The sequence below is a fragment of the Callithrix jacchus genome, chromosome 10 (genome assembly GCF_049354715.1).
Source record: "Callithrix jacchus isolate 240 chromosome 10, calJac240_pri, whole genome shotgun sequence".
Taxonomy (NCBI): Eukaryota; Metazoa; Chordata; class Mammalia; order Primates; family Cebidae; genus Callithrix; species Callithrix jacchus.
In genome coordinates, this window is record NC_133511.1 from 50,596,769 (window position 1) to 50,740,947 (window position 144,179).

The 144,179-nt window shown below is 36.6% G+C and overlaps 1 protein-coding gene across 6 annotated transcripts; it reads right to left on the reverse strand.

Moving 5' to 3' along the window:
* Positions 1-16,636: 16,636 nt before the first annotated feature.
* On the reverse strand, positions 16,637-75,204 carry FOLH1 (folate hydrolase 1). Of its 6 annotated transcripts, none has more exons than XM_078339237.1 (20): positions 74,934-75,204; positions 72,852-72,903; positions 72,640-72,745; positions 67,068-67,254; positions 63,534-63,635; positions 57,392-57,460; positions 56,412-56,598; positions 53,588-53,681; positions 47,125-47,223; positions 46,157-46,242; positions 44,703-44,822; positions 42,286-42,368; positions 39,947-40,010; positions 35,669-35,736; positions 27,340-27,431; positions 26,119-26,209; positions 23,675-23,939; positions 23,305-23,386; positions 18,761-18,853; positions 16,637-16,944 (listed from the first exon to the last, which is right to left on the reverse strand). In XM_078339237.1, exons 3-20 carry the CDS (start codon positions 72,690-72,692, stop codon positions 16,755-16,757), a joined length of 2,025 nt encoding a protein of 674 aa, XP_078195363.1. In that variant the 5' UTR covers positions 72,693-72,745; positions 72,852-72,903; positions 74,934-75,204; the 3' UTR covers positions 16,637-16,754. The 6 variants fall into 6 exon arrangements, with proteins under 6 accessions (XP_078195363.1, XP_017833189.1, XP_009005520.1 ...); XM_017977700.4 differs by having other exon boundaries at positions 57,392-57,517; XM_009007272.5 differs by lacking the exon at positions 72,852-72,903.
* Positions 75,205-144,179: the final 68,975 nt, after the last annotated feature.

Below are 144,179 nucleotides of genomic sequence, written 5' to 3' on the forward strand. Positions count from 1 at the left end.
CTGTTCTGCTTCTCTGTCCAGTGCCTGCAGATGAGTTGCTCCTCATCATGCAGAAATAGATGCATCTTTTGATATTGAATTTTTATCATCACCTTCCATAAAGCCACATAGTCCTGCAGAGATATTCACTTAAAAGGATTACATGTCCTCACTCTCAATAGAAAACAGAAAGCTTCAAATAATTATATTCTCAGTTTAATCATGCAAGTAATTTATAAACTTTCTGCCTCTCTCTTGCAAAGAGTCTTTAATATTTGCTATTCCTTTCTGACCATTGTTTTATGTTTTTGTTTTTATTTATTACACTTTAAATTCTGGGGTCCGTGTGCAGATCGTGAAGGTTTGTTACATAGGTATACATAAACCATCATTCTCAGCAAACTGACACAAGAACAGAAAATCAAACACTGCATGTTCTCACTCATAATTGTGTGTTGAACAATGAGAACACATGGACACACGGAGGGGAACATCTGACCATTGATTTTTAATGTTCCTATTCTCTCTCCCTGTTTAAATCAAAACCTCTAAAAACTCCTTGTTCTTCTTTCTTTATGCTTCACACTTCTTAGTGAGTCAGTTATTTCCTCTATTAGTTTTCTCTCTTTTAGGTTTTTCCTTTGCCTGATTCTCCCAAATGTTAAAAACATTTAGGTATATACCATATTATGTAGATTTTTTTTACCTTTACTACATTTTTACTCTGTATACTATTATATTTCTTTTCTCTTGCTCACACCCAAATTTAGTGAAATGTTGTTTTATCTCCAGTGTCTGAAAATGTTTCTGTCAACCTTCAAATTTGAATTAGGATACATACCATGCCCTGTTTATCCAATATACTAGAAGTATTTGGGCTAGCTTGTGTTGGCCTATTTGTGACTCCTGTTATATCATTTGAAATCACTACATTTTCTTAGGATGAAACAACTGTCTTTTAACCGGTTGTCTGAATATAGCTAAAAAGTATAAGCCAAAATTATGTTTATCTGAATAAAAACAAAGAAAACATTTTTATTCTTACTGCTAATGAATGAGTTTTGCTAGTTTCCTGATTTAGATTGTTTTGTGTCTCTTGACTGATTTTCCACAAAGGATCCATTTCCTTTATAAGTTTCTCCTGTAAAATGTCAAAGAAGGTTAGCAGTAATAAAGATATTATTGTAGATTTCAATCCTTTGTCTATGAGACAAGAATTTGGTTGAGATAATTGTAATTTTAAGTTAGAGTTGAGTGGTCAGATTTTTCCATATTAACACGACTTGGAAGGGATTCTTCTGATAAGATCGTAAATTTCCTGAGAAATTGGCTTTTGTATAACCTGGCTTTGAAGGGGTCAAGCTTGCAGCAGGCGCCAGTGTTCTTGGTGCTGGCCACCTCCTCCACAGCTCCATGCCACACATTTGGACAGTGTTTCTAAGGAAACCTCCTTTGGTGAAGGCTCAGCACAGCTATGATTAAAGCGTCAAATTAGTCAGCAACATTGAAAGGACACATTTATATCTTGGGATTTTCGTGAAATACTCACCATCTCCACCACCTGCATTCTCATCAACATTGTCACAAGCCCTCATCTTTCTAATTCACAATCCTGTAGATTTCAAACTGCATTAGTGGCATCACATACCCTGCATTCCTCAGCAGCCCGTCCTAGATATTGTGTGAGCTGCTGATGTTCTGAGGTCTGGTCTGCCTGGTAAGGGAAACCAGCTTCTTGAGGACCACATTGATGTTGAAGTTGGGCTTCTTCAAGATTTCTCTGCACCCAGGACAGCTCATTGGAGCTTGGCCTTGTTCCCAGCACAGCCATTTATTTATTTTGCTCTGGCGAGAGGGAAAAAGCGTTTGTAAACAATTTTTATTGTCTGTGCTCTGTCCAATCTACCTAATAACTTATCTCCAGTACAAACATAGACATACTAAATGCAAATATACTGGATTTATACAATTTTCCCTCAATAACCATTAAAGATTGGGTCCTGGACTTCCTGAGATATCAAAATCCTAAGATGTTCATATCTCTTTATAGAAAATGGTGTAGCATTTGCATGTAACCTAAACATATCCTCTGGATACTTTAAATCACCTCTAGATTACTTTTAATGCCTAATACAATGTAAATGTTGTGTAAATAGTAATACCATATTTTTTAGGAACAAAGAGAAAATGTTTAAAACTCTGTACATGTTCAGTCCAACTGCTTTTCCTTCCTCTCAAATATTTTTGATTTGAGCTTAGTTGAATCCACAGGTATAAAATCCATAGATATGAGGAAACAACTGTGATACCAATGAGAAAATGAGATGAGGGTCCTCACAGTATTTTTGTTAAAACAACCAGTGCTCTCAATCATACCCAAATTACTTAAAAAAGCCTAAAGCTTCGGCAGAGAGTAAAAGCTGGTATGATTCCTGAGTCACTTATATTAGCTTCTTGGTTATATTAGCTTATTAACCAAGAAGCACATCTCAAATCTCTTCCTGTTTACATCTTTCTAAACTCATCTCTCTCAATGGTTTCATAATTATAATATACAAAAGATACTTGGTATTTACGCTAATAGTCTGTACTCCCTGCCTCCAAACTTACCTGTGAAGTTTTCTGAAGACAATTATAAATAGATTAGGTTTTATCTAAGCTTAATTAATTCAATCAGAGTCTTCTTCAGCTGTCAGCTTCTAAAACTATCAATGGTTGAATTTGACTTTCTAATTTTAATACCGAAGCTCTTCCTTTCAAAAAAATTTTTTTACTTTTTTTTTTAATTGCATTTTAGGTTTTGGGGTACATGTGCAGAACATGCAAGATAGTTGCATAGGTACACACATGGCAGTGTGTTTTGCTGCCTTCCTCCCCTTCACCCACATTTGGCATTTCTCCCCAGGCTATCCCTCCCCAACTCCCCCCACCCACTGTCCCTCCCCTATTCCCCCCAATAGACCCCAGTGTGTAGTACTCCCTTCCCTGTATCCATGTGTTCTCATTTTTCATCACCTACCTATGAATGAGAATATGCGGTATTTCATTTTCTGTTCTTGGGTCAGTTTGCTGAGAATGATGTCCTCCAGATTCATCCATCTCCCTACAAAGGACATGAACTCATCATTTTTGATTACTGCATAATATTCCATGGTGTATATGTGCCACATTTTCCCAGTCCAGTCTATCATCGATCGGCATTTGGGTTGGTTCCAGGTCTTTGCTATTGTAAACAGTGCTGCAGTGAACATTCATGTACATGTGTCTTTATAGTAAAACAATTTATAGTCCTTTGGATATATACCCAGTAATGAGATTGCTGGGTCAAATGGAATTTCAATTTCTAAGGACTTGAGGAATCACCACACTGTCTTCCACAATGGTTGAACTAATTTACACTCCCACCAACAATGTAAAAGTGTTCCTATTTCTCCACATCCTCTCCAGCATCTATTGTCTGCAGATTTTTTAATGATTGCCATTCTAACTGGTGTGACATGCTATCTCAATGTGGTTTTGATTTGCATCTCTCTAATGACCAGTGATGATGAGCATTTTTTCATATGATTGTTGGCCTCATGTATGTCTTCTTTTGTAAAGTGTCTGTTCATATCCTTTGCCCATTTTTGAATGGGCTTGTTTGTTTTTTTCCTGTAAATCTGTTTGAGTTCTTTGTAAATTCTGGATATCAGCCCTTTGTCAGATGGGTAAACTGCAAAAATCTTTTCCCATTCTGTTGGCTGCTGATTCACTCTAGTGACTATTTCTTTTGCTGTGCAGAAGCTGTGGAGTTTGATTAGGTCCCATTTGTCTATTTTGGCTTTTGTTGCCAATATTTTTGGTGTTTCGTTCATGAAGTCCTTGCCTACTCCTATGTCCTGAATGGTTTTGCCTAGATTCTTCAAGGGTTTTTATGTTGCCAGGTCTTATGTTTAAGTCTTTAATCCATCTGGAGTTAATTTTAGTGTAAGGTTTCAGGAAGGGGTCCAGTTTCTGCTTTCTGCACATGGCTAGCCAATTTTCCCAACACCATTTATTAAACAGGGAATCCTTTCCCCATTGCTTGTTTTTGTTAGGTTTATCAAAGATTGTATGGTTGTAGATATGTTGTGTTGTCTCTGATGCCTCTGTTCTGTTCCATTGGTCTATATCTCTGTTTTGGTACCAGTACTATGCTGTTTTGATTACTGTAGCCTTGTAGTATAGTTTGAAGTCTGGTAGTGTGATGCCTCCGGCTGTGTTCTTTTTGCTTAGAATTGACTTGGCTATGTGGGCTCTCTTTTGGTTCCATATGAAGTTCATGATGGTTTTTTCCAGTTCTGTGAAAAAAGTCCACGGTAGCTTTATGGGGATAGCATTGATACTGTAAATTACTTTGGGCAGTATAGCCATTTTCACGATATTGATTCTTCCTAACCATGATTATGGAATGTTTCTCCATCTGTTTGTGTCCTCTCTTATTTTGTTGAGCAGTGGTTTGTAGTTTTCCTTGAAGAGGTCACTTATGTTCCTTGTAAGTTGTATTCCTAGGTATTTTATTCATTTTGTAGCAATTGTGAATGGCAGTTCGTTCTTGATTTGGCTCTCTTTAAGTCTGTTATTGGTATATAGAAATGCTTGTGATTTTTGCACATTGATTTTATATCCTGAGACTTTGCTAAAGTTGCTTATCAGTTTCAGGAGTTTTCGGGCCGAGGCGATGGGGTCTTCTAGATATACTATCATGTCGTCTGCATATAGAGACAATTTGGCTTCCACCTTTCATATTTAAATACCCTTTATTTCTTTTTCTTGCCTGATTTGCTCTGGCTAGAACTTCCAGTACTATATTGAATAGGAGTGGTGAAAGAGGGCATCCTTGTCTAGTGCTGAATTTCAAAGGGAATGCTTCCAGTTTTTGCCCATTCAGTATGATATTGGCTGTTGGTTTGTTGTAAATAGCTTTTATTACTTTGAAATACGTTCTGTCAATACCGAGTTTATTGAGGGTTTTTAGCATAAAGGGCTGTTGAATTTTGTCAAATGCCTTCTCTGCATCAATTGAGATAATCATGTGGTTTTTGTTTTTGGTTCTGTTTATGTGGTGAATTCCGTTTATAGACTTGCGTATGTTGAACCACCAGCCTTGCATCCCCGGGATGAATCCTAGTTGATGATGATGGATAAGTTTTTTGATTTGCTGTTGCAATCGGCTTGCCAGTATTTTATTGAAGATTTTTGCATCTATGTTCATCATGTATATTGGCCTGAAGTTTTCTTTTCTTGTTGAGTCTCTGCCGGGTTTTGGTATCAGGATGATGTTGGTCTCATAAAATGATTTGGGAAGGATTCCCTCTTTTTGGAATATTTTGAATAGTTTCAGAAGGAATGGTACCAGCTCCTCTTTGTGTGTCTGGTAGAAATGAAAAGAGTATCTATTATTTTTAATTTAGGAAACTTATTCCCACAGTCAATTCAGATGATAAGAGAGAGCACCTTTGCATTCTGAAATGGTAAATATTTAAGCTATAATAATTAACAAGAATTAATCAATAATTATCTTCTAAAACGACAACAACAAAAAGTTAAGGTATACGTTAGTCTTTCCTGTCTATACTAGAAAATCCAGAAATGCATTTAACGGAAGCATGACCTCCTAGTCATCTTTATTTCCAATAGTTCACTATAGTGACTTGGAAGCCACAGTTTCTTGGGAGCCCGTACAAGCTGGTTGGATCTATTTTCAACACTTCTCAAATCTTGTCTGCAAATTGAAGATTTTAAAGGGACAGCAAATAAGACCTTTGCAACAAGAATTTTCAAAGTAATTCAACATTTTTAACTTTCATTTTGTTGTACATAAAAATCTTTACTATATGCCCACATTTGAGTGAACATGTAGGTACTTTATCGGTTCCATCAATGCATAAAACTCTGGAAATATATTTCTTCACACCTAAAATAATCCAACAGAATTGGATTTTATGATTATTTTTATTTGACTATTTTCTGTAAAAATAGTCAAATAAAAATAATCAGAGAGCAATGGAACACAAACCATATATTACAAAAGAAAGATACTTTATATCGATGTCTACTTGTTTGCTTAAACAAGACCCAAGCTTGCTGCCAGGTACATTTAAAGTATTTTTATGAGAAAAAGTGAGCATGATGAGTTTACTGTAAATTCCATACTCACAGGCTACTGTGAATGTCTCACATCTAGAAGCTCTGTCAAGATCCAGATCAGCAGGAACTCCTGGCTCTCAGCAGCCACAAATCCAGTGGATCCTCTCTGGAGAAGAAATCTCTGGACAAGCATCCTTTAAAAGTGTTTGGTCCCAACCAAGATGACACCCACTTTCTGACATTGATTTGGTTGCACAGAAAGGTGTGAAATTAGCTGCTTAGATTTATAAAGTATAAAAAAAACACAGTTGGAGGCTGACAACCCAACAGAAGGCTTTGAGATAAGATGGAAAAAAGTTTATTTAATGCATGCAGTCCAAAGAAACATTTTAACTAAAAGAAATATGTCATTAAATATGTTCTTTTTTATCACATAGTAACTTTAAAAATTTCTTACTCTGTTTTAAATTTTAAATTTCTTACTCTGTTTTAAAACAAATTTATAATTGCTTACTAAGTGCCTAGCTGTATTTATCTGAATATGTTCAAAAATAAAACATTAACTGGGATTACTAACACATCTGTACTGTGTAACTCTCTCATTTAAAAGAGTGTACCGGGAGGACTCAAGATGGCGCTGTGAGAACAACCCAGGTTTGGAGCTCTCGTTGAATCCGCGGAGAGGTGAGTCCGAGTTGCATTTCCAGACTGATCTTTGTTGCCCACAAAACCGGGAAACTCCCAAGTAAAATGGAGATGACGGACGCCAGGCAGTACCTCTGCCTGGCGAAGCTGGCAGCCGGGGTGGCGGCAGCCAGCCACCCCAGCGCTCCCCACAGGGCATGCTTGTCTGGGTGCCCTGTTGAACCGGCAACCTGAGACTTGAGAGGGCTGGACTTGAGACTGAACGAGACTTGGACAGTAGGCCAGCCCAGGGGATTGCAGGGACAGAGTGTTCGGGGTACCCAGTGGGACGAACAAACCGCGATTTCAAACAATCCCTGGCAGGCAGTTCGAGACGCTCTGTGGGAGAGGGGCATCCACCATTACTGAGGCAACCCGCCCCAACTGAGATACACGCCCACTGCCGACACAGCCAGCCGTTGCCGAGGCAACCCGTCCCTACTGAGATACACGCCCACTGCTGACGCAGCCTGCCGTTGCCGAGGCAACCCACTACAACAAAAAGACTGTGCCACAGGGCGTGGCAGAGACCACAGCAGAACAGCAGAGCCTGCAGCAACAGGGAGAACCACACAACAGCAGGGCGGGGCCTCGGCAGGCAAACAGTGGCTAGTCTGCCTCCTAGCTGGGCAGAACACCTCAGCGGACATCCAAAAATAAAGCCTGAACCCCCCAACAAGAGCATATGAGAACAGAAGGGTTTCTTTAATGAGCTCTGTTGCAGCAGAATCAAACATAGCAGCCTAACCGCCCTGAATGAACAACAGAACTCACAGCTCAGCAATTGAGCTCCTATAAAGTACAGACTGTCTCCTCAAGCAGCTCCCTGACCCCTCTAAATCCAAAAGACTGACATTTGGCAGGCATCATCCTGGGACAAAGATAGCAGAAAAAGAAACTGGTAGCATCCCTCACTGTGCCACAGCTGCTAGAGGGGCACCCCAGACAAGCAGGGCCTGGAGTGGACCTCAGCAGTCATACAGAGAAGGGGCTAGACTGGTAGAAGGAAAACCAAGTAACAGAAATACTTCATCATTCAACAACAATCTGGGTGTCCACTCAGAGACCTAATCGAAAAGTCAGCAACTACGCAGACGACAAGGGGATAAATCCACAAAGATGGGAAGAAACCAGCGAAAAAAGGAGGAAAACACCCGAAACCAGAACACCTCACCTCCTAGAAAGGACCAAAACTCCTCACCAGCAAGGGAACAAAGCTGGAAGGAGAATGACTCTGACGAAATGACGAAATTAGACTTCAGAAGGTGGATAATGAGAAACTTTTGTGAGCTAAAAGAACATGTATTAAATCAATGCAAAGAAACTAAGGAACTTGAAAAAAGATATGAGGAAATGATAACAAGAATGGATAATTTAGAGAGGAATATGAATGAATTAAAGGAGCTGAAAAACACAATACGAGAACTTCGTGAAGCATGCACAAGTTTCAATAGCCGAATTGACCAAGCAGAAGAAAGAATATCTGAAGTCGAAGACCAACTCAATGAAATAAAACGAGAAACCAAGATTAGAGAAAAAAGCGCAAAAAGGAATGAACAAAGTTTCCAAGAAATGTGGGACTATGTGAAAAGACCTAACCTACGTTTGATAGGTGTACCAGAAGGGGACGAAGAGAATGAATCCAAGCTGGAAAATACTCTTCAGGACATCATCCAGGAAAATTTCCCCCACCTAGCAAGACAGGCCAACACTCAAATGCAGGAAATACAGAGAACACCACAAAGATATTCCGCAAGAAGAGCAACCCCAAGGCACATAATCATCAGATTCAACAAGGTTGAAATAAAGGAGAAAATACTAAGGGCAGCCAGAGAGAAAGGTCGGGTCACCCACAAAGGGAAGCCCATCAGACTCACAGCAGATCTCTCAGCAGAAACACTACAAGCCAGAAGAGAGTGGGGGCCAATATTCAACATCCTTAAAGAAAAGAACGTTCAACCCAGAATTTCATATTTAGCCAAACTGAACTTCAGAAGTGAAGGAAAAATAAAATCCTTTGCGAACAAGCAAGTACTCAGAGATTTTGTCACCACCAGGCCTGCTTTACAGGAGCTCCTAAAAGAGGCACTACACATAGAAAGGAACAACCAGTACCAGCCATTCCAAAATCACACTAAATGCTAAAGAGCATCAACATAATGAAGAATCTACAACAACTAACAGGCAAAACAGCCACTTAGCATCAAAATTGCAGTATCAAGTTCACACATAACAATATTAACCCTAAATGTAAATGGACTAAATGCACCAATCAAAAGACACAGACTGGCAAATTGGATAAAAATCCAAAACCCATCAGTGTGCTGTATCCAGGAAACTCATCTCACATGCAAGGATACACAAAGGCTCAAAATAAAGGGATGGAGGAAGATTTACCAAGCAAATAGAGAGCAAAAAAAAAAAAGCAGGAGTTGCAATTCTCATCTCTGATAAGACAGACTTTAAAGCAATAAAGATCAAAAGAGACAAAGAAGGCCATTACAAAATGGTAAAAGGATCGATACAACAAGAAGAGCTAATGATCCTGAACATATGTGGACCCAATGCAGGAGCACCCAGATACATAAGGCAAGTTCTTAATGACTTACAAAGAGACTCAGACTCCCACACAGTAATAGTGGGAGACTTTAACATTCCACTGTCAATATTAGACAGATCAACCAGACAGAAAATCAACAAGGATATCCAGGGCTTGAACTCAGACCTGGAGCAAGCAAACCTGATAGACCTTTACAGAACTCTCCACCCCAAATCCACAGAATACACATTCTTCTCAGCACCACATCACACCTACTCTAAAATTGACCACATAATTGGAAGTAAAGCACTGCTCAACAAATGCAAAACAACTGAAATCATAACAAACAGCCTCTCAGACCATAGTGCAATCAAGTTAGAACTCAGAATACAGAAACCAACCCAGAACCACACAGCTTCATGGAAACTGAACAACTGGCTCTTGAATGTTGACTGGGTAAACAATGAAATGAAGACAGAAATAAAGAAGTTCTTTGAAACCAATGAGAACGAAGACACAACATGCCAGAACCTCTGGGACACATTTAAAGCAGTCTCTAGAGGAAAGTATATAGCAATAAGTGCCCATATGAGGAGAATGGAGAGATCCAAAATTGACACACTATCGTCAAAATTGAAAGAGCTAGAGGAGCAAGATCAAAAAAACTCAAAACCCAGCAGAAGACAAGAAATAACTAAGATCAGAGCTGAGCTGAAGGAGATTGAGACACGAAAAACCCTTCAAAAAATCAATAAATCCAAGAGCTGGTTTTTTGAAAAGATCAACAAAATAGACAGACCACTAGCGAGACTGATTAAAAATAAAAGAGAGAACAACCAAATAGATGCAATAAAAAATGATAAAGGAGAAATCACCACAGATTCCACAGAAATTTAAACCATCATCAGAGAATATTATAAACAACTCTATGCACATTAACTAGTAAACCTGGAAGAAATGGATAAATTCCTGGACTCCTGTGTCCTCCCAAGCCTAAACCAGGAGGAAGCTGAAACTATGAATAGACCAATAACAAGGTCAGAAGTCGAGGTAGCAATTAAGAGCCTACCACTCAAAAAAAGCCCAGGTCCAGACGGGTTCACAGCCGAATTCTACCAGACACACAAAGAGGAGCTGGTACCATTCCTTCTAAAACTATTGCAAACAATCCAAAAAGAGGAAATCCTTCCCAAATCATTTTACGAGACCAACATCATTCTGATTCCAAAACCTGGCAGAGACCCAACAAGAAAAGAAAACTTCAGGCCAATATCCATGATGAACATAGATGCAAAAGTCTTCAATAAAATATTGGCAAGCCGATTGCAACAGCAAATCAAAAAACTTATTCATCATGATCAAGTAGGATTCACCACATAAACAGAACCAAAAACGAAAACCACATGATTATCTCAATCGACGCAGAGAAGGCATTTGACAAAATTCAACAGCCCTTTATGCTAAAAACCCTCAATAAACTCGGTATCGATGGAACGTATCTCAAAGTAATAAAAGCTATTCATGACAAACCAACAGCCAATATCATACTGAATGGGCAAAAACTGGAAGCATTCCCTTTGAAATCTGGCACTAGACAAGGATGCCCTCTTTCACCACTCCTATTCAATATAGTACTGGAAGTTCTAGCCAGAGCAATCAGGCAAGAAAAAGAAATAAAGGGTATTTAAATATGAAAGGTGGAAGCCAAATTGTCTCTATATGCAGACGACACCAAAAGCATTGGCAACAAAAGCCAAAATAGACAAATGGGACCTAATGAAACTTCACAGCTTCTGCACAGCAAAAGAAACAGTCACTAGAGTGGATGGGAAAAGATTTTTACAGTTTACCCATCTGACAAAGGGCTGATATCCAGAATTTACAAAGAACTCAAACAGATTTATAGGAAAAAAACAAACAAGCCCATTCAAAAGTGGGCAAAGGACATGAACAGACACTTTACGAAAGAAGACATATATGAGGCCAACAATCATATGAAAAAATGCTCATCGTCACTGGTCATCAGAGAGATGCAAATCAAAACCACATTGAGATACCATCTCACGCCAGTTAGAATGGCGATCATTAAAAAATCTGGAGACAACAGATGCTGGAGAGGATGTGGAGAAAAAGGAACACTTTTACACTGTTGGTGGGAGAGTAAATTAGTTCAACCATTGTGGAAGACAGTGTGGCGATTCCTCAAGGCCTTAGAAATAGAAATTCCATTTGACCCAGCAATCCCATTACTGGGTATATATCCAAAAGACTATAAATCGTTCTACTATAAGGACACATGTACACGAATGTTCATTGCAGCACTGTTTACAATAGCAAAGACCTGGAATCAACCCAAATGCCCATTGATAATAGACTGGATTGGAAAAATGTGGCACATATACACCATGGAATATTATGCAGCAATCAGAAATGATGAGTTTGTGTCGTTTGTAGGGACATGGATGAATCTGGATAACATCATCCTCAGCAAACTGACACAAGAACAGAAAATGAAACACCGCATATTCTCACTCATAGGCGGGTGATGAAAAATGAGAACACATGGACACAGAAAGGGGAGTACTAAACACTGGGGTTTATTGGAGGGGAAAGGGGAGGGCCAGTGGGAGGGGGAGGTGGGGAGGGATAGCCTGGGGAGAAATACCAAATGTGGGTGAAGGGGAAAAGGAAAGCAAAGCACAGTGCCATGTGTGTACCTATGCAACTGTCTTGCATGCTCTGCTCATGTACCCCAAAACCTTAAATCCAATAAAAAATTTAAAAAAAATAAAAATAAATAAATAAATTCAACCCCCCCAAAAAATAAATAAATAAAAGAGTGTACCAAGGAACTCATTGTGATTCAAATAATTGTATGTATAAAAATTGGTGGAATTACTTTTATCAGCCTTTTCCCCTTATTTTCACTATTTTATGACTATTTTGAAATAATTGCTTCATATAATAATAAAGTTTTTTGATTCATACACCTTTGTGAATAATTTTTAACCAGATACTTTACATATATATGTACATACATATCTATAACAATGTATGTATTCATTTTAAATTTATGTAATAATCATTTAAGCAATAATTATGTTCATAATTATTTTTAATAGTGTATGACAATTATTTTTGACAGGGTTGCCATACAAATATTTTGTTGCCATTTAGCATGATTTAATAAGTTACCAGTGTTTACATATAATTGTATTAATACATTATCTAATGTTTTAGGATTTAGGTTCTTTCTATAAACTTAAAATTATCTAACCTTTCTAGAAATTGAAAAAGTGAAAATCTAAATAAAAGTCACCATTTAAATATTAACAGACATTAAATAACTCTAAAATTTATAAAAGCCAGCATATCCTAGAAAAAGATAAAGTGGGTGTCTTTTTAATCAATGCATGGCATTGTAAATTAGCATGTTTTCTGAAGTGTCATTTCATCAGCATTATGTTTCAAAAAATATATCCTAAAAAATTAATGAAAGGTAATCATAGATGCATATAAGGACATTTCCAGAAATTTTGTTCTTTGAAAATGGCTTCAAACACTGCTTAAAATGTTGCATGTTCTTTACATAAGTATAGAGAGGAAAGGCTTTCTAGTATTCTCACTTTTCAGTAAAAATTCAATATTATGTTGTGTAGAATGCCCTGTATTAGAAATAAACAATAAGCAACTTATGAGATGCATATAGAAGAAAGAACAATAGTTCCAATCTCAGTGCTAGAAGCTACCAAATTTATCATCTATTTTACTACAGTTGTATCGTCACGCAGAAAATGTAGGAGAGAAAAAGTGCTGGTAGTACATTAGCTAACTGAAAAATACTCTACCATTCAAATGAAAATATCAACCATTTACTGATTACTAATTATAAGCTAAAAACTGTTCTAAGTGTTTTACATGTTCTAACTTATTTAATTCTTACAGCAACCCCATGAGATAGATCATATTTTATACCCATTTAAAGATTAAGAAACTTAATATCAGAAAGTTTTAATAATTTGCCCATAGGCATACTGTAAGTGGGAGAACTAGGGTTAGAATCCAGGCAGTCTGTCTCTAAAAACCCATGGCTGTAGGCCATGGCTCATGCCTGTAATCCCTGTACATTGGGAGGCAGAGGCAGGTAGATCATTTGAGGTCAGGAGTTTGAGCCCAGCCTTGCCAACCTGGTGAGACCAACTCTACTTAAAATGCAAAAAAGTAGCTGGGCTTGGTGGTGGGCACCTGTAATCCCAGCTACTCAGGAGGCTGAGGCAGGAGAATCACTTGAACCTGGGAGGTGGAAGTTGCAGTGAACCCAGATCACACCACTTCACTCCAACCTGGCAACAGATCAAGACTCTGTCTCAAAGAAACAAAACAAAAACTGTGTTCCTATCATTGCACTACCTCTTGCGAATGACAGTGCCTTAAACATGTTGCCAAAGAATGTTCCTGAGCCACTGAATTACATACAATATTTTGGGGAGATGCTGATTGCATGCTTGTAAATTGATTGAAAGTTGATAAAGCTTTCAAGTATTATGCGGATTTTGGTCCATATTTCATAATAATAATATTCACCTTATCACACATCTACAATATTGTCCAACTTTCTAACAATGATGTCACAAAAAACCTGTTAGCATGCTCAGCCAAACCCCATAACAAAGGCATTGTGGAAATCCTACGACGTAGTTCAGTTCTTCTTTTCAAAGCACAGAACGTCACGGACAGTCTCATATGCTCGTCACCCTGATTACTTGCAAAATGAGTGTCATCTATGGGCTCTCCATACTGATAGAGATTCAGCCAAAATAAAAAACAAGACTCATTCTCTAAGGAGCCTGTGGCCTAGTGGGGGATACAAGAGAAGGGGCAGTCATCCTGGAAGTATTCCTAGAAGAGATGACAGGTAAGCTGAGACCTGAAGGATGAAGGTAGTCTTATCTTTTCTGGGGATAAAGTCTACATGGCAACTGCTTTGAGAAAAGATTCGGGACTTGGCATGGTGGCTCATGGGGAGGACAAGGGAGATTAATAGCTTGAGCTGGGAAGTTCATGCTCAGCCTGGGATACATGTTAAAACACCATGTCTACAGAAAAAGGCAAAAATTAGCCAGGGATGGTGGTGCACGCCTGTAACCTGAGCTACTTGGGAGTCTGATGTTTAAGGATTACTTGATTCCAGGAGGCAGAGATTACACTGAGCTGGGATTGTGCTGCTGACTCCAGCCTGAGTGACAGAGTGAGACTCTGTCTCAGAAAGAAAAAAAATGTTCTGATCTTTTGTTGGGTTGATTCCCTTCTAATCCATCTAGGCCAGAACGCTTTCCAAAATGCAAATGTGCCCATATCCCTATCCTCCTTAACTTTATTATGAGCTTTTGATAAACTACAGGAAAGTAGTTATACTACTCTGGATGTCTTTCAAGCCTTATGTGATGTATTTGATGCTCAATGTATGGATTGTTCTTCCCATAAATGCCTTGAATTCTAGTAAAACTGAGTTCTTGTGTTTCTTTAACATGCCACAATTTTCCATACGTTTTATAATTGTGAATAACATGATTACTTTGTCAGTGGGAATGTAAATAAATAAAATAACTTACAAAAAGCTCAACATTATAAAATTGAATATGCACAAACTTTATAACCCAGACATTCCACCTACAGGTAGATATCATCAGAAAAGAGAATCTCTTGAATATCTGTATTAGGAGACATGTTCACAGAAGCAAAATACAGAAAACATTCCAAATATACACCAGTAGAAAATGAGTAAATACATTTTATTATGCACCAGTTATCCAACTTTGGATAATTCACTCCAAATTCACTCTTGGTTGTCTTCATAAATAGATCTGAGCCCATTAAATTGTTATTCTTTGTCACATGTTATGATGTCAAACTTTGTGAGTAGAAGTCATGGGAGAGATGTTCCAAGGAGGTGCTTTCCACTCTGCTTTCTGTTTGCACACTTGGCAAACTCTGGCAATGCAAATGACATCTCCAGGATCTGATGCAGTCGGCTTATGAGGCTACCCCTGTGCCCAGATAATATAGTTCAGGCTGCTGCTATGGCACCCACTTTCTGAAGTTTGTGGTGGCCAGGCGAACCCAGCAGCCAAGAGCTTCTCCTGACACTTACCTTTGCCAAATTTGTAGTAGAACCCCTCTAGCCTGATATTTCTTCATAAATAGCTTTACACAGGGGCCCAGAAGGGAAGTTTCTGGGGATTTCAGAAGTGTCCATTTGAAGGAAGTTCTTCAAGTGCAACACCACAGAGACTTCTTAACTTTGAGTGAGGCCACAGTGTGAGGAGACTTCATTGGTTACTCCAACTTCACCATGGAGACAGTGGCAATTCCTTGTATCTACTTATCACATATTCTTGAGACTTCTCTTTACCTTTTACTCGACAATATTCATTGCTCCAATGCTGTTACAATTAATAATTATTTATATTAACTTTCCCTATTCACATTATTGTATGTTTTCTCTGTCTTGATGGACCCTGAGTCTTACTCTCACGTGAATGAATGCTCTGTATCAGCAAAATATGGCAAACTACAGCCAAGGTGATTCATATATGAACCCTTAAAAGGCAATGAAAAAATCAAGTACCTAAAAAATACACATGATATGATTGTCTTTATAAAAGTTCAAAAATACATAATGCCAAAACATGTAAAGGATACAGCCATGTGTGATAAAATTATAAGTAATAACAGAGAAAAGATTAAACATAAAATTCAAGAAAATGCAAAAGCACAACTGTCATTAGTACATGGGGCATCCAAAGATATTGGAAATGTTATTGTCTTCACATGGCTATTAGGTTCACAAACGTTTGTTTAGTTACTATTTTTCACTAAAAGTATATGTTATAGTATAGCCTTTTATATAAATAAAAATAATTATTTCTTATGCTATAGAGTGATTACATTTACTAAAAGTGTAATTGGATTCATTTCCCAACGAAAGTGCTGAGATAGTGATCCTGGGTAGCTGACTGGCTAGGCAGGGTCTGAGGCCTCTGGCTTGAAATAGTCCTATGCATATTTCCCAGTGTTCTCTATGACATACTGGTGTTTTCTTATGTGTGAAGCGACATGAATAGAATGAACTTGATTCCCTGATAATGCCAGATGAGAGTTTTACTATATTAGGCCACTCTCCTGAGATTTAATACTGAGTTAAATTTTTCCACTTCAGAATAATCTTCTATAATTATGAAATTCAATTTTTTATTTTTAATCCATAAAGAGAAGATAAAAGAAACAATATAAACACATACACACATATAAACACTCACATAACTATATATATTATACAACTTTATTTCAAATATGCCAATTTTAAAATTTATCAATATACCCACCATGATTCTTTCTGAGTGATATATCCACAAATTCATTGTGGGTTCTCTAGAGAATCCTCTTAGACCACTTCTCTCAGAGTCTCTGCAGCTGCCTGCACTGTGAAGGCTGCAACAGAAATCTGTCTCTTCACTTCTTCCCAGGCCTTGGAAGGGTCCCCTTTGCTTTCAATATCAAACAGAGCATCATAAATTCCTGGAAATGACTCCCCTGCATACTTGTTGTGGCTGCTTGGAGCATAGATGACATGCCTGTTGATAAAATCATTTGCTGTTTATTAGGTAACCAAATGACACACAAGAGCACTCTGCAATTCCTGGATTGCATATCCCTATAACAATTTGGAACAAGTGACTTGTCAACCGAACTTTCAATTTCAATCATCTCTGAAGACTAGTCTATAAAAATCTATAGTAATTAATTGTATTTTTACTTCAAACAGATAACTTTAAGTGATTCAGTGCTACAATAGTAACAATGATAATAGTAACCACAGCAATCATGCTTGGTATTAAAGTGTTTACTTACAATTTTTCTAGTGCTTAGAAATAAACTCTACACAGTTGGTATTAGTATTTCACAGAGGAGGAAACTGAGGTCTGAGAGATCAAGTAACTAAATTATTTCTCTCAAGGCACATAACAACTGCTCATTTTTTAATATACCACACTACCTCCTAAATTATAGCACAATTGTGATCATTACAATCTTGTTTATGCTCAGCCAACCCTCTATTGTGTTTTCTTCTCTTTGGTCCTTTTTCAAACAGTCACACTACCATGTTAGAATACTTAATGCATAGTTTGAAGAATCATCAAAAACAATTTTGTAATGTTCCACGTGACCAAAAGAATGTTTTATAGGATGGGCTAAGACAGTTCATGTAATAGCCCTAGAAGAGAAGGACAAGCTCCAAAGTAAAGATGTAAATAAGACCAGAAGTAGTAACTCATGCCTGTAATCCCATACATCGGGGAGGCCAAGGCAGGAGGATTACTTGAGGCTAAGAGTTCTAGATGAGCCTGGACAACATAGGGACATCCTGTCTCTACGAATGAAAGTACAAATATTAGCTGGGCACGGTAGCATGTGACTGTAGTCCTAGCTTCTTGGGAGGCTGCTGTGAGATTGCTTTAGCCCAAAAATCTGAGACTGCAGTGAGCTATAATTGTGCAACTGAACTCCAGCCTCGGAGACAGAGTAGGACTCTGTCTCTTAGGAAAAAAAAAATGGGGAGAGGGTTGAGGAGTGACAGATAAAAATATGCTGCCATTGGTGATCCAGTCAACCTGTTTGGAAGATGCTCTTATTCCCAAACCTGACCCTTTGATAATCCCTAGAAAGAAAGTTAGAGCTAATTTTGGCTGTCCAGTGATCTAACTCATTCTGCAATATTTAGAAGATCAACTGTAATCCCAGCACTTTGGGAGGCCGAGGCGGGTGGATCACGAGGTAAAGAGATCGAGACCATCCAGGTCAACATGGTGAAACCCCGTCTCTACTAAAGATACAAAGGATTAGCTGGGCATGGTGGCGCGTGCCAGCCTGGGAAACAAGAGCAAAACCCCGCCTCAAAAAAAAAAAAAAAAAAAAGAAGATCAACAAGGGGACAGTCATTAGGAGGAAGTGAAACCTCTAAATAGCAACATTAGGAAAAAGAATAAATAAATATATATGTATCATACACATTATATATAGAGACAGATGTTTGGATTGTGTGTATATCTAAGCACAAATATATTTAAAATAGGAAAGGAGCTAAAATTATACAAAACTATAATCATGAATTTATATTTTTTCTGAGAAAATTAGATTTTTATTTTCTCCCATGTCTTTCTGGATCTTCTATATTTTCTAAGTAAATATATATTATTTAATAATCAGAAACAAAGATACTTAAAGACACAAAAACTATGTTACATCATATGAAGAAAGGATACAACTATCACTTACTACATATATTTTGAAATTTTCTGTTCACTTGCAAGAAATCAACTACATTTTTCCACAGTGAAAAAAAAAATAAGATAATGTGATATTATAGAAGGGAGTCATATTTTTTCTTACCTATAAAAAGGCCTGTCTGGTAACCCTAATGGATCAATAAATGCTCGTTCTAGAAACATCAGTTGATCATTCATCATTCTTAACAATATTGGGCTGAGAAAGAAAATAAATAGAAGAACTTCATGAACATATGTTTCTACCCAGAAAATAAAAAATTCAGAACAAAACTGAATTTAGTTATCTCTGGGGATTGGTTCCACGACCACCCCCTACACCAAAATTTCTGCAAACTCAAGTCCTGCAAGGAAGACATGTGTATGTGAAAAGTCGGTACTCCTCCTCTGTGGAATTAACAGGGTGAAAATTAACAAACTATCAAACAAATTAAATTAATCCCTCAGTATAATGATGCAGATTTAAATCTTAAAAGTACTTAAAATTATACCTTTCAAGTGATTTTCAGAATGGCTTAAGTACAACATTCTCAGAGTCTGATAGGACTTTCTGGATTGACTTGCTCTGCCTGAGTGAGGAAATGTAGCTATGTCTGTGGTATCCGAAGCCACATCTGATCTCCTTTGGGTTAGCTGCCCCCAATATAACTCTTATCACATGCTAATGCCCCTTTGACATCTTAGTCTTCATATTAAGACAATGAGATAGGCAATTATATAAACTAGAAAATGTTTATGAAGCACATGGCTAGTAGTACAAATGAAATGTAACAGTTTTGGTTTTTTTAAGTTTCTATAATTCTCTTACTCTATACTTTTCATTAGTTTCTCATTAGCTACATCTGAGGTTCTCAGATTGAAGCTCACAGAATGAGCATCATTCTGTGATAAAAGTTCTAATGCATCAAAGCTAAAGGGCTTGATCATAGCTCACTACAGCCTCAAACTCCTGGGCTCAAGCAATCCTGCCACAGCTTCCTGAGTACCTAGGATTACAATGAATAATACTGAATTTTCCATCTGCATTTGCTTGCTGATGTGAAATCTACAGATAGAGATGGCTCATTGTATTAACTGAAAAAAATTCATGTATAAGTGGATCTGTGCAGGTCAAATCACTGTTGTTCAAATGTCAATTGTAAATTTTAAATGTATGTAATATGCAAATGAACAATAACATACATAGCTACCGTATTTTTTAAACTGCATAAAATACTATACTGCTCAGGCTTATAAAAACACAGAAACAGCTGTATGTGCCAATGGGAAAAATAATAGTGATTTTTATTTACACTGGCATAATAATTAACTGATAAACCCAGATATATAAATATAACAAGATTTTCTTCACCTTAGGTATCCTAGTAATCTACTCACTGAAGTAACATCAATATTAAAATAAAATGACCTGCTAATATTCAGCAAGATGCCTGGTAAATTATAAATATTTACCAAGTGATAAGTAACAATATTCCTTTTATTTTTAAAGTTAAACTTATTATGAACACAAGAGATGGTGATTACTTCAGTTTTTCAACAATATTTGTATGTCTCCTATGTCAAACACTCCCTGCTTTTACAGACTTACATTTCAAAAGCAGTGTTGGGGTTCTTATTGCAATAAGAATAATTCAATATAATTAAAAGTTTATCAGCAAGCCCTGAATAGTTCAATAATGAGTTAGTGAATTTAATACACCAATTCTGTCACAATTTAATGAACTAATGAGAAACAATCATTTCAATAAGGAAGCAAAATCATCTTATTCATTATTTTTTGCCTTTTATAATTTTTACTAACAGCATTTAGTTATCATTTCCTATGTGCCAGTTACGATTCTGAATGTTTATAAAATATGTGTTTTTTAATCTACACAGCAATTCTGCAAGTTGAGCAGAGTAATAGCCCTGTTTTGTAGATGAGATAATAAAGGCTCGGGAGTTAAATAAATGACTTGACTAAATTTACACTAGAAAGTTTTTAGAGTGAAATAGGAGGTCTATATTGTTCTTTCAACAGCACACTGTTGATAAAAGAAAAAATAGGAATCACTTAAACCCCCATAATTTGGATTTGAGCTATTTTTAACATTTATGTATTTAGCATCATGAATTCAGCTTCTGTGATAGTATAAATGTAAATGAAACATAATACCTGTTAGCAACTTCCAAAAACAGATGAGGCAATTGAATGAAAGATAATTTCAATACGATGCTATGGGTTTCTGAATCAAATTCACAAAGCATTGCTACAAATACAAAAATTCATGTGGCTACACACACGTAAATGCACACACACAAATACACACACTTTTCTTTCTCTGTATCCTGTGTTAACACCTTATATTCTTTAATGGGGCAAGAAGTGATACAAGAAAAGCAGGGTGAAGACATGTCTCTTCTGTAGATTTCAAAGTTTTGGTTGAGAAATTCAATATACAGTTTAATTTACTGTTAACATGTGCAATTCACTGCTCAGGTGTTTCAGAATTTGTAAATACCATAGAGAGAACAGGATGTATCTTTACTATCATTTAGAGAAAATAAAACAAATATAGAAATACTATAGGAAGGGAAAGCTGAGTGTGCTAAACAGTATGTGTTCTAAACAAACGACATTTCAAACCATGGGGCATTTTCTCAGAGGGAGAAAACATTTTTTTCTTTAAAATACAGAAAGAAAACCAGCTTTATAGAATACATGGTGTTTGGGATATCCTGAAAATGTATTTCTCATTGTTGACATTTTACTCAATATAAAAATTGTAAAGAATTATAGAGAATAAGAAAACAATTATTCTAATATTCCCCAAAGGATAACACAGTTATTAAAATAATTTTTAAATTCCCTTTAAGATTTTTCTATTCATTAAATAAAAATTAATAAAATTGTATTTATAAATTTATAAGCTTTTTGCTTAGAATATTTTATTCTAAGTATCTTCTTAAATTGTATTTCTGATAATCTATTTTAATGATTATAAAATGTTCAAATTGGAGAATATCAAATTTTTAGTAATTTCTCTTCTCTTAGTCATTAGGTTATTTCGAATTACTTGCCATTATAATTTTATACTTCAAATCTTTCTCCAAGCAGTCTTTCTTTTCTAAATTGAGACATTTTCCTAAGAAATAATTCAAGAAATGAAAATACTATGTCAAAGCACAGAGCTCTGTGACATCTCTTGAACACTTTAGCAATATGTATCTATCTTTTTCAGAAAGGCTAAAATAATTTATAATGATATCAGAAAAGCATGGAGAGCATATGCTTCAGTGTACCAGCTACAGCAATGGGCACAACCAAGGTTTAAATTGCTATTAATGTGTTATAAAAATAAGATCACATTACCTTCATTAGTATTTCTGAATTAGGCATTAGTGAACTGCAATATTTTGCTATATTTCTTTACAGGTGTATCTTTGACAATATTTTTTAAATTGTCTTGTTTCCTACCAATATTTTCAATTTGTTCTTTTGGACTGTTTAATTCAAAAAATATTTTTATAATGCATGAATTACTCTCTTTTCACTTTTGCTGGAATATAAGTTTTCAACTTTCATTTTTCATTTGAATATTTTCATATTCTGACCATTTTAATGGTCTCAAATCTGATTATATTATTTCCCCATTGCTTCTAAACTTGGCATCTGTCTTTCAAGAAATTTTTATTTCTACTAAATAATTCTTTATGCCCTTTGTTTATGTTAGCATACGATGTGAAGTGCAATTCTGAGTTTACTTTTATAGCAGGTACTAACATAACTTATACAATATTATGGTTGAGTAATTGTTCCCCATTGATTTTTGCTGTATGCTTTACTAATACTTCCATATGTATCGATGAGCCTACTTCTAGATGATCTAACCTGATCTATCTATGTATCCTAACATCAGCTCCTAGGAGTTTGATATTTATATTATGCTCTATTTAATACACAGATGTGTACCCTCAAAATTCTACTTTAAAAATTACCTTACTATTCTCACCAAGTATTCTTCCTTCCATCTTAAGTTTTTTTTCAAATTTTGTTGTACTTGTGTAATCTTACACAAAATTAATCCTAAATGTTTAACATTTCCAAAATAATAGCTTTACAAATTTTCTATTATGGATACATAGACTTTTGCCAGATGTAAGTGGAAATAAGGAGCTCTGTATGGAGATAATGACAAAAAAATAGGTAGAAAGAAATCATGCTTTGAAAATTTAATAGTCTGGCTGAGTTATGATGTACAGATACTGAAACAATAAGAGATAAAAATGAAGAAAGCTGGGGTCACACAGTGGAGGACCCTCAATGTTAAGCAGAGTATACTATAACCAATCAATTGACAGGAGGGAGAAACTGACATTTCTGAGCAGCACAATTTCCACTCAGAATGTCGAATATAGATCTTCTGAGATAGGGCAGCACTACATAGAATGTGCTAGAGTGGAAAGACAGAACACAGCAGGAAATGGCACGTATATACCTATAACAAATTTCTGAACTTAAAATAAAATTAAGCAAAAAAATAGCAAGAAAATCCCAAAGTCAATTCAGCAACAGTGATGTTACTTTCCTTTTAATTATATATAATTACACACACACACACACGTGACAGTGTGTGTGTGTGTGTGTGTGTGTGTGTGTGTAGAACATACTTGCTTTTGTCAAAGTCCTGGAGTCTCCCACTGAACTTGGAAGCAATTTCTGTAAAATTCTGTATTGCAGAAAAAAGTGAATCTGAAATAGAAATTGAGATCATCAAATGCTTAAAGAACATAATTTCTAATGGCGTTGTTCTATAGTTACATAAAGGAACAATATAGAAGCCATACTTTGTGTTTACAAGGTATTTATATTTTTATATTGTAATATGTGAGCATTCATAAAATGGAAAATACATTTATAGACATAAGCAGAATACTGGATCACTTGAAACAGCAATAAATGACCTAAGATAGCCCATTATATTTTGGAGATTAATAGAACAATAGAGATGATGAATTTGAAAAAGGAATGGTAACATACCAAATGACACATTGTATGTGTTCATTTCTGTTGGATAGTTCATATAAATATAGTAGATTTCATCAGCATATTTTCTTAAAACTAAAGCATAATCTCGACAGTCAAAAGGGATCACTATGGAATTAGCCAGTTCAAACACCATTCCTCCTCGAACCTGGGCCACAGTGAGGTGATATTTAAACATCGGATCATAAAACTTTTCCACCAACTCATATGTTTCATAGACACTGTGATACAGTGGATAGCTGCTGAGTTTGTTTGTTTCCTACAGAAAGAATAACAAAACATATTTCTTATAAGATAGCTTATAATAAAAGGATTAGCACCATATTTACTATTCATGTTAGTAAGACTGGCCAGTGATGGATCAAGGAAAGTCTTAAGCATTCAATAAGCCACTTCCTAAAGGGCTCATATTATGATACGTAAACACACTCCAGGCTTGTGCCAATTAAATTATGTGTATAGGATATAAGAAACACCATTTAAAAATTATTTCAAAGGGACAAAATAGGCTTGCCTCTAAGAATGCAGAAGATGTGAAAATGTCTTAGGAATCTGAACAAAAAAGACAACACAATGTTGCATTTGGGTAAAAATAAGACAGAGTTGTTAAAGGCAAGTAAATAAGTATTACACAATATTATATAGGAAAAGACACTACATCGTGTAATCACTGACATTCCATGGATAAATGACCATCTGACAAGCAGTGAGCTGAAGACTGGAGAGTGTGAGTGGTGAGGGGTACCATAGTGGATCCAAAATTTCACTAAGGAGAGAGAAGAGCTGCCCAGACAGGTGTCCAAAAAAGACTAGGCATAGAAGGAAGGACTTTTCAAACTGTGAATTGCTGGTTTATCACTTTAGACCATTTTAAGATGCTTAGTTTTTATTATTAATATAAAAGGACATTGTATGTAATGATGTGTTGAAGAGAATGGGATTCTGGAATTATCCTGCCAGGGTTTGATGGGCTTCAGGACTTATTACCAAAAACTTTAGGTGGTCATTTGACTTTTCTTTGTTGTAGTTTTTTTCATAAGTAAAGTGTAGACAATATTAATATTTATCCTCACCATCACCTCCTATATTACTCTGCCCAACTTTCTACCTGACAGACAGGAGATTGAAGACTTTCCCTCTGGGAAGAATAGCCATGAGAAAAGGCTTACAGAAACTTAATGTCAGCTGTAAATCACCAAATGTCTTTTCTAAATTTGGAGTTGAGCTCCATCTCATATTATTGCAATATTCTTATTGGAATAGTTTTGAATGAACTCTTCCTTACCATTTTTACAAGCATGAGAATGTTTTTTCTTTATAACATAAAATTTAAAACGGAAGAGATATTAGGATAGAAATATTACTTATAAATATGGACATACTTATCATAAAAGTTGACAAAGATTTCATGTGATAAACAGAAATCAGGGGTGGGATGAATATGAAACGGAGGTAAGCGACCACTGTTTTTAATTATAAACCAGTGTTCTTATAAAACTACTTGACATTTTATAAACTGTTTACCCATGTTACTTTGAAGAAAATGAAAACCATATATCATCGACAACAAAAGAAAAGGCATCATGACTTTTACACATTCGCAGAATATTATACTGATATGGTTTGGCTCTGTGTCCTCACCCAAATCTCACCTTGAGTTATGATAATCCCCACATGTCATGGGAGAGACCGGGTGGGAGGTAAATGAATCATGGGCAGTGTGTTTTCCTGCACTGCTCTCGTGATAGTGAATAAGTCTCATGAGATCTGGTGATTTTATAAAGGGAAATTTCCCTGCACATGCTCTCTTGTTGGCTGCCATGTCAGATGTAACTGCTCCTCATTTGCCTTCAGCCAGAATTTCGAGGCCTTCCCAGGCTTCACAATGTGGAACTGTGAGTCAATTAAACATCTATAAATTACCCAGTCTCAGGTATGTCTTTATTTAGCAGCGTGAGAACAGACTAATATATATACCATTTTTCATTTGTTTAATGACTTGTTATTTGTTTCATAACGGGAGAATAGTAAGAGATGGAAATCCAAATATGCCGATTAATTTTGAATGATAATGGGGAGATGCTGATTAATTTTGAATGATAAGGGGGAGAGTGAAGTCAAAGACAATTCCTACATTTCCAACTTAAATGACTGAGTGCAGTGCCACCAAATGAAACAGGAAATATGTTTAAGGGAGTACACGGATGTCCACATTTGCAGACATGAGCATTGATACCAACTGACACTTGAATTTAGGGTAGGAATACCAGATATAGGAGTTATCTTATGTAGCAGTGACACTGTCAACCACTGAGACATCACCTGCACTTTCAAATTTCTCTATTCTTCTAATGCTGGAGTCACTTTTTGGAGTCACAATTATTCATTTAGTTAAAATATATTCAGAAATAATCTTGAATAATTGGAGATACACTTACCCAATTTTTAGTATATCGTGCTCTGCCTGAAGCAATTCCAAGTCTTTGGAAGAACACCTCAAAATCATTTCCAGATCCCAATTTGCTAATCCTTTTAGGGATAAAATAACAGAATTGCTTCAGAGTAATTTGTTCATTAAGTACAGATTACATGCCCATTAAACTATACTCCATTCTTGGTATTATAAATACAATTTTAAACATACAGCTTTAGATATGCAACAAAAATGTGAAAAGGAATTTAATTTTGATCACAAAATATCTAATTCTATAAGACTTGTGTAGGACTGACTACTTTATGTCACATTTTGTTAAAGGTTTCTAAAGTTGGAAAATCTTTAAGATTATTTCATTCCATTTATCATCTTTTATTTGTTGTACATAATAGACTGAAAAGAAGCAAACATTTTGCAGACAATTTGGACATAAATGCTGCTGTTAATAATATAAATAATTTGTGCTGTTGACATTGGTAATCTCAGACTACTGAGATATTTATACTTGTGTTGTTTTTGAAGACACAATTAATATTAAAGTGATGCTTCTTTTTTGTTACACTAAGCAAAATATTTGTTAACTATGTGATATTCAGACAAAGAATAATTACAGTGTGATGAGGTGACAAAAAATGAGAATTACTTTTCACCATTATCTCCATTACATGTTGAGCATCCCTAACCCACAAATCTAAATTCTGTATCAAAACATCTCATGCACTCCCAAAATATATACACCTACCGAGTACTCACAAAAAATAAAGATTAGAAAAATTAAAAAAAAAAAACCAGAATGCTGTAAAATCCAAAAGGTTTTGAGCACCTACATGATGCTGAAAGGAAATGCTAACTGAAGCATTTCAGATTATGGATATTCAACCAGTAAGTATAATGCAAATATTCCAAAATCTGAAAAAAATCCAAAATCAAATACTTCTCATCCCATGGATTTCATATGAGAAATGACCAATCTATATAATCTGTTGAAATGTACCATGTGTATATATTACATATTCTAAAGAGAAATCTTGTTCTGATGTCCTGCAGGTTTAACTTTAAAACACACAATAATATTTGATTTGTGAACCAAAGGAATGCTTCTCCTTTATCATATTTTAGACCATTTTGAAAGTTATTTTTTCACTTAATGATTGAAAGAAAATATGCTTTTATTTTCAAAACAATCCCACACTGAATTCAATGGAAATTTCATTTGTTTGTTCACCTGGGTATGCCACTGAAATCGGGGGAAGGACTTTTTTCAGTCCAGCTTTCATAAAGAGATTTGCCTTCAAAGTCTTCATCAGGGCTTTTCAGCTACATAAAAGAAAAAAAAAGAGAATGCTTATAACTCAGATATATTAAAAACTAAATGTCCATTAATCAAAAGTGAATAACTAAGCCACAGTTCAGCAAAAACAAGGATGCTATTCACCCATTAGCAGTCATTAAGAATTATAATACATTTCTGACAAGTGGGAAAATACTCATGTTATTATATATAGGTTGAACTATATTATAAAAATAAATGTATGAAGTGCATAGCATAAACAGGCCACACCAAATTCATACCAAGCCATTGTCTTTAGATGAATGGTATAGCATATGATCTTTCTGTTCATTTTTCTGATTTAAAAGAGACTACATTCAAAACTATTTCTCCTCTCACAACAAAGAAAATAAAAAGAAGCAAGCTGGTTAAGGGAAAGTATTCATTTTATATTGTTTCTTGCCAGTAGAGTTGCCAAAGTCTTTTAATAATATATAATAAGCTGTAATTTTATTTCGTTAATTTTTTATTGTAATTATGTTAAACACGGGGATTTAAATATGCGTTCTGGTTTTGCAGATGGGAAACCTAAGGGAGCAAAACACGACCTGCTAATGAATTTGAGACTCAGAGCATTAGAAGTTGTGCCAAAAATATTTAGTAAGCTAAACTAATTAATGTCCCATAGTTATTTACAGGTAATGGAAAAATATATGGTTTAAAATATTTTTATTTTATATTTAACTAAAGTCATATGTATTATTTTTCAATGAATATAATTCAAATAGCTTACAGAAAAGTTCAGGAGCACAAGTGCAGGTTTGTAATATAGGTAAACTTGCATCATGGGGGTTTGTTGTACAGATTATTTCATCACCTAGGTATTAAGCTTAGCACCCATTCATTATTTTTTATAATCTGCTCTCTCTTCCAAACCTCCATCTTCCTAAAGGCCCCAGTGTGTGTTAATTCCTTCTGTGTCAATGTGCTCTCATCATTAAGCTCCCATGTATAAGCAAGAAGATGTAGTATTTGGTTTTCTGTTCCTTCATTAGTTTGCTAAGAATAATAGCCTCCAGCTCCATCCATGTCCCTGCCAAGGACATGATCTCATTCGTTTATATGGCTGCATAGTACTCCATGGTGAATTTGTACCATATTTTCTTTATCCAATCTATCATTGATGGATATTGAGATTGATTCCATGTCTGTGCTGTTATGAATAGTGTTACAATGAACATACACATGCATTCATTTGTATAATAGAATGATTTATACTCCTTCAGGTTTGTATCTAATAATAAGATTATTGGGTGAAATGGTGTATCTGTCTTTAAGTCTTTGTGGAATCATGACGCTGTCTTACACAATGGGTGAACTAATTTACACTCTCACCAATAGTGTATAAACATTCCTTTTTCTCCACAACCTCTCCAGAATCTGTTATTTTTTGCCTTTTTAATAATAGTCATTCTGACTAGTTAAGATGATATCTCAGTGTAGTTTTGATTTGCATTTCTCTAATGATCAGAGATGTTGAGATTTTTCATGTTTCTTGACCACATATATGGCTCCTTTTGAAAGTGTTCATGTCCTTTGTCCACTTTTTAATAGTATTGTTTATGTTGTAAATTTGTTTAAGTTAATTATAGATGCTGGATGTTAGACCTTTGTCAGATGCATAGTTTGTAAAAATATTTCCCATTCTATAGGTTGTCAGTTTACTCTGTTGACTGTTTTTTGGTGGTGGTGGTGGTGTTTTGGTTTTTGTTTATTAGTTCATTTGCTGCTCAGAAACTCTTTTGTTTAATGTTATACCAGTTGTCAATTTTTGCTTTTGTTGCAATTTTTCTTGGCATCTTTGTCATGAAATCTTTGCTCATGCCTATATCCTGAATGATACTACCTATGTTTTCTTCTAGGGTTTTTATAGTTTCGGGTTTTTCACTGAAGTCTTTCACCCATGTTGAGTTAATTTTTGTAAACAATGTAAAAAAGTAGTCCAATTTCAACCTTCTGTATATAGCTAGCCAATTATCTCAGCACCATTTGTTGAATAGGGCATTCTTTCCCTATTGTTTTTCATCAGGTTTGTCAAAAATCAAATAGTTGTAGGCGTGTGGTCTCATTTCTTGGTTCTCTATTCTGTTCCATTGGTCTATGTGTCTGTTTTTGTACCAATACCATGCTGTTTTGGTTACTGTAGCCTCAAAGTATAGTTTGATGCCTCCAGGTCTGTTCTTTTTGCTTAGAATTGCCTTGGTATGCAGGCTTTTTTTTTAAAATCTGTTTGTCTTTTAATGGATCTATATGAATTTTAAAACAGATTTTTCTAATTCTGTGAAGAATGTCAGTGATAGTTTAATAGGAATAGCACTGAATCTATAAATTACTTTGGGCAATGTGACCATTTTAATGATATTGTTTCTTCCTATCCATGAGCAGGTAATTATTTTCCATTAATTTATGTCATCTCTGATTTCTTAGAACAGTGGTTTGTAGTTCTCCTTGTAGAATCTTTCACCTCCTGAGTTAGCTGTATTCCTAGGTATTTTATTCTTTTTTTGGTAATTGTGAATGTGTGTTGATTTGTGACTTGTCTCTTGGCTTGCCTATTGTTTGTGTATGGAAATGCTAACAGGTTTTACACATCAATTTTTTATTCTGAGACTGCTAAAGTTGCTTGTCAGTTTAAGAAGCTTTTGGGCTTTCACAATGGTTATTTCCTGGATATAAAATCATGCCATCTGCAAACAGGAATATTTTGACCTCTTCTTTTATTATTTGAATGAGCTTTATTTGTTTTTCTTTTGCCTGATTACCCTGGCCAGCACTTCCAATACTACATTGAATAGGAGTGATAAGAGAAGGCACCTTTATTTTGTCCTGGTTTTGCAAGGGACTGCTTCCAGTTTTGGCCCATTCAGCATGATGTTGATTGTGGGTTTATCATATATGGCTCTTATTATTTTGAGGTATATTCCTTCAATACAGAGTTCAGTGATAGTTTTTAGCATGAAGTGATGTTCAATTTTATTGAAAGCTTTTTTCTGCATTTATTGAGATAATTATGTTGTTTTTGTTTCTAGTTCTGCCTATGTGATGAATCACATTTACTGATCTGCATATGTTGAACCAAACTTGCATCCCTGAGATGAAGTCTACTTGATTATGGTAGATAAGCTTTTTAATGTGCTGCTGGATTCAGTTCGCCAGTATTTTGTTGAGGTTTTTTGCATCAGTGTTCATCAAGGATATTGGCCTGAATCTTTTTTTGTTGTTTTATCTCTGCCAGGTTTTGGTATCAGGACGATGCTGGCCTCACAGATTAGTGAAAGAGGAGTTCCCCCTCCTAATTATTTTGAAATAGTTTCACTACAAATAGTACTAGCCCTTCTTTGCACCTCTGATAGAATTCAGCTGTGAATCCATTTAGTCCTTGACTTTTTTTGATTAGTAGGCCTCTGTTTAAGAACTCACGATTGGGCCGGGAGCGGTGGCTCACGCCTGTAATCCCAGCACTTTGGGAGGCTGAGGCAGGTGGATCACGAAGTCAAGAGATCGAGACCATCCTGGTCAACATGGTGAAACCCCATCTCTACTAAAAATAAAAAAAATTAGCTGGGCATGGTCGCGCATGCCTGTAATCCCAGCTACTCAGGAGGCTGAGGCAGGAGTAATTGCCTGAACCCAGGAGACAGAGATCGCGCCATTGCACTCCAGCCTGGGTAACAAGAGCGAAATTCCATCTCAAAAAAAAAGAACTCATGACTGGTCTGTTCAGGGATTCAATTTCTTTCTGGTTCAGCCTTGCAAGGGTGTATGTGTCCAGGAATCTATCCATTTCTTCTAGATTATTTTTAGTTTATATACATAGAGGTGTTTATAATATTCTCTAATATTTGTATTTCTGTGGGGTCAATGGTAATATTCCCATTATCATTTCTGATTGTGTTTATTTGAATCTTATCTCTTTTCTTCTTTATTAGTCTAGCTAGCAGTCTATTTTATTAATTTTTTCAAAAAGTCACCTCCTGGATTTGTTAATTTTTGAAGGGTTTTTCATGTCTCCATCACATTCAGTTCAGCTGTGGTCTTGGTTATTTCTTGTCTTCTGTTTAGCTTTGGGGTTTGTTTGCTTTTGTTCTCTAGAACATTTAATTTTAATATTAGGTGTTAACTTGAGATCTTTCTAACTTTTAATGTGGGCATTTAGTGCTGTAAACTTCCCTTTTAATTCTGCCTTAGCTGTGGTCCCAGAGATTCTGGTATGCTGTATCTTTTCTTGATTTCTACTTTTATCTTATTATATGCCCACAAGTCATTCAGGAGCATATTATTAAATTTCCATGGAATTGTATAGTTTTGAGTGAATTTTTTACTCTTGATTTTGAATTTGATTGCATGGTGGTATAAGATATGCTTTTTATTTCAGTTATTTTGCTTTTGCTAATGAGTGTTTTACTTCCAATTATGTGATCAATTTTAGAGTAAGTGCCATGGGTTGATGAGACGAATGTATATTCTGTTGTTTTTTGGTGGAGAGTTCTATAGATATCTATCAGTTCCATTTGATTAAGTGGTCAGTTCAGGTCCTAAATATCTTTGTTAATTTTATGTCTTGAAAATTAATTAATATTTTTAATAGGCTGTTAAAGTCTACCATTATTATTGTGTGAGAATCTAAGTCTCTTTGAAGGTCTCTAAGAATTGACTTTATTAATCTGGTTGCTCCTGTTTTATGTGCATATATATCTAGGACAGTTAGCTCTTGTTGAACTTAATTCATAACCATTACGTCATGCTCTTCTTTGTCTTCTCTGAGCTTTGTTGGTTTAAAGTCTGTTTTGTCAGAAACTAAGATTGCAACCTCTCCATTTTTCTGTTTTCAATTTGCTTGGTAGATTTTCCTTCATCTGCTTATTTTGCTTGGTACATTTTCCTTCATCTATTTATTTTGACCTATGTGTCATTGCATGTGAGATGGGTCTCTTGAAGACAGGGTACCAATAGGTCCTGGTTATTTATCCAGCTTGTCACTCTATGCCCTTTAATTGGTGCATTTAGCTCATTTACATTTAAGATTAATATTGATATGTGTGGATTTGATCCTGTCATCATGATGTTATCTGATTATTTTTCGGACTTATGTGATTGCTTTACCGTGTCACTGGTCTGTGTACTTCAGTGTGTGTTTTGTAGTGGCTGGTTATAGTCTTTCCTTTCCATATTTATTGCTTCTGTCAAGAGCTCTTCTAAGACAGGACTGATGATGACAGATTCCCTCAGCATTTGCTTGTCTTAAAAGGATCTTATTTCTCCTTCTCTTACAAAGCTTAGTTTGGTTTGGTCAAATATGAAATTCTGGATTGGAATTTTTTTTCTAAGAATGTTAGAAAGACATTGGTCCCAATCTCTTCTGGCCTGTAGTGTTTCACCTGAGAAGTCCACAATCAGTCTGATGGGCCTCCCTTTGTAGGTGCACTGGTCTTTCCCTCTAGCTGCCTTTAACATTTTTTCTTTCATTTTGTCCTTGGAGAAGCTGATAATTTTGTGTCTTGAGGATGATCTCATGGAATATATTACTGGGGTTCTCTAAATTTTCTGAATTTGAATGTTGGCCTATCTAGCTATGTTGGGAAAGTTCTCGTGGATTATATCCTGAAATAAGTGTTCCATGTTGGTTTCACTCTACCCATCTCTTTCAAGTGTACCCATCAGTCATAGATTCAGTCTCTTTACATGATCACGTATTTCTCAGGGGTTTTGTTCATTTCTCTTTCAAATATACCCATCCATCATAGATTCAGTCTCTTTACATGATCACATATTTCTCAGGAATTTTGTTCATTCCTTTTTCTCTATTCTTGTCTGCCTGTATTATTGCAGAAAGACAGTCTTCAAGCCCCTAAGATTCTTTCCTTCACTATGTTGCTATGTCTATGTTGCTATTAATACTTGTGATTGTATTGTGAAGTTCCCGCAGTCTTTTCAGCTTTCTTAGGTCAACTCTGTTCTCCTTTCTATACTGGCTATTTGGACTGTCAGTTCCTGCAATGTTTTATCAAGATTTTTTCCTTCCTAGAATTGGGTTACAACCCACTCCTTTAGCCATTCCACTCTTTAGGCTTTGGAGAGTTCAGTCACCTAGGGGTGGAAGCAACTGTCCCTATCCATATTTTGAATTCTAATTCTGTCCTTTCAGACATCTCAACCTCAGCCCAGTTCTGAACCCTTGCTGTAGAAGTGATCTGGTCATTTGCAGGAATAAAGGCACTCTGGCATTTTGAGTTTTCAGTGTTCTTGTACTGATCTTTTCTCATCTTTGTGGGCTTATCTGTCTTCAATCTTTGAGGTTGGTGACCTTTGGATAGGGCTTTTTATTTTTTGTTTTAAACAGCCTGGCCAATTTTCTGCATGGCTGCTGTGTTTGCTGGGGTCCACTCTAATCCCTAGTTGCCTCAGATATTACAGTACCTGGAGGAATCATCAGTGAAGGCGATGAAGCAGCAAAGATGGCAGGCTGCCCCTTACTCTGAGAGCTCCATTCCAGGGATTTATAGACATGTTGCCAGCCTGAACAGACCTGTAGGAGGTGGCTGAAAACCCTATTGGGAAGTCTCATTCAGACAAAAAAAAAAAAAAAAAAGGATCAGGGACTTAGTTTAAAAAGTAGTCTGGCCATGTTTTTGTAGAGCAGCTGTGCTACAGTTGGGGTCCACTTCAGCCCTTGGTTGCCTTAGACACTCCAAAGTCTGAAATCTGGGATGACGAAGTCACCCAAATAGCAAAGATGGTGGTTTGCCTCTCCTACTGGGAGCTCCATCCCAGGGTGTCCTAAAACCTCTGTCAGCCAGAGAACACCAGTGGGGGTAGCCAGAAATTCCAGTTGGGAGGCTCCACCCAGTGATGAGAAATGCAGTTGGGGACCTGCTTTATAAAGCACTCTGGCCACATTTTTGTGAGGCCACTGTGCTGTGCTGGGGTACTGCTTCCACCCCTAGTTGCCTGAACTCTCCAAAGCTTAAAGACTGGAATGGCTAAGTCACCCAAACAGCAAAGATGGCAGCCCACCCCTCCACTCACCACCCCGCCCCTCAGCCCCACCACCACCCAGAGCTCTGTCCCTGGTAGGCACAACTCTGTTACCAGTGACTGGCTGAAAATCCAAACAGTGAGCCTTATCCTGTAAGGTGCTGTGGAATTGCGGCCTGCAGACCACTGCTTCTCAGGTCCCTGAATTCAGCCTCTTTTTTCATAGGTATATATGGGTGTCTAACCTCCTGCTTTTGCTGGAGTTGCAGCTACTTCTGCATGAAGCCTAGAAAGCTGCAATATCTAAAGCTCCTGGGTCTCTGTTGCATGCATGAGTGGTTGTTCTGCCAAGACTCCATGCAGTTTGTTCTGTGTGTCAGACTGAAGGCCCTGGTGGAGTGGGTTGCAAATATCAACAGAAAAAGCATGGTTTTCTGGGTTTTCACATTCACTCATCATTTCCCAGGGCAGGGGAAGTTTCCTGACTTCATGTCCTTCCCAAGTGGGTGTTCGTCCTACCATACTTTTTTCCATTTTCTTTGGGTCGGGTTGTTTCCTTCATTAGTCTCAATGTGAGCACCTGGATGTTTGAGTTGAAGGTGCTGTATTTACTTGCCCCTCCCATTTCTCTTTGTGAGAGCCACACACCATAACTGCTTCTAGTCAGTCATCTTGGCCACTCCTCCATTCCATTCATTTGAAACCAAAGCTTAACGACATTTAAATTTTATTTATAATCCCTATCGGAAAAAATATAACTATGGTCTCACCTAGCCTCTCTCCATGGAAGCCAGCAGCTGGTATTCTTATGAATATTCTTTCTCAATCAATTAGAACATTTAACGATTCCTGCATCCTGAATTAATTGGTATTGCTATACTGAAGAGTATAAACAGGTCGTTAAATTAAGGAGTTGAGCCATAGGATCAAGTCTTGGTTCAGCTACTGTATAAGTTGTGTATGACTTTGGTGGCCAATGTTCTCTGAGCTCAGTTTCACTGTTTTCAGAATGGAGGTGGTAGACATAATGCTACTGATGGGCCACCTGACAGTGGTGTGGTGAGAAATGAGGAAATCTGTGTCCACAGTCTACTAGATGTGATGGTCTATGGTGATGTGATGTCATATTTGTTATATGAAAAGAAGACAAGAAGTTAGAAAACAACATCAGTGTTTAACATAATAATACCTCAAGAAAACACCATTGGTAGAGCTTGAATTTTCATAAATGATATGTAATTATTTTTACCTCTTTTGTTAGGTTGTATACCAAGCTGTACATTAGTGGTGTACAATCAACTCTCAGAGTGTAGTTTCCTGAAAAATAAGAAAATAATAGATTTTAAAGTTTAATTTCTTTCTGTTATGATTTTCTTCAAGGACTACTACTAACTCCCTAGCCAGAATGATTGTTTTAAAACCTGATTATAAGTCTAATTCTCTAATGGCTTCCCATCTAACTCTGTAAAGTCCATCATCCTCACCAGGGCCCATGGTACCATAGATGAAACCACCCCCGGTCACCTCTCAAAGTCTGTATTTCACATTCCACCCAAAAATATCCCTCAGCATCTTTGCACACACTGTCCTTTTAGCCTGGAACATTATTCTGCATTGTATCTGCATGACTTACTACTCCCCTGGTCTCATGTCATGTTTTTCTGAGAGATTTCCCCGATCACCCTACCTAAAATAGCACTCTCTTATCCCTTAATTTTAGCCACTCTCTCTTTCAACCTTGGCTCATATTTCTCCACATTACTCAGCTATTTAACCTAAAACATACTAAGTACTTGTCTTTTTATTATCAGCGCTCCCACTAGACAATCCCACAGGAGAAGGTGCACTCTTGTTTGCTGCCGTAGTGCAGAGCTTAGCACAATCCTAGAATTCAGCGTTTAACCAATCAGTATTTGTTGTGATAATGAATTTGTGAGCCAGGTGCTCTTCTTAGAGCTGCAGTCCTCATTCCTCAGGAGGTCTAGGACTGATGGGTGTGGCAATGAAGTGAAGCAGCCAGGCGAGGCGTTCTTGGGAAGCTAAGACACTGCGGGAGGGGGCTGCTGACTGGGAGGAGTTTTGGGGTAAGGGAGTCAAGACAACTTCACAAACTTTGAAGAGGGGACTCTTGAACTGAGTTTCCTAGAACCAGAAAAACACAGTTGCTGGGGTGGGGGTGAGAATGTATTTGCAGCTAAGGGCATAGCCTGTGCAAATGCCCAGAAATGTAAAAGCACACAAAACACTCAGAGAATAACGACTAGCTTTTATCCCAAAGTCTCAGATCCATGTTTGAGAACAACAAAAGTTGAGGCTTTAAAAATAGTGATATCTCAACAGAATTGTTTATGGAACTTAAAAATTTAATTTTAGAATTCTAAAATTCATCTGGAAGTACAAACAGCCAATATAATTTTTCAAACAGAAGTGCTTATAAGAGTGGAAATGTTTACAAGGGGGAATAGTTTGGCAGCATTTATTACAATTTATCAGAGTGGAAATGTTTATAAAGGGGACTAGTTTGGCAGCATTGATTACAATTTAAACGCACACATTCTAGACCAAACGACTATGGCTCTCTTCCCTCTCTTCACATATGAGAAAAGCTTGCAAATAAAAGAATAGTTACAACAAACTGAAGCAATCTGACCAGCACCTACAGATTGACACAGAAATTGTCCTAGTGAATACAAAGTAGAAGATTTTTGTTGTCTGGTGGTGTTGTTTGTTTTTTAAGGGAAGCAGAGCTGTGTGCTGACATGGAAAGTTTTTCATGTGCTGCTGAATAAAAAAGGCAAGTTGTGTAAGGTGGTGGGAGGCAGTAGAGTGTAGTAGTTAGAAGGATAAAGTTGGAACAGATCAGCCTGATTGGAGTCTAAGCTCAGTCCTTCACTAGCTGTGTGACCTTGGGAAAGTTACTTAAACTCTCTGAGTGTCAGTTTCTTCTTTTATGCAACAGAGATAATAAAAGTATTTACCTACTTATCTCAGAGGGTTATTGTGAACACTAAATAATATTTTTACATGTAAAGCACCTGAGATAGCACCCACTACACTGTTGTGCTTTGTGGAGCTAAATTTTATATATTAATGTCAACATGATGGAAACATCCAACACTGAGGACAGTAGTACCTTTGGAGAGAGGACTAAGTTTGAGAGTGGTTTGCATTGGGGAGTTTTGCTTTTTTTGTAAATTTTACATTTTAACATTAGAAATTCCAGAATATATGATTCTTTGTATTGAGAAAGAAATATTAATACAATGTAAAATATAAAACAAAGTGAGATGACTGGTGTCCCAAACATATAGTACCTCCTGTCTTTTGTTCTTGATTTTGAAATTAATAGAGACACAATGAAGCAATTTCAAGCCAGGGATGATATAAGTAGCAAAGCCTAATGATTGCTTAAAATACATTAAAATATCCAATCTTAAGAAACTAAGGTCAACTATGATGGCACACACCTGTTGTCCCAGCTACTTGGAAGGCTGAGGTGGGGGGATCAATTGAGCTCAGGGGTTTGAAACCACCCTGGGCAATACTAAGATCTCATTTCAAAATAACAATAACAGAATTTTTTAAAAAGTATCAAAAAAGAGAACATTATTCTACATTTCAAGAAAACATATTTGGAGTATTTATTCTGGGTGGGCATGTATATGTATATATACATATACATATATAAAATCTTATGTGTTTTTAGTAGGCGTAATGTTATTAATCAAAGTTAACATTTTTTTGACATTTACTCTGTGCAAGACACAGGTCTGGGAGCTTTGCAAATATAACTTTTTTTAACCCTTGCAAGAGCCTTTGAGATAGGGGCTCGTAGAAGTTCTATTTAGAAGTGAGAAAACTGAGACACAGAGAGTAAGTAACTTGGGTCACACATAAGAAGTCAGGGCCAGGAATGAATCCAGGCAACTGGTGCCAAAGGTCAGGCATTAGCTGGACATCTAGCACTTGCTGTAGTCCCAGCTACCAAGGAGGCTGAGGTTGGAGGATCACTTGAGCCAGGGAGATCAAGACTTGTGAGCCATGATTGCTCCACTGTACTCCAGCCTGGGTTGCAGAGTTAAGAGTCTGTCTCAAAAAAATAAACAACAATAACAATAACAAAACAGAAAAAGAAAAGGCAAATGCCAACATAACTCCATCAAGGTCTCATGTTCCAAATGCTGACATGGCCAGTTTATTAATACACTACAGAAAACATTCTAAAAAAAATTCCCTTTCATTCCTTTATTCCTTTATTTTTTACAACCATGCCATAAATATTTATCTAATAAGATATCAGGAATCCAGGAGTGAATAAGCAAGATACTGTGTGTTCCTTGTTAAGGAATACAGTCTATTATTGTAAAACAAAAACTGAATAATGACAGTAATAAGTGCTACAAAGACATTTCTTCCCCGAAAAAGTAACATTTCAAAGGAGTGTCTAAGGATAAGCATTAAACAGGTAAAGAGGTGCTGGAGTGCAAACTGAGTGTAGAAACAGGAGTGCAATGGCCTGGATGTTGCATACGGTCAAGATATGGAATTAATAGCAGAGCTGGAGGGTAGTGACAATGGACTCTTTCATTTTCATGGAAGTCAATCTGAGATTTCCTTTAGTTTGGCCATTTGCTTATTGAAAGTATTTCCATTCTTCAAAGTCAGCCTCGAATGCCTATCCTATTTGTTAAGCCTTTCCTGAAGTTTCTATTATTCTCTCCTCTGAACTCTCAGAGCAGTTTGATCCTAACCTTTTTAAAGTACCTGCATGAATTATAATTCAGGATTGTTTTAGTATATTATCTACACTGAGTCAGCCACCATGACTGGCTAATTTTTGCATTTGTAGTAGCGACGGAGTTTCACCATGTTGGCCAGGCTGGTTTTGAACTTCTGACCTTAAGTGATCCACTCACTTCAGCCTCCTAAAGTGTTGTGATTACAGGCATGAGCCACTGTGCCCCTCAAATGGTACTGTTTTTCTATACCATTCTAAAGTGTAGAACTCTTTAGGTCCTTGACTTAATCATTCAACAGATGCTTACTAAATTCCTGCTATATATAAAAATAAATCTGCCAGATGAAGCTATGAAAGAATGCTGCTTTTCCGAATTAGTACTCTATACTTCAAAGCAAAAAATATATAAAAAGGAAGAAAGAAAGAAGAATGATGATGAGGAGGAGGAGAAGAAGAAGAACAAGAAGAAGGAGGAGGAGGAGGAAAGAAGAAAGGAAGGAAGGAAGAAAGGAAGGAAGGAAGGAAGGAAGGAAGGAAGGAAGGAAGGAAGGAAGGAAGGAAGGAAGGAAGGAAGGGAAAGGAGGAAAAGGGAAGCAAAGGAAAAAAGAAACCTGCTCACCTAGGGCTCACACAACTCTCAACTAGAGTTCACACACTGTTTCCTGTCAGAGGCTGCAGCAGATTCCCCAACCACATATGAATAGATAGCCTTCCTTGTTAATGCATAATTTATTAACTATGCACTCCTAGTTTTATCACATCTTTTCTTATGAGACCAATGGTATTCACCTTCTATAGAAGAATCAGCATTAATATAGGCCACACCACGCTCTTGAAGGAGTCTTGAATTCTCCTATAATAAGAAAGAAAACTATACACATAAAGTTACAACCCACTCCCCCTCCCCTAAAAAATGAACACCTACATTAAATGTATGTGGATTTCTTTTAAGCTGACCCACATCAATGACAAATTTGACATAGGAAATTCTCAAAAAAGAGCTGCTTTGAAAGAATTTCAATAAAGCTTATTGGTAGGAAACACAAGCACAACTTATTAAAAGCCAGTATTTAAGATGAAACTGTCCATATACTTATGGTAAGTGGAAAAAGTTAATTTCTTAACCATGCTGTAGTTTATTCTTCAAAAAATTATCTTAGCAAACATGAAAGACCTGAGACTTTTCGGCAAAAATCTTCCTATAAACATCTCATTATTTAAGCAAAGAATTTGAGTCATATGGAATGAAGGTATTTTAAATTTATAAAATTTCAAGTTAAATTTCATTATTATGAAAAACATGTGAACTTATATCATCTGACCATGAAGTCGGGTTCTCCTGTAGGATGGCACCATCTACTGGTCAATGATGATAATTGCACATTTTAAGAACAACTTGAAGCAAAGTTTTTTTGAAATATCAATGTGAATTCTGAGTCTCTAAAATATGTAATTTCCTAAGCATTCTGACATTAAGATAAAAAATGAAAAAAAAGCAACTGTAAGTGAAAAATAATTTGAAAGACACAAATCACACCACGAAAATATTTAGGTTCTTCCAGATATTAGCATAATTCTTTCTTTTAAAACTTTGACTAGGTCTACAGAAGCATTTTTTTTCCAAAGAAAATTAAAGTTTACAGGGTTTCACATAATATCTGGCGTATGACGGAAGCCAATAAATACTTGCAGCTTGACTGGAAATTAGTGAAATAAACATTGACTTTGCATATATTTACTTTATAGCTAATGTTACTGCTATATAAAGCCAACAATACATGCAAGTAAAATCACTTTTCAAAGGGATTAGTAAATATCCTGTGGTGAAATTTTCTGACTTCCTTTTAGCATAATTTAATATAGAGTAGGTCATTATGAATTAAGAAAGATAAATGAAAAGTATACCTTACTGCCAGGCATGGTGGTGCACACCTGTAATCCCAGCACTTTGGAAGGCTGAGGCAGCGGATCACTTAAGCTCAGGAGTTCAAGACCAGCCTGGCCAACATGGCAAAACCCTGTCTCTACTAAACATACAAAAATTAGCCAGGTGTGGTGGCACACGCCTATAATCCCAGCTACCCAGGAGACTGGGGCAAGAGAATCACTTGAACCCAGGAGGCTGAGGTTGCAGTGAGCAGAAACCGTGCCACTGCACTCCAGCCTGGGCAACAGAGTGAGACTCCATCTCAAAAAAAAAAAATTCTAGTTAGCTTTAGGAGATATTTTGGAAAGTGTAGTAGAATCAAGACAGAAACCAAACATGATACAAGAATTTGATTTCGTGGTCAGGAAATAGAGACAATTTAACTTCCCATTTTTCATAAATTTGAAATGGCTTCAATCTCTATGAACCAGACAAGATTCTTCATTTAAAGGAGATGTTTATGGGAAGATATTCACTGAAAAATCTGTTAGATTGTTCATGTTCGCTAAGACAGTATCTTAAAGAATAAAGTACAGTGTGGTTAAGAAATTGACTCCTTGTTTTGATGTTTGGTTTCTAGCATACCTACTTATTTACTATCATACTCCCAGGAAATAAATATAAATTAACTTTGATAATTGAAATTTAGTGGCTCTAAAAAGTTCAAACAAAACTTAGTTCTTGTCCTGGCATGGTGGCTCACCCCTATAATCCCAGCACTTTGGGAGGCCAAGGCGGGTGGATTATGAGATCAGAAGATCAAGACCATCCTGGCTAACATAGTGAAATCCCATGTTTACTAAAAATACAAAATTAAAAATTAGCTGGGCATGGTGGCATGTGCCTGTAGTCCCAGTTACTCGGGAGGCTGAGGTGGGAGAATCGCTTGAACCCGGGAGGTGGAGGTTGTAGTGAGCCTAGACTGCACCACTGCACAACAGCCTGGGTGACAAAGTGAGACTCTTTTTCAAAAATAAAACAAAAAACAAACCAACAAAAAAAAACAAAAAAACGCTTAGTTCTTTAGCAACAGAGATTTTTATTGCTGATTTTTGAACAATAAAATGTTGCTTCAGACTTTAGGAAAAAAAACTTTGAATATTTTCTCATTATATTCACTTCTTATTTTTACATGCTTGCCAAATAAGTCCTGGCTACTTTATTTTATAAAAAGTTATATTGTAGCAAATTACCTACTAACCTCTGCCCACTCAGTAGAACCAAGAAGACCAAATTCTTCTGCATCCCAGCTTGCAAACAAAATTGTTCTTCTAGGTCTCCACCCTAAAATACATGTGTATATAAAAATGCTAGAAAAAATTTATAATATACCCAGGACACTACCAAGCCCAGATAGGAAAAAAAAGTCATTGTTTGGGAAAGGCAAATAGTGGTAAAAATCTTTACTTACGTAATTTTCCTTTGTACGATTTTAAAGTTGTCAATACAAAATAACACGATTACATAAAAAAGGGGGGAAATGTAGACAGTAAAAATCTTGCAAGGTCATAAAACATTCTAATAATTTTATAATGATTGGCAATACATAAGAAGTGACAAGTAATTGGTGGTCTGCAGCTGCGTGAAACAAAGGAAGACATTTCCAGATGCATTCGGGGTTCTGAAAGCAGATGTCACGGAAAGAAAATCCTTTAGAACTCTTTCCTGTTGTTCTGACATCAAATGAACAATTGTTCATTATCAACTGGTTGTATGATTTCACTTCATTCTGTGCCAGGATTAATCAAAAAGAACTCAGTTAGCAACAGCAATGTTTGCTGTTGCTGAAAACCACATAATTCAACAGTGAGGATGATGTTTCTTGTATGTTATAAACACTGCCCATGGAGCTAAGGCAACATCTTGTGTCAAAGCCTGATTCTCTCACTAGCAGCATGACTGAGAGAAAGTTATTCATACCTACTACACTTTCATTTCTTCATCTGTGTCCCAGGAACAAGAGAGTAAAGATAAAGACACCACTTGATTGTGGGATGATTAACTGGAATAATGATTAGAAAGCACTTAGTAGGTGCCCCCAAAATTGTGAGTAGTCATCATCTTAGTAAATATTTCATGTGTGCTTACGAATGTGTATACTATAACTATTGACTACAGTCTTTTAGTTTTGTCAATAGTGTTGCTCAAATTTTCTATTATTCATCAGCATTCCATTTCTTTGACATATTCTATAATTGTCACAGTGATGTTTTTTACAGTTACCACAGGAATTTCCTAGCAAAATCATGAAGCTGTTTTGTAATAAAATTAAACACTACCTACTTCATGAACTATGTAAATTTAGATCTCCATTGTTTTGTTGGCACAGTGGCTCAAGCCTTTAATCCCAACACTTTGGGAGGCCAAGGCAGGTGGAATACCTGAGGTCAGGAGTTCGAGACCAGCCTTGCCAACATGGCGAAACCCCATCTCTACTAAAGATACAAAAATTAGCCGGGTGTGGGGTGGTCTATGCTTGTAATCCCAGCTACTCAGAAGGCTGAGGCAGGAGAATTGCTTGAAACTGGGAGGGAGAGTTTGTAGAGAGCTGAAATTGCTCCATTGCAACTCAGCCTGGGCAACAAGAGAGAAACTCCATGTATACATGAGACAGCTGTGTACAGAAAATAACTGAGCACCTTTACATTTTATTTTAAATAGAGACATCATGGTTTTGTGGACTGGTAGTCATAAATTTGAGTTTGAGCCCTGGTTCTCTTATTCTGCCACATGCTAGCTACATAATACCAGGAAAAATACTTGATTCTCTAAACCTTGGTTAACTTATCTGTAACATGAGAAGATAAATATGTATGTCTTCCTCCTAGTTGCTAGGACTTCAAAATAGGTAGGACATATAAAAATAGTTTCTCAAAGAAAGTAAATACTATGCAAACAACATACATTAGGATTGTTTTTATTGTTGCGAAAAATATATAGATTATATTTTATAGTCCTCAGACACCTTGTTGGCAGGGTCAATAAAGAGAATGAACTTTCTGCTTTCAATGTGTAATTACTATTTTAAAAAGCAATTGAATTAAATTTTACTTTGGCTTTATATGAAAATTCTAAACTGGCTAAGGTGGTGATGCTACGAGTAAAAGTCAAATTTCTGTGACAGCACCCAGGGCTCAGGTGTGAGAATACAGACATCAGACTTCTGACAGAGTCCCATCGGGCATAAGAACGGCATTTCTCTGAATAGAGCATCTATCTCCTTAGTGACTCAGTACACTTAACCTGAGGTCTGAGGTTAGATGAGACTGAGGAACGTCTGCTTACAGTTTCTGACTAGGAAGCTTTGGCTTATAATCCAACTCCAGTGTGTTTTCTCTAGTGACAAAACCCATCTTCATCTTTTAAGTTGCCAAGAACAATCATTAACAGTAAAATTCCTTTATTTCAAATCATCACTGAATATATAAGTATCAATAATATAAATGTTATATAAATAAACGCAAAAATAAATAAACAATATAACTAACCAGCCAACATTAACAGCTGTATTGGTGTTTTTACCAACACATGTAATGGCTGAGGTAGTATTTTCACACTCACTTTACAGAAGACTAAACTGAGGCTTGGATGGGTTGGCTTTTTTGCTTTTTGTATTACCTTCCTTTTTCAGTGTTCCAAAGCTCCTCACAATTTCATGAACAACAGCTGCTCCACTCTGAGGGTCAATACCACCAAACACCCATGAGTCCCGGTGACCACCCAGAATGACGTATCTGTCTAGAAAGCATTGATGCGAGATTATTTGTCATTTCAGGTCAATAAAAGAGAAAACTACAAATGACTCAAAGCATCAAAATACAAAGCACTCATGACTCAAAAAAAAAAAAAGGTGGCTATGTTTCTGAAGATTTGTGCAAATGTTATTTCTGATTTTAGTATGTGTTTCTTCTATCTGAGAAAGCAGCAATGTGATAAAGGAAATATATATTTCAATGTATGACTATAATTATATGTACGACATATAGGCAACTAAGAAAGTATAACGTTGCCATTATTCACATTTTTTGTGATTCTCTATTACTCCTCTCTTACCTAACTTACCACTTTCTAATATTTTCAAAGTAAGGGAACATAGTGGCCACATAGGAAGTTGTACATTTCTTATTCTTTCTATCCAATTTTTAAGGTAAAACTCAAATGTTTTCTCCCTCTATGAACTTGTTTATTTTCTATAGAAGAAGGCATTTCTCTGCCTATCCAGCTCTCAGGGGTGATAAAGCATTTATGACACTTAAACGTATGGCTCCCTTCACAAACTGTGAGCTCTTTGTCTTGGGTCTGTGTCTTTATCTATCTCCCCATCTCCAATGCTTAAACAGAGTTGGCAAAAAAATAGGTACTCAGTTTTATTCAATAATAGCCACTTATATATTATTTAGTACTCATTAGAAGGATATCAATATTCTTGATCTAAAATAAATCACTAGCTGCTTGTAAGAAACAGCGATTAATATTTTTAATATGCATTTAATAGTATCTGTTTTGGTAAGAAATACAGAACCAAATAGTTCATAAGGAACTGAAGCTTCATGAGCTAAGGCTATGTATAAAATGTATGAATCAGTAGATCATCTGAACTTCTATGGAAATCATATGTATATATGTCATCAGTGACTGTAGCTGTGGAAAAGAAAACTATGCAAAGGACTCATTAATACAAGATAATCTCAATTTTCTAAAAGTGTGATATTTTATATAGATGTTTCTAGCGATGATGAAGATACTTCCCTATGCAAAATATATGGTAAAAATATTTCAAAAAACTCAGAAAAACCACATCTTTCCCTAGCCTGCCTTCCTTGATCCTTTAAATGAGGCCAGCACAATTTATTATTCACCTTGGTCACCTGCGCAACCTAGAACCAAACATTCACTTTTCTTCACCACATGTATCACACTACAAAATTATTTCATATGTATCTCTTTGTTTTTAGGTGAATTCCACTTGTTTTGTTTGTTTGTGTTGGTTCACTTTGCACTCCTAGAGCCTGGCAGTATTCAGCACATAACAGTGACCCGATCAGTATTTGCTAGGCAGATGATTCCTTTACCTGGTTCCACTGCTCCCTTGAGAGTACCTATCACGTTGTAAATTCTTGTGACTTTGTTGGTAGAGTGGATATGCATCTTGACTTTTCTAATGCAAAGATAAAACACGTTCTTTAAAAAAAAATTGGTTAACAGATTAACACTATAAGGGTTAAGGGAATTTTCCCCTCTGCCTTTGAAGGCTCAAGTCTGGTAAAATAAACTGAAAATAGATTAACAGGAGAAAAGGCATACACATTTATACACAAGTGTACACAGGAGCCAAACAAAATTTGAGACTCAAAGAAGGGCCAAATGGTTGAAGTTTAACTAGCCCCCTCTTCGTAGGGGAGGGGGATGTGGGGGAGTACAGGTGATTTTGAGGGGTGGTAAATGATTTGTAAGATAGTTGAGTGGGTGGGAAGAGCAGGCAATGGTTTGTAAGTAATTCTTGTAACTTGAATGGAACTAGAGAATAGTGAACAGTTTGTGACAAAGCCTGTGTAGATGCAGTGATATGCCTCATTCTTCCTTCGTACTATATGAGTTCGATCTTCCCTGGTTAATAAAATTTCAGGGGAGGGGAAGGAAGGTCATTGTGTTCCTTCTGCAGGAGCTTCAGATACGGGAACTTCAGAGAGAAACTTCCACCGTGCTCTTGCAGGGAGAAGTAGGAGATCAGAAAGTCCTTGATTCTGAGGCTGCATCTAAGGCCTTTTATTCTTTTTAGTTCAAAATGCTCAGCATTCCAAAACATCACACTTTGGGTTATCCATTTTCTAGGTTCCAACAACACCCATAATCTTAAAATCTTCCATCGTTGTTTAAAGATTCCTGATTGTTCACAGGAAAAAATTACACTGGTTCTAACCTGCAGTTTTGTTTCCTGCTGGTATTAGACACATTTTATTTTTTCTGTCATCCTCTATAGCTTTTTTTTTTTCTCTAAGTTTCCCCCTTAAAAGAGCTAAAATTAAAATAGTCTCTTAACTGTGTAGAAAAGTTTCCAGTAAAGCCAGGTCCAACATTGTAGGGCACTTTGAGACTTCCTCTCCAGCTGCTATCTGGTGGTGCTGGGCCACCCATTTTTCTGTTGGACACAAAAAAAAGCATTATTAGCCACAAAAATACCTTGAAGTAACACGTTAAAATGTCAATGGATTCACTTTCTTGAGCATCTGTTCATAATATCTTCAATGGTGCAAAGAGCTTTGGATATAATATGTCGTTTAAACCTTAGCACAGTTCTGAGGAATTGCTACCTCCACTTCACAGGTGGGGCACAGGAGACTTAGAGATTTGATAACCTGCCCAAAGTCAGGCAACTAGTAAATGGTGTAACTAAGATTCGAATTACTGATAAGAACTTGATCTGTGTTACCTGTGTCTAGTGGTAAATCTAAAAGTGCTTTCCAGAGCATGTGCTGAAGAAAGAACTTGATGTCTAACTCTCTGAAATTTTCCATTGTTATTTGTCTCACTGGTCTATGATTATTTTTAACAAAGTACTTTCATACACACCTACTAAGAAGACAGGCGGATCAAAAGAAGGGATTTCACTTCAAAAGCCCTTAAAAGTTTCACGCTATTTTTTAAAATTCAGAAATAAAGATTCAGGCAGACCACCCGGTATATGTCACAGCTCGTGATTATCTCTCAGTAGGTGACTGAGAAAGAAAACATGGTCATGTTTATGGAATGGTGGGTTCTTGTAGATTCCCTTCAGCATATCTGCCTTTACTGTATTAAGATGATGGATTGACTTATTCTTGATTTGGGCATGGAAAACAATATACTTTTACTAAATAGCTACAAAGAGACAAACTTAAGAGACTAAGTGTTCAAATGGAAAAATCTCTGCCTTAATTGTCACTATATTTTTATGAAAATCCAGCTGTAAGACAGAAACACACTTCTTTGGGCCTACCAGGGCCATTTTGTTCCCATTAAATGAATATCCCAAACCTTAAACACAGCTCCACTTAAATAATGGCCTCGATAAATAAATGTCATTATCAGATATTATACTGAGATGTTCAGCTACAAAATTGAGAGTGGAGAATTTTAGTCTGTCCTTTATGGCTTCCCCTGTGATCACACACCCTCGTGTACTCCAGGTTTTGCCATGTAGCACGCTCTGCAGTGTCCTGTTTTCTTCTGTGCCTGTACACAGCTGCTTGTAACCTAGAATCTACTGCACATGCAATAAGAAAATAATTAGTAAGATCACTTTCTCATGAAAAATTCATTAGAAGTAGTATCTTGTTTTAAAATGCTCTATCAAAGTGTAAATAATGCCTCTCTTTCTTTTTTCCCTTTTCACTAAGGAGTTCGGACATTAAACAGAATTTCAAGTAGTGTACTATAGAATTTATTTCAACTATTTACAATAAAATGTCATGCATAAAACATCAAGCAACATGAAGAGGCATTTTACAGTGGTAGAAAGCATAACAGATAGTCAAAACAGCAGAATATGGAAATATACAGGAAAGTTGCAAAGGGCAAGTAACAAATATAAATATACTTAATCATATGTAAGATATTGATATGGGAGGTAGAAAGAAATTATTTAGGTAGATAATGGGGGCAACAGAGTCCTCGGCAGAACTTTCCTTCTAACAAAAAGCAGCCCACATTATTTTTTTTCTAACAAAAAGCAGCCTGAAAAATTGAGCTGCATACATAGATTAGGAAGCTGAAAGTGTAGGGGAATGCTGGCAGCTGTGCCAACAGAAAAGGACTACCTGTGGGCCAGGTATCTACAACAGGGAAGATCCATCTTCCCTTTTCTTGTTACCATGCGTACAGTAACAGAAAAATGAGCAACATGGTGCAACTCAGGCAGAGAACACGCCTGAATAATAAAAGATTAGGGTGGGGCCACCAGAAATTCACACCCTATGCAAATGGCACACCTGGTCTGATTTTCCATGATTTAGTAAATCAGACACTGCCTCCTCACCAGCTGATCTATAAAATCCTCTGCATTTTGTGGTGGACCGGCAACACATTTTTCTAGGATCCCACTCTGCAGCAGAGATCGATGCTAATATACTATAAACTAATAACATCAGTTGCTTTGGGGGTGTAAATGAGTAAGAGAAAAACTTTATTATAAATCCCTTTGAATTGTGAACTTTGTAAATGTATTTCCTTTTCAAAATAGAAATTAATAGTCCATATTCCCATAAAACAATACAATATAAAGCCACAACTATAGTGTCCTCACAAGAACGGGTGAACAGATGACTAGAAGATAACATTACAATAGTTATATATAAGAATCTAATATACCAATGAAAAAATTATGCATGTACACGGAGACTAGAGGTTTCAATTGAAAAATGTTACTGAAGTATAAATCTCTTTAGGTCCTTTTCTCACTTTATAAATGAAAAATAAATTCCACAAATATTTAAAAGTTGAATATTAGAATTTCGAACCATAGAAGTATTAGAAGGCACAAATAAATGTTGGAAAATGTCTCAATATATTTGGTAGACTGTAGATGCTCAGTAATTAATGTATAGACAGTACTGAGTTTATAATTCTATATCTTGTAGCATATAAATTTTGCTTTGACCATTAGGAGAAGATGTGTCATCTACTATGATTAAAGCGCTGTGTTTTATTTACTAAAAAATATAAATATGTACAAGACCCAGTCATTCCACCAAAGAATTTATAGATCACTCAGAAGAAAATACATATAAGACCAACCATAATATAAAACAGAACATGACAGATCAAAGGTAAAGTTCTAAAATATGTGGATAAAAGAAAGCTTGATTCAACTTGTGAGATCAGGAATTATTTTCTAAAGAAGGTTTTATCTGATCTGGATTTCAAAGGATGAGTAAGAGGCAGGCATGGAAAAATAAATGTGAAGAGCATTCCAGGCACAGAGGCAGGCAAGCACAGACCAGGCAAGTGTAAGCCATGATGATTATTCTGGCTGGGATATAAAATGACTAAGTTTCCTTGAAAAAAATTGAAAAATAGTGTAACTCAAGTGCACATGGAACATTTTTCATAAAAAACCATGGCTATGAAACAAGTCTGGATAAATTTAAAAGGTTGAAATTATAGAATTATTTTATTACTTATATACTTCTTTTATTAATCCAACCACAAAAAAAGGAATATAGCAATAAATAACAAAATAAATTTAAGAAATTTACAAATATATGGAAATTAAACAACTAACTCTTAAGTAACCAAAAGGTCAAAGAAGAACTCACAAGTACAATTTAAAAATGTTTGAGATGAATGAAAACAGAGACACAACATGCCAATACTTATGAGATGCAGCCAAAGCAGTGCTTAAAGGAAAATACGTAGCTGTATTTTCCTTTCCTATGTGTTCACACACATAGATCTGTAAACACATCTTTTCAAAAAGTAGAATGATCTCAAATCAATAAGCTAAGCTTCTCACTCACAGGAGGGTGATGAAAAATGAGAACATATGGACACAGGGAGGGGAGCATCACACACTGTGTTCTTTAGGAGGGAACTAGGGGAGGGACAGGGGTGGGTGGGAAGCTGGGGAGGGATTACACGGGGAGAAATGCCAGATATAGGTGATGGGGAGGAAGGCAGCAAACCACGTTGCCATGTATGTACCTATGCAACAGTCTTGCATGTTTTTCATATGTACCCCAAAACCTAAAACTCAATAAAATATATATTAAAAAAACAAGAAACTGCACAAAGAAAACAAAACTAAACTCATAAAGAATAAGAAAGGAAATTAAAAAGATTAAAAGAGAAATAATAAACTAGAGAATAGAGAAAATTGATGAAACCAATGGTAATTCTTTAAAAAGATCAACAAAATTAGCAAACCATTAGTCAGACTCACCAAGTTAAAAAGGGAAGATCGTAATTTCTAAAATCAAGAATAGAGAGGACATTACTACTGACTTTACATAATTCCTACTTTTACCACAGTGCTTGAAATATAGAAGTCATTCTATAAATGTTCCTTGAGTGAATGGGCTGTGAGAAGCCACTAAATGTCTCCTGAGCAGAGGCATAAGAATGAGACAACACCATAATCAATAAAAGTGCCTGCTAAATGTGTGTGTCGTTGAGTAGAGAGTAAGTAGTGTATACCAAACTGTCTTTTGCATCAGACATGAGTTTTGGCCTCGACTCTCTCACTTACTCTCTGAACATTGGTTATAATGAGTATCACAATACTAACACATATAGTTGTTTTACAGGTTAATTGAGAAGATATATGTAAAGCATTCAGGACAATAGTAAATGCTAAAGCATAATTAGCACTCCATACAGGATACATGGTATTACTATTACTGTTGGCACTATAATTATCAACGTAGAAGTTACTCTAGAAGGCAAATTATAATCACACTCTGTTCAGCAGAGATGTAAAGAAAAATAGGAAAATACATACATGGTATCCCCTTTCTCTCCAACATAAGTCAACATGCAGTTTTTACTGTCACTCACATTTCATGAACTATTTATTTAAGTTCTTGGCATTCTTGGGCCATTATATGACTTCATAACTCTCCTCATCTTCTCACATTTATTAATGAATTTTTATTTCATGATATATTACATTTGTAAAATATTATCTTTTCTAATTAATGTGCAACATTAAACTGCTAACCACATGAGAGAATCTGAAAATAGACTATCAGGAACAACTAGCACACTCCCAAGATAAATGTACCAAGAGAGCAAATTTTCACAGTGAAATTAATAAACAACCATATATTCTTTTAAACAATTTTTTAAAACTAAATTCCAATTATGAGAACTGTTTCATTGTGGCTTAGAAAGTATGGGCAAATAGAAAGTGTTCTATTTTTAATTATGGTGTTTTGAATGTGAAATACACTTTTCCATGAATATTATGTTATTAACAGTGATTGCATTTGTAAAATGGCTTGCAGAGGCTGACACAGTAATGTTAGATGAACTGCATTTGTAGTTTTTCAATCAGATAATTCCATTACACAATTACAGCACAGCTGATACTGACCTTGCAAACCAGACCAAATTGTAGATGTTTAAATAAGTCTCACATCTAATTCCATGATATTATGCACCTTTTTCTAATTACAAAGATAATACACGTGCATGTTTTAAATTTTTATATAACTGAGATAATACTATATATATATTGTTTTGAAATTTGCTTTTCTTCACTTAATAGACTATCATAAGCATTTTTGTACATTAATTATTCTGGTACAATACAGTATTATTTGACTATATATCAATTGTTGAAGATTTGTGTTGTCTACAGGTTTCCACTCTTAAAAGTAATGCTACGATCACTTTTATCTTTTAAATATTATGAATACTTAGTCTTTATTTACAAATATTTTTAGGCAAATACATAGTCTATGGTGCTACAAAAAGTTGTGCATGGTCCTGAATCTTAACCAATGTAGTACAGCTTATAGCCCCAAAGAAAAAAGACCAGGGTACTTTCTTAATCTATCCTTAAATTGAACAGATGTGTCCAACTCTCCAGATGTCAGCCTCCTCACCTGTAAAAATAAGTGCTTCACCCTTGGTCAAAAAATCCTTCCTCATAGATACTGGAATAGATGATTAAGAAAGACTTGAACTCAAAGAAGAAAAGGGACTAACTGGCCAGACACTTCAGTCTCTATCAATTTCACTTTTAGAAAAGCCAGGGTTCTCACCCCTCTAAAGAATGGAAGAAGGACATGGCGATGAGAGAAAGCAGCACAGGAAAGAGGAAAGAGTTTCAATGCCAGGTTAGGCAGAACAAATCTGGGAAAGTTTGGAGAATGAAAGCAGAAGGGGAAGAGGAACAGAGATAGAAACAAAAGGGAAGTTGCTCTCATAGTAAGAGGTATACATGAGTAAGAGATTTACTAAAGGAAAGCCTATGTGGAAAATAAGGAGAGAGCTAGGAAAGGCTGAGAAAGCTCTTTTAGACTTTTATTCAAGGTCTAACATTGAATAAAGGAGAAAGGGCGGAGGAAAATAAAGAGGAATGTTGGGTGCAGCATCTATTTGAGACAGGCTATCAGGGAGTCCCTGGGCCAAAGTTTTGCATCAGAGGAGTTCGACGCCTTCCAGGAACAGGCCTGTAGTGGTATCCTTGCCACACTGAGTCTTTGCCCAAGAACACCCACAGGAAGCACGGTCTTGACACAAATAGAGTTTCAAAGCACAGTGTCTGGAGCAATTGATCAATCATGCTCCCTGCAGTTAAATATCTGAAAGGCTCATTTTCATGGCTGTCATACACTAGATATTCATGTATATATTAAATTCCAGAACAGAATCACTATTCTATTTTAGGAGTAGCACAATTACAAGCAGCACCCATCTTGGAAAATATAAGTATTTAAAAAATGGAGATAAAGCCTAACATTAGAAAACTATCAATAATGAAAATTACCCAAACAGCTACCCATTGTTTCTTACAAACTTACTCCAGGAGCTTCTGTGCATCATAGTATCCAATTGGATGAACAGGAATACTTGGAAGACCAACAGCCTCTGTAATTCCATGCCTGTAAGCATATTCTGAAAGAAAAAAAAATGGCCATATTTCCAGTAAAAACTCAGTTCCATTCAAATGGTTCTCTACAAATCACATCAAATACATTCTCATTTCACATTTACTGTGAATTGTTAAAACAGATTATCAATTTCATTTTTAGCAAGAATGTGGAGCAACTGAAATCCCACATTGCTTGTGAGAGTCTAAAATTACACAATCACTTAGGGTAACTCTTTGGAAAAGCAATGCCAAGCAGAAATGTAAACTGTGGCACAGCAATTCCACTCCTGGATATTTACTCTAGAAAGATCAGCACATGCCCACAAGAAGACCTGTACAAAATTGTTCATAACAGCCCTATTTATATTAGCCAAATGTTAGACAAAGTCCAGGTTTCCAAGAACAGGAAAATAAATAAACAATCCATAGTATAATCCCACAATACAATGCTACCTAATCATCGAAAGAAAAAAACTACTAATATATATAATAAAATGGAAAAATCTCAAATCACTACACTGAAATAAGAAAAGCAATTTAAAAAACAGCCTACTATTTGATTCCATTTACTTGAAGTTCAAAACCAGGCAAACTAATACATGATGCTAGATATTAGAAAGTGATTGCTGGCCGGGCGTGGTGGCTCACACCTGTAATCCCAGCACTTTGGGAGGCTGAGGAAGGTGGGTCACAAGGTCAAGAGATTGAGACCATCCTGGTCAACATGGTGAAACCCTGTCTCTACTAAAAATACAAAAAATTAGCTGGGCATGGTGGCATGTGCCTGTAATTCCAGCTACTCAGGAGGCTGAGGCAGGAGAATTGCCTGAACCCAGGTGGGAGAGGTTGCGGTGAGCTGAGATTGCGCCATTGCACTCCAGCCTGGGTAACAAGAGCAGAACTCCGTCTCAAAAAAAAAGAAAGAAAGAAAGAAAGTGATTGCTTCTAGGCGATACAAAGAAAATTAACCAGAAAGGGGCACAAGAGAACTTTCTAGAGTGATGGAAATGCCCTTATATCCTATTTTAAGTGACATAAGGACAGGAATTTTCAAAATGTATTGAACTGAACTCTTGAGATCTATGTATTTTATTGCATGTAAACTCTACCTCAAAATAAGCACACAGATTCTATCATTTCTTCAGATTTAAGAAAAATTAGAGCTGTTTTTCCATTTTTTTCTCTACATTTTAAAACAATCTAATAAGAAACTTAATAATTGCAAATCCTTATTTTGTTATGGGCAAAAATGACATAAAAATATGTTGTGTGGGATTTGATTTCAAATTCTCTAGAATAATTGCAAAAATTTGGAGTGATAAACAGGTAAAACAAGAATGACACCATGTTCATGACTATCTTTACTCTCATATATGTTAGAATTATGCCATAATAGGAAGTAAAATTAAAAGGAAGAGAAAAGTGAATAGGGCACAATAAATAATTTAATAAATATTAGCCCCAAAAATAACATCATTTTTTTCCCTAAAATATCATAATTCAAATTTGAAAAAAATCAACAGAAACATTCCAATTAAGCTCATTTTATTTTCATTACTTTGATTTTGTATAACTAATAAAACTTAGGCTAAGCCACATTTTTTAAAACTTGGAAATAAAAGGGTGGAGTAAATAAAGTTCAGGTAGATTTATGTAATTTTACTATAGAATAATAGGTATCATTTTTTTAAAGAAGAAAGAAATCTATGACAATGTATTACATCCTAAGAAGACTTACACAGCCAGATAAATACATAATCTTCACAGGAGTCTACAATTTCAGAGTAAAACCTGATGAAGATGTAAATACCAAAGATAACTTAGCAAAGTATTTTACACAAGTTTTAAAAGTTTAGTTAGTTTTAAACCACACAAACTAAATGAGCACAGATTTTTGTAAACATCATCAAATAGTTGAGTACATTCAAAATAAATTAGCTCCCTTTGTTAATGTTTTTCAGCATAAGACTAGTATATGAACTCTGGGAGCCAGACTGCCTGAAATTGAATCCAACTGCTCATTTAGAGGAGTAGCGATGTTGGGCAGACTTCGTCTCACTTTCCCTCCCTGTCAAATAAGAGATAACACCACCTAGCTTTAGGGTTGCTTATGCAAGTAAAATGCTGGCATTTAGGAAACACTCTTTGAAAGTTATCTCTGTTGTCTTTCTTTAGCAATGAAGCAGTATGCATTTCGTGGGCTCTGTATCCTTTCAACAAGTTTATAGGTGGGCTCTCCTGTCCCTTACTGACAATTGTGAAAACCAAAAACACTGTGAATTCTGTAATTCTGGGGGAATTTATTTAGCAGCAAAACCTGATCTGACCTGAACTTATTTGAAAGCAAAATTGGACTTTAGCAGACATGAATCTGTTTATATTCCTTATTTCCCACATCCCATTTACTACTTAGTATAAATATTCATACACTCTGCAGCAAAAATATTTATACGCTTTTTCTTCATATTCTGTCCCAGTCCCCTATGTCAGTGTTATGCAAATTATGGTATATGTGTAACACCATATTGCTTTTTAAATACCTGAAAAAGTCTGAATTTGAAAACCCATCAGGCCCAAGTGTCCAAATAAGGGGTAAGGGGCTTGAACCAATCATTTTAGAGTTCAAAATTCTTTTATTCTTAAATGCAAAGAGAATAAAAAAAGACATGCTTAGTCCATTATGCCAAAGGAATTTTAATAAAGTCTCTTTGAAATGTTAAGTTTCCTGTGATAATTGAGGCTTGATCACTCACCATTTGCTGGGTAACCTGGCGTGAGAGGGTCTCCTGCACCATTTAGATTTAGGATATTTCCACGCTGGACACCACCTCCAGGAAGATTCCAGCCATCTGGATAGGACTTCACCCCAGGAGCAAAGTAGTCAGCAGGATCTGAGTAGAGAATTACTCCTTTGGCACCTGCCAGCTGGGCATTTTTAACCTAGAAAACACAGTGTCTTTCTTTCCTTATTTTAAATTGCTAGTTCCAGATTCAGTAATAACAATTTTTCAAAATTACACTTAAATGAATAGTAGAACTTTATCCTTAACCTTTTGTCATTAGGCCTACCACGAAGAACATCTCACAGAGAATTGCCCTTTTCTTTTTGCTACTATAAGCTCCAAAAATCCTCAGAGTGGCAGATTTGGACATTTTCATGTTAGTGGTAGCTAGTATTTGCTGTATTTCCCTCCACTGGTTTAGAAGTACAATAAGCAGGTAGATCCCACAGGCCAAATTCCTATTTGTTCTATAATCGAAAGGGAATTTAAAAAAAAATAATTTTCCACTAAAGAGAAAAATATATTTATTAACAAATCAAATGACAGTAATTTTTAAATTTGCTATGTGTAAATTGTTTTCCCTCAGTATTTATAACAATTCATACTATAATTTAATTTAGTAAATATTTTTAAGATAATATTTAAAACAAAGATACTGAAAATTAACAATAAACCCAGTACATGCTTCTTTGTAGGCCACAGGCATAACCTGTAAGCGCAGAAAAATTTGTTCTGTTCACCCTGACCATCTACACTGGCCAAATTCCAGTGATCAAATTTAACCTTGGGGTATAACCTAGTAAATCGTGTCCTTTCTGTAAGGAATGCATGTCACAAAATACAAGAAGATCATGGTATTCATAAAGTTTTAAGAAAATGATTATACGCATGTAAAACACACCGTAACTATTTATAATATTGGGGAAGAGGAAAAAAGAGAAGATTTTTACCTTATTTCCTCTGAAAATTTTTCCATATCTGGCAATTACAATTTTCCCAGAGCAATTGATCTTCATTTCCTGCTCCAATTTAAAGAAGTCTTCAGTTCGTGCATAGTTAACATACACTAGATCACCCTGTTGAGATCAGGAGCAACTTAACAGAAGTCAGATGTAAAACAAGGTTTTTCTGCATGGGGACTGTTTGACATTTTTGAAAGAGGGAAGAGGTAAGAGCACGCAAGAGGGTCAGAAAAGTGTATGCTCCGAAGGAGAAATTCAAGGGAAAACGAACTGAAATTGAGAATGCAAGTAGATAGGGTAGAAGCATATGAATTAAATAATAAGTTTGTTTGTCTTTAACCCATTATTTAGTGGCTATGAAACTACAGAATCACTCCTCCACAGAAAAGCATATACGTATACACACTGCTGCATGCAACTTGAAGGGGTCCAGATACCTGAGGCTAAGAAGCCCTTAATGAGAACTTTTCTCTCTTCAGATTGTGATCACAGGAAGTAGCTTAATGGGTCTTAACAACTACAAGTTAAGAGAAATGGACAGGTAACATCACTGCTTTACAAATCTAATTTCAATCAGTATAATTATCTGCAAATTTTATAACATATTTAAGTCTCAATATTCTCATTTGCAAAACTACCTGGTAGATGAAATCAGTGATCTTCCAACCTTTATTGCACACCTATTCCCTAAATTAATTTTGCAAAACAGTGTATCCCTTCATCTAAAATTAAAAAAAATTTTAATACCTTTAAGTAGTTGCAAAGCATGCAATATCTAGTTTACTATAAATATTAACATTTTAGAGGACATTGTATATAACTTTTATATTGATCCAAAAGAATTTAAATGCTGTATTTACTATTCAACATCATCAATTTTTAAAAATACATAAACATGCGCTTCTTTAGAGTCAAAATTTTGTCATCTTTTTAAAATTGAAACTGTATATTGTCCACCTTCCCCTACAGAATTTTACTCTAAAGTAAAATATATTTGTGCGGGGCAGTAGGATAAGCTGTCCAGATTCATGGTCAATGAAGTACCTTTTGCTCCAGCTGCAGGGAAGTCTCTCTGCAGACAATCATCAGCTGTCAGCCCCTTCAGGGATGGCCTCAGCTGTAAACAGACCTCTTGCTCAAGGTCATGTCCCTTCCTAGAATGCCACACATTCAGTGGCTGATTGATGTGAGGGTATAGAGACTTGGAAATCTCAGTCTAACCTGGGACAATTATAAAAATGATTCCAGATCTCCTCATAGGTTTAGTCAAGGCTATCCTTGAGCTGGTATAGCAGGGTGACTTTTCCCTCTGCCTAATCCAGTTCTCCTCACAGATGTTGATCCCAAAAGAACACTCCGCAATTAGCAACCAACATTCTAAATTTCATTTCAGAATCTATTACCATAAATATAGGTATGCTCGAAAGTCTTTTATTAATCACTGTTAAATTTCCTTGAATAGAAGGAAATATAGAAGTCAAACTTTGTTCTTGAATAGAAGGAAGTTTAGAAGTCAAATTTTAAAAAATATTTATTTTTGTGACAGATTGTGTTAAGAAACAGCTTCAAGAGTAAGTTATAGTTATAGGCCAGGCATGATGGCTCATGCCTGTAATCCCAGCACTTTGGGAGGCTGAGGCAGGCAGATGACTTACGGTTGGGAATTTGAGACCAGCCTGGCCAACATGGTGAAACCCCATCTCTACTAAAAACACAAAAATCAGCTGTGCATGGTGACACATGCCTATAATCCCAGCTACTCAGGGGCTCAGGCATGAGAATTGCTTGAACATGGGAGGTGGAAGTTGCAATGAGCGGAGATCATACCAATGCACTGCAGCCTGGATGACAGAGTGAGATTCTGTCTCAAAAAAAAAAAAAGTAAATTATTATAATTATGAGTAATATCAAATTAAGTCTAAAAACATCACTGCAATATTTATCAATAATGCATAACCATAAAATGTGATTAGAAATATATTTCTTAATACAATGAGTGGGACAGTGAAACATTATCTTACACACATTTGTTCTGTGGGTGAGCAAATTATTGCTAGAATGGGACAGGAATCAGCAACATAGTTACATCCACATTTCTTGTTTTTACAGGTAGGTTCTCAGAAAACTTGGATAGGAATGAAAGGTTTGTTATGGAATTGTCATTAACTTATTTAAACTTCTTTCAAGTTACAATCTGAAAATCACAAATTGATATATCATACCAGTGTTTTCAATGATATTAGCTGGAAACTCAATTTGATTTACCTTTAATTTTGCTCAATTGTAAACCATTTGAATTGCTGAGAATTTGTTACCCAGCTATTAGAATCAACCACTATCTTAACATTGAAAACAATCTTTCTAATTGTCTTTTTGAAGCCCCAGAGCCTTTCACAACACAGAAAAATACAACCAATCTCTGCCGTTGAAGGATCATACACTGCAGGTGCTCCTTCACTCACAATGGGATTAAGTCTTATTAAGCTCATCTAAGTTGAAAATAATCATACATCTGAAGTGTGTGTTTGAATTAGGATATTTTCAATTTATAATGAGTTTATCCAAACACAACCTCATGACAAGTTGAGAAGTGTATTGAATGAGTATGGCTACTGACTGCACCATCATAAAGTCAAAAAAATTATAAGTCAACCTTCTTAAGTTGGAGATTTCTTGTAATGTGGATGGGACAATAGGATAATGAACATTAAATTTAATAACTAAGCAAATCATACAGTATATTAAAAGGTGATAAGTACTCTAGAAAATATTTAAAAAGCATTTAAATAGAGTATACAAATGGTGAACTAGAGCTTAAGTGGGTGTAATATTAAATAAAATGAGGAAAGTCTAATTGGGAAACTGACATTTGAATCTTTGCCTCTGTAAAAGGATTATATTCAGCTAAATTAAATGTAAGAAATATAATTACATTTCTTCCTAAGACCAATGTAATTTTAATGCACTATTAATTATAACATTATATGTCTAATTTATTATTGTTAGTCCTCTCTGAAGCCCATTCTTATTCTGCTTTAATTGTGGCTACAGAGTCATTAACCAATCTGATTTCAGCAAAATAATTTTTTTAGTGTAAATATCCTACTTGAAAGTGTGACAGATATGCCCTCTCAGGACTTCTCAAATGCAAATTGTCCCTGTTGGTTAGAAAAAAAAGCTTTGTTTTCAGACAAAGGCCTTCTTGTACAATTTACACTGTGCCATTCATTGTTCTATGACTGTGAATAAATAGACTCTTGCACTCTTAGCCTGAAATTTTATTTGTTTCCTTTAAGCTTCTATCTTCCTAACTCTTATTTATAGAGATAGAATTGGTGGCAAAAACAGTGATTTCTCCAGAATTTGGAAAATAATTATGAGTATTCTTAACTTAGGGCAATATAGTTATTTACATAAGTGCAATAACATTCTGCTTTCCTTTGTTACAGGGCAATTGAAGAAGTTATTTTGTGAAAGCTTTGACTGGAATAGTGTGCTTTCCTTTAAACTTGACTTACAAGGTCAATAAAAGCCTCTTGGGAAAACTGGCCTCATACCTTGTCTATACAGTCTCCGTACAGGGTTCATGATCTGTGGCAGATAAAGAATGCCACTTTCTGACATGCCCAGGAGCCCCAGGGTATCTTGGGACCTCAAAAGGAGAGAATATGCTCAATTCATGGGTATTTGAGGGTATAAATCCATGGCTGAGCTTGGCTTTAAAGTTTTTTCTGTGATTTATTTTATGGAACAGAGTTCCAACAAAGCCAACTTAAAAAGCCCATGTAGAAAATAATTATTCTTGGCGGGGCGCGGTGGCTCATGCCTGTAATCCCTGCACTTTGGGAGGCTGAGGCTGGCAGATCACTAGGTCAGGAGACCAAGACCATCCTGGCCAACATGGTGAAATCCTGTCTCTAAAAAAAAAAAAAAAAAAAGAAAGAAAAAAAAAAAAGAAAATAATCATTCTTGCTGCATTTTATACAAATAATCACGCCAAGTATAATAAAGCCTACAGGTGTTATCATTATTTGCCTTTAGTTATAATTGGAGACTAGAGAGAGAAAAAAATGTTTCAAGAACTATGGTACACCTGTTATTAGATTGAAGGATCATCAGTTGTATTTAAGCTTTTTCCTGCAATTTAGACTAACACTGCTTATTCATGTGAACCAACCAGTGATCTCTGGCTGCTGCTTAGAAGAAACAAGAGAAATGGGTAATGTAAAAAATCTAGATCAATATTCTAACTTTATAATGTTTATTTATTTTCTATTGTTCATTTTTTACATATTTTTAAGTGAATGAAAGTTTATTAAGAAAGTAAAGGAATAACAGAACCATTACTTCATAGGTAGAGCAGCCCCAAGGGCTGCTGGTTGCCCAGTTTTATGTTTATTTTTTGATTATATGCTAAACAGGGGGTAGATAATTGATGAATTTTCCAGGAACAACGTAGGCAATTCCCAGAACTCAGGGTTCTTCCCCCTTTTAGACCATATAAAGTAACTTCCTGACATTGCCATGGCATTTGTAAACTGTTGTGGCACTGGTGAGAGTGTCTTTTAACATGCTAATACATTACAATTAGTGTATAAGGAGCATTGAGGATGACCAGAAGCCACTCTTGTTGCCGTCTTGGTTTGGGTGGGTTTTGGCCAGCTTCTTCACTGCAAACTGTTTTATCAGCAAGGTCTTTATGACCTGTGTCTTCTGCTGACCTCCTATATCACCCCGTGAGTAAGAATGCCTAACTTCTACTGGGAATTCGGTTTATTGAGTAAATTGCATTTTTTTTTTTTTTTTTTTTTTTTTTTTTTTTTTTTTGAGACAGAGTTTCGCTCTTGTTACCCAGGCTGGAGTGCAATGGCGCGATCTCGGCTCACCACAACCTCCGCCTCCTGGGTTCAGGCAATTCTCCTGCCTCAGCCTCCTGAGTAGCTAGGATTACAGGTACGCGCCTCCATGCCCAGCTAATTTTTTGTATTTTTATTAGAGGCGGGGTTTCACCAGGTTGACCAGGATAGTCTCGATCTCTTGACCTCGTGATCCACCCGCCTCCGTCACCCAAAGGGCTGGGATTACAGGCGTGAGCCACCGCGCCCGGCCATAAACTGCATTTTTACGAACAACCAACCATGTTCTTCATTTGAAAATGGCAACAATATCCTTGTTCAAACCCTTTGAAAATTAATCAGTGTTATGCAACAGTAGTAAAATACATAAGATATTCATACAATGGAAATTACTCAACAATTACAATAAAATGGTACAAGCTACTAATAAATACTAAATGTGTGAATCTCATAGACTCTATGTTTAGTAAAATATGCTAGACACACAACATTATATGCCATACGATTTCTTTTATATGAATTTCTAGACTAGGCAAAACTAATTCAAAGAAAGATTTCCTCTGGGGTGTGTAGAATTGATTAAGAAGGGGCATAAGTGGGGTGGGTGGGAACAAAAAAAAAAAAAAAAAGAAGGGGCATAAGGGAACTTTCTGAAGTGAAGGTAATACTCTGTACATTGATGGGGTTTGGATTATACAGATGTAGGCATTTGTAAGAAAAAAAATCAATAAATGTTCATTTGGGACTTGTACTTCTTATTGCAGAAAATTGTATCTTTGAAAATACCATGAATAAAACATAATCAGGCCGGGCGCGGTGGCTCACGCCTGTAATCCCAGCACTTTGGGAGGCCGAGGCGGGTGGATCATGAGGTCAAGAGATCGAAACCATCCTGGTCAACATGGTGAAACCCCGTCTCTACTAAAAATACAAAAAAATTAGCTGGGCATGGAGGCGCATGCCTGTAATCCTGGCTACTCAGGAGGCTGAGGCAGGAGAATTGCCTGAACCCAGGAGGCGGAGGTTGCGGTGAGCTGAGATTGCGCCATTGCACTCCAGCCTGGGTAACAAGAGAAACTCTGCCTCAAAAAAAAGAAAAAAAAAAAACATAATCAATATTCCTTCTTCTAAGACATTCTTATTGCTTAAATGTGGAAAAAAGATGAATTGGATTACGTCAAAATCCCTTTATGACCCTTTAATTATTGGCTGAACGTATAAAAAGAAGGAAGGCTTCTTTCTGTCATTTTTATTTTGTTGCACTGTGTTTTTACCTCTGGCATTCCTTGAGGAGAGAAAGCACTGAAAGGTGGCACAATTTCCGAAACATTTTCATATCCTGGAGGAGGTGGTTCAAATAATGATGTATTGAAAATCTAAAGAAGCAAAATATCATAATCAAAAATAAATCAGTTAAAGTTTGATTACTATAATCAAACACAAAAAAATGCATATTATCTTTTATATCAGTAAAGAGTGAATCAATCTTTCAGGATTTTAATGATAATATCAGATACTCAGCACTGTGCTAGAAGCTGTAAGGAATTCATGAGATGAGTACATCACAGACTCTGTTCTCAAAATGGTAAGATCTATTCAAACAAACAAAACTAAAACCCTCCACCAATAACTAACAATCAACCAAACAAAAAACAACAATTATAAAATAAGTATGATGGAAAGAAAAACTCGGAAGAGGTAAAAAGATAATTTTCCAAAGGAATACTGAGTACTGTAAACTGTATACTGACAGAAGAATTAGAAATTGATTTTTTGTAAGTGGCATACATACTAAGCTAGTGTAAATAAAAGCCTAAATATGTAGTTGCTTCACAGGAGGTCACGAGTAAATAAATCTTATCAATTACTTAAGAGAACTTGTAAGCACTAGCTTTTGATTTCAGAGAAAAATTTTAATCCCCAAATAAAATGTAACTTTGTATAGTAATCACAATCATTACGATAGTGCTTAATTACTTAGGAACAAATTAAATATTAAATTTACTTAAAAAAAGTACATGTTTGGGGAATCTAAAATTGGCCATATCCAGATTCTCCAAAAAACATATGTACTGAAAAGAATGAAAAACAGTGAACCAAATATATATATCTTTTTAAGTTTACCAATAAATTTGAAAAAATAGTAAGAAATGTTCAGAAGCAAAACAATAAAATGAAAGCAAGAATCCTGAGAGGTAGCACAAAAGTTGGCTTTGCCTTAGTTGGATCTATCAAAGCCTATGGCCCCATGAAAAGGATGCAGAAGTTAAGAGTCTAGAGCTGGTTCAAATAACAGAATCTAACAGAAGCCTCTGCATAAAGCTGGTCTAAGAACAACAATATCCTTTAGAGTTAAGAATAAATTCAAAATAAACTTGCTCCATAAAAAGTAATGGCTTAGGGTAAAGCAGGAAAAAGGAGTTCCAGATAATTCATAACACTACAGATTTCCATTCCTTGTTTATATAGTATGCTTCGAACTAAAATATTTATTTTGAAGCAGTGCTAGATTTGTAGTGCTCCCTGGGGCCTAAGAGAAATGATCAGGAGGAAACAGCATTCAACTTAGCCTTAAAGAATTCCCATGAAGTCTACGGGAGAAGAACTCAGAGCCACAAAATCATCAAACACCTCCTAAGTATTATGGAAAAGAGCCAACGGAAAGAACAGAGTAAAATTACACCTGTTATTTTATACACCATATATTTATGGTACATATCATATACATGATATTGAACTAAAATTTAAATTATAATTAAGGCCAGGCTGGGCATGGGGGCTGATGCCTGTAATACCAGCATTTATATCTAATTAGTAAAGAAAGCAGACAAATGACAGCACATTAAGGATAATGGAGATTTTAGCCAAATAATAAACAAACTCAAACTAATATACAAATATAAAATATTAAACCAAACAACCCTCAAATACACGTTTTTCCCATAGAAACACAGAACATTTATAGAAATCGAGCACATATTAGGCTCCAAAGGAAGTCTCAGCAATTGTCAAAGGATTAGTGTCCTACAAACACATTATTTGATCTTAACATATTCAATCTAGAGATGAGATCAAACAGATAACAAGAACAAGCTTTACATTCAAAAGTTTTAAAAAATACTTCTAAATAGTTCGAGGATCAAAGAAGAAAATATGGAAATTTGAAAATACTTAGATATTAATAATAACTAAACTACTCCTAATGCAAATTTGTAAGATTTAGTTGAAGTGAAAAGGGAAACTAAAGGGAAAGTAATGGCTCTAAATACTCATATTAGAAATGAAGAAAGGCTGAACATCAAAAAGTTAAGCATTCTACCGAGGATTTTACAAAGAACAGCAAAGTAAACACAAAGAAAATAAAAGAGGCAATTATAAAACAAGAACAGAATTAATAAAATATAAAGCAAAGATAGATGAGCAAAGACTGCCAAACCCACAGCTAATTCTTTGGATATTTGACATATGCCTTTCAAGAACAGTAAGAAAAAAATATAGCAAAGGCACAAATAAATAATATCAATTATCTAAAACAGGCACATCTACAGATGCTGCACACATTCAAAAAAAAAAAATAAGAAAATACTAGGAACAACTATACCATAAATTTGAAAACTTACATGAAATGGAAAATGCATTTTAAACAAAATTTATGAAAACTGACATTTAAAGAAATCTAGTCATATAGTCATATAACAATAAAGTCATATATCAAACAATAAAAATTATTATATGACATAAAATTATATAACAAACAATAAAGTCATTTAACAAATAATAAAAATTGTTATATGACATAAAATAGTCATATAACAACCAATAAAGAAATTAAACCAGTAGTTTAAAGTTTTCCACCAAATTGAGTCAAAGTCAACTGGTTTTCTTTGAATTCAAAAGATTGAAGGAAAAGATAATTACAACAAAATCTATTTCAGAAAATATTAAAAATCCAACTCATTTTAGAAGACAAGTATAATATTGAAATTATAACCCAACAAATAGATTACAAAAACACAGACTAAATGTGCCATGGGTATAAACAGAATATATGTCAATATGTGAATTTAAAACTCTATTAATACTAATATTAGAGTTCAAAAAGTGTAAGGTTATTCTAACATTAGAATATCACTGAATGTCATCTTCAGATCGAGAAAGAAAAATCTCGTGCTCATCTCAAAATAAAAATGTGTTTAATGTAAATCCATATAGCAAATAAATTTAGTATATGTGAAAATGATGTGCATGAAGATAAGCAGAAAAAGAAAATAGTAAATGTCATAATTAATAGTGAAAAAGAATTAAAGGTATTTCCTTCAAGACCAGAAGAAAGTTAAGGATACCTATTGTCAAAACTTCTTTTCAACATTATACTGTATAGGTCTTGGCCAGTGCAGTAATAAAATGGGAGGGATTTGGGGATGAGGAATGGATATGGGCAGATTTTACATTGTACTAATTAGAGCAGTAGTTATCTTCCCTTTCAGAGGCTGATCGAAGCTAAAATGAAACCAAATCAACTACTACTCCCCAAATCCCCACATCTTCCAAATTTCCCATATTGTTTCTGTGATTCATGTAAGATATGAAATCATCTGAACCACTAGGTAAGATTAAAAGGGAAATTATGCTAAGGTGCAAAGTGGTTGACATGGATAATAAGATATTAAAGGTATTCACAAGATTCAATAATATTGATTTCTATTAATATTTAGAGATGGAATAGAACATTATTTTATATAAGGTATTTGAAAAAGAATACATGGGGGAATGTTTCTTTTCTTTTCTTTCTTTCTTTTTTTTTTTACCTCATTTCCATCTTCATCAATTATTGAGATGTAGTTGGGATGAGTCTTATTTGGGTAGGACAACAGGACATCATAATGAGCTAGGTCAACAGAATCCAGGCCAAATTCTTTCCACTGGGATTGAATCTGCTTTGCAAGCTGAAAATTTTGTTCTGTTCCTGCTAAATGTGGTATCCGTGTAAAATTACTGGTGAACAAAAATTGAAAGCGGTTAGATATTAACGTTTACTCAACCTTTATTCCAAATCAATAACAAAATAAAGCAGATTTACACAAAAATACTTTGAAGTGTGGTAAGTTAAAAAATTGAAGTGATACTATTATTGCATGAAATAGATTTCCAGTCTGCTTTGAAATTTTTATGCTGTAACTTGTACTAAATCAAGAGAAAAATTGGAGAAACTGATCTTTGTGAGTGTCATTAAGTGCAATCCTATGCCTATATCCTCGTATGGTAGATTAATAAAGTGTTATATTCTTTATTAAGACCTATACATCTTAGAATGTGTATGGAATTATCTGTTTATATCACTGAGTAAAATATGAAACTGACAAAATATTTTATCCAAAAGACCAAGGTGTGACACGGCAAGAATTACTAATAATTACATTTATCTAAACACTGAGAGTTATAGACAAGTGATAAACTTTTTGATTAGCAACCATTTATAAAGTTTCTTCATCAGAGAATAATCTGAACGTACTGACACAAGTTCAGAATGAATCACTTGCACTCCATCTATCATACAGAGTAATACACTTTAAATCAATGTCAATAATCAGTTTGAAGAGGAATATCTTTAACCAAGAAACTATGTGGCCGAAACTTGGCTACCAGAAATATTTTCAGGAGAAGACTTATTTCTCATTTAATATATATAGTTTCTGGTGCTTTTGATTGTTTTAAATTTCTCCCTCCTGGGAAATTTCTCGTTTCCCTGAAGAGCTCATTAGTAAGTATTTTTAACTTAAGCCCTTAAATATATGACAAGATATTATGCAGCATGAATATATATATGTATATATACACATGCACACATATATATGTATTTCTAGTTCATAAACTTTTAGAACTTCATAAATTTCTACTTCTAAGTATGTAGTTTTCTAAAATCGACATATTCCATCCTTACGGTGATTTAAAAAAACCCAATCAGCTACATGACTATGATATCAATTTCAAGGTTCATTTTACCTTGTATCTTAATTTTTTTCATTTGGTGAATCAACAATGAATTAAATTAACTCAATTTTTTAAAACTGGAATTTCCTGTAAGTTGTTTACTTTTAATAATTACCTTAAAGTTCTTTAAATTGCATTTATAAAAAAAGCATTAAAATCCTTATTTGGTAAACGTTTAGGGGCACAACATCTTATGCAGAATTTCTAATATGTAAAATATGGCAACAAAAGAGCACAAACACAAGAAGCAGCTAAGGATTCTCAATCCCTTATCAGTGTGCACCTGCAGGGAAAAAGGAAAAACAGCCAACACGTTGCTATTTTCTTCTAACAAAAAGATCACAAACTGTAAGGTAACTAATGTCAAATGCAGATTTCCTGAAGTGCCAGCTATGCCTCTGTCCCTGCAAGGAAAAGGAACTACTATGAGGAATCTTGAACCTACTCACAAAAAAGGAGGGAGAAAATCATTAGGGAGAAAATTATTAGGCTTTGCTACTATAAGCAAATTTTCTTGTAATGGTGTTGTCACTACCAACTAGGAAACAACATTGTGCTATTACCATGGCTGGGGCTCACTCATCTGATGCAAAACAGATCCCGGAAAAGATTAGTAGAAAAAAAGATCCATTGCTAATGCTAAATAAATTAATTAGCATAAATCATGTAAGTAGCATATTATAGGTGTTGTCATTAACTCCGTATGCAACCTTAGCTGTGTCTTTCATTTCTCATCTGTATATGGGGAGAACATCACTATCTCATTACTTCACAAAGACTTGGGGCTCAATTAGATTGCATATTAAACAGCACTTCTCGATTTTAATTACTTGAGATGTGTGTCACAAGTTGTTGAACCTCCTAGAATATCAAATTTTGTTAAATAAATAAGAATAAAATTACTATTTTACAATTTTGCCAAATAGCCAAATTCTGTTTATATATCTCTGTAGTGATGATTTAAATATGTTTATAGTATTGTCAAGTTGTCTCATTTTTCTTTCTTTTTTTTTTTTTTTAGGAGACAAGAGTCTCATTCTGTTGCCAGGCTAGAATGCAGTTGTACAATCATAGCTCACTAAAATCTGGAACTCCAACCTCCTGAGTAGGTAGGACTACAGGTAGAGACAGAGTCTCACTATGTTGCCCAGGCTGATCTCAAACTCTTGAACTCAAGGGATCTGCCTGCCTTGGCCTCCCAAAGGACTGAGATTACATGGGTGAGACACTATGCCTGACTACATTAACTCAGCTCTTAAAGAGAGCTACTCTTATTTCTGTTTTAGTACACTTAATCTTGTTTACAAATAATTTGGCAGTGTTTCCAAGAGTCAAAGATGACTTGAAGGCATTTAGTAAAAAATGGCATTAGCTGGGCATGGTGGCATGTACCTGTAGTCCTACCTACTGGAGGGCTGGAGCTCCAGGCTGCAGTGAGCTATGATTGTGTCACTGCACTCCCTCCTGGCAAGAGCGAGACCCTGTCTGAAAAAACAAAAAACAAACAGACAAACAAAGTGATAATGTGACAAGACAATACTTGGAACATATTTAAACCAGCCTGACAGAGATCGCAAATGGATTGTTGCTATTCTGGAAAATGTGTAAACTCTTAATTCTCACCTTTTTTTTTTTTTAACAAAATGTGATATTCTAGTATCAACAAATTACTTGTGACACACATCTCTCTCAAGTCATTATAAAAATTAAGAAGTGTAGTTTAATGTGATTTCATTGGGCCTATATATCTATATTCAAATACAGAACAATAAAATTATGAGACCAAAAATCTAAAATACCCTTTAAAACAATCTTATCTTGCAAAACAGGGTAGAGAAAGAAAATCCCTCTAGAGAGGTGCAAAATAGTAAACAGATCTGTGAATTCAACTGGGTGTTTTCAAAGAAGGGAAGACGCAGTTAACCCTGTGCCTCAAGGCAGAGTAAAAACAAGCTGCTCCCAGTTAATCCTCCCATTGACTACTGGGGCGGATATTTCAGAAAAGGTGGGGGCTTTTAAGAGCAGAACAAAAGATGATAAAGGGGGACAAGATGGAAGGTCAGGGCCTTTAATAGTCCGTGTCCCACGGGTATATTTTAATTGAAAGCTCTCTGATGGACAAATGGCAATTGGAAATCTGGAGAGTTTAGGAGGCTTCTGGGGAGTCTGTGGTCCTTGGAGGGATGAAAGTGAATTCTTTCAATCTCTTTCTTTTGTGGGTTAATGCTGAATATCGCCCTGAGTTTTGGCTAGCTAAGCTTGGTTAGGGATGTGGAGAATAAAAAAGAAGCTGACTGCTTAATCTTGCTTGAGGGTCCCAAAAGAGAAATAAAGAAAGGCATTTATTTTTCTTCTTTGTTGGTCAATCTATGTCACAAATTAGTGGTACAGGCAGACAGGAGTAAGGCAGGAGAGGGCTTTCCCCCGAGCCACTAGAGCGTCTGGTGATGGTTCGGAAATAATCCCATTGCCTCTCTAAAAATGGTAATTGAGCAGTGCCAAGGAAAGATCATCTTTTGACGCTCCACACTTGTTAACATCAAAATCTTAATTGAATGCAGACTCCAGGAAAAAGTAACTTTCTGGGCATGCGTGCTAGCCACAAAAATGGTGCAGTATGATCTTCCGGGCATACTCCACCAGAAAAAAGAAGAGAGCCTCAGATGGGCATATGTGTACCTCCCTAAACGCTGGTGCTCACTTCCTAAGGGTTAGGATGGCTCTGCACAAGAGTGCAGCCCACCCTAAGGGAAGAATTGTGGGAAAGAGGTGAGCTTAAAAAAGTCTTGGGATCACAGTTAAGCGGGGCACTTGGCTTTCTCTCACCTTCATGTGCCCGCTTGGGTCTCTTCCAAGCTCACCTTCCTTTCTTTCCTGTTATAAGACCTTTTTATATAAACTTCCATTCCTGTTCTGGAACTTGCCTCAGTCTCTTTTTCTGCTTTATGTCTCCGTTGAATTCTTTCTTCTGAGGAGGCAAGGACTGAAGTTGCTATAGACCTTATGGACTGGCTGCTGGTAACTTGGGGTAACTCGGATCTCTTCCACCACTGATATTGGGGAAGGAAGAAAGGTGGAATAGCAGTTCTGTCCGAAAGTAAAGACCATACTTCGCTGGACCTCCACTTTTATTATACCTACTATGCATTATTATAGTGGAATAAGGCAGAGGAGGGGTTTCCACAAAGATAAAGAAGTTTGAACTGATACACTAGAATATGCTGAGTGCAAAAACAAAAGAAGTTTGAGCTTTAGAATCTCACATTTAAAAGGGCCCTTCCAAAGACCTGAGAGGTATCCTATTAATCTTTATTTATAGTTTTACTTCTGTTGTAATTAATACAAACATATGTGTCTGTATGATTATATGTGTGCACATCTATGCGTACTGGTGTGTGTGTGTGTGTGTGTGTGTGTGTAACGGTCTTTTTATTTATAATTACAATTTTTATTCACCAGGGAATCCTGGACTCATTAGAAGGACTTCCTGGAATCATTAGAAGGATTTTTTGGAAACATGAGCTAAGTCAATTTGTAAAAACCCACAAAAGGGATCTCATGCTTACAAAAAAGCAAGTATTTGAATCAATGATATATAGTAATTCTAAATAAGTGTTTTCTTTTTGGTTACTTCTTAAATTTACTTATTTATGTCTTTTGTTCTACACTGGAAATAGCTATTTCAAAAAGTAAGAAACTAGTCTTTAAAATATGCCAAATATATGCTCTTTGATTTCATCCATATCATAATAAGATCATCATTCCCATTTTACAGATGTGGAAGAGAGGGCTTAGAAAGGTTTAGTATTCATCCAAAGTATTAATAGGCAAAGATGGAATAAAAACTCAATTCTAACACCAAAGTCCATTTTTTTTAAACTAAAATACATTATCTTTCTCTAAAGCATGAATCAGCAAATTAGTTTCCACTGACCAAATCTGGCCCACTACCTGTTTTTGTACAGTCCACAAGCTAAGAATGGTTTTTATATTTTAAATTGGTTTTAATAATAATATTTTGACACATCAATTATATGATATTCAAATTTCAGTGCCCATAAGTAAAGTTTTATCAGAACTGACACATTGTTTGTGTACTTTCTGTGACTTCTTTTGTGCTGCAATAGCAGAGCTGACTAGCTGTGACACAGATCAGCTGACCTGTAAGGGCTGGCCCTTTTACAGAAAAAATTTTCTGATTCCTGCTCTAAATCTCTGTAATGACAAAGTTTAACTGAAAGTATAAACCTCCTCAGATGAAATGTGATACAAGATCTTCAATAAATAAAACTTTAAGAAAAATGCCAGTTCCTATAAAATATTGAACCAAAACAGAATGATAAATGTTTCTAACAAGTTGTCCATATAAACTTTCGAGAGCATGCTTACTATAAGAACTTCTTGATGTTCTCAGCTTTCAGTTCATCCAAAAATACTTTCATATTGTACTTTGGAGTAATGTTAATAGGTTCACTGGAAGATTTTATAAACCACCCTGAAAAATACATCCAAAAATAGGCATGAGATGTGAGCTCATAGATAGCACTTATTTTTTTCTTGTTGTTGTATTCATCATTTGTAAAACACAAATTATCAATTACCTCAGACATTAGGTGAGATTTTCTGAAGTTTAATTTCTCTTGTCTACTTTCACTGAAAAAAAAATCATGCAAATTGATTTTTAAGTTACAAACCAATTGTAATGTATTTTTAATCCAACTTCAATGATAGGTATTATTGTTATAAGAAATGTTTTATGAGATAATAAGTACTAAAATAAAATGACATCATGTTTCAATTAATGGGTATATAAACAAGATCACCTGAAAATGAAGGTGAAAAGGAGATCCACCTTCTACCTGCATAAAGCTTCTATCTTCGGTGACTGCTCCTCTGCTGACTCAGAGTAAGCATTTAATACATTTTTATAATGAATTAGGAATATATTTCAAGTACATAAATTCTTTCCAAGTGTTGAAAGGAATTCAGACTTCTAATTTGCTCTGATTCTGAAACTAAAACAAAATGCTGTGAGAGTTTGTGTTTCCAGTGAAGTAGGCTTGAGAAATCCAAGTTCAGAAAGCTACAGTGAAACTACAATTTACCCAACCTCTCTGCCAGACACCCAGTGCAGCAGAGGCGACCAGAAGAAATGGATAGCTAGATCCTGCAGTCATTAGACCTTGCAGTTGGCTTTTAACCTGAAGGAGATAAGGCAAGATTCCAGGGTTTATTTAGAGAAATTACAGGATCTGGGAATAAAATCATTACAAAATTAGCACCCAGCCAGCTTTCATGGAGCTTTCTAATTATTAATTATTCCAGTTATTAATCACATACATACAAATGCACATATATATATACATAGACATCGAAATACATGATTGGGCACAAACGATAATAAGATTCCACCTGCGCATAAAACAGAAAGACTTGGATTAGAGTGAGGGATCAGGGAACAACACACTGAGGATGAGGTGCTTAAACTGAGATCTGAAAAATGAACATGATGAAGAGGATGGAGGCCTGTAGGGGGAGGGGAGAGCGGAGAATCCTAGGGGGTCGGAGTCAGACATCAGTAAAGAACTCTTCTGTGTCAGCCACTGAGCAGGGAATACAGGGATGGGAGTGAGGGCAATACCAGGAAGAATAAAACCCTCTTAAGAGACAAAGATTGTTATGAGCACAGTGTGTTGTTCAAAAATCTTTTAACAACCCTAAGGTTATACAGCAAGCTAGTAGAAGAGATTGATTTGTTTAATCCCAGCTGGTCCATGTCCTGTTCTTCTAAATCCCGAAAGAGGGTCAAGAATTCCAAGCAGGAGTGGACTTCCTGGTGACACCTTAGACTAGTCCTATGCATTAAAGTCCAATGAGGAGCATCTTGGTAAAAGAAGAAATAAAGTGCCAAAAATCCCAGCACTGTGCTAGGAGATTTACATGCTGTATTGTTTCCTATTACTAATAATTTGCACATAATATTATCCTCATCATAAAGTAGGGAAACTAACGCTGAGAGGGACTCGGTAGCTTGTTCAAGGCCACTAAGAAGTGGCAAAGTCAAAACTAGAATTTAATAAAAGAGTCTGAGCTGGCCTGTGCGGTTTGGATTAAGTCTGCAAATCAGTACACAAGAAATAAAGCGAAAGACCTGATGGTAAAGAGCTGTCCAGATCGCTGACCTGGTTCACCCAGTTTCCAAGCTTGCCTCTGTTACTTCCAAGCACAGAAAGCGCAGAGAAAAAAAAACTTCCTGTGCAGCACTGTCCTGAATTCTACCCTACACCTGAAACAGTACGACCGGATAAAAAACCCTAAACAAGTCTTGGTGCACCGCTCCCTAGCCTACGTGGTTCAACAGCCCCGAGTTTGGCTCTGGTCCTAACCCTTTAAAGTGCCCTGTCTTGTAGGGCTCCAGCAGGTGAAACCTTCCTACAAGTCCAGTTTCGGGTTCTCTCTGTTCCACCCTCAACCTGAGTGACCTACAAGCAGCTTGTCGAGAACTCAGCAATGCACCATTCCCAGCGAACTCGAGGGGTGTGCCCCCCACATTACCCCACCCTAATCGCCGCCCCTGGGGAAGACCAGCCACAGGACCCCACTCAGCAGCCGAACTGCGAAGTCGCGGCACCGCAGCACCACTGGGAAGACTCCGAGGTTTGCTGGGCGAGGGGCGCCCCTACCGAAGAGGAAGCCGAGGATAAAGAAGCCGCCGGCCAGCCCCAGTGCTCCAGCGCACAGCCAGCGCCGGCGGCGCGCGGAGACCGCAGCCGAGTCGGTTTCGTGCAGAAGATCCCACATCTCCCGGCGAGCGGAGCCGGCCTCCAGGGACCCGCGCCTGTGCCGCTGCTGCTGCACTGTGCCCCTCCACTCACCAGGAGGGGTAAAGTCTCTCTCACTAATGCCTCACTTATCAGCCCTGGAGGCTGGAATTCGCTCCCTGCCCTGGGGTCCAGTTTCAGAAACGCGATAGCAGCGTTTCTAGAGTGCCCTGAACCAATCCGAGCGAGAGGGAGGCAGTATCTGCATGCAGGAGGAAACCGGGCCCCTTTCTATAGGCATCTTAAAAAAAAAAGTTTCTGGGAAAATGTCCAATTCTTGCTTACAAAATGAGAGGAAGGAGAGAGACTCCTCTCCACTACTATAATTAGAAGGATTTTTTTCCAGCTCTGAGATTCTGTAAAATCTTTACAACACTCTACTGAATAAAAGTAGAGCAGAAAAAAAGTGCACTTTTTTTCCCATAGTCAGGAATGGCTGCCATCAGTGTAAATCACCACCGCACTTTTTCTCCTAATGGATATTATTGTTATTAATAAACATGTAGGGTATTATCCTCTGCTTACATTACAAAACCACTTTTTAAAGAAATAATACTGAAACTTGTCAAAGGCAAAGACCTTATTTTCATATCCAGGCTGTGTTTGGCTACTGTCTTACGTAATAGATATAAAATCAATCTTGGTTGAATTAATCAGAAGAATCAATCATTCAAAATTCTATCCCTGCTATAGATTCTCAATAATAATAATGATATCTTGAGGAAGAGAATAACTATGTGCTTTATAAAATAAAATAAACTATGTTCTTAGAATCCATGAGAGAGGCCATGCATTGAGTAGGAGTACTGTATGGAAACACTGCTTTTAACAGATCCATGAGGTACAGGTAGGATTTGAACCACTGGAGATGAGAAGAAACATTAGGGGCTGGGGGCTACCTGAGTAGGCAAAAGTAGAAAACTCAGAGTATATTCAAGGAATAGCAAACAGTTTGCTTTGAGAAAGGGAGAGCACAGGATGAGTTAATTGGTGACAGATGGGCTAGATTACACAGTCTTGGGTGGTTCAATAAAGACTTTCTGACCAAAGTGAGAAATTTGGGAAAACTAATTTGTCAACAGTGAACCAAGACAACTCCTAGATGTCCTAGGGCAGGAAAGAAGGGAGTTTCTTCATCTCTTTCTAACAAAATCCTGAGTGTACTATATCATTCCTGATGTTCCTATTGTTAAATCTAATGAGAGATGGTCAATAATAGTGGGTAATACTTAAAGATCACTTCATATAAGCAGTGCACATTATGTACCTCACCTCATTTAATCGCCATTGGAACCCTTCAAGGCTTGTACCATTACTCTTCCAGAGTTACACATGATAAAACTGAAATTTAGCAAGATTAGGTCAATCATTCAAAGTCACAAAGCTAAGACGTAATATTATGTCTGTCTTACTTTGCACCACTCTACAGCCTCCATTCAGCACAGGATATCTTTATGGAGTTTGCTTGTGGCATTGGAGGGAGCACTGGGCTTGGAGTTAGAGGACTGTTCAAACTTTGGACCTAGTCCTGCCCAAGCTGCGTACCCTTGGGTGCTAAGCATTCAACTTACTGGAATATATCTCCTCATTTCTAAAACATGAGATCACTCAGTAACATTTCCCAGTACACTTGGTTAATGTGTTTTCTTAAAGGTGATTATAAGTGAGGCAAATTTCAGTTAAATCTAAAAGTGATTTTTGAACATTAGAATTTATTCAATTAATAATTGAATTAATAAGACTATGGTGACGAGGATGTATTTGAAGAATTCAGGCAATGAATGAACATCTGTTGCATAGTACAAGTCTAGTGAGTGGAACTTACAGTTTAGTGGAGAAGAAACCTTCAAAAAGTAATTAATAACCAATATAACTGCACATTTTCTATACGGTAGACACTATACTATGTGTTTTATATGCAGTACTTCATTTAACTCTCATGACTTATCCTGAAAGAATTTAAACTCTCTAATAGGTGATTATGTAAACCACACTAGATTTTTCCATTGCACCCTGTAATATTATTTATCTTTTGCAGATAAGAAAACTGAGGTTTAGAGAAATTGATTAACTTTTGTAGAGCCCTAAGGAGTTAAAAGAAAAATGAAAAATGGATTTAGCTGGCAGGAACAGAAACAGGGGTAGCAGGGATTGAATGTTCCAAGAATAGAATCGACTGTAAATGGCTTAGCACCCAAGCATCCTGTTACGAGCACCCAGCTCACAGCCCATCTGCACCCAAGCATCCTGTCTACAAGCATTCAGCCTAAGGAGAACCCTTATAAAACTCCATTCCAGTCTCTGCCTCTTTGCAAACCCTCTGCTGTCTGGCAAGTTGTCGTCTTGCCACACGTCTCTCATTTTCTCTAAATAAATATACCTTTCTAAACTTATTCCTGTCTTGGTATTAGGTAAATTCCTTTACTACCTGCATGCCAGCCTCAAACAGTTGTTGACCATAACAGCTTTCTCAAGAAAACAATCGGCAGCTGTTTGTTTTCTGAATCCCATCAATAGACATTAGGCCATACTGTATTTTCTTCTTTAACTATTGAAAAAAAAGTTGAAGATGATGCTTCATGTCAGAATTTGTAGAAACAAACATGAACTAAATCAAAGTATTATACTCACCTATGAGGTGTGTTCTTGAAAAACATTGAAATATTTTTAATTCTTCTTATCTCCAGCCTTTTACCCATATTTGCTTTTGAAAAATACTTTATTTAGTCAAGAAAAATTACTGGCTACTGCTTCTTTTATTTAGTTATTTAGAGTCAAAGTCTGGCTTTGTCACCTCAAACTCCTGGGCTTAAGCAATCCTCCCACCTCTGCCTGCCAAGCAGCAGAAGAAACAAACACAAGCCACCAAGTCTTACTAATTTTTAAATTTTTTCTGGAGAGACAGGGTCTTGCCATATTGCCCCGGCTGATCTTGAACTGTTCACAAGCAATCCTCTTGTTTTAGCCTCTCAAAACCCTGGGAATAAATGCATGAGCCACCATGCCCAGCCTCCTTGACTGCTTCTTAATCCTCGAACTCTAAACTGCATGTTCCAGAAGATAAAAATTCTAATTTATTTTAAGATAAAAATTTTAAGATAAAATTTTAAGATAAAATTTTTAAGATAAAATTTTAAGATAAAAATTCTAAACATTGCTCTAGAAGATAAAAATTCCAACTTATTTCCCCAAGTAATTTAATTTGTTTTTTAATTTTAATCTTTTTAAATTGGGGGTGGTTACATAGGCATTTGTATTTGTTGAATTCTTTTTGTCATACATTAAAATATGTGCACTTTATTGTATATAAAGCGTACATTTTAAAATTGATTTAAACCAAAAGATAGGGCCATAGATAAATAAGAATGTTCCCTAACGGTTCATCTGAATTTCACTCTTTCATACCTCTCATTCTCCTTATGCTATTTTGACCTGAGGTAGGGGAATATTTGCAGAGGGAATTTTGTAGAGAAATTTCTTTGCTTTGGAATTTCGAAAAATAGAAAATGTAGTAATACTGTTTCCAATTTAATGATGAAATGGAGTAGTAAATGAACATATTTTAGGAAAACTGTAATATTTAAATAAAATGTATATTTTTTCTCTGTTAATTTTTATTACTAAAATAAAATGCTTTTTTTGTTTGTTTGTTTTTTGGAGGTGGAATCTTGCTCTGTCACCAGGCTGGAGTGCAGTGATACAATCTTGGCTCACCACAACCTCTGCCTTCCAGGTTCAAGTGATTCTTCTGCCTCAGCCTCCTGAGCAGCTGGGACTACAGGTGTGCACCATCACACCCAGATAATTTTTGTATTTTTAATAGAGCCAAGGTTTCACCATATTAGCCAGGATGGTCTTGATCTCTTTATCTCATGATCTGCTTCCCAAAGTGCTGGGATTACAGGCATGAGCCACCGCACCCAGCCAAAATACTTATTTCTGCCCTCCACCCCTCTGTATACAAAGTAAGAAGCTCAAGTTTCATTTTATACCCCTGTGTCCTTTCCCTTAATATATCACTGTCCAGAAGTGAATACTGTCAGCATTTTGGTGGTAATCATTTCAGACATTGTTCTTCAAATACACACAATACTCTTTACATGAAAAAATGAAATCAGGCCATGCCTTTATTTTTATTTTAGGAAAATGTTTAATTAACATTTACATACATAAAAATGTACAAGTCGTTAATGTACAGCTTGATGAGTTTTTACAAAATGAACACACTGGTCATTCAGCATCAAGATCAAGAGGCAGAGCATCACTAGAACTCCACAAGCCCTCATTACATCCCCTTTACATCATTATCTTTCATACAGACAGATATCCATTATTGTCCTGTTCTAAATTCTAACACTAATATTTAGTTTGGCCTGTTTTAAAATTTCTGCAACTGGAATCATGCAGTATTTATATTTCTGTGTTTGGCTTGTTTCCCTAGGAATTATGCTTGTGAGATACATCAGTAGCGTGCTAGTAAATCAGCTCTAAAGAAGGTGAAAAGCCTTGGTTTGCAGCATTTACTGATTTCTGTGATGCAAATATTCCCACTGTGTCAGATTTCAAGGAAACAAGAAATTACAGAATGTTCAGCTGAAAGGGTTAGCCATAATTGCCTCTTGTAAGTTGACAGAAGCAGGCCACAGCACACTGCTGGACAATCCTTATTTTTCCATGTAGCAATAGTTCATTCATTTTCAGTGCCCTGGACTTATCAATTGCATAAATATTTCACAGTTTATCTTTTCTCTCCTTTGTAGATTTTTAGATTTTTCTCCAGTTCTTGGCTATTAGAAATTGTACTTCAGTGAATCATCTTGTGCATATCTTTTGGAGATCATGCGTATTTATTTTTGTGGGTATTTATCTAGAAGTCATAGGTATGTATATGTTTAGCTTTAGTAGAAAAGTTTGGAGTCTCTAAGGTTTTTATGTACTACTCATACCAGAGGAGTATGTGAAATTTCATTTTCTCTATATTCTTGCCAACCAACTTGTATTTTACTGAGCCACAACTAAAATGTAGCAGATTTTCCTGTGGTTGTTGCTAATTTCTACTCTTCTTTTTTTGCACCAACCAAGTGTTTTGTCCCATTTTCTCTTGGGTATTCTGCCTTTTTCTTTTTGATTTGTAGGAGTTTTTATATCTATCTATAATTTTGTAATTTATTTTGTTCAATAATGCAGATTTTTATATGACTATATAAAAGATCTATCTTATTTTGTCACATTATAGTATTTTACAGGATAGACATAAAAATGGGGTATTTCATTTTTATTCATATCAAAATTCTTATCAAATATGTGATTTGCGAACATTTTCTTTGTACATTTTAGTTGTCTTTTTACTTCTTGGTAATGTCCTGATAATCACCTAAGTACTTAAAAATTTTTTTTTTTTTTTACATATATCTGATTCACATAAGAATTTAATAGATACTCCCTGGCTTACTGGCTTACAATGATTTGGCTTAGGATTTATTTTTTTCAACTTTATGATGGTGCATAAGTGATATACATTCAGCAGAAACCATACTTCAAGTATTCACATAATAATTTTGCTTTTCACTTTTTGTATGGTATTCAATACATTACATATTTAACACTTTATTATAAAATAGGCTTTATATTAGATATCTTGTTCAGCTGTAGGCTGGCTTTGTATTAGATGTTTTTGTTCAACTGTAGGCTAATGTAAGTGTTCTGGGATGTTTAAGTTAGGTGAGGCTAAGCTGTAATGTTCAAGAGGTTAGGTGAATGAAATTATACATAGCCGATTTTAAATTTATCTCAGTCACTCACATATTGAAAATATGGGCAAATTGTTCAATTTTACCTCATTTATAATCTTTACTACTCCCAGAAAAGACTCTTCTCAAAGTTACCAATGACGTATTTATTGTCAAAGGCAGTGATCAGTTCTCTCAGTTCTCCTTGACTGTGTGTGTGTGTGTGTGTGTGTAGAATGACTGAACTGAACCATGTGGTATAGTACAGCCAGAAGACTGCTTTAGACCCATAAAATCATTCTATTCTTACCAAATAGAAAAAAAATGACAAAGGTGTAAGTTTCCGTAAAGATCAGAAGTCCTTAGACCTATGTAAGAAGATATTTTAAATAATATAAAAGCCAAAGAAAATTAAATCCAGCGATATAACCACTGGGTGGGCTTGCAGAGTTCTGTGGGAAAAATAATTATAGGTGAAATCCAAACTGAAGCATGTAATGTACCTGGGCTATAAGATCTACAAGACCATTTAGCTAGTTGATATGGTGACTACAGATAAGACTGAATATGTTCTGTCACAGTAACAGAGATCAGTGTCCCTGGTCAGTATCTTAGATACATATGCATATTCCAACCATCTAAGAGAGTATCCTCAAAGACTCTGCGATAACACTTTCTTTTATTTAAATTAATTAATTATTTTTATTTATTTATTTTTTTGAGTCAGAGTCTTGCACTGTTGCCAGGCTGGAGCACAGTGGTGGAGTCTCGGCTCACTCCAACCTCCGCCTCCTGAGTTCAAGCCATTCTTCTGCCTCAGCCTCCCAAGTAGCTGGGACTACAGGTGCGTGCCAAACTCCCGCTAATTTTTGTATTTTTTTTTTTTTGTATTTTTTTTTTTTTTTTTTTTTTTTTAGTAGAGATGAGGTTTCACCATGTTGGCCAGGATGGGCTCGATCTCTTGACCTCATGATCCACCCACCTCAGCCTCCCAAAGTGCTGGGATTACAGGCATGAGCCACCACGCCCGGTTACTACTGTTGCTTCTTTTGTGGGAAAGCCTACTTTTACCCTTAAAATATTTACAGTAAATATGGAAATATTTAGGTAATTCCCTGTCTCTACCAAAAATAGACACATTATCTGGGCTTGGCGGCTTCTGCCTATAGTCCCAGCTACTGGAGAGAGTAAGGTGACAGGATAGGTCGCACCTGGGAGGTTGGGGCTGCAGTAGGTTGTATCTGTTCCACTGCACTCCAGCCTGGTTGACAGAATGAGACCCTGTCTCAAAAAAAAAAAAAAAAAGAAAAGAAAAGAAAAGAAAAAGGAAAATAATAATTATAAATTAAATATATTAGGCTTACAAGAATTAATTTTAAGTACTTAGAAATAGTTGTTGGACAGACCATTGATTTTCCTAAAAAATTAATAGAATACATTTATAAATGTTGTTTGAAATGTTTAACAGTATTTAATTATGTAAAATAAGACAAACACTATGATATATCCTGTTATTCTTAAAATTTATTAGATTTCTAAATAGAATAAGATATATATGTTGAACACAAAGAAGCTAAAAAAGTTTTCTAAAAAATCTAGCTTCAATCAGTTAAATATTCATTATAAAAATTAAAGTAAAACTTTGAAGAATTTTCTATATATCTACCTGTCTTCAAGGGTATAAAAACTCTCACAGGACAGAAACTCAGAGAGTTTAACAGTTAATTGCGAATTCCCTCATTAACACTTTCTCTTCTAGACTGTATGACACCATTGTCCTCTGAGACCGACTGGCACCCCTTCTCAGTCTCCTTTGCCAGCTCTGCCTCTTTTTACCAGATCTTTAAATGTTGGAGTGTCCCAAGACTCTCCCTTGAACCCTCCTCTTCTTATTCTATAGTGTCGCCTGAGGCAATTTCAAACTTCAAGTACCATCTATATCTGACAGAAACCGGCTAGAAGTTCACCAAACACATTTCCCTGCTGTTCTGGGAACACAGCTAGACTGCATGTCTCAGTCTCCCTTAAAGATAGGGGTGTCCTCATTATTGTGCCTCGAGTATACTACACGAGTTGACACACAGTATGTATGTGTGTATGTATATTTCTCAAATGAAGGAAGAAATACATGAAAGAAGAAACTGTGCTAGCCCTGCCAATTGTTAATTTAGCAGGTTATACCTTTTTTTAATTGTTTAAGTTTTAAAATGATCTTTGTGGTATACTGGTTTGTTAGGTTATTTCTCAGCTTACCCCCCTCCAAAAACGTCCTATACAATTTTCCCCTCTATGTTTATCCTAATGGTTTCTGGAACACACAGAGGCTCTAGCAGAGGATTCAGAGGCTGTGGGGAACAATACAGCCACAGACAGAAAGCACTTAGATTCCTGAATCGTTGCTAGGAGCAATCAGTAACACCCAAATAAACTTCATGGCAAGAAAAGAATACATTATTTTTTTTTAACTGGATGGATTGATTTGCTACAGAAGCTGGTGCACTAAACACTTCTGATCTTGATTGAGACCTGTATTTTTTTTTCATGTTTGTTGTCAACCTAGACTTCTCCCTCGAGATTCAGCATTAAATATGTAATTGCTTAATTGAGGTCTCCATGAGAAGTCTACTAGCTCAAACTTCACACAGTGAGAGAAGTTGCTCTACAACTCACTGCCCAACCAATTTACTTTGTGCCTCCCCAATACCAACCCAACCTATTGCCAGACTTCCCTCCTCTCCTACCTGAATAAATGATGACTCCACTCTTCACTGCAGTTTAGACTAAAAGCCTGTTACTCTTGACTGTTTTACTCATACCTCGCAGCTACCTCTACTTAGTCTTAAAATGGAAAAAAGAGGCATCATATCCTTGTAAACCTTTGCCTTTACTCTTTATTTTTCTCTGCAAAATAAAGTTTAAACTTTTCATCAAGATATACAAATCTTTCCAAAATTTCATATAAATCTAGTCTTGTGATGAAGTTCTGCCTTGAAAACCTCATGCCCCTAGTCACAGTGAAATGGATGAAGAGTAGATATCTGACTCAGCTTTGGAGAATATTTTTTATGTATATATATTTTATTACATTTTAGATTTGGGGGTACATGTGAAGAATGTGCAAGATTGTTGCATAGGTACATACATGGCAATGTAGTTTGCTGCCTTCCTCCCCATCACCTATATCTGGCATTTCTTCCCATGTTATCCCTCCCCAACTCCCCACTGCCCCTGTCCCTCCACTAGTTCCCCCTAACAGACCACAGTGTGTGATGCTCCCCTCCCTGTGTCCATGTGTTCTCATATTCAACACCCGCCTATGAGTGAGAATATGCGGCGTTTGATTTTCTGTTCCTGTGTCAGTTTGCTTGGAGAATATTCTTGCTAAAGTGTTGAAATGAAGTTTAAAGTAACTGGAAGCATTACATGTATGGCTAGCCAGCTTCTACCTACTGTATGAATTGAGTAACAAAGAAAGCATGATTAACTAGAAAGCAGAATAAAGCAAGTGCCGAGAGAAGAGCAGAAGCAGTATTAGAAATGGAGTACTCCTTCAATTTATAATCTCCAAGACCTTGACTTCTGCTTTTCCTGAGACCCATTGTCATTTCTGCCTTTGGGTTCTGTGAGACATTCTTGTGTCTTTCTAACAAGCTCCTACCACCCTGAATTCCTCTCCTTTTTGCTTAAGCTAACGGGAATTGATTTATTTTAACTGCTGTGTAGAATCCTGAATAATTAAGCCTTCCAACCTCATCTCTTATTCACTACTACTCCCCGATTCCCCGTTCCCATCACATGTGAAAACTGGATACGCTGAACTTCAAAGCGTTTCTAGAACATTGTTGGCTATTTTGTGGCTTTAGGCTTTTTAAAATTCTGTCTCATTTGCCTGTGATATTCATTGCCACTTAACTTTCTAGAAATGTTTTAGTCACGCATGAGGGCTCATCTCAAATATCACCTTTTCATTGCACTTATTCGGGCCTTCTGCAGGAAAATATTTTTATTCTATCTTTTGTGCTGCTGTAGCACTCTATGGATCTGTAATCACATGAAGGACATGACATCATTATTGAAAGATTTTCTTCCTCACTAGGCTGACTCAAAGGCAGGAACGATGCCCAATTAATTCTGAATGCCTCAAGTATGCCACACGATTTGACAAACAGTGTGTATTTATGAAGGAAGAAATACATGAAACAAGAAGCTGTGCTAGCCCTGCCAATTGTTATTTTAGCAGATTGTATCTTCTTTGAATTGTTTGTTTGTTTGTTTTTGAGATAGAGTCTTGTTCTGTTGCCAGGCGCCAGGCTGGAATGCAGTGGTGCGAGCTCGGCTCACTGCAACCTCTGCCTCCTGGGTTCAAGCAGTGCTCCTGCCTCAGCCTCCCAAGTAGCTGGGACTACAGGCGTGCACCACCACGCCCAGCTAATTTTTGTAATTTTCAGTAGAGACAGGGTTTCACCATATTAGCCAGGATGGTCTTGATCTCTTGACCTCATGATCCGCCCCCATCGGCCTCCCAAAGTGTTGGGATTATAGGCGTGAGCCACTGTGCCCCGCCCTAATTGTTTAAATTTGAAAATAATCTTGGTGTTATACTGGCTTATGTATTTAGGTTATTTCTCAGCACGTTCTGTGCATCTTTTATTACCCCTTAGCAATAAAAGTCAAGAAGGGAAAGAAGAGATTGTAATAATCAGTTCTTCACACATCTTATTTATCTTCCCTAACATTTCCCCAAGTTTTTATTTTGTTCTTATAGGTAAGTCTATACTACCTAGAAAATGAGATTCAATTTCTAGGCTCCTTTGCTTAGAAATTTTTGTGGGATGGATTTAAAGTTGAACAGCCACTGCAACTTCAAATCTTTGTTAAAGTTCCTCTTTCTTCCTTAATGGCAATTAAGTTGGACTAGAGGAGAAATAGTTGGAGATAAGGGAATATTCTCTTAGTGTTCTCACTGCCTCCATTCTTCCATATCTTTTAACGGACACTTTGGAAATCATAATAATAATACTGATGACTAATACTAACAATATTTATAAACCACAGAGCCAGCTGCTGAACCAAGTGTTTTTATATACACTGTCTTATTTACTCCTTGTCTCAGCCCTGTGACTATAGTACTTTCATAATATGCAAAACTTTAGCGGTATTTTGAATTACTAACCAATAATGCGCAAACGAGCTCTTTGTGCCCTGTAAGATTACTAACTAGGATGACTTGGTAAGAGAAAGACTTCTTTACACTTCAGGAGTAGCAGGAAAAGTATGCTGTTGAACAGCATTGGCTTATCCACCTGACTCTGACTCTATGAAATGATACTGACATCTGCTTTCTTTCTCCACCTGTTGGTGATTCAGGTCCTTATTTCTTGTCTTTCCTCCTGAGTAATATGATCTGCCCTGTTCTAGTTCTTCCCCTCCAGACCAAGGAAGTCAAAGGAAAGGAGGAAGTTCCATAGAAAAAAACAGATTCAAAGGGCATTCTCCAGAAAGACTGAAACATTATGCTAATCCGTCAAAACGTATTTTGAGAAGTTAAATTTAGATTAGAAGTCTCTTTCTATAAATGTTTTTGCATCGATTTTTAAAATTTTTCATCTTTAAAAAATATGTTTTTCAAATTGTATCAAAAGTTCCAGTTTTGTCCTAGCTGAACTCACAGGGAAAGGAATGTTTTCAGATCTCAGATCTGAATAAATAGGGGAACAGCTTATACCTGAGGGGACAAGCTGGTAAAGAGGGTGCTATTTGAAAAGCTCAATAACAAGAAAGGATTTGAAGTGGCAACTAGGAGTTTCTCTTTAAGTAACCCTTTACACTCTGTTCATTAAAAAAAAAAAAAAAAAAAGTAGGCCTTTCAGGTGGTCTAAGGATTTCTCAACTGCTGATAATCACAAGGCAACAGAGTCTCTAGATAGGGAGAAAGTGAGAGCTGTAACATAGTTCCAGACTCTAGAAGAAAAGGATTCATGTACTGTGGATTGCCAGGATATTCTGTGATAACATAGCTTCTGCTTAGAGTGCTTAGGCCTATATCTCCTCTCTACTCACTTCCCTGTTTCGTGGAAAAGCTGGCTGATTTTATCTGTGGTTCTATCTGGATATTTAGCACCATAATAAAATGGATATTGCCATTTTATTATGTTTGTTTGTTTGTCGAGAGGGAATTTCACTCTTGTTGCCCAGACTGGAGTATAATGGCGCAATCTCGGCTCACTACCACCTCCAGCTCCCAGGTTCAAGTGATTCTCCTGCCTCAGCCTCCCGAGTAGCTAGTATTACAGGCATGAGCCACCATGTCCAGCTTATTTTGTATTTTTAATAGAGACAGGGTTTCTCCATGTTGTTCAGGCTGGTCTCGAACTCCCAACCTCAGATTATACACCTGCTTTGGCCTCCCACAGTTCTGGGATTATAGGTGTGAGCCACCATACCCAGCCTCATTTTATTATATTATCATATATTATTCGACTGAATTTTGTGGTTTAATAGAATATTGGGTTAGGAATTGGAGCTGTGGTTTAATGCACTGAAAAGACATAATAACAACAGTTATTGCATATTTGCTCTGTGTTGGGACTGTGCTTAATGCTTTACATGGAAGATTGAAAATTACTGAAGTGTTCAGTGAGCAACAAACTATGAAGGTAGATCTATGTGATAAAAATTTAGCTTAGTGACAATAAAATATGTAAAATGAAGTTATCTATGGTGTATGTGGGATCATTGGTGTGCTTTGTCCTTAGACATAAGTGTGGGAGGGAGTATTGCAGATGAATGTTGCTATTTCTATAAGTCAAGCCAAGTAACTAAATAGAATAAAACTTTGCTATTATTATTATTAATTATTATTATTAATTTTGTCAAGCCTGGGCTACTGTATGTCTTACCTTCAGTGAAAAGGAATATCCATAGAGCCTAGACATTGCAAAACAAGTATATTTATCATTGTAGATACTTTTTTTTTTTCTTTTGAGACAGATTCTCTGTCGCCCCAGCTGGGGTGCAAAGGTGTGACCGTGGCTCACTGCAACCTCTGCCTCCTGGGTTCAAGCAGTTCTTCTGCTTCAGCCTCCTGAGTAGCTGGGATTACAGGCACATGCCACCACACCCGGCTATTTTTTTTTTTTTTTTTTTTTTGGTATTTTTAGTAGAGATGGGGTTTTACCATGTTGGTCAGGCTGGTCTTGAACTCCTGACCTCGTGATCCACCTGCCTTGGCCTCCCAAAGTGCTGGGATTACAGGCGTGAGCCACTACCCCTGGCCTGTTGCAAATTCTTAACACAGCTAGTGATGCCCTTCATTCAGGAGCTCCTGGGGAATACGGTGCTATGTAACGGAGTGAAATGGGAGTCAGTGAGAGTAGAGGAAAAATAATGACTTTATTAGGAATGTGAAACCAAGATTCTTAAAAGGGCATAGTGCTTTTCTCATTCGTTGTTTCCCTTTTACCTCCATTCAATTAAAGAGACTTGGGGTCATCAATGTTTCTTTTCTTTTTCATTTTCATTATTGACTTAATGCATAGAGTACGTTATTGACAGGGGGCCCCCTTGTGGTTCAACGTAAACTCGCTCATTCAATCGAAACTGCACACAGAAAATCTGTATGGTTCATAAGCAAGTGGCATAGGTCATATTTCAACAGGTAGTGTACCTCCAATTTATTTGTTTATTTTTGAGTTGCTTGCTTTGTATTTGCACTTTTGGGGTACTGGATTCTTGGCAAGAATTAGGTAAGGCTACCATAGCCCAATACAGGGAGTTCTGTAACTCAGGACTTTAAAGAAAATAGTCCTCAGGACTTTTAAAAGTTTTTAAAAACACTTTAAAAAAGTTTTTATAATGAAAGGTAAATAATTACTTGCTTTTATTATTTATTTAGAGACAGTGTCTCACTCTGTCACTCAGGCTGGAGTGCAATGGTGCAATCTCGGATCACTGCAACTTCTGCCTACCGGGTTCAAGTGATTTTCCTTGAACCTCCCGAGTAGTTAGGATTACAGGTGCCCACCACCACACCCAGCTAATTTTTAATAGAGACAGGGTTTCACAATGTTGGTCAGGCTGGTCCCGAACTCCTGACCTCAGGTGATCCGCCCACCTTGGCCTCCCAAAGTGCTGGGATTACAAGCATAAGCCACCACACTGCCCCTGCTTTTAAAAAACAATAATGAAAACTGTGTACTTAAAAAATGCTGTTAATTTAAACATGATTATGGACAATAGATTGATAGTGATAAATGATGGGGTTCTGGCAGAGCCAGACATTGTACAGCTTCCCTTGGGTCAGGCATGGTGATCAATGGGTGTTTTACATTCTGGAGTCATTCAACTTGGTGTTCTAGGCTGGCAGACATATTTAATTTCATATTTAAAATGTACAATTACAGTATTTTGACTATAGTCTCCCTGTTATGCTATCAAATACTAGGTATTATTTATTCTAACTATTTTTTGTACCTAATAACCGTCCCATCTCACCCTCATAGACTACACTACTCTTTGCCGCTGCTGATAACAATCCTTCTGCTCTCTGTCTCCATGCGTTCAATTGTTTTGATTTTGATATCCCACAAATAAATGAGAATATGCAATGTTTGTCTTTCTGTGCCTGGATTATTTCACCTAACATAATAATCCCAGTTCCATTCCTGTTGTTGCAAATTTCTTCTGCGTGTCTTTATCTTCTGTTCTTGTACCATACGCATCTGTGCTCAAATGTTTCTTCCTCCTGAAAAGTTTGGTTTTATATATATACAAAACCAATTCCTATGATACTGAGGGAAGACAGTATATATATATTCTTTATATATATATATATATGTGTGTGTGTATATATATCTGTGTATATGTGTATATATGTGTGTTTACATATGTGTGTATATGTATATGTGTGTATGTGTGTGTGTGTATGTGTGTGTGTGTGTATGTATATATATATATATATATCAGGAATTGTTTCCAGGAGCCCCAAAGATACTGAAATCCGAAGGATGATCAGCTCAAGTCCCTTATATAAAATGGCATAGTTATATTGTTTCTCTAACTTTTGGGCAAGATGAAGTTTAGTATCTGTTCTTATCAAAGTGGCATAGTATTTGCATCCTCTGGTATACATTATCTCTGGATTGCTTATAATGCCTTATACAACACACATGATATGTAAATAGTTGTCATACTGTATTTTTATTTATATTATTTTTATTGTTATATTGTTAATTTTTATTGCTTGTTATGTGTTTAATCCATGGTTGGTTGAATCTGTGAATGCAGAATACGTGGCTATGGAGGGCCAAATGCACACACACACACACACACACACACACACATTCATAATTTTCAAAGTTCACAGTAAGTATCAAGCAGTGTGTTACCTGCATGTGTATGTGCATTAACTCTCTTCATGAGGAGGTTTTATTTCCCCCCAGTGGATTCTACTTTATTTCTTAAAGTCATGCAATGGCTTCCCCCTATCTGAGTACCAGTACTTCCCTTTCTGTCTCTCTAATGTCTCTGTCTCTGTCTCTGTATCTTAGTGTTTGTGTGTGAGAGAGATCATCATTCTGCCTCTCAAGGGCTGCACTCAAAATGCAGCTCTCTTAACTAAAAGATTGTATTATTTATGGAGGTCTCAAATGAAAATGTTTCTCCCATTGGACAGAAATGAGGATGCCCTGGCACTTTCCATATAACACCACTTCATATATTCTTAAATTGCAACAGCTTAGCATTATTATTGATTAGTAATTCTAATACCATTTAGTATCCTATAACATATTAGGGAAACATGATAATTTACCACATCACTCTCTGAATTCTTGTTCATTTATTTTTTATTCTGTCATACTGTGTACATTTTTATATGCCACTTCAATTTTTTTACTAGAGCTGGAAACATATCACTTCTCTTATGCTCCAGCCAACTTTTAATGTGCTTATTATGGATTCATATACCTCTCTTCCCAATTCACAAGAAACGGCTCTTCTCTATCTGAGATAGAACAAATTGAGGTCCTATCCCCCAGTACTGTACTTTATAATGTGAAGTTATTTAGAAATAAGATCTTTACATTGATAATCAAATTAAAGTGAGGTCATTAGTGAAGGCATTCATCCAATATGACTGGTGTCTTCATAAAAAGAGGAAAATTTGGAGACACTTAAAGTGAGAATAATGTAAAGAGATGTAAAGAGAAGACAAGCATCTACAAGTTAAGCAGCAAAGCCTGGGACAGATTCTCCTTCACAGCCCCCAGAAGGAACCAATCCTACTTACACCTTAATTTCATATTTCTAGCATCTATAACTGTGAGACAATAAATTTTTATTTTCAGCCACTAAATTTGAGGTGATTTCTTGGCAGTCCCAAGAAAGTAATACAGTGACTCTATTAAAACAATTCATTTTGTTTATTCAGGTTTTTTTTTTTTTGGCATATCTGTTTCAGACTGGACTATGTACTTATCAAGAGAAATAACCTTACTTGTCATATACTTCACTCTGTGGTATTTGTGTGAGGGACATAAAATGTAAGATATGATACGCTATGTAAGATGTGATACTTGCCTTAAAATCCAATGTTTGTTCATCATATATTTATTGAGTGCCTGATGTAATTATGTAACAGCAGCTCCTCGGGATACTGGTCATACAATAGTGAGCGTAGAGATGATGGTCTCCTCTGTCATGGAGCAAACAGTCTGGAAAATGGTTAGGGGGACATTACGAACATAAAAAGAAAATAATTGCACGAAAATAATTGTCAAGTAGGAGAGAAACATCTGCATATAAAAAAGAGGAAGGAGTGATCATTCTTGCCCATGGGATGATCTGGAAAGGTTTCCAAGGGAGGGCACTTGAGCTTAGCCTCCAAGGGGCAGTAGATTTTAATAAGGGCACAGAGAGAGAACATTTTCTTGTGAAGAAGAGAATGGGGAAAGACCCCTGGGTCATTAGTAGTTTGTCTGCCTAGAGCATAGAAAATTGAATAAGTAGAGTAATCGTGTTAATGATAGTTTTTTGGGGTTTGTTTATGTTTGCTAAGTACCAGGAACTGGAATAAAGGTTTATGTTATCTCATTTACCTTCACATTTTTGAGGTAGGCTGTTGTCATTCCAATTTACAAATGAGATTGTTGAGCTTTGCTTAACCATTGCTTTAAACTTGTTATTATACCATACTACCTGTCACTAAGACTTATTCCTAGGAATAATTACAATTAGAAATAAGGTCTCTGACTCCACAGGCTCTGTTTTTTTTCCTCTGTAACAGAAAATTATTCCCTAAAATACAGAGTCAGAAAGAGAGGTTGCAGGCAGATTTTAGAATACTTCTGTTCCTGATCAAAGACTATAAAAACTTACTTTCCAGTAAACAAAGGGGAAAATAAAATGTCTGCAAAGCAGTAAGATAATATACATGCTAAAACATTGAAATAGGAAAAAAATATTGGGGGAAGCAGGAGTCCTTAGCACTTACTGAAGGAAAGATCCAGACAAGAAATGTAAATGTGCCAAACTTGGTGGCTCACACCTGTAATCCTTGCACTTCAGGAGGCTGAGACAGGTGGATTGCTTAATGCCAGAAATTTGAGACCTGCAAGGCCAACATGGTGAAACATCATCTGTACTAAAAATACGAAAATTAGCCAGGTGAGCTGGCAGGCACCTGTAATCCCAGCTACTCAGGAGGCTGAGGTGGAGGCTTGCTTGAAGCTGGGAGGTGGAGTTTGCAGTGAGCTGAGATTGTGCCACTGCATAGCCTGGGCAATGGAGTGAGACTGTCTCAAAACACACACACACACAGACACACAAAACAAGAATTATAAATGCATCATCAGAATGACTTGGTGTGCACAAGAAGCATCTCGTTGTTTGTTTAAAATTCCTACTTCTTTGTAATGAGAATATTCAAAAGACTCTTCAAGGTGGTGTATAAATTACTTACCCCAATGTGATTATTATACTATGCACACATTTAAACGCATATTGAAACATCAGGTTGTACCCTGTAAATATGCACGATTATTATGTGTGAATTATATTTTTCTTTAAATTCTACTTCCAGTCACCACCACAGAGGACTGCTAACATGAGGACTGCTAACAAGAATATTCTGTTCTTGCCTAGCCAAAGGATTAGGGAGGCAATGTAAGCCAAACTTCCTTCTTCACAGCAAGCTCTTGGATTGCAGGGATCAAATTTCATTCATCTTTTTATTCCCTTTTCCCCTAGGTCCCACACCCTTGTTCATAATAAGCATGTGGATGACTTGAATTGAATTGTAAGAGTAAAAGACTTTTGTCCAAGAAGAATCATTAGGACTGTGAATTTCAAAAGAGAACAAATTCAAGAAAACAAGCTTTGTAAGTCTGGGATAGAGAACATGCAGTGTACAAGGGCAGTAACATGTGACCAAGAAGAGCAGAGTAAAATGAACTCACTAGCCAATTACATTTGAATGATCTGCTACTTAGAATGCATGATTGAACTCCTAGGAGGTCTTATAGCTGCTGGGTATCTTTTCTATGCAGACTTTGAAAGAACTTTGAAGACAGGGTGTCATCTAAAGGTGTCTTGCAGAATCCAATGAAGAAGAGAGGGGCAAGGCTATTGAGGGTGTTTGTGGGAGAGTGAGTCTGTAAAACATTAGCTGAGAAGGGGCCTGAGAATTTTAGGAGTACAAAGGAAAGAGGAAAAGTATAAATACAGTGGGGGATTGTATTGCTGTTTGGATTCCCCACCCTAGAACTGGCAGGCACTGTTCTCTCTGAATAATACCATAGGAAGAAATCAGAGAATGGTATTTTCTCTTGAAATAGTTGGAAGATATATAGAGAAGCCCAATGTGGTTTTCTGAGTTGGAAATTTGCTAGGACATAGGCATGTGAATGCCCATCTTCTCAAAAGACATGCTGTAGATGCCAAAAGATCTGAGCAGCAGAATGGAATTTATTAAAATAAATGGCAGGATTATCCAGTGCTAGAGTCATTATTTAAGAAGTCCATATTAATCGACTTGAATATAGTTGGCATTCCAACAAATATATGCGGAAAATATAGTAGCAATAAGAAACTTAGGGAATATGTTCTTTCAAGTGGTTGATAATTTGTTTCCTATCCCTCTTCTGTCACTGGACCTAGATGTGGAAAGTTTGTCCATTCTACTTTCATTCTACTTCAGCTACCCAGATCTTGGTTGTACTCTAGGACTTTTCATTATGGATAATTGTACCCTTCTATACTTTTCATTTAAAGCATGTCACTCACCAATAATCATCTAAATTTTCAGGTCATTGCCTCTAGGGCCTTGGCTGCAAACATTCTTTGACCCCACTGTATTTATACTTTTCCTCATTCCTTTATACTCCTAAAATTCTCAGGCTCCTTACTTAGCTAATATTTTACAAGTCTCACTCTCCCACAAACACCCTCAGTGGTCTTGTACGTCTCTTCTTCACTGTTTTACTTTTCTAAAATCCAGGCCCTATTTAAATGCAATTTTCCATGTATTCTGTGCCTGCACCTATGCAGCTGATACAGCTGAAGAAAAGCAGGGATACTGGCTGGCCTCACTTTAAGTATTTCATCTTTAACTGGAAATGTATCTTAGTACTCCCTGGCAATTCTACTTTATGTATTTTTACACCTATTACTTTTCCTGAACCTCCAATACTGCTTCACTCCTCTTCATTTTGGTTTATGAACCTGGCTTCCTAACTGAGGAAATAGAAGTAATCCGTAGAAAATTGGCAGGTCTCATCATTGCCACATCAACCAGCCCATCCTATGTGTACATGTATATGATCTCTTCTTTCCTGTTCTTACTTGAGATGTACATGATCCTATCTGATCACACTTATGCACAGGGTCTCATTCTCTTTCACTTCAGCAATTAGACTCTCTCTTTCTTTTTTTTAAATTTACATATTTTATTAAACCCCAGTCTCCTGCATGAACAGACTCTCTCTTTCTTAAACAATGATTTTCTTTCTTTCTTTCTTTCTTTCTTTCTTTCTTTCTTTCTTTCTTTCTTTCTTTCTTTCTTTCTTTCTTTCTTCTTTCTTTCTTTCTTTCTTTCTCTTTCTTTCTCTCTCTCTCTCTCTCTCTCTCTCTCTCTCTCTCTCTCTCTCTTTCCTTCCTTCCTTCCTTCTTTCTTTCTTTCTTTCTTTTCTTGAGACGGAGTTTCGTTCTTGTTACCCAGGCTGAAGTGCAATGGCGCGATCTCGGCTCACCTGCTCCTGGGTTCAGGCAATTCTCCTGCCTCAGCCTCCTGAGTGGGTGGGATTACAGGCACGCGCCACCATGCCCAGCTAATTTTTTGTATTTTGAGTAGAGACGGGGTTTCAACATGTTGACCAGGATGGTCTTGATCTCTTGACCTCGTGATCCACCCGACTTGGCCTCCCAAAGTGCTGGGATTACAGACTTGAGCCACCGTGCCCGGCAAAACAATGATTTTCTGTCTCAACTTGATTATTCCCACAATAGTGCAAACATGTTTTAATATCTTTCCTTTAAAATAATTTCCAACTTACACCTGATTCCTCTGCTTCTCTATATACAAAATTCCTTTAAAGTGATTTCTTATGTTGCTTCTCTCCCTTTTCTCTCTTGCCATTGTCATTTGAATCTACTTCAACAAGTTTTCCACACTAATAAAAAGAGCTCTTCACAAGATGATCTATGATTTCCATAGAGCTAAATTCATTGGTAAATTTATTCTTTGTCTTAATCAGCCTCTCGGTAGCTTTGATTCAGTGGGCAATTACCTCCTTCTTGGAGTACTTTCTTCACTTGAGTTCTGGGATCTACTCTCAGTTTTCCCATTCACTTCAGATGTTCCCCTAAGCTCTCTTTACTGGTTTATCTCCTCTCTCCATTGGAGTTCACTAGGGTTCAGTTCTTAGATCTTTTCCCTGTCAGCACTCACTCACAAGGTGGTATCACACAATCTATGCCTTTGAATACTATCCAAATGTTAATGATGGTCAAATGTTATTTCCCCTGAACTCAAGAGTATATTCAACTCCTACTAGAGATCCTTACCTGCACAATTAATAGACACATCGAATTTAATTTATCCTAAGTTGGACTTTTGATGTCCTGTTCCTCCAAACCTGGTCCTCTTGCCCATTTTCTATCTCATTAAATGTCTATTTCTTCCCATTGCTTAAGCAATTCAGAGTCACTCTCAAAGTGACTTTTCTCATTTCCCCCTACATATTTGATCCATCAATCATGTTAATTATACCTTTTAAATGTGTCAAGAATCTAATTATTCCTCTGCCACGGCTAGCTCTTCAAACGACCATCAGCTGTCTCCTGGATAAACACAATACTTTCCTTTCAGTATTTAATGATTCAGCATTCGCCTCATTATTATCCATTCTGAACACAGCAACTGGGTCAGACCAGGTCATGTCACCTCTGTGTCCCAAAGTCTACAGTGATTCCCACTAGCCTCCTTATTAAGGCTAACAAGGCCCTACATGATCAGGTCTCCACTGCTTTTCAGACCTAATTTCTTCTACTCTTTCCAGGCCTCATTCATCAACCACACTGTCCTCCTTGGTGTGTGTCCACTCTCAGCATGCTGCCAGCACAAGGCTTTTCTTCTGATTGTCGCCCTTGCTTGGAGCTTTCTTTCCTAAATATCTACAAAATATCTGCTTATCTTCTTCATCACATTCTTCAGGCCTTTCCTTAAATGCCAGTTTCCCAGGGAGGTTTTCCCTGGCCACCGTATCTAAGATTATACTCTCCTCCCCCAGCTCTATCTAACCCCGTCCCTGCACAGTTCTCTTCCTACTTACAGCCATCTGATCTACTACATGTGTGACATATTTATGTATTGGCTGCTTTCCCCTCTAGAATATACATACAGTGAGGGCATGGATTTTGTTCACTGTTTCATTTCCAGCACCATAAAGAGTATCTGATACATAGAAGGCCCTATATAAGTGGCAATTGAATACTTACTGGCAGGAAACTCTAGGGTCTCTCCCCCAGACCTCTGTACCAGAAACTGAAATAGGAAATAGAAGAGATTGAGAATACTAGGTATTCTCTACCTGCATTATTGACCAGAAACAGCAACATTTACTTTTTCTCTACAAGGACTAAGTTCATCAATAATGAAGCTATGTCATTGACAATCACACTGATGGAATGAATTTTAATAAAAGTGTATCTTTCTTTCAGATGCTTTTTGTTATATTTGAGAGAATGAATTGAGAATTTTTGTTTTTTAAGTCAGATGGACTCCTAATAACTTTTAAAGGCTAAGTTAGAAAGGTCTCATTTTCTCTAAAGCATTTCTGACTTACCAGTCAGCCAGTCTATTTCCTCAGCATATTTTACATATATCTTAGCTCTAGGTCTTTTGACATTATTTCATAGTTCACTATATTGGGTTAATTACCCAGCTAGGCTTTGTGTCCCGAGGAGCTACAGCTGCTTCTGTCACATAGTAGGTTCTCATAAATCCTTGTTGAGTAGCTTATTTAGACTCAGATGCCATAGGATTGGTAATAATTCACTGTTATTCCAAAAAGAGTAATAATATAAAACATCACTTTGTAGACATTTTAAAACAGAAGGGAACCATGAAGCCCAGTCTTAAGAAATTACAATACGTCCTCTAAGTTTTGGATGTAATTGTCCTACCTAAATCTTAAACAAAAGCACACTGATACTTTTTCTTCTTACATTTTGTATTATCTTGATTTAGTCACCAGATGTCACTATGAGACTGCAGTCCAGGTCACTCTTCAAACAAGAAGGAAACAAAGACCTGATGTGAGACTTGTAGCGAAACCTATGTCCTTACAGAAACACTTTATAAATGTTAAGGCTAGTAGATTTAGCATTTTATTTTAGAATGGATTTTGGCATAGCTTAGTGTGAAAGAAAGAGCACTGGACTGGGAATTGGGAATCCTGGATGTTAGCTCCAATCCTCTCATTTTTAAATTATTTGACCACCTGCTAGAATTCTTCACCTTTCTGGGGTGTGAAAAATATCCTCATCTGAAAATAAGGGTAGCAAAAGAACCTCAAAATCTTCAAGCACTAATATCCAATGATTCTATTCCCTTCTTTTGCTAATTTCTTGGGAAGTAGCCAGAGGTCTTCACCTGCAGTGGTGATTTGGAAAGTCAGCTTAAGTGAGAATAATGAGTACCTGTCGCATATTCTATTTAATTCTAAAGAAAGTCTTTTCCAGATTTTGACATACCATGAAGTGGGGAAACCTTTATGGTCCTTCTCACTTCTACATCGTCTCCATATGTTGCTGGTACATGTTGTATGAAATACCTTTTCCATCTAGAGATTGCTTCATTTTTTATTATAAAAAAATTACACAAAATTAGTTTAAGGTGTCATGTAAATATACTTTTAGTGACTGTCATTTTTGGGGTTTCACTCTCAGAGGAAATTGAATTATTTATATTAGGTATTTCTGAATACCTAATCTGAATATTCTTGCTTTTTTTAAAATGAGTTCTCTGCAATGCTCACCCATCAACCTACCTAAAATATGCACCACTTAATCTTTTATTCATGCTGATCCACAGAGTCCTGCAATCATAACCCACTTGTGGTAGACTCAGACGCTGTTGTTGTATGAATGCCTCATTTATCTCTTTCTGTGCATATTTATGTTACAGTTGGCTATTTTCACTGCATGTAGTTCCTTCCACGGTGTGGGTTCTTGTATCCTCAGCTATTTTTTTGGTAATTATTTTACTGAGAGTCAAACCACGGAGTAAATATTTTTGAGAATAGTCTGAATTACATGGAGCCCCTAACATTTGGAGGCACTATCCTAATGCCCAAATTATGTAGAACAAGTTGACGTGTGTTTTTATAGAATTATTTAATCCTAAAATATATATTGAGTATATACTAAATGCTCCAGCCTGTTGATGTTCTGGGACTGAGACAACAGATAACATAGTGTGGCACAGAGAGCAGAAACAAGCGTTTATACATCAAAGTGGTGACTGTTACGGTGGAGTTATGTGCCACACACAGTGGGAGGCTAGAGAAAGGCAGCCAGGGTTCACAGAGGATGTTATAGAGTTACCCTTGAGCTGACCTTCAAAAACAGTCAGGAGGGTTTGCATGGGACGTTGGGAGTCTATTCCAGACAGAGGGGGCAGCAGAAGCAAAGAAAAAGAGGTTTGAGGCTCCACATTAAACTGGAGAAGTGCAAGTGGTCTGTGCTTTCTGCTTAGTAAGAGAGAAGAATAATTTGCTGAGATGAGACTGAATTAATATTAATATATTGATTTCTCTTTTAAATTTACAAAATGGTCTCCTCTCCTCTTCCTTTTTTATGTATTTTGGTTCTATTTGAGTCAGTTCAGGTGTTTCTTAGGGAACTGTCTTCATGGTCTTCGTGAATTTACGTAAAATATACGTATGTTCTGTGACACATTACTTTTGTGACATTACTTTTATATATTAGTTGTTTAATACATCTACAGGCTCTTGCCTCAGCTAGATAGTGAGTTCTCAAAGCCCACATTCATGATTAGCAGCCACACTAAATTAGTATTACATGGAAGAATGGAAGGTAGGAATGAAGAAAGGAATGGTGGGAGAAAAGAAGGTGGGAGGGAGGAAATAAGGTAGGAAGAAAAAAGAAAGAAGGGGCAGAATAAGCGCTTATAGTGGGAGATGGAATTAATGTTTTTCAAGAGTATCTTAGTTTGTTAGATGCTCAAATACCATTAGAAATATATTTGAGCATCCTGAATTATGTGAAAATTTTAGGAAAAATGCTTGTCGACGTCCACGAGAAAAAAATTCTTCTGAGCATGTGAAACAAGAGGAAGACTCAAGGTAGATATGCATAGAAATTTATCCATAGCTACTGAGTATGTTTAGCAGGTTAGAAATTGAGAAAAACTGCCTTATAAAGAGCTCAGTTCCAAAATAATCAGCATGGGATTTAAACACACCATGTATACGTTACATAAAATTATATCACAGTCCAATCTTAGACATCACACACCCTAAAAAGGCAATAGTGGAAGGTCTTTCACTGCACTGTCTTGATGTTTCTAAGTGAAACTGCTTTTTGTTTCAAGCAAACAAAAACTCTTGAGGAAGAAACTTCTGAGATGGTAGCTGCCAGAGATATACAAGCTGCGTAAGGGAGGAATTAGGAAAGGCTGGGTCCTGGCTCTACCTCTTGGTAGCTATGTGACCCTCATCAAGGTGCTGTGTTTCTTCTACCCAAGTTTCAGTTTCCTTGCCTATTAAATACAAAGAACGAGTTTTTTTCTTTCTGACAGAGGGGGCAGCAAAGACAAAAATTCGATTAAATGAAAGGAAGTTTCTGAAAAACTCGGCATTGTGCCTGACACGTAGTTAAGTGCTCAGAAAATAATAGCCATAATTATTGTTGACAAATCTGGAGCAGGAAAACAAACAGACAAACAAAACACAAGATTAGACTGTAGGTTAAAAAATACAAGGTCTAGTTCTGGCTCTATCATTTATTTGCTATGTAACCTCAGTCACATCTGTTTTTTTCCTCATCCATACATTTGGAGAATTCTACCTATAATACCTACTTGCCAGCCTTACATGAGATTTAGATATATACAGCACTATACGGTCTAAGGAATCGTGTTTGTTAGAACCTTGATTTGAGAAACGCAGGGTTCCGCTCCCTTAAGATTCAGCACCCTTGCCTTGTTCTGCCTGACAGCCTAGGACTGATGCTACCTGCAGAAATTTAGTGCTCTGGTTACTGAAAACAGTATCACATGGCTCCGTGCAAAGTACAGTGTCCATTTTATGGTCTTAGGAAGTACATATGCCAAAGTTGAGAGTCTAATTGAAAACCTAGCAGTTTTTCATGATGTCTTGTGGTACCTTACGTTTTTAAAGAAAATCTTAATATGTTTGGAACATGGGAGTTTTGTTGTCATGGTTATCATATATGTCCAGTCACTATCAAGTGTTATTCACTTGCAGGGTATTTAGTCAATCAATCTACTCACTATTCTTAGAGAGTGATATGATTTAAAGATACTATTGTTCTTTTCAATTCTTCTTTTTACAATTAAGGCAGATACACTACAACATTTTCTTATATTAATGCCAAATCTTTTTTTAAAATGTCACCTTTCTTCCAAATTATCTCCTCAAATCATACTTTAAGGACTTCCAGAAAGCATGGGGACTACCAAATCAAAACCCACTCTTTATAGCTACGGAAAACTGAACTCCAGAGGGTTTTAGAGATTATGCAAACTGTTCTGGCATTAGTGGAAGAATATTAGGTGTTCTTGCCTTTACGTTTCACAGGTAGATCATATCTCGAAGGTAAAGTCATGTTTTGTTTTGTTTTATTTGTTTACTTTATAGCATTTGCATTTAACATAAAGTTAATTAGTTCAGTAAATGTCACTTGTTCATATTGTTACATTTTGTTTTATTTTATTCCTGCTAAGTCATTATAAATTCAGTTTTCAAAACAATTTCCACAGTAACAATTTTGTTATAATTTATCCACACCTCTTTGAAGAACATAGGATAGTTATCACTCTATTATAAATTTTATATCCCAAATGATGATTTTGAGGTTGAAAGAGTTTATGGCCTTGCTCAATGTCTCATGGCTAGTAAAAGAACACGTCAGAATTTAAATACAGATCTCTGACTCCAAGCTTACCCTAATCCACAAAAAAGTGTTATTTAAATCAAAATATTGATTGCTTAGAGAAAGCAAACTTGAAGAAATAGGCAAATCAGTTTTAACTGTAATCAGAAGTGATAATTTTCATTCTCTTCAGAGCTCTGGTTGCATGGTGAAACTAGACACTCTCTGTTCCTGGATTGGACCCCCATTAATTAATTAATTTAAAATAAATAAATCTCATTCTTTTGCCCAGGCTGGAGTGCATTGGCACAATCTCAGCTCACTGCAACCTCTGCCTCCTGGGTTCAAGTGATTCTTCTGCCTCAGCCTCCCAAGCAGCTGGGACTACAGGCATGTGCCACCACACCCAGCTAATTTTTGGATTTTTTTGTAGAGACGGGGTTTCACCATATTGGCCAGGCTGGTCTCGAACTCCTGACCTGTGATCTGCTCATCTCGGCCTTCCAAAGTGCTGGGATTACAGGTGTGAGCCACCACACCCGACCTGGAACCCCGTTATTTAATTTGAAGTATTGTCGGTCCCTAAGAGACTAGACACTGACATGTTTAAGCATAATTTTGTAAGCTTCGTTCAGAGTAAGATAGAATGTAATTGTTTTTGGTTTCTCCATGCTACTGCCTTTCTCCACCAGAGCAGATAATTATGCCTTCTATATGTGCCTTATATGTGCACTTCCTCAAATTATCAACAGACCACTGAACTTGGCTTCCTTAGTTTGAAAATATCTTACTGCTTTCAAAACACTGCAATATTCCAACCCCAAAGAAAAAAATGTAATTTTGATCATATGCATTCTATTAAGAATAATGATTATTAAATTTGACTTTATACTTTATTACAGTTAAATGCCCTGTAGTTACTATTTACGCATATGCTGCTTTCTCTTAAACAGACATTGAAATAGGCTCAAAATGTAATAGATTAATAAAATACAAATACACATGAAAAATTGACAATGGCTGAAGAATGATGCATAATGCTTGAATAAAAAAATCGAGAAAGAATGAATTTTCTCTAAATTCAGGCATTATTTATGTATTTCATGATCATAGAATTTTAGAACAAAAAGGAATTTTAGGTTTTGTATCATTGAATATCTTTCTTTTATAGCTGAAAAAACTACAGCCCTAAGTGTTTTCCCAAATATCACACCGTCAGTTGGTACCAGCATCAGGACCAGGACATGAGTTGTTTTTTAACTTTGTGCCAGAACATCCCCAACCTCCTACATCTTCCTTAATAATACATTACTTAATAATTTAACCTTACTTTTACTTCTCCCTTTTAATCCCCAAAGTGAATTACATGACCAAAAAGCAGAAGTTCAGAAAGAATGTATTTATGATCAAGCTTTGTCTTCCCTTTTCAAATATATTTTTCTTATTAGTTGCTTAAGCAAGCACATTGAGTGAAGCATAGCATCTAGCAGTTTGCTCATTCAATGTGCATTGCAGATAGGTACCATAAATGTTGTAAACCACTGATACAACTTTTTATTTTCTCATTCCACTAAAGGACATAGGTAGGGGAGCCATGTGAATATCTCATCATACCATGGCTGGTATAACTCTGAGTCCTTCTCTCTCTCCATTCCCAATCAATCCCAGCCACACATTTTATGTTCATTCAATCCATGAACAAGAACATCACCTTAAAATATTGACTTATCAGAATAAAATCATCAATGACTCATTTGAAAAATATTAAATTTAAACTTCTTTAACAAAGTATACAAAATCAAACCCTATGAACTAGTATTGCAGTGAGGGAGGGAAGGTATGCATAGGGCAAGTTTTAGATTTTAAATTGGAGGAGTAAGTGCTATTTGAGGGAGATTCATGGAAGGATTCAATCCTGATATTAAAGTCAGAGGCATAATCCATGATGACAAAGGGGGACCAGAAGCAAGATGCAGTCTTGTCCTCAGAAAAGAAACTTGAACTCTTAGAAGGACTCCCTTAGCAGAAAAAGGTGCAGGTGGAACTTTCCAAGGACTCTCTTCCCTGCAGTGGCAGGCCACCTGGCAGTTTCTGGGGACTGAGATCCAGCTGCTTCAGCCAGATGGAGTTGCCTCAGGGAAAAGGCACACTGAGCTGATCTTACTCTGCCTTCCTTTCTAATCTCCAGGGTTTCCTGAACAAGTTTCACTGAATTCTTGATCAGAAGCAGCTTTGGGCTGTTTGAAAAAGTTCTCTTGATCTGCATACTTCTTTATACACTGTTAAGTAGAAGGCACTTCAGTTCAGTCTTTTATCATGAAACTGAACATACCCTTTTAAGGTCCATGTTGGAATAAAGAAAGGATTATACATCAGGTTATGAACAAAGTTCTAGTGTGATAGAGACAGATTTGTCAGAAAGTAAATGCTGGCATTCTGAACTGGATTTAGGAAGACTGCTGTTGCAAAATCACTTTAGAAACTATATGCACAAAACAAATTACAGTGTAAAAGAAAAATGTTAACAGTTCTATTGTTATAAAAGAATAATTATTGGCCAGGCCCGGTGGCTTACGCCTGTCCCAGCACTTTGGGAGGCTGAGGTGGGTGGATCACAAGGTCAAGAGATCGAGACCATCCTGGCCAACATGGTGAAACCCCGTCTCTACTAAAAATACAAAAATTAGCCGGGCATGGTTGCGTGTGCCTGTAGTCCCAGCTACTTGGGAGGCTGAGGCAGGAAAATTGTTTGAACCTGGGAGGCAGAGGTTGCAGTGAGCCAAGATGGTGCCACTGCACTCCAGCCTGGCATCTAGCAACAGACCAAGACTCCGTCTCAAAAAAAAAAAAGAATTATAATTTAATTCCATATAATATTTAACATATTAACACATATTCATTATTCACATATCAGAAATACATTTTCCAAAATTTTCACTAATGGGTGAAGCATCAAAGAAGTTTGGGGACTGCTGCTCTGGACCTTCTCTTCATATGCTCATGAACCTTGTAGAACTATTCACTTCAGCATTTTAGAAGGACATAAGCAGATTATAGATGAATCTGCTTAGCCTCCTGGAATAACTAGAAATACAGTTGTGAAGTCAATATGAGTTTACTATAACTAGTAAATCTGAGGGGCCAGAAAGGGGATAGGAAAATGCCTTGCTTTTCTTCTAGAATGCAGACATTCAATAGGTAAGAAAAAAACAAAAACAGGAAAGCTGAGACCCAGAGAGAGATATTTAAATGTTTAAGATAACAAACTTCATAACAAGTGGAGTAAACACTTGATTTCAGTTCAATATTTCATCAAAGCCCGTGTCTTGCTGCTACAACTTGTGCATTTGTGCTTCTGTTTCTATTGTTTGTATGACATAATAGCCTGTTTTCTGTCCTTTCCTTTATCTGAGTCATTTCCTTCTTTCAAGACTTTGCTCCTCTTTTCTGTGAAGCCCTACCGATGACTCTAGCACTTACTATTCAGTGTCTTTTTCCAAACTCCAGACATGAACTTTGTTTATTGAGAGTACACTCCATGCCAGCCACATAGGCATCTCATATCTCCTCACATAACTCTATAAGGTGTTGTGATGGGCAGAATAATGACTCCCAGAGATGTTCACACCCCAATCCCTGAAACCTTTAAATATGTTACGTGACAAGAACAATTTACAAATTAAGGTGATGTACATTAAAATACACAGATTATCCTGGGTTATCTGAGGGTCCAATCTGTTCATATGAGCCCTTAAAAGTAGAAGAGGAAAGGAGAACAGTTCATCTGGATGTGGTAGAAGAAGACGCAGAAGAGATCCAAAGCATGAGAAGGCCCAGACTCACTGTAACTGACTTCGAAGATGGACGAAGGGGCTACAAGCAAAGGAATGTAGATGGCCTCTAGAAGCTGGGATACACCCTCAAATGACCGCCAGCAAGGAAATGGGGAGCTCAGTCCCACAACTGCAAGAAACTGAATTCTGCCAACATCCCAAATGAGCAAGGAAATGGATCCTCCTCTACAGCCCCCAGTTGGGAATACAGCCCTGATGACACCTGGATTTCAGCCTTGTGGGGCCCAAAGCAAACAAGTTGAGACTTCTGATCTAAGGATCTGAACTGTGAAATAATAAATTTGTGGAGATTTTTGTTTGTTTTTTGAGACTGAGTTTTGCTCTTGTTGCCCAAGCTAGAGTGCAATGGCACAATCTTGGCTCACTGCAACCTGTGCCTCTCTGGTTGTAGTGATTTTCCTGCCTCATCCTCCCAAGTAGCTGGAATTATAGGCACCACCACACCCGTCTAATTTTTTTATTTTTATTAGAAACAGGATTTCACCATGTTAGTAAAGCTGGTCTCAAACTCCTGACCTCAGGTGATATGCCTGCCTCGGCCTCCCAAAATGCTGGGATTACAGGCATGAGCCACTGTGCCTGCCCAGATTTGTGGTTTTTACACTACTCAAGTTGTAACTTGTTATAGCAGCAGTAGAAAACTAATACAGTTTTTATTTCTGGGATAAGTCCCACTTGGTCATGATGAATGATCTCTTTAATGTGTTGTTGAATTCAGTTTGCTTGTATTTTACTGAAGATTTTTGCATCAATATTTATCAAGGATATTGGCCTGTAGTTTTCTTTTTTCTTTTTGATGTGTCTTTAACAAAAAGTGGCTATAGAAGAAACATGCCTCAATATAATAAAAGCCATATACAACGAAACCTTAGCTAGCAGCATACTGAATGGGGAAAAACTGAAAGCCTTTCCTCTGAGAAATGGAACATGACAAGGTTGTTCACTTTCACCACTGTTATTCAACATAGTACTGAAAGTCCTAGCTAAGGAATCAGAAAGCCCAGCAAAATAAAGGGCATCAAAATTGGAAAGGAGGAAGTCAAACTATCCTTGTTTGTGGATACTACGATCTTATATTTGGAAAAAACCTAAAGACTCCACCAAAAATATATAAATTTAATAAAGTTGTGATCTATAACTTCCAAACAAAAATTGGAGCCATACAAGAGTTAAGCTCCCGCAACTTGCAAGTGTCAGAACTGATGCTATTAAATATGCTCTACGTCCTTTTGAATGTGTGTGACACATGGTTTCTCTTTCTCTTTCACTTGAGAGAGAGAACTGTATCTTAAATACATTACACATCTATCTTCTGTATATTATCTGGTGTAGTGTTGGACACACAGACATCCCAGGGCGGACACTTAATATGCTGACCAGATCTTCCAACAATGAAGGACTTGGTGCTCTAGGAAGTGAGAATGTTACCAACCCCTTCAGAGACTGCCCCAGCTACTGAGCTGCCGAAACCAACCACACACCCTCCAGAGGTGGCCTGCATCAAATGACTGCTCCATATAAAAGGCCTGGCCAAGTTGGCTGGAGTCAAGACAACACTGAAGGGCCCTGAGAGCTCCAGAGCTCTGCATAGGGTTGGCAGAGACTGCTACTGAGATTACTTTGCCCATCAGCTTCTCCCTCCTGCTTCCTGCTTCCTTCCCCTTCCTTCAACATGTGGACTTCATAGGCATACCTTAGTAAACACCTTGCAAGCTAAACTGCTTCTCAGAATCTGCTTCCCAGCAAACTAATCCTGTAGCATCCCACCAATACCTTTGTTTGGTTACATATCTACATATTGAATAAAGTTTATTTTCACTAGTAATTTGGGTAAAATAGTAGCTCCTTGTCACAAATTTCCAGTGTGCAGAGGGGCTATTTTAATTGTGCTTGTAACTTCTATCTCACATTGTATGACTTTAAAAGTTGTAGAGAGCAAATTTTATAAATAATCTCACTTTGGGTAAGTGTTTTAGTACTGTATGTATAGTGCATAAATTAGGCAGCATTCATATAACACATATATCAGGTACCCTAGGGACAGAGGAAGATCAGCATGTATCAACAAAAACCACACATTTTAAGATGAACACAGAGGACTATATGGAGAGGTGATGTATACCCTACCCTCCCCTAAGATTTTTTCTGACTCTACAACCTTGCTGTTGTCCCTGGCTTTGTGTGAGTTAACTTACTTGGAAGTGCCCGAACAGAAAGAGAACAGAAAGCACAGGACTGTTTGTTTGTTTAAGAGATAGGGTCTCACTCTGTTGCCCAGACTTGAGTGCAGTGCTGCAATCATAGTTCACTGCAGTCTTGAACTCCTGGGCTCAAGCAATCCAATTCTCCCATTTCAGCCTCCCAAGTAACTGAAACTAAAGGCATGTACCACCATGTCTGTCTTTTTTTTCCCCTTGTTAAAACCACTGAAGCCATCTTCCTGGTACCCATGGTGAGATCTCTCCTCTACTTGTCTTCTTGTTGCTTATTCTATTATCTCTGCACCTCTTGCCTTCTAAGAATTCACTGGCCAGTAGATAGTCTTCTGCTATTTTCTAGTTTCCTTATGTGCTCTCAAAATATGTGATACATAAGCAAAACCCTCTCAAGCATCATGAAAGGTTAGATGAACAGCTTCTTTCATTTTCGTAGTTGGAATCTTTCCTCTCTTTCTACCATTTTTTATTTGTTTTTAATGGAGACAGGCTTATTCAATTCTTTTTGAAGCATTTATTTTCACTACCTCTTCAAGATCCACAAAAATCAAAAGTACTAAGAGTAATATTTTTAACTTTAGGAACCCCAGGCAATCTTTCAAATAGATGACAAGCTTACAGTCAATAAAGAGGAACTTTAACCACACATCTCATGGCTACAATGGTGAGCACTTGTCCCTTTTTACAGTCAGGAAGTAGAACCATCAGACCTCAAGTCAAAGTCCACATTTAAATCCCAAACACTCAGCTTCCTATGATGCATGCAGACATCCTTGCTCTTTGAACATACTACATCCCATAATAGTTGTTTTGCAGTGAATACACATTTCCGGGAGAATTGAGGTTGCTTCCTGGCCTTCCAATCTCCGGTGCTTCACTTCTATAATAGGTACATCTTCGTGGGCAAAGTGGTTGCCTCTGTGTTTTCTTTTTTTCACCTGGGTGCAGGTGGACTGAGGTCAAAAAGGGCATCAGCCGCCTCTGTGTTTTCAGTGTCCAAGCTCAGGCAGGAACGTAAGTTATCAGGATAGCACCTGAAAAGCACCTCTATTTCTTCCTGTTGGCAGTACATACTAGAAAACTACATTTTATGTTATTTTATGTTATCTTTGGCAGCCTCATTCTGCAAAAGGTATATCTCAACAGCAGCCAAGCACAAGCAATCAAACTCAGACTTGTTTTCTTAATCCCACATTACCCCTCAATATGGCCATTTGGGCCAGACTTACCCTGTGATTGAATGTCTACTTGTGTTCTGTTTGTTGGTGATTGTCTCAGTACATCTGCAATGTTAACATTGATTACATTATCTTTTGCTCATCTCTCCCATTCACCTGTCCACAGTCTGCGTTTCACCCTTGCCCTTACCTTCTGTCATCAGCCTAACTCTTGATAAAGTCCCCACCATTGTTCCATTGCAAAATCTTATTTGGTCAGCTGCCTCATTACCTCTATTCAAGTTTTTTTTCTCTCCCCATATGCTCCAGTTCTCTGTTCCTGGATATGCTGGATATAATTGATACTTTACTGAGTACCCCTTATGTAAGACTCCTGGAGGCACCCAACTGATCTCACTGTGGTCCTTAATGACCTGGAATTGAGCTTCATTTCTTCATGGAGAAGGGGGAATACCTCTTTCCCAATTTTAGCATGGCTGTATTCTACACAAGCATAAGGCATTTATGTTTGTGTCTCAGTAATTTACAAAGTTTACAATGAAGGAGCTCTTTTAGGTTAAAACTTACACTGGTCACTTTCCCCACCACCTCTTAGCAGAAGAATGAGGTGGTGGGAAAAGTGACCAGTGTAAGTTTTAATGGGACATTTGAATAGGAGACCAATCTGAGTGAAAATTATCTATATGCAGATAGGTAACACCCAAAATGTTTCTTGAAAAAGCCAAATTCTGATTGACAGTGGGCAAAACTAATTTGTTTAGCTCTCTTCCACCCTGCCCAGCTTTACTGAGGTATAAGTGCCAAGTAAAAGTTATATATATTTGAGGTGTACAACATGATAATTTATGTATACACACACACACACACATTGTGAAATGGTGACCACAATCAAGTTAACACATCCATCACCTCACATAGTTACCATTTTTTGTGTGTGATACAAACAAGATCTACTCTCTTAGCAAATCTAAAGTATATGATACAGTATTAATAACTACAGTCTCTATGCTGTCCATTAGATCCCCAGAACTTATTCATCTTATAACAGAAAGTTTGTACCCTATAACCTTAGCTGTTTCTTTTACAGTAAGTCTCAGACTAGCCCCACTCCTGGGGGGACAAGATGCAATTCCTGAGCAGAAAGTTGGAGTAGAGCAGGTAGATCTAGATAGAAAGTTAGCATGGAAGAAGTCATAGAGGCATAAGAAGAAGGAGAATTGGGGATGAGGACATATCAGTGATAACTGCCAGAAAGCCATATGGATGCCAGAATAAGGCTCATAGTCCTACTGTGGCTATTTACATAGGCGTTTCCACATATAACCTCTGTTAAGGGTCCATGTTGGCTTTTCTCACCACCTTTGAACAGAGCAAACCACCATCACTTGCGTCTCCATGTATGAGGACCTTCCAGCAGAAATATGGCTTAGCTGTGGCATGAGATTTGTTTAGTACTTCTGTGCTGTCTGGGTAGCTTCCTCTAAGCTGCCCAGGAAATCCCTAAGGTCTGAAAACAGGATAATGTTCTTGACCAGCAGTGGTTTCTAAGAGAATTTTCATTCCACCCTCAGGCTCTGCATTTGGGTAGAACAAAACCACAATAAAATGAATTCCATTACACAAATATTATTACAAATTCTGGCTGTTCCTGAAGTGACTTGGAATATTGTATTTCTTTTTTGATTTGGAAAGAGTTGGTATTGCTTCTCACCAACATACACTAAGTTCTGTTTAAACTGAAAATCTTAACATTGGCTTTTTATTTTTTGGATCTTAAGTAGTGGTTCTTTCGGCCTTACCCTTACTGAAAGGAGAACAATATGGCAAAAACGTTAAGTGCAGCATCTCTAAGAAATCAAAGTGTTTAGCAAATCAAATATAACATAAGGCACATTAAGGTTTTTATTAAAATCTCACTCATTGGCAAGAGTTGCATCCTTCTGAGAAATTCTAGTCTGCCTCTCAAGACTTAATCTGATGCTTTCCATTTGTTCTACATGTATAGTTTTTCCCTTTTCCTCACACAGATCTCATACCTTTATGAAACTTTTCCCTTATGACTCTACTTCAGTGTCTACTTCCCAGAGAACCCAACCAGTGACACCGCTGAAAGCATACACTGTGAGCTTTGTGAGAGCTGGGACTTACGTGGCTTTGTTCAGGGCTCTGTTTCCAGTGTTGTGCATTAAGCAGGCACTGGATAGGGATGCTGAATGTTGGATGAATGAGCAGCATCCATGTTTATGGTCAGCAAACCTAGTGGCCTCTGAGTGGCATGATAAAGAGCACTTGTTCTGGAATCTAACCATATGAGTTCAGTTTGGCTCAGATGCTTCCCGGTTTGTAAACGTAGATGAGTTCATTACATTTTCTATTCTTTAATTTCTTCATGTCTAAAGTCAGAATCATAGTGGTATCCACAAGATAGGTTTTCTTAAATTTGAATTGTTTTATCTCATTTTTGAAGAGTAAATGATTTGTGAAACACTTAAGGGAATGCTGAGCAGGTAGGTATTCTCAATTAATGTCAATGATACTACAGAGTGTGAACGTTTATGGTGGCAGAGTGCTTACTATCTGACTGGGTCTATTGTACTAGTTTTGGAAGGTTTTATTTCAAGAATGACCTTTCTACACTCTCCATCAATGTATTTTATTATAAAAATCTGTTTATTGTCTTCAGAATACTTAGCAGTCTCTGAAATAAGCCTCCTTTAGTTTAATTGTTCATTTTTTTCCTAAAATACAAAATTTATATGGAGAGACCCTTTCCATCTTGTTTAGTGTTATATCCACAGTTCAAGAAAAATGGTTAACACATAGTATTTGTTTAATAAATATTTATTTAAAGAATGTATTGACTAAATTGTTTTAGTTTTTCTTTACTTTATACCAAATATTATCTTATAATTGTATCTACCAGTTCTAGCTCAGCTCTGTAAGGCAAAAGATAATGGCTTTAATGCCTTTTCTTTTCTTTTTAGCTGTTCACATTTTTATTTTTTATTTTAAAAAATTATTCTGAATTTTTGGGTGTACATAGTAGATATATAGAACTTTATGGTGTACATGAGATATTTTGATACAGGTTTTAATGCCTTTTCTATATGACAATTGATTGGACATTTGAATAAACTATCTTTCCTTTTTTATTTTTAAAAATTATTCTGAATTTTTTGGGGTACATAGTAGACGTATATAACTTTATGGGGTACATGAGATATTTTGATACAGGTTTTAATGCATTTTCAATGTGACAGTTGATTGGACATTTAATAAACTATCTTTCCTTTTTTTCTCTATTCTTCATGTTTTCCCTATGATCATGTGTGGGTGGGGGGTGAGGGGGTGGTAGTTAATGGAAGATATAGGAATATAGAAGAATATGTGGAGAATTCCTAAGAGGGACTGGGCTTGGTGCCTCATGCCTGTACTCCCAGCAATTTGGGAGGCTGAGGTGGGTGGATCACATGAGGCCAGGAGTTCAAAAGTAGTGTGGCCAACATGGCAAAACCCTATCTCCACTAAAAATACAAAAATTAGCTGGGTGTGGTGGCACACCTGTAATCCCAGCTCCTCAGGAGTCTGAGGCACAAGGATTGCCTGAGCTAGGGAAGTGGAGGCTGCAGTGAGCTGAGACTGCACCACTGCAGGCTGGGCAACAGAGTGAGAATCTGCTTATGAGAGAGAGAGAGAGAGAGAGAGAGAGAGAGAGAGAGAGAGAGAGAGAGAGAGAGAGAGAATTCCCAAGACTGAAGGTCCAACTCCAAAATCTTTAAAGTGTCATGAACTCACTGAAGGAAGATGACTTTGGAGGGTGGTGTTTCAGTAATAATATCTGGCCCTCAGAATAGTCTTCTAAACCACAGAAAAATATTCTCCAGAAGAGTATCTAATTCAAGAAAGAGGAAGATAGGTGACCCAAAGAATGCAATCAGGGAAGTGCAAACAGATAGTATCTATATGGCAGACCTGGAGAGAAGGACAGAGGGGTTCAGGGGAGATATGTATTAGTCATTTACCTATGGGTCCTTGGCTCCAGATTCATACTCCTATACTTTGTGATGCTTAGGTAGGACTGTACATAGCGTATTTCAGAGACCTATTTTTCAGCACTAAAGAAAGATTAGAAGGTAAAAGGAGGGGAGCTGGGTCTTCCTATTTCTTGCTACTCCTGTCACTATAACCCTACAGTGGCAATTGGTTTCCACATCTGGCAGCTAAATTAACACCATTAGGTAAAAATATGCACTTGCTTTTTAAAATTCATTGTTAGTTAAGTTCTCGCTATCCACCTGGATAGCACTCAATGGCTGTTCAAAGCTCATATACCATTACAAAAAGAATTCCAAAATTTGTATGGAACCACAAAAGAATCTGAATAGCCAAAGCAATTTTGATAAAAGAAAAAAACATGGAATCACACTTCTTGATTTAGAATTATATTACAAAGCTATAGTGATCAAAACAGTATGGTATGGGCATGAAAACAGACACATAGACCAAAGAAACATACTTGAAAGCCTGAAAATAAATCCAAGTACATACAGTTAACTAATTTTTGCCAAAGGCACCAGGAAGCATGATGAGAAAAGGACAGTCACTTCAAAATGGTGTTAGGAAAACTAGATATTGACTTATAAAAGGCTAAAATTGAATACTTATCTAACCCTATACATAAAAACTACTCAAAATGTATTAAAGACTTAAACATAAGACCTGAAACTATAAAATTCCTAGAAGAAAATATAGGGAGGAAAAAGTTTGTGACATTGGCCTTGCCAGTGATTTATTTGATATGGCACCAAGAACCCAGACAATTAAAGCAAAAATAAACAAGAGGGACATCAAACTAAAAAGTTCCTGTATAGTAAAGGAAACAGTCAACAATAACAACAACAACAAAAAACCTATTGACTAGGAAAAAACATTCACAAACTATTTATTTTATAGTGGATTAATATCAGAAAATATACGAAACTCACACAATGGCAAAAAACAAAAACAAACAAACAAAAACACACCTGATTTAACAATGAGAAATAACCTGAATAGACATTTTCCAAAGAAGACATACAAATAACAGGTATATAAAAAGGCTCACAGCATTACCAATCATCAGGGAAGTGCAAATCAAAACACAATGAGGTCACCTTACAGCTGCTATGATAGTTATCAAAAAGATTAGTATTGGCAAGGATGTGGAGAAAAGGCAACTTTCGTACACTACTGGCAGGAGTGTAAATTGGTATAGTTATCATGAACAATAGTATTTATGTTTCTTAGAACATTGTAAGTAGACCTACCATATGATCCATCTGGGCATATGCCCAAAGCATATGAACTCAGTATGTCAAAGAAATATCTGCACTCCTATATTCATTCCAGTATTATTCACAATAGCCAAGACATGGAAGCATCCAAAGTATCCATTAATAAAATACCTGAAAATAGATTTAACCAAGGAAGTGAAAGACCTTTACATGAAAAACCATAAAACACTGATGAAAGAAATTAAAGAGGTAATAAAAAATGGAAGATACCCTGTGGCTTGAAGGAAATCATATTGTGAAAATGACCATACTACCAAAATCAACCTACAGAATAAATGCAGTTTCTGTAAAATTACCAATGATATTCTTCAAAAAAAAACAGGGAAAAAAAAATCCTAAGATGTATATGGAACTAAGGAAGACCCCAATCGACCAAAGCAATTTTGAGGGGAAAAAAAAAAGAAGTTCGTGCATGCCTTTTGTATGGTAGATGGGTATGTTTCCTTTTCCATTGACTTGCCACATGACTTGTCTTTACTAATGGAATTGAGTTTGCATTCATGATGTAGCTTAGCCCCTCTAGAATCACCAATAAAAAGAGCATGTGTTTTAGGTGTTGTTACCACAAATCAATCAATCAGTAAGAAATGAATAAATAACAAAAAAGGTATCTCTGAAGTGTGATGGTTATGTAAATTTGCTTGACTGTAATAATAATTTTACTTTGTGTATACCCCAGATATTTGCTACTTCTCTTGCCTACATTCCAGAATGAGAAGACAAGTGGAGCTGAACTGAGCCAAGCCTAGCCAAGCAGCATTGAACTCATTAGAGCTACAGCCATATCGCAGCCTACGTGTAATATGAGTAAGAAATAAATATTTGCTCTTATAAAACACTGAGATAATAGGAACATTTACTATTGCAGCAAAAGAGCATTAGTACACTTGTTGATACCTTTTCAATAAAATTTAGTTCTTATACTGTCTCCTTCATAAGACTTCCTCTAAGTGTTCTATGACTCATCTATAGTTTCCAAATTTAGCAAATAAAAATAGAGGACTCAATGCTGGCATTTAAAAACATGTATAGCTCAATGTCCTTCCTTGATTATAAGCTCTTTAAAGCAGGGCCCCAGCTCATTCATAACATCCAGCAATATATATTGGACGACTTCTACTGTTCCAAGCATTTTTATTAGGCATTAGGGATGTAATGATGTGTGAAAATAAACAGAAGCTCTGTATTCTTTAAGCTTTTAAACTACCGGAGGAAACAGAAATCAAACAAATAATCAACATAATAAATATCAAACTGGAGTTCTAACCAATGCTATTTAAAGATCCCAGGTGCATGGTCCTCTGAGAATCTATCTGTGTATGCGAGAGCTGACCAAGACAGGAAGGCAAGGAAAGGCTTCCCTGAAGGAGTGGGGTGATTTCTCAAGTTTAGAGGCAGAAAGGTCAGATAGAATAGTCCAGCCTCTGCAAATTCCATAGATGGAAGTTAACAAGGTGGCCAAAGAAGGACTAAAGTTGCTATGAGATGGGATTGAAGAAGTACATGAGGACAGCCGTGCCACCTCCCTAATGCTAAACTCAGTGCCACATGCTTAGTATGTGCCCAACAAATAATCATGACCGTATATGGCTTGACTTACATATATAGAATGTCTGTGGCTAATTGATAGGATTAAAGACAGAAAAAAAGCATAATCCTTGTCTTCAAGAACTCTCTCTCTTATACTCTGGGTTGCAGTTGGGTTCTAAGTGACAAAAAGCCTGCTCTCACTTATTTTTGCAAAAAAAAAAAGGAAATCACTTTATTGACTAATAGAATACAAATAAATATTAAACCACCAAGCCACAGAAAGAATAGCAATGTAGCTGTTTTTAGAAAGACCTGGCCTTAGAGATTCAAATACTGCCAGGATTATTTCAGTCCCTTCCCTTGTATCTGTTCTTTCATTTTAGGTTAGTTTTTGCCCCATAAGGGAGGAAAGACATAAAGATTTATAAAAGTTAAAATTGAGAGAGAAGTATGAACACTCCAGTGGGAAAGAGGTAGAAAATCTGAAGATGAGGGAAATTATGGGGTTTGAAAAACCAAAAGACATTTATTGTTTGAGGAGTGTATTTAAGAGATATAATATGTAAACTTAGAGAGAGACAATCTAGAGTTAGATTATGATAAACATTATTACCCGACTAAAGGAGGTTAAACTTGATGCTAAAGGTATCTAGTTTTCATCGCTAGTTTTCTTAATTTTTCTGGGTGGCTGGTTTCTAATTTGCACAATGAAAGATGTATTGACATACTTTTGCTCAGTACTGCTTTACTTGAAGAATTAATCTTTCCCTAAGTCATGTGGTGATCGTACAGCTGTGAAATATCACCACTCCATCCCCCAACTATAGATATAACCACATGGCTCAGGGTGAACAATCAAAGTGGTTCATACCTTTAGGCATAGAAACTTTTCAGAGATAAGCAACTAACTGAGCAAGGCCACTCACAGACTTATGAGATTTGATATGAGCATGTCCGAGAAAAGCGATTCTCTAACTTTTTGAGGGAAGCTGTACAATAGGCTTGTGGCTGCTGCAGTGGCCAGTGAAGAATGAACATGAAGCCAGAACACAAAAGGAAGCACTGTAAGGGAAAAGAGAGTTATATCTAAGTCCCTGGATCTGTTCATGCCTGAAGCGACTGCCACTGGTGGACTTTCTAGTTATATGAGCTAATTATCTTCCCTTTTATTCTTAAATAGTATGAGTTAAGTTTCTTGAAATTAAAATATTCTTGATTAAAATGGAGGTAATTCTGTCTGCTCACAGACTTATTGTAAAGATCAATTTTATAAGAATCTGGCGGGGCTGATGGCCCACACCTATAGTCCCAGCTACTCTGAAGGCTGAGGCGAGAGCACTGTTTTAGCCCAGGAGTCTGAAGCTGAAGTGATCTGTGATCATCCCACTGTACCTCAGCCTGGGTGACACAGTCAGACCTTGTCTCAAAAAAAGAAAAGAAAAGAAAAAGAAGATAAATATAATAATGCATTGTAAGCTCTAAAAAGCACCTGAGTCATTATTTGACTTTAAAAAAAATTCCTTTGGCCACAGAGAAAGCAATAAAAATAATTATTCTCATGAAATAGTGATAAGTTGTACTCTTCATAAGATAAACTACGGTAATAGATTTTTTTGCATATGCTGTGATTTGGAAGCATAAATGATCCTAATTGTCTCTGTGTTGGGCTTTGTCTAAACACCATACTTTATTTTTACTGGTGTTTGAAGCCATCAAGTCATATGTTTATTCAGGTACTTATGGCCAAATATACTTAATTATTTATCCAAACGTTTCTGAATAGGGAGACTGGTCAATTATTTTTCTTTAATATTATTATAATATAGCTAGCGACATGTTTTTGCAGTCAAGCTTCCTCAGAGACATTTGTAATGATTTGATCACAAATGAAATCTCTGTGTTTCCTGCTTTCGTTGCTGTTGTTAGGGAATTAGGGGATTCCCTGGTATTGCAGTGTCTTTGCTACATCAACCTCCTCTCTTATCTCTTTTCTGAAATATTTCAAGTTCTCCCTGCCAGTGCATCAGGAGTAAAAAGACCTATTTATATTGTTTCTCAATGTGTACTTCATTGCTTCTATCATATTCCTCCTCTCTTATCTCTTTTCTGAAATATTTCAAGTTCTCCCTGCCAGTGCATCAGGAGTAAAAAGACCTATTTATATTGTTTCTCAATGTGTACTTCATTGCTTCTATCATATTCTGGCATGCTCACGGTATCCTACTTAGATTCAACATTGCCAGCATGGGCAGCATTTCCAGTCATTGATGACATTGTTAAGAAACAGAATGATAAACTATGGCTGAATCATTTGCAATGCCAGGTATTCCTGCCAATAAATCTCTTAAGAAAATGTATCTGAGGCCAGGCACAGTGGCTCACGCATGTAATCCCAACAGTTTTTGAAGCCGAGGCAGGTGGATTACTTGAGATCAGGAGTTTGAGACCAGTCAGACCAACATGGTGAAACCTCATCTCTAATAAAATTTAAATTAGCCAGGCATGGTGGTTCATGTCTGTAATCCCAGCTACTTGGGAGGCTGAGGCAGGAGAATCACTTGAGCCCAGGAGACGGAGGTTGTAGTGAGCCAAGATCACGCCATTGCACTCCAGCTTGGGCAACAAGAGTGAAACTCTGTCTCAAAAAAAAAAAAAAAAAAAAAATCAAACAAACAAGAAACAGAAAAAGGAAAAGAGAATAAAAGAGAATGTATCTGAGATATTTTGGAAATGAAAACTACTCTCTCTCTGTCTGTATCTGATGTGTACTTCCCAGGTATTTCCTTAGAAAGCTGCCTGGATGGAATGAGTAAAGCAATAACAGCATTTCTTTTTCACGTAAAAGTTAGAAATCTTCTCTTCAAACACAAAAATATTTTTTTAAGTCTCTTTTGTTAGAAAGCCACCACTACAATGAGGCAAAAACATGCATTCTGAGAAGTTAAAGTAGAAATGACAATTTACAAAACAAACTGTACTATGATTTGCATAATATATAAACTAAATCATGGCATGCAACACAAACTATTTAAGCCCAAAATGTCTTAATGTCACCTTGTTTAGACTCACAGTTTCCAAGATAAGACTGCAGATAAGTTACTGTATTCTAAGTCTGAACTGATGTGTTTCAGAGAAAAGACTACCGACTGTTCTACTAATTTCTGTTTATCAATTTTGAACAACATCTGCCCAGACCATGCTTACTAACTTTAAAAGAACTTTGTCTACCTTCTCTCTGATCAAAAAACCTAGCAGTACCTTTCCCTAAATTTTCCCTGGGAGAACTATGGGTATTCTGGTAAATGTTCTGCTTTCTTTTGTTCCATCAACTTAATAAACTAAGTTTTGTGTGGTTGACAGATTCTCTGCTGATCTTTACATGGAAGCATGTGTCATTCAGATATGATGACGTTGCTTTCTTCATCAACCATCATGGTACCCACACTGTGTTTTTTGCTCCTAAAACTTAAATACTTGGCCCTAGGGATATGATATTTGTCCCCTATTGAAGATGGGTATGATATTTGTCCCCTGTTGAAGAGGTATCTGAAAAGAGATAAAGACTGGGGACTTATTCTTGTTCAAACTCAGTATTTATTGGCTGACTTTATATCTATCTAAGGCCAATCAAAACCAGGTGGTAGCCAACCACTTTACTTTTGAGTGATGACTCTGGTTCTGCAGAATCTATAAAACTGACTCATCAAAAAAAGCAATGATGTGCTTATATTCTCAATCACTAGACTCCGATTTTGTTTTTCTTACATCATGCTACCAAGGCTAAAGGCTGAACCACGGACAGATGTGCAGAGGCTACATATCATCTCGCAGCTGGCGAATGGCTTTGACAAGCACACAAAGTATTCTTGCTGTGGGTGATTTCCTTTTCAACATAAGTAATGTGTGCCCTCCATCATGACCTGTGTCGGGTTGGACTACATGATTGTTAGGTCTCTTCAAACCTAAGACTACTTTATGTTATAAAAATTTCAAAGTAGGTGAACTTTGGCCTTAATCATTATTCAGTCCATCTCTTTTCCCTGCTCTTCTGACATTGCTTCTGTTTGCTACATTTCACTACTATTCATTGATGGTTTTAGTGTATTCATGTTGTCCTCATTTACCCAAGGTCTTTATTTTAGGCCTGGTGCCAAGAGCCAAACTTCATTCTCACACATGTGAATGAATTTCCTGTGTTAGAACCAAAACAATCAGAATTAAGTTTTTAATAGCTGAAGGTTACAACTCCAAAAGAAATTTGACTTCATCAGGACCTTTCTGAAAGAAATAATCACTGAACCAAAAATGGATATCCATGTATCATGTATATAACAGTTGCCTACCTTTCACACACAGGTTAGAGCTGTGCAATGGTTTTTTTATAATTTACATTATGAACATGGATCAATGATAAGGTCTAAAATCTTTCCTTTCAAGCTGTTGCCTAACAGACATTTGTTGGACACATTTAAAAAACTAGCTGGCTTATATTACACATAATTGTGTGCTAAACAATATATTTTGCCTTTTATCTCATTGAATTGAATGAGGTAAATCTAGAAAGAATGATTTTATAACTCCCATTTTGTAGGTTTGAAAAAGTTAAGTAACTTACTCAATATCACATTTTGATTAAAAAAACTTTGCTGTCAAGAAGATTTCCATTTCGCTGAGTAAATAACAATGTTCATGGAACAGTTACACAATCACATGAAAACAAAAGGCAACTCACCAGGCACTACATTTTAATTGCCTCCACCTAAATTGGGAAATCTCTTATCGATTTTCTGAATTCAAAAAAAGGAGGTATTATCATGAGATAGACTGTATTTAGAAAGTGTCCTAAAAGAGGTGGATAATTACACTGGGTTGTAAAACATGTACAATGGCAGAATGTTTGTCAAAGAAAGGCAGTTCAGAGAACATGGGAACAGTGTCTTATTGGAAGGAGAAACTAACAGGAGCAATGACAGATTATCAAATTACCATGAAATTTTTCAATGGTTAGTGAGGCCTTGAATGAGGGACAATAAGGGAGGAGAAAAAGAAATAAAAAATGAATAGGTATTAGTGTTGAGGGAGGTATGAAGTGGAATTTGTTGGCACACTCCCCTTTCCCTCCATGAGCCACTTGGTCTATAAAAAGACTGGCAACTAAGGTTTATTCCAGCAGAATTCACTGATATCTGCAGTAAGAGTTTTAAGAGCCACATTTTAACAGAGAATTTGGATGGATGGCCTGACAACAGGCAAACATCAAGAAGATTTATTTATTTATTAGTTGGTCAGTTTGTCTGAGAGTTGCCTTTCTCTATCTTTTGACATAATAGAAAGATGAGAATATGGATAACTGGGAGTAAGAGAAAGAAATTATGTGAATATGGCAAATGAGAAGGAGACTGATATTTTAAAGTACTTAATGTAAGCTAGAAACTGTACTAATTTTTTTTTACACATTGCTTTATTTAATCCCCATAATATCTGTAAGAAGTAGATGTTACTTACAGAAGGAGTGCTAAAATTTAGGAATTTTTTTTTTTAGTTATATTTTAAGTTGAAGAATTTAGAGATGTTTAATACCTGACCTAAAGTCACATAGTTCATAAAAAATATTTAAACTAGTTCTAATTGATATGAAAGTCCATTGTTTCTCATTAAATAAATCTCATTTAATAAAACCTTAATAATTCACTGTGATGAGGCATTCTTAGGAAATTTAATAAGCAAAATATTAGTATAAAAATTAGTATCTTAGTCAAGTATTTCTGTGCAACACATCAACCCAACAAACTGGATTAAAACCACTTTTTCTTTTTTTTCTGTTTTTCTTGAGACAGGGTCTTACTTTGTCACCCAGGAAGTGACTTATTTATGAGTTTTCCAGGAAAGGGTGGGCAATTCCCAGTACTGAGGGTTCCTCCCCTTTTTAGACCATATAGGGTGACTTCCTGCCATTGCCATGGCCTTTGTAAACTGTCATGGTGCTAGTAAGAGTGCTTTTAGCATGCTAGTGCATTATAATTAGCATATAATGAGCCGTGAGGACAACCAGAGGTCACTTTCATTGCCATCTTGGCATGGTGGGCTTTGGCTGGCTTCTTTTCTATATGCTGATCAGCAAGGTCTTTGTGCTCTGTACCTTATGGTGACCTTCTATCTCATCCTGCAACTAAGAATGCCTTAACCTCCTGGGAATGCAATCAAGTAGGCCTCAGCCCTATTTTACCCATCCACTATTCAAGATACAGTAGCTTTGGTTTGAATGCCTCTGACAGCACAATCTTGGCTCACTGCAGCCTCGACTTCTCCCCAGCTCAAGTGATTCTCCTGCCTCAGCCCCAGAAATAGTTGGGACTCTAGGCACAAGACACCACGCCCAGCTAATTTTTGTATTTTTTGTGTGTGTTGAGATGAGTTTTTGCCATGTTGCCCAGGCTGCTTTTGAACTCCTGGGCTCAAGCTATCTCCAGCCTCAGCCTCCCAAAGTGCTAGGATTACTTGTGTGGGTCACAGTGCCCTGCCCAATAACTTTTAATTATCTCTCATGCTTCTTCATCAATTCGGCTCAGCTGAGTGGTTCTGCCATATTGCATCAGATGTCAGCTCGTTCTGTAGTCATCTAAAGGCTCTACTGGGCTAGAACACCCAAAACAGTTTGCTCAAATTGCTGGCTGCAGTTGGTGCTAGTTATGGTCTGGAATCTCAGATCAGGCTGCTAAGCTGTACGTGTTGTTTCTCCTTTACATAGCCTCTCCACACGGCTTGAAACTGTCACAGCATGCCTGCTGGATTCCAAGAGATAGCATTCCAGTGCTTCAAAACGTAAGCTACAAATCTCTTAATATTCAGCCTTAGTATTACATTGGGCTTCTACTGCCATGTTCTGTGGTTGAAAACTATCCTTGAATCAGCCCAAAGGGGTAGAAGAAAGAAATTCTATTTCTCAAGGAACGAATGACAAATTTTGGGCCATTTAAAATCAACATCCAAGTAAGTGCTAGTGATGAAAGTGAAAGTGGGGAATGGCAAAAGTAGGGAGGTAAAGATCAAAAGCAAAATTCTCCAGAGAGTCCTTAAAATGCTAACAGTGTATACTTGAATTCCAAGAGAGAGGGTCCAGATGGAGCTAGGAATAGACAGATTTCCTAGTGATTGGGAGCAAGGTAGATGAACATTTACAGCTTCTTATAATTTCTATATTCAGGTGTCAGATACAAAATTAGGCGAATATATTGTCTGTTAATTATATTTATTTCTTAACCATATATTGGTTGAGGTGGTACCCTGAGAGGGTTGAGAGAGAAGATAACTGAGAGATGGTGACTTTCCTAATACTACTGATATATGGGGCCCCTCTGCAATTATGTGTCTTTTAGTTAATTTCATGTGTATATATTTGGCCATTGACAGTATAATCTGTGCCCTCTGTGGATAGGAGCCGCAGCACTGTATTTATTTTGCATGCTCAATCACGCCTACAGATTCAATTCATTCAGACTGTTGTAAAAATAAATGCTGCTCAGAAGAGCAGCTCCCCCAGGTAACCTCCTAGGCAAAAGGAGACAGAATAAAATCATCCAACCATTTTTTCATAAAGATTCCTGCCTACTAATTTCAGGGAAAAACCTTTTAGTTAATACCCTAACTGCAGAGGCCTGTGGCATACATGCAGGTGAAAAGTTTCACCCCACATTGACCTGTCTTAGGGACAGGCAAGCACTTGCTGAAGAAGCAAGTTCTCATTACTAATTGGTAATTCATTATTGCAGGGTTTCAAGAAAAACTTCTGACCTGTTAAGTCTGAAAATGAACACAGTCATTAATGTTTTCATCACTTGGGAATAGGAAACAATTTCAGTCTAAAGTGCATGATTTCTGGAAGGTATTCTTTGATGCTTCTGTTTTCTGTTAAAATATTTTTCAAAAGGCAGGTTAAAAAAATAAAAAATAAAAAGCCTAAAATGATTACTTTCCTCTGCCATTGACAATTAGGTAGCACTCAGTACAAGTTTGACATTATGTGTTCTTTGCTATGACATAAATGTATTTGAGTCAAAAAAGTCAAGCAACAAAAGTTTAAACTCATTTTTTTGAATTTTGACAATAGTGTAAAATTGAGATAATTTTCATTAAATTTGCATACCTTTAACAGAGAAGAGTAAAAGCAAATGAGTATTTAATCACTAGTGATTAATCCCAGCACTTTGGGAGGCCAGGGCGGGTGGATCATGAAGTTGGGAGTTCAAGACGAGCTTGGCCAAGATGTTGAAACCCTGTCTCTACTAAAAATACAAAAATTAGCTGGGCAAGGTGGCATGCACCTGTAATCCCAGGTACTCAGGAGGCTGAGGCAATGCTGAGGTTGCAGTGAGCCAAGATCTGCCCATTGCACTCCAGCCTGGGTGACAGAGTGAGACTCTGTCTCAAAAAAAAAAAAAAGGAAAAAGAAAAAGAAATAATAAGGAAAACAATTCACCCAGAAATCTGAGGGCAAGTGTTGCAATGAGAAAACATAAAGTTACTGATTATTATATTTTATTATCAAATGTCATCTTAAGGCATATTGAAAATGTAGCCATCTATTCTTCAGTGTCTTCAAAATCTACGAATAGCACAATATCCCTCCTTTCAAAAAAATTCTAAAAACAAAGGACGAAAATTATTTATATTGGTAGAGGTAGATATTTTAAATGAAATGAATTTATGAACATATAACATTTGATAAATCTGAACACGTAAGACCATTTCTGAACAATTATAAAATTATTGATTTCTGCCTTCCAAAATTCCAGTGCAATCGTCTCTAAGCCACGAATCCCATGGTTCTATTGGTTTATGTGCTGTTTGAGACATTTTGCTTTTCTTTTCCACTCCCGCTTACAATGTTCTCTTCCCTTGGCTTTGTGGGCACCTCTGTGCCCTGGTTGTTTTCCTCCTCTCTCATTGCATTCATTTGGATCCTTTCCCTCCCCACCATTTGTTCCACATGTCTGTTTTCAAATAACTCATTATAACTTTCGAATCTCAGAATCTATGTCCCTGGACTATCTGAAACTCGTCATTTTAAAATTTAGTACATCATCTTCTTACAAAAAATGTTCTCATCCTTAATTAATGTACCTATATAATGGCATCACCAAAAATTTTGATAGTCTCCTCGGAAAGAAATCTAAGCCATCAAGATGCCTCTATCCTCTCCCTTCCATATTACTGCATACAATATATTATTAAATTCTCACAATTCCGTTTCTGGTATTTGTCTTGAATTCATTCTTTCTTCTCTGACACGGTATGGTGCCAGCCCTCCATTCAGTCTTTTTCCTCAACAATTCTGACTATTTTTTCTGTGTCTTTGCTCCCAAATGTTGCCTTTTTCATTATTCTGGGAGCTTCCTCTTTCTAAAATGTACACTGGGACATAAAACTAAATAAAATATCTCAATTTTCTAAGAAAAATATACAAATTCCCTAAAATTCATGTAACATCTCTTTCATCTAATTGCTAGTTTCCTCTCCTAACATGCCCAGTCCTTTCACCTTTGTTATCTAACATTAGAGGACCATGCCGGCTGAAGCCTATCTCCATGCCAACGCACGTGATCCTTCTTCCTCCTGAAATACTCCAAACTTTTTCCCACCTGGTAAATTCCAAATTACACTTTAAGACCTAGCTGAAGTGTTGTTTTATCTGCAAGGAGTCTCTTAAAAAAGTTCATTCTCTTCCATTTGCTATCATATTAATGTGCACATTTCTTTATTATTACACATGTTGCATTGTTATTTCGTTGCATGAAGATTTCTACCACTAAACTTCAGTTTCTTGAAGTAGTCATTTCTTCTCGATCTTTATATTACCAGTGCCACAAAACAAGCACTTATAACACTTACATGAGTTACCTGCATTGTTTTGAATAATGCACTTTAGTGTTTGTCGGGCCTATGCTCAAAGCTCACTCTGATACTTAATTGGGTGATTCAGTTACTTAATTTCTCAAAGTCACGTTTGCCTCATCTGAAGACACTGGTACCTACCTCATAGAGTTGTGAGAACTAACATCATATAATGCATGTGAAATACTTAGCATAATGTCTGACACTTAATAATTACTCAATAAATTGTGACTGTTACTATTATAGGGTTTCAGTTGAATAGAAAAGGAAGTAGAGAAGAAAGAAATATAACAGTTTGAGATAAAATTGAGAAGTCAAAGGAATGAAAGCTTAATTGATTTGAACGAATGTTTTGGTAGCGATAAAGGAATGAGAATAATTGGAATAAAAGGAGGTTGTAGTGAGAGTGTTATAAATTATTATATTCTGTCAGCAGTTTAAGGTTCTGCTCTACAGCACTGCATTTTGATAACATGATCCAAAATATTGTCATAAGTAAGGGTAGACAAGATGGACTTTAGGATAATCATAGTTGAGGTGAATAAGGAATTAAATGTCGTGATGTATTATTGTTGAATTTTGAAATTTGGATATTCGGTGGTTGCCATAGAAATTTCAGATACTAGATAGGCATTGGGTTAAGAGGAATAGTGTGAGTCAGTGACCAGATTCTTGATAAAAAATAGTGAGGTTAATGGGATAGAGGATGACTTAAACAAAGATGGGAGTGCAATGAACTGGAAAGTTAGAGTTCTGACTCAACCGTTTGCTTTGTGAAACAAGGCACATGGGAGGATGGTCACTCTCTACTGTAAAGCAGGGGCTGATCACCAAGGCCCTGAAATCTGGCCTGCTGCCTGTTTTGTAAATGAAGCTTCATTGAAATACAGCAACACTCATTAACTTCTATATTGTCTATGGCTGTTTTTGTGTTGCAGTGGCAGAGTTGATTAATTGCAACAAAAATCATATGACCCACAAAGCCTAAAATATTTACTGTGTGGCCTTGTATAGGGAACGCTTGCTTAACCATGCTCTAGAAGTTTGCAGGCAAATCAGTGTCTTCTAATATATGCTAGGATATAATTAATGCAAGGAATTAGAAAAGAATTCTGTATCTAGTTGAGAACATGAAGAGGCGTTTACCACAGATAGTGGATTTCAGATGGTCTGGTGAATATTATGAGAGGTAAGAAAGGAAGTAGGAGAAATTGAATTTGTCCAGGAGGATCAGCATTGAGAAATATGAGAATGGGGTTTACCCGAAGGTTGTCAAACTGGAAAGCTTCTTTGGGACAGAGACTAAGGATTTATCAGCATGACTAAAGAGGCCTAATGACACCTAAAGAATCATGGTGTCAGGTTCCATCAGAGCTGGTGTCAGGTTCTAACAGAGCTAGTGTTGGCTAATGCCTCAGGTGATGCCACAAACCTGACAATGCAATATTTGCCCACCCAATAATGATGAGGCCCTTGTTGGGACTCTAAGCCTGGGGACATCACTGGATAAATAGAAGTAATTCTAATAGAAAGAGCTTAAAACTCATAGGCTACAAGGCATTGTATATAGGATTACTAGACCACAAACCCAAAATGAAAACAATCATTGTACGTGAGCAATCACTCATTTTATTTCACAGTATAGCATTCTAGATAGATTGATAGATAAGTGATAGAATGATCTGTCTACATGCAGAAACATATTTCAATATATGTACATACATAATTTATCTATTGATCTTTAGTGATTCTTTTCCAGGTAGAGAATTCTATTTGCAGGAATTTCAAATGCTCACTTCTTGAACTACACATTTTTACTTAGGACAAAGGAAAATAAGGCTGCACTTTTTAGAATATAAAATATTCATTGCTTCCCTATAAGCTTTATAGTTACCACAGCCTGCTTAAAGTGTTCATTGTTAACTGACATTCAAACTGCTTATATCTCATGTGAATTAAACTGAAAACTCAGCGGTATATTTATTATCTGTGCTACACACATAAATTTATTGAACACACACCTTAAATGTCTCTTACTACATTGCGATAGTAGTTGTTGATGTGATAGAGTAAAAAAGTAACATAAGTTAATTTAAAAGGTCGATTATGGTGCAAAACCGGTAAAAATGTCATATTTATGTATATCCTTTGAAGATATCTATGAGCACAGGGAATGTGTCAGGGGCAGCAAACTTAAATCCAGAGGTACAGAAACACAGTGAACAACCTTGGGTGATATATAAAGACTCATATTAAGTTTTCACTTAAGTCCTAGATAATTCCATAGCGGAAAATGACAATACAGTGTAATAAGAGAAAAGGAAATAAAGTTCTGCCTGAGGGAATGAGAAAGACATCACAAAGAATCCGATTTTTATCTTAAGAAGAATGAGTAGGAATTTACTACCCAAGAGGAGAGACTGTGTTTGGCTTGCCTTACTGTTATGATAGTAATAACAGAAGGAAAGCAGGAATATGAAAGTCAGGTTATATTTCAAAGACATCAGTGATTTTGAATGATTACTCAATTTCAGATACACATTCAGTTGCATGTTGATACAAATATTTACTTATCTTCTACTGATTGCATTCATTTATCCATTCCTTTGTTATTTCTTTTAAAAATATTTATTGAAATAAATATGTATGGAACCACTGCCGTGTGCAAAGTGCAGTAGTAGTCCTGGGTAAACAGAGATGCGACCCTCAGAATGTTTACTCAGGTAAAGAGACAGACCTTAGAGGGATCAATGCAATTCCTGGAGTAATGCTACCACAGAGATGGGTACAGGGTTAGCAATGAGGAAAGCTTTTCCCATTGCTCAGTGGGAAAGTCTTAATTAAGGGGATAACTTATTATAGCAAATCCATAAAAATATCATTTTTGTTAGAAAATATTTGATGCTTTCTTTAGGATAAATCTTTGATAGTAGCAAGGCTGACAGACAATTAGGGCAAGGAAAACTTTCTGTTTGTTGCCACCAGAATAAAAGCAATAAAGATTTTCAAATATATTTCATAGCATTTCAATGTGGAAAGGGAATTAGTTTAGTTAATCTATTTTATTTTTAAAGGGTTATAAGATTACTGCACTTACCCCATTCAAAAAATAAATTATTGCTGACCTCTAAAGTCTCTTCCAACACTGACAGTCTGTTAGTTAATAACCATTGGAAATGTTAAAAATAAACAATATTAAGTTTCACCTGAGTTTATGCAGTGCTGAGGACAATCATTTTTTTCCTCAGACGTCTGAATGGGTCACAGCAGAAATTCCTCTCTTATTTCTCCAAGACATCTCACCATATTTGTAAAAGTAATTAATGTCAAGTACATATTTTCTGTTAATTTTGGCTATTGTTTGTAATATAAAAAGATAAATTATATTGCTATGCCAGTTTGATAAGGCAGAATAAGAAATGGTGTTATTTTTATTGTATATTTTTAATTTTAAGATGTAGATTATTTTAATGTTATATTCAGTAATATTTTTGAAGTTGTTTGTATATGACTCAGTTATTTATAGCAGGCTGGGACCAGACCTAGAACAAAATCTTCCTATATAGGAGGAACAGGCGCTGAGTATAGAAACTGTATAGCAGATGCTAAGGGGAAGGACAGTCTGAAGGACAGAATGTAGTATTCAGAGCAGTGTCCTGATAAGGAGATTTGAGGAGGGCATGGAGACAAATTTCAGGAACAACGGCATTCAGGATTCCAGGAGAAACACCTGAAGGACACCTGTCAGCAGGTAGCTCACTGGATTGCAGGCACTGGGCTGAGTTTCAAGGTTAAACTTTAAGCAGGGAAACTGGAGAAGCAAAATAAGCCACAGTCTTAGAGAAGCTTGGGTCATAGACATGTCACAATAACTTTTTAGGAACAAGAACCAATCCAAATATCCAGTTACCAGGTCTATTATATTGGGAGGACAGTGAGTTTAAAGAAAAGCAGTACTTCAAAGACAAGTTTTGGTGAGAATGTGGAGAACAGAGAGCCCTTGTATACTCTTGGTGGAAATGTAAATTAGTGCAGCCACTATGGAATACAGTATGGAGATTCCTCAAAAAGTTAAAATTGAAAATAGAATTATCATTTGATCCAACAATCCCACTTCTGTATAAATATTTAATGAAATTGAAGTCAGGATCTTGGAGAGATATCTGCACTTTCATATTCATTGCAGCATTATTTACAATAGCCAAGATATGGAAACAACCTAAATATCCCTCAGCAAATGAATGGATATTTTATATATATATATACATACACACACACACACACACACACACACACATACACACACATAATGAATATATATATATATTTTATATATGTATAATGGATATTTTATATAATGGATATTTTTTATATATATATACACCATGGAATATTACTCAGCCTTAAAAAGAAAGGAAGCCGGGCGCGGTGGCTCACGCCTGTAATCCCAGCACTTTGGGAGGCCGAGGCGGGTGGATCATGAGGTCAAGAGATCGAGACCATCCTGGTCAACATGGTGAAACCCTGTCTCTACTAAAAAAAAAAAAAAAAATTATCTGGGCATAGTGGCACGTGCCTGTAATCCCAGCTACTCAGGAGGCTGAGGCAGGAGAATTGCCTGAACCCAGGAGGCGGAGGTTGCGGTGAGCCGAGATCGTGCCATTGTACTCCAGCCTGGGTAAACAAGAGTGAAACTCTGTCTCAAAAAAAAAAAAAAGAAAGAAAGGAAATTTGTTATTGTGACAACATGGATGAATATAGAGGACGTTCTAAGTGAAGTAAGCCAGGACAAACACTGATTGACCCCAACTTTTATAAGGAATTGAAAATAGTCAAATAGAACCAGAGAAAATAGTCAAATAGAACCAGAGACTAGATTAGTGGCCGACAGAGGCCGGAGGGAGGAAGAATTGGGGAGGTATTGGTCAAAGGGTATAAAGTTGTTTCAGTCATGCAAGATGGATAAGTTTTGGAGATCTGCTGTACAGTGTATGGCCTATAGTTAACAATGCTGTATTAAATACTTAAATGTTTGCTTTTATGGATAGATCTTGTGAAGAAAAATAAATAAATAATGAAAGAAACTGAAGGAAATTTATGGAGGTAATAGATAAGTTTATGGGATAGATTGTGTTCATGATTTTATGGGTGTATGGTTGCCTCCGGATATGTGTTAAGCATGTACAGGGATTTATATGCAGATCATACCTCAGTAATGTTTTTTTTTTTTTTTTAAATTAAAGCAGTAATATATTAGTGGCTTAGTTTCTTTGGACCATGACCTTTTAGTTCCTTCCCTTGTCCCTTCCCTATCAATGCTAGATGCCTGACGTGGAGGGTTAGAGGAGTCCAATCAGAGGTACTAAATCACAGGTTATTAGAATTAACTCATTTTGAGTATTTTTCAAGCCAATATTTCTAAGTTCTTAAAATTATATTAAAAGTGTTTAAGAAAAAGGCAATTCAATTATTCATTAATAAGTATTTATAGTTCTTACACCGTGTACCAGTTATACATTAAGTGCCGAAAATAACAAGATGAATAAAACATGACATCTGCCCTTGAGAATCTCACAGTCTAGAGGACAAAAGAATCTGATAAAGTGTAATGCAGGAAGATAAGTTCTATTATTACAAAACTGAAGAATAACATTTAGTTTTTTAAGAGATAACTCTTGCTCAGAAACTGTTAATCATTTCAATATCTCCTCATTTATTGCTAACTGAAAAAGGACTTTGCTTTATCTTGCTGTCAATCCACCACATGCCTTACCCACATCTACCATTTCCATAAGAACTCTCCCCTCCACTTCATACTCAGATTCTTGTGATCTAACCAAACTGCTGACTTACCTGTCAACCCTCAGACACTGCTATTTTCTGCACTTTTATTTCTACTTACAGAAATCATTTCAACATAAAGTTTTCATCTTTGCCTCTCAATTTTTCAAATCCATTGAAGCCCATCAAAAATATTGTTTCCTCCTTGGAGCATTTATTGAATTCACCAAAGGCGATTTCTCCTTCCTTTAGACTGGCATAATAAATTTCATGTTTCACAACAATTGCTTACAAACAATGAGCAATGACTAGAGTTACACTTCAATTATTTCCATTCAGTCCCTATCACAGAATCATAATTTAGGGACTCAGTGCAGGAACCATATCTTGGTAATTATTTTGTATCTGCCTTGCAGTACCTAATCCAGATCCTAATATATGATAAGCACTTGAATACCATGAACACTTCATTATAATTCCCCAAATAGAGTGAGCCTCCATATTCCCAATGAGAATTTTAGTAATCAAATGATTTTGCCCTAGAATAATATACATTCACTTGTCAGTTTAATGTTTATGAGGTTGTCTAATAACTAGTTTTAATTCTTAATTTGTTAAATTAGTTACATTTATATATTTTAGTGAGCTGAGCTCAGTGGCTCACATATGCAGTCCTTGCACTTCAGGAAGCCTAGATGGGAGGATCACTTGCATGCAGAAATTCAAGACTAGCCTGGGCAACATAGTGAGACCTCATCTCTACAAAAAATAAAAAAATTAGCCAGGTGTGGTGGTGCAAACCTGTAGTCCCAGCTCCTTAGGAGGCTGAGGTGGGAGGATCACTTGAGCTCAGTAGGTCAAGGCTTCAGTGAGCTGTGATCATGCCTCTACACTCAGCCTATGTAATAGAGTGAGACCCTAACTCAAAATAAGTGCATAAATAAATAAATAGCATATTTTTTCAAATAACAAAATTATTAAGAAATAGCATGTTTCTTCATCTCACTCTTAATACATGATACACCTTACTCAAACTCTTATACGAAACTCCCTCATCAAGACCTTTATCTTCTCTAGAGCTACATTTAAAGTCCTCATGATCATTTCCCAGGATATATCACCTTCACTGCAATCTAAGCGTTTTTTTTGAATATGTGATTCTTATAGTCTCTAGAAATTTTATTTTACACAACATAATCCATTTACATATTTTCTAAAGTCTTTTTTTTATTTGATCTATAGGTGTATACTCATAATATCAATATCAAATGCAGCTACTATATTTTTAATTAATTGGCTTTATTTCTTAAAGAAGCTTTAGGTTTACAGACAAAATGAGCAGAAAGTACAAAGCTCCCTATTACTCCTCACTCCTTAAAGTTTCCCCTATTATTATTCTCTTACATTAGGATGATATATTTGTTACTGTTGATGCCAATTTTATATATTATTTTTAACTAAGGTCTTTAGTTTACATGTAGGTTCACTCTTTATGTTGTATATTCTATGGCTTTTTTGTTCTTTAAATATGATTTTTTTGAAAGCAGTTTTAGGTTCATAGCAAAATTGAGCAGAAGGTACAGAGATGTCCCACATACTCTCTGTCCCCACACATGCATAGCCTCCCTAGTTATCAACATCCCCCACCAGAGCGGTACATTCACTACAACTGATGAACATATATGGACACACCATTACTACCCAAAGTCCATAGTTTACAGCAGGATTTACTCTTGGTGTTGTGCATTCTACGAGGTTTTGACAAATGTACAATGGCACGTATTCATCACAGTATTCTATGAAATCGTTTTACTATCCTAAAACATCTCTGTGCTCCTCCTATTCCTCCATCCCTTTCTTCCATGAACTCTGGGAAACCAATTGTCTTTCTACTCTCTCTGTTGTTTGGTCTTTCAGGATGTCGACAGTGGTAATCATGTGGTGTGTAGCTTTTCCAGATTGGCTTTTTTCACTTAGCAATATGAAATTAAGTTTTTATGGATTTTCATGGCTGGATAGTTCATTTCTTTTTATTGCTAAATAATATTTCATTTTATGTAAGTGCTGCAGTTTGTTTATCTATTCACCCATTGAAGGACATCTTGACTGTTTCTAAGTCTTGGCAATTAGGAATAAAGCAGCTGTAGATACTCATGTGAAGTTTCTTGTATAGGCATAATTTTTCACAGAAATACATATTCATATTACAATGTAATATATACAATTTCTAGGTTACACCCACAGGAATAGTTATTAAATCTGATTTAATGTGTTTGCATCTTTTTTACACAAATTTCCTGTTGGCCTCAATGTATTCCATAGCCACAAACAACTTCCATTAATGAATTCAACATTAATGTTGAATTCATTAATGGAAGTTGTTTGTGGCTATGGAATCTTCACATTAGAGTCAGCTAGTTTGTCTTGTTAACTGATTGTACCATTTACAACCTATATTGAATTCATTAATGGAAGTTGTTTGTGGCTATGGAATCTTCACATTAGAGTCAGCTAGTTTGTCTTGTTAACTGATTGTACCATTTACAACCTATATTATCTCATGTAAGATAATTTTCCATATATTAGTTTATCTATATGTAAATTGATTATATTTTAGAATTGTGGAGAGTGTTAATGGCAAATGGTAGCTTTATCTGTTAGAAATGATTTAAATAGTAACTTGGAAAATGATGCACACATAAAAATTCCTAGCGTATATTTCAAAAAGAGCAAGCTTGGATGGTCTAACTCAAATAATTACATGCGCCACAAAAACTCACCTCCTAGGGTCCCAAGAAAACAAATGGTATTGGATAACTAAGGAATCCAAACCTCACCATGCAGAGTTCCACAAAATTGACAAATGTGCATTAATATATAATTTTAAATTTTGCCTTAGAAATGTGCAAAGTAAATGTCCATCATTGATAGCCTGGATAAAGAAAATGTGGCACATATACACCATGGAATACTATGCAGCCATTAAAAAGAGTGAGTTCATGTCCTTTGCAGGGACATGGATGAAGCTGGAAACCATCATTCTCAGCAAACTAACACAGGAACAGAAATCCAAACACTGCATGCTTTCACTCATAAGTGGGTGTTGAACAATGAGAACACATGGACACAGGGAGGGCAACATCACACACTGGGGTCTGTTGGGGGGTGCGGGGCTAGGGGAGGGTTAGCAGTGGGTAGGGAGATTGGGGAGGGAAAACATTAGGAGAAATACCTAATGTAAGTGATAGGGGCATGAAGGCAGCAAACCACCAGGGCATGTGTATACCTATGTAACAATTCTGCAAGATCTGCACATGTACCCCAGAACTTAAAGTAAGATTTAAAAAAAAGTGCAATGTATAATGTATGTGTAATGATACACATTGACAAATGTATAATGGCAAGTATTCATTACAATATCCTTCAAAATAGTTTTTACTGTCTTAAAACTTTACTGTCTTAAAACTTCACTTCTTTCCACCTATTCCTCCATCCCTTTCTTCCATGAGCTCTGGAAAATCAATCACCTTTTTACTGTCTCCATTGTTTGGTCTTTTCACAGAATGTCATACAGTTGTATGATGTATATAATTACAAAATCACACACACTCCTCAATTCTCAGAGAATTGCATAATCCTTGGAAAAGTAAAATTTTCTGAATTTGTTTTTATATATTATTATATCAATTCGTTTATGTACACATGAATTGTTTCATTAATTATTTCATTTATGTAGTCGAAAAGAAATTATAAACTAACTGCAGAGGATAAGGCATAGTGATATCTAGAGATTCAGGTCTGTATTGCAGAATAGAAAAAGTTGTTCTCCGTAGCGTAATGAGCTGGAGAGGAGCTGAATCTCAGCTCAGTGATTAACTAGGAATATAAATTTGGCAAATGATTTAATCTTTCTATTCTCAATTTCCTTCTGTGTAAAGTTGAGATGATATTTCTTATCTTTCTGGGTTATTTGTCAAATGGCAAGCAATATTTGTAAAGTTCCTGATTCATAACATAAGGTCTTCTAATAGTAACTCTTGATTGTATTTCTTTATCTAAATCCTTTATCTGAGCCCTTTCCAGCATTCTATTTTTCAGCAAGATATGTAAATGGCTTAAGAAAATTGGCTCATACATTAGATATTTTTAAATCAAATTTTCCTGTGTATCCTGTGACTTAATCTTCTAAATCTATCTCATATATCATGATTGAGAATGAAATATATAAGAATAGATTATCAAAACTACAGAATTGTTTTTATACAATTGAAATTTAAAATATTTCAGTAACTGTCTATGCTGGTAAAAATTTAATGATATAAATCTTCCATCATATCCCACTGCTGCCTGAGCTCTTTTACAAAAGTTCTTGAAAGAGGTAAGGTGATATTATTAATATTACCTTGCAGAAGAAAAGAAATTGGGACCCTTAAAAGGTAAAAGGATTTAATGTAAGTTACACAATTAGTACTAGATGTGCTATATGACAAGACATCTCAGCCTCTGACATTCTTCACATATTATATAAATGGCATAGTATTGGGTCTCTAACTTTTTTATTTACCAATAGCATAATTTGTGTACATATGGAGTTAAAGAATTTGTTTTGAAACAAATGACTAATGTTACTGTGATTGCAGTTGCTACATTTTAATAGCATCTAGTTCCATCACATGACAAAATATTCAGGAAATATTTGTAAAACTGAAGAAATAATTCTTACTCTGTACATTAATAGAACTGAGTAGGAAATGACACGAATGTGACATTAAAGATTAAAGGAATATCCTATAAACCAAAACCTTTTTGAGAAATCTTCACTGTTTCCCTGAAAATTGAATAGTGTCATATTAAAGACAAAGCTGGATTATGCCCCCTTGGCATTGACTGTTTGAAGTTAATGGCAGATAGTATGTGAAAATGTGAGCAGACAGTCTTCATAAGGTGATATAAAAATATAAGAGGAATCTAGATTTAAATAGCATTTCTCAAGAAAAATATAGCCACAATGATTAAAACACAGTTTTTTTATCTCAAGATTTTTAAGTTTTCTCAAGTTTAAAGACACAGAAATCCGATTTCAGTGATCTCAGGGAAAAAAGTAATTTATTAGAAGAATTCTAGGTCATATTAGGGAAACCAAACCAGAAAAAAGAGAGGGCTATATTTGGACCCAAGGGACATGAGCTCTAGTGAAAGCCAGTGAACACTAGAATTCTAATGACATCAGGGACTTGGGCTTTCATCTCTGTTTCTTCTTGAATGATCACATTCTTTCTCCCTTTCTTTTCAAACTTTCTCAACTTAGCAGCAAAGTTGACTATAAGCAATTTTAAAGTTGTACATCTTTCAATTTAACCTCCAAAAAGAAAACATTACAAAGTGCGGCTACCTCTGGTTCCAAGTCCAACAGTTGCAGAGAAGGGAATCATTTGTTCACCATGGATCATGTGCCCAAAACTGGACAAACAACTGTGACCAGTGAGATAGGGTCTCGTTAGGAACATGGAGCATTCATAGACTTCTGGACTGTTATAAGTAGGAGACACATTAAACATCATTTTTCTAATAATTTTGTTTTAGAGATTAGTGAACTGTGACAACAAATGTTCAGAGACTTGCCCAAGTGACACAACTGGGATTGGAATAAGTACCTAGTGTTTTTGCAATGCGTAAAGGTAATAAAGGGATAATAAAAATAAATAGAGAAGGAAGTGAAGTAGAAGAAAGAAGACAAGGAGGAGGAAGAGAGGGAGAAGGAAAAGAAAGAAGGAGGGAGGATTGAAATGGAGAAAGAAAATGAAAGGAAAAGAAAGGAGGTTAAGAAAAACAGGCAGCTCCTAATGTAATCATATTGATTGAATGAGTGGGAGAAGGGGTTATATTATAAAGTGGCTAGAAAACAACCCCGTACCTGCCCATTATAGGCAATGAACCATGACTTATGTAGTATATATAGCAAGTAGAATCAATAAATGATTATATTTGGTTTAAATTGTCAGATTATTTTACTCAATTTCTCTCAATATTGCAACAGATGTGCTTTCCCATTTTGAGTTTTCACTCATCTTTCCTTTTATCTACAGATTTATAGGCTGTTTCTCATTAAACTGATTCCTGGGTGAAAAAATTATTGGTATCATCACAAAAAAATTATTATTTGGTTCTGCCTAGTTTAAAATACCAGTATAAAATTAAATACTTAACCACAATGCACCTCCATTTCTTAATAGGCACTAAGCTTCGTTAGAAATGTAAATTGAGCTTTTGCTTGCAGTGTCTTTAATGACACCTTGGTATCCTAGATAAATTAAATTACAAAAACATAGTCATAGAAAAAATGTGTCTATCTTCATCCAGACTCATCTCTAAATGTATGGATGTTTGAGGTAGCACTATTGATATATTGTAGTATTTTCTTTGAGGCTATTTGAGTAAAGTGAATAATTTGTTTAACAATACTGACTATTTGCCTACTAAGTGCCAGGCAGGTACTTAGAAGTGCAACAGAAACTAAGATAATTCTTAGAGAACTAGTCCAATTGAGAGAGAAAGATTTGTAAAAGGTGTAAAAGGTAATTATAAACTTCTGCTAATGGCAAACTGAATATTTTGAACCAGACTTCCTGAAGAGCATAACAAAAAGCTAAACAAAATATATGAAATAGTTTCCTTATGTCATCTGATAACTAACAAAGTGGGAAATAATTATGGCACCAATACCTGGAAGAAACCAAAAATCTAAAGAGAAGAGCCTGGTTTTTGGAATCCTTCTGCTGTGTAGGCATTTGCAGTCCTGAGTAGGTATCTAACAGATTGGGCAGTACTTTTGGAAGATTCCTGGGTCCATGGAAAATCAACTTGGAAATAAATGTCACCAAATAGTGTGGCTCTGGTAGATTCCTTGTGATTGGGTTGAAATCAGACAGGAGCACTGTAGGTCTGTTGCAGGTACTTAGACAGGCATGAGCATGGCAGGAGAGGGCTCTTCATCCTTCCCACTAGCAATGTCAGGTGATGGTTGGCAATTATCACACTACTTCTCTAAAAATGATAATTTGGCAGCTTGTGCTAAGGCACCAGGGAGAGACAATGTCCTTATGATCCAAAGCTATTAATATTAAAATGTTAAAATTATGGAGCTGCCAGGAAGAAGCAGCTTCGCAGGCATGTGCATTAAGAAAAAAATGTTAGTATGACCTTCTGGGGCCACTTCACAAGAAAAGGGAGGAAAAGCCTCAGATGGGCTTCTGTAAAACTTCCTAAACACAGTGTGCATGCTCACTTCCCAGGGTCTGGAAGGCACTGCGCATGTGAGCGGCCCACCCTCAGAGAGGAATCACAAAAAGAAGCATAAGATGCCAGCCTATAAAGTCCTAGGATCACAGTTAAATGTGACACGGGTTCTTCAAGTCGCCCACTTGGATCTCTTCCAAGTGTTCTTCCCTTTCTTTCCTGTTCTAAAGCCTTTTTAATGAACTTCCACACCTGCTCTAAATCATCCCTGTTTCTTTGTCTGCCTTATGCCCCTAAATTGAATTCTTTCTTCAGAGGAGGTGAGAATTCAGGTTGCTGCAGACCCAAACAGATTTGCCATTGGAAACTCAGATACCTGTCACCAGTAACAGGTCTACAGGTGCACCAGTAGCAAAACAGCCATTAATAGTTTGTCATGTGGATAGCCAAAAAAAAAGTCAGTTCTAAAATTGTGTCAAAGCAAAATAAATGATAAAATATATAGGTAAATTTAAGTGAATACCAACTTCAAGAAATAATAATATATTGTCTCAGGGGCCTTATGATATGTACAAAATTAAAATAAATTACAAATGCATCTACTTTAATGGAAAGGTGTTCTGCAGTGCTTGCATTGTCTGTGAAGAGCGTATCAATTATTTCTAGTACATATTTCTCAGGAAAATCAGTAAACTACACTAAAAGAGGTATAAATGCTGAGTTAATTTGGGGGGAAAGAAGATAACTTTAATATGAAAGAAGGTGAGAAAAGAGATGAAAAACTTTAAGACTACATAAGACAAATAGGAAATACAGAGCAAGATTGCAGATTTAAAGCCAAATATTAAAAATGTTTAATGTAAATGGACTAAACAAAGACAGTTGTTATCTGCCTAGACAAAAAACAAAACTCGATTTTATAGTAGTTAAGATATATAAGTAAAGAGAAAATACAGAAAGGTTGGAAAGAAAAAAGAGGAAAGAAAGCATGAAAACACTTAACATCATTGATATATATAAAATATAAGGCTTAATAGAATAACACTGTTATAATTCTGCAGAATGCACATTATTTTTATTGTCCCAAGGAGTACTTAATAGCAATTAGCCATATACTGATCATAATGCATATGCATCAAATTCAAAGGACTGAAATAATACAGAATGTTTCTTGACCACAGTTTAGTTGAGCTAGAAGTCGATAGGAAAAATGAGCCAAAATAAGAAAAACTAAAACTAAAACATGCTCATGTATATACAAAAATCATTTCTACGTGGATTGCTGATCTGAATGTGAAAGTGTAATCCCAAAGGTATCTGAGACAGGTCTCATTCAACTTAGAACGATTATTTTGCCAACGTCAAGGACATGGCCCCTGACACAGCCTCAGGAGGTTTTGAAGACATGTGCTCAAGGTGGTCAGGGGTCAAGCTTACTTTCACACATTTTAGGGAGACATGAGACATCAATCACTATGTGTAATATTGGTTAGGTCCAGTAAGGCGGAAAAACTTGAAGAGGGGGGCTGGGAGGGAGCAAAAGATTGCATTCTTTTGAGTCCTTGGTCAGCTTTCCACTGAATACACGAATACACAATTTGGTCTGGCTCAGTGAATTTACATTTTTACATAAACAATAGGGTAGAGAAAGTAATCTGATATGCGTTGTCTCACATGAGCCTCAGAGGGATGACTTTGAGTTCTGTCTGTCCTTTGTCTACAAAGAAATACCATGTCGGGGAGTTATGTAGCTTTTTATCTTTGTAGCTATCTTATTTAGGAATATAATGGAAGGCAGGTTTGCATGACATAGTTCCCAGCTTGAATTTTCCCTTGGCTTAGTAATTTGGGGGTCTGAGATCTATTTTTCTAAACAATGCATGCTTTACAAAGAAAACATAAGAAAACATCTTACTGTTTGTGGAGTAGGCAGTAATTTTGTTTATTTAAAAAGTCACAAAAGAAAAATGATAAATCAGACTATTTTAAAATGTAAAACTACTGTTTATCAAACATATGCCATCAAGAGAGTGAAAATGCCGCCAGTAGAGTGGAAGAATATCCAATTATTTAGATCAAGAGCTCATAAGAAATGATGCTTAACATCCTTAGTCACTATGGAAATGTAAATTAAAGCCACCATGCCAGAATGGCTAAACTGAATGCTCTTCAGAAATGAGAATAAACAATGTACAGTTACATGTAAAATATGGATTAATATCCTGAATATAAGTGAGCAAAAGAAGTTACATAAAAGGCGTACATATTCTATGATTAAATTGCATGGAGTGGGTGGGTCCGTGCTGATTAAGAAGGGGATGGACTTACCCTCCACCATAAGTGTTACTCGAAGTTTGGCATCCGTGATGGTCCAGACAGCTTCTGAGATGCTAGGGCAGCATTAGTCTTTAGCCACCAAGCCAAGGATTGCAGCTTCAGGAGCTCTGGGAGCAGCAAAGTGAGTCAGACAGTTGACTTTCTGTGGGGGCCCCCGCATGGATGGGGCAGGGCTTAGGAGAAATCCTGGGCTGCGGGCATTTCTTGGCCCAGTGGACAGGTTTCTGACACTTGAAGCAAGGTCTAGAAGGGGCGGCTGGATGCACTGCAGTTTGGGCACTTTGGAGTGTCTGTGAGCTGGTGGTGAGGCTGGAGTTGGTTTTACGGAAGAGGCAAGCATCTGTAGTCCTGAGATGTGCTGCCGCAGGGCAGATTTTTTTCTCTTTTTGAACACCTTGAAGGTGAGGTTGCTTAATTCCTGTTGTGGGGTTTGAGGGCCAGATTTTAATGTTTGTACCTTTTTGTAATGTTGGGGCTGATTGGGTGACAAAATGCATATTAAGCGTGTTTTAGGGGTGAGAGTAGAAGTAAGGATGACATTTAAGTTACTCCAGGTGAGATTATAGGACTGGGTTAAGTAGTGGAGGATTTGATGAAAAAGGAGCCTAACCAGTGGCCAATTTGGAAAGGCTGGGTAAAGGAAAAGGAATGTGCACCCCAACTATGCCTTTGGCTCCAGCCACCTCTGGAAGGGGGAATTGTCGGGGAGGGCAGAGGAGGTAGCTGTAAGCTGGGTCATGTATGAGGTGGGGAGGTGACAGCAGGGGCATAAGGAGGTGGGTTGTGGGCAGAGGAAGAGGAGGAAGGCTCTGGGAGGTGGGGTTGGATTTTGGATTAGGGCGTGGTTTGGACAGGTGGGGAGGAGACCGGTTGGAAAGGGTGATGGACAAGGAGGATTCTGGCTTACAGCAGAGGAAGCAAAAGGAAGATGGAAGGGAAGAGAAGAAGAGATTAGGGAGGGATTGGTGTGTAAAAACATGCCTGGACGTAGGGAATTTCAGACCATTTGCCTGTGTTTCAACAAAAATTGTCTAAATTTTGTAAAATAGGTTGAAAGGACCAATTTTTGGCCAACTGGAGTGGTTGTTTAACTTGTACTGTGGCCACGCAGTGTTACAGAAGAAGATGAGACCTTGGGTTTTAGGATAGAAAACAGTTGAAGAGGCTTGAGGTAATTTAGAACACAGGCCAGCAGAGAGGAGGGATAGAGGACAGGCGATTGCCCATGGTTCTGGAAAGGCAGCAGAGACACGGAAAATGGGCATGAAACCCAGCTGCTCAAAATGTGTCCCTAGTTGAGCCTGGGTTGAACCTCGTTGTTGGTGAGCGGTCAAAGAAAGTGTTCTCTATGTTCACCTGCCACCAGTAGGATCCATGACCTACGTAGGATTTTCCGGTCATGAACCTCACAGAAGAACCTGGTTTACCTGATTTTCCTTGTCTTTGTGGTGGAAAAAGAGGAAACCGAAAGGGGGAGGAAGTGGAAAGGAAAAGACAAAAGGATGGGAAAGCAAAAAAGAGAGACTGCTTACCAAAATAGCTGGTACTGTGCGTTTGTGGGCTGGTCTGATGACCCCAGGTCGGTGGGTATATATCTTCATGGAGGGAGCACAAGAACAGGGACAGGGGTTTGGTCTCCCATAGGAGCTCCCCAATCCTTAGTTTCTGGCACCAAATGTTGAAAAAACAGTTGCTTTGAATGAAGAGACCTTCCAAACAGGCTTTGTGTGAGCAACATGGCTGTTTATTTACCTGGATGCAGGTGGGTCAAGGCCAAAAAGGGCATTAGCAAAGGGCAGTGGGATAGGAGTTGGTTTTAAAGGTTTGGGTATTTTTTTAGTGGGGCTGTGGTGTTGCAGAGTAAGTTCAGTGATAGTGGTGGGGTTGGGTGAAACGTATTTACATTATCATAAGAACAGTTAAGATGGCAGGGTTGGGTGAGGGGCTTGTCCGGGGAAGCTCTGCTGGGTGATCAGGGATAATGGTGAATACAGGCAGGGGTGGGAGACTTCAGCTGAGGCAAGTAGGACTTCAGACTTTCAGGCTCCAGGCTTACATATGGAGACCTGACAAATTCCACATCTTTGCTATTGTAAATAGTGATGCAATAAACATATGTATGCATGTGTCTTCACGGCAGAACATTTATATTCTTTTGGATATATACCCAGTAATAGAATTCCTGGGATGAATGATAATTCCATTTTAAGTTCTTTGAGAAATCTCCAAACTGCTTTCCACAGTGGCTGAGCTGATTTACATTCCTATCAGCGGTGTATAAGCATTCCGTTTTATCCTTAATCTCGCCAGCATGTTATTTTTTGACTTTTTAATGACAGCTATTCTAACTAGTATGTGATAGTATCTCATTGTGGGCTTGATTTGCATTTCTCTAATGATTAGTGATGTTGAGCATCTTTTCATATGTGTGTTGGCTGAATGTATGTCTTTTTTGGAGAAGTGTCTATTCATATCCTTTGACCACTTTAAAATGGGGTTGTTTGGGTTTCGTTTGTTAATTTTTTTTTTTTTTTGAGACAGAGTTTTGCTCTTGTTACCCAGGCTGGAGTGCAATGGCGCAATCTCGGCTCACCGCAACCTCTGCCTCCTGGGTTCAGGCAATTCTCCTGCCTCAGCCTTCTGAGTAGCTGGGACTACAGGCGCGCACCACCATGCCTAGCTAATTTTTGTATTTTTAGTAGAGACGGGGTTTCACTATGTTGACCAGGATGGTCTTGATCTCTTGACCTCGTGATCCACCCACCTCGGCCTCTCAAAGTGCTGGGATTATAGGCATGAGCCACCGCGCCCGGCCCTGTTAATTTGTTTAACTTCCTTAGAGATTCTGGATATTAGACCTTTGTCAGATGCATAGTTTGCAAATATTTTTCCTACAATTTAGGTTGTCTGTTTGTTGAAAAAAAGTTTCTTCTGCTGTGCAGAAACCCTTAAATTTGATTAGATCCCAGGTGTCCATTTTTGTTTTTCTTTCAATTTTGGAGGTTTTGTCATAAAATCTTTGCCAGGACCTATGTCAAGAATGTTTTTTCCTAGGGTTTTATAGTATAAAGTTTTACATTTAAGTCTTTAACCCTCAAGACGGGTTACATTTTACATTTTTCATTTAACCCATTAAGTCTTTTTTTTTTTTTTTTTTGAGACGGAGTTTCGCTCTTGTTACCCAGGCTGGACTGCAATGGTGCGATCTCGGCTCACGGCAACCTCTGTCTCCTGGGTTCAGGCAATTCTCCTGCCTCAGCCTCCCGAGTAGCTGGGATTACAGGCACGCGCCACCATGCCCAGCTAATTTTTTGTATCTTTAGTAGAGACGGGGTTTCACCATTTCGACCAGGATGGTCTCGATCTCTTGACCTCGTGATCCACCTGCC

Bases quoted from the DNA above. Each gene is read 5' to 3' on its own strand.
- FOLH1 (XM_002754698.4), bottom strand. From the start codon at position 75,051: ATGTGGGATCTTCTGCACGAAACCGACTCGGCTGCGGTCTCCGCGCGC. The intron at 42,369-44,702 runs GTAATACAAAAA...CATGTATTTTAG, and splicing joins TGGAACACTGAAAAAGGAAG to GGTGGAGACCTAGAAGAACA. The intron at 27,432-35,668 runs GTAAAAATAATT...TCTTTTATGTAG, and splicing joins TATACAACCTAACAAAAGAG to CTGAAAAGCCCTGATGAAGA.